General features: G+C 42.6%; 7 protein-coding genes across 11 annotated transcripts in view; 3 read left to right on the top strand and 4 right to left on the bottom strand.

The window, feature by feature from the left end:
• zswim8 (zinc finger, SWIM-type containing 8) overlaps positions 1 to 52,651 on the bottom strand; it is a 58,520-nt gene extending 5,869 nt beyond the window's left edge. Inside the window, exons 1-24 of one of the 2 annotated variants that reach the window (XM_089012358.1) lie at positions 52,425 to 52,651; positions 51,599 to 51,835; positions 49,395 to 49,548; positions 48,270 to 48,364; positions 42,145 to 42,317; positions 39,544 to 39,651; positions 37,225 to 37,306; positions 36,987 to 37,107; positions 35,346 to 35,547; positions 34,977 to 35,152; positions 32,559 to 33,756; positions 30,724 to 30,855; positions 23,608 to 23,787; positions 21,101 to 21,284; positions 18,513 to 18,611; positions 15,793 to 15,917; positions 13,282 to 13,522; positions 12,438 to 12,593; positions 9,394 to 9,613; positions 6,200 to 6,489; positions 4,688 to 4,911; positions 2,208 to 2,705; positions 873 to 1,047; positions 608 to 772 (exon numbers count right to left, since the gene is read on the bottom strand). In XM_089012358.1, coding sequence (XP_088868484.1) covers positions 608 to 772; positions 873 to 1,047; positions 2,208 to 2,705; positions 4,688 to 4,911; positions 6,200 to 6,489; positions 9,394 to 9,613; positions 12,438 to 12,593; positions 13,282 to 13,522; positions 15,793 to 15,917; positions 18,513 to 18,611; positions 21,101 to 21,284; positions 23,608 to 23,787; positions 30,724 to 30,855; positions 32,559 to 33,756; positions 34,977 to 35,152; positions 35,346 to 35,547; positions 36,987 to 37,107; positions 37,225 to 37,306; positions 39,544 to 39,651; positions 42,145 to 42,317; positions 48,270 to 48,364; positions 49,395 to 49,548; positions 51,599 to 51,776 — 5,176 coding nt within the window. In that variant the 5' untranslated portion in view covers positions 51,777 to 51,835; positions 52,425 to 52,651. The remainder of the gene's footprint in view (positions 1 to 607; positions 773 to 872; positions 1,048 to 2,207; positions 2,706 to 4,687; positions 4,912 to 6,199; positions 6,490 to 9,393; positions 9,614 to 12,437; positions 12,594 to 13,281; positions 13,523 to 15,792; positions 15,918 to 18,512; positions 18,612 to 21,100; positions 21,285 to 23,607; positions 23,788 to 30,723; positions 30,856 to 32,558; positions 33,757 to 34,976; positions 35,153 to 35,345; positions 35,548 to 36,986; positions 37,108 to 37,224; positions 37,307 to 39,543; positions 39,652 to 42,144; positions 42,318 to 48,269; positions 48,365 to 49,394; positions 49,549 to 51,598; positions 51,836 to 52,424) is intronic. The other variant, XM_089012359.1, reaches the window with a different exon arrangement.
• Positions 52,652 to 58,980: 6,329 nt separating this feature from the next.
• Positions 58,981 to 65,636, top strand: LOC148889069 (uncharacterized). The gene is made up of 2 exons (XM_089012365.1): positions 58,981 to 59,934; positions 64,551 to 65,636. The coding sequence occupies exons 1-2, from the start codon at positions 59,412 to 59,414 to the stop codon at positions 65,153 to 65,155; spliced, it is 1,128 nt and encodes a 375-aa protein (XP_088868491.1). The 5' UTR covers positions 58,981 to 59,411; the 3' UTR covers positions 65,156 to 65,636.
• A 4,437-nt stretch (positions 65,637 to 70,073) lies between these two features.
• On the top strand, positions 70,074 to 90,627 carry polr1c (RNA polymerase I and III subunit C). The gene is made up of 9 exons (XM_089012366.1): positions 70,074 to 70,201; positions 70,523 to 70,594; positions 76,266 to 76,373; positions 80,926 to 81,058; positions 82,785 to 82,916; positions 84,211 to 84,363; positions 85,193 to 85,342; positions 85,949 to 86,065; positions 87,940 to 90,627. The coding sequence occupies exons 1-9, from the start codon at positions 70,133 to 70,135 to the stop codon at positions 88,056 to 88,058; spliced, it is 1,053 nt and encodes a 350-aa protein (XP_088868492.1). The 5' UTR covers positions 70,074 to 70,132; the 3' UTR covers positions 88,059 to 90,627.
• A 1,045-nt stretch (positions 90,628 to 91,672) lies between these two features.
• Positions 91,673 to 98,226, bottom strand: degs1 (delta 4-desaturase, sphingolipid 1). The gene is made up of 3 exons (XM_089012367.1): positions 98,014 to 98,226; positions 94,538 to 95,280; positions 91,673 to 92,417 (listed from the first exon to the last, which is right to left on the bottom strand). Exons 1-3 carry the CDS (start codon positions 98,093 to 98,095, stop codon positions 92,271 to 92,273), a joined length of 972 nt encoding a protein of 323 aa, XP_088868493.1. The 5' UTR covers positions 98,096 to 98,226; the 3' UTR covers positions 91,673 to 92,270.
• A 2,273-nt stretch (positions 98,227 to 100,499) lies between these two features.
• On the bottom strand, positions 100,500 to 127,527 carry fbxo28 (F-box protein 28). The gene is made up of 5 exons (XM_089012624.1): positions 127,331 to 127,527; positions 121,867 to 121,976; positions 117,739 to 117,877; positions 108,468 to 108,663; positions 100,500 to 104,174 (listed from the first exon to the last, which is right to left on the bottom strand). The coding sequence occupies exons 1-5, from the start codon at positions 127,511 to 127,513 to the stop codon at positions 103,672 to 103,674; spliced, it is 1,131 nt and encodes a 376-aa protein (XP_088868750.1). The 5' UTR covers positions 127,514 to 127,527; the 3' UTR covers positions 100,500 to 103,671.
• An 8,852-nt stretch (positions 127,528 to 136,379) lies between these two features.
• LOC148889065 (uncharacterized) lies at positions 136,380 to 139,491 on the bottom strand. 3 transcript variants are annotated; one of them, XM_089011841.1, is made up of 3 exons: positions 139,360 to 139,491; positions 138,684 to 138,810; positions 136,380 to 138,162 (listed from the first exon to the last, which is right to left on the bottom strand). In XM_089011841.1, the coding sequence occupies exon 3, from the start codon at positions 138,127 to 138,129 to the stop codon at positions 136,978 to 136,980; it is 1,152 nt and encodes a 383-aa protein (XP_088867967.1). In that variant the 5' UTR covers positions 138,130 to 138,162; positions 138,684 to 138,810; positions 139,360 to 139,491; the 3' UTR covers positions 136,380 to 136,977. The 3 variants fall into 3 exon arrangements, with proteins under 3 accessions (XP_088867967.1, XP_088867966.1, XP_088867968.1); XM_089011840.1 differs by lacking the exon at positions 139,360 to 139,491 and adding an exon at positions 139,017 to 139,303; XM_089011842.1 differs by lacking the exon at positions 139,360 to 139,491 and adding an exon at positions 139,017 to 139,303 and having other exon boundaries at positions 138,684 to 138,805.
• A 107-nt stretch (positions 139,492 to 139,598) lies between these two features.
• Positions 139,599 to 144,179, top strand: part of nvl (nuclear VCP like) — a 31,654-nt gene continuing 27,073 nt past the window's right edge. Inside the window, exons 1-4 of one of the 2 annotated variants that reach the window (XM_089011838.1) lie at positions 139,599 to 139,679; positions 141,095 to 141,176; positions 142,339 to 142,406; positions 142,949 to 143,001. In XM_089011838.1, the coding sequence (XP_088867964.1) occupies positions 141,120 to 141,176; positions 142,339 to 142,406; positions 142,949 to 143,001 (178 nt within the window). In that variant the 5' untranslated portion in view covers positions 139,599 to 139,679; positions 141,095 to 141,119. Of the gene's footprint in view, positions 139,680 to 139,727; positions 139,748 to 141,094; positions 141,177 to 142,338; positions 142,407 to 142,948; positions 143,002 to 144,179 lie in introns of those variants that run through there. The other variant, XM_089011839.1, reaches the window with a different exon arrangement.

The raw sequence follows: 144,179 nt of genomic DNA, 5'->3' as shown, positions 1-144,179 counted from the left end.
GCCAATCAGAAGCCTGCTTCGGACTTTCCCGAGCGTTATAAGGTCATGCATTTGCGTATAATTTTCCAAAGTAGATGCACAGAACCTCAGCCTAAGAAAGATTCAAAAGAAGCTAAAAAAATGTATCACGATAAAAAACGTAAACGTACATTAAAAGCATCGTGGAAAAAAAGAGTTCACGTGGCTTGTAGCAGACGACGCAACGCAAACATTGCATTGTGCAACATGCCGAACAGTGTATGGACAAACGACAACTAGCAAAATCTTCAGCAAGGCATATTTACCATCAATTAAGCAAGGGAGCATTTGTGGTAGGTACATCCTTAATAAAAAAATCCTTAATACGTTGCAACAATGGGGTTTTTTTGCGATTAGTCGTCTTATTGTGTTTCAAGTTGTGAAAAAATGGGGCAGGCAACTTTATGGCCGGGCAGGCAACTTTTCAGAGTTGTCTTCCCTGGTGCCCGCTAACTTTTTGTCATGAGTTTCAGACACTGCTTTTTATTTTAGGACAAAATAAGTATTTGTTATTTCTTTACTTTTGTTTGATTATTATTTGTTTTTTACTTTTGCTCACAGTCTTTGAATAAGCAAAAACTTTCCTCACCAACTCTATAGGCAGAATGGAGATAGTGAATCCCCTGTTGGCTCAAGGGCTGGTGTTGTTGTTCTTCATCTACTGTGTAGGAGGTGCTAGTCAATGTACTTGGCTGGGAGGAAACAGAGGAACCCTGAATGGCCTGTAAGGTAGAGCCAGCATGGATACTTCCAACTACAAAATAGGATAGACGGACAATAGATGGGGTTAAACCGAGGAACTTTGGTTAGATGTGGAAACAACACACAAAAATACAAACTTTGGCTGCACTGACCTGCTACAGTGGTGTTGACTGGTAGATTAGTGTCAGAATGGTAGGGATAGGCAATCTGTGTCATGGATGGGACAGAGATTGCAGGGAAAGTTACAGCAGTTGCTGTTATGGAAGGGGAGGGAGCAGTAGCCACTGAAAAGGGGTAATGGGAACCAATAAAGGCTGGGTGCATTCCCTGAGGGTGAGACAGAGAAATTTCGGAGAAATGAAATATGCAAAGACATGAAATTTTACTTCCACTATCTTCAATATACTGTATGGACACTATACAGTGATACCTTGGCTTACAAACTTAATTGGTTCCCAGGAAGTGTGCGTAAGGCAAAAAGTGTGTATTCCAAACATTGATTTCCCTTGGGAAAACAGTAAAATGAGAATAATCCGTTCCCAGGTCCCATAAAACATAATTTTTAACTAAATATGCCTTAAAACTAGACAAAATATACCTTATTTTATGTATAATAAATGTGCTATGGTTTTGTAATGAAAGAAATAAACTGTTGTGTATAATAAAGTCATTTTATTTACCTTTGTGATGGTGGTTGATGGCTTGATGGAATGAATAGCTTTTTGCATGAAGTGTCTCAAGGAGTTCTGGGTTGTACATCTTAGAAGTTGTGGTATTGCAACAGCAACAGGCAGACACACTAGAAACTTCATTAATAGCTGGTTCCCTTGCTTGCCTTTTCTGTTCAAATTGTACAGATGGCTTGTGCGCGTTATTTGTGTAGCCTAATTGATGGGATATTTTAACCTTGCAGTCTACACTCTGCCTTTGAACAATAAATCAAGTTGAAACAAGCCCAAATTTCACTGTGTTTTCTATCCATGTTCTCACTCTTTCTCTGCTGTCTGCCTATCCTGTTAAATGTGCTGCTCTGTGTCCCCCACTCACTGCTGCGTGTCTCTCCTCCCTCCTCTACCACAGATCTTGACCAATCACGTGCGGCTTTAACCGAAGACGGGGTAGGGAATAGAGGGGAAAAAAAGCCGGCTGCCATTTCTATCTCCTTGTTAGAGAAGAACAGGCTCATTCGCGAACGACACATCACTCATTGTGGCGCTCCGTGTGTTTCCCGAAAAATAGTTCGGATGGCAAGACTATATTCTCGCGAATTTAACGTTCGTAAGGCGAAAAGTTCGTTAGCCAAAGCATTTGTAAGCCGAGGTATCACTGTATCTAAACAATAAAGTATCTGGTAAAATTAATGTTTTTTTGGAAGGGGCACTTTGTTTTAAAGGAACCAGAAAACTATTAAAGTGACTTTACATGATTTATCACCAACCAAAAATGAACACATAAATATGAAAATAAACAAAGATAGTATGTCTCACCTGTGGGTAAGTACCTGTGGAAACAGGAAAGACAGCAGGTCTTGGTGCGTGCTGCAGAGAATGACCCAAGTATTGAGGGGTACAAACTGTGGGCAGATGGGTCTGAATAGTGGCATATGGGTGAAGGCCATGGGCATGAGCATGTGCCATCACCTGCCCTGACATGCCGTGGGACTGATATATGTTAGATTCCACAGTGATAACAGGTACAATAGCTGCTGCTGCTTTGACTGGACCTGTGACTGCTACACCAGTGGACTCCACATTGGTTACACCATCGAAAACGCCACAGCTGTTCTCTTGGGTTCTTCTGGTTAAACACCCTTTGGCCCCATACCGTCCAGAAGTCTCTCTTTGCTGGCTTAAGTTTCCTCTGACTGAATGCTCATAAAGCCAGTACCACTGATGAGCAACCTCAAACAATACCTCAGGATAAACACCTCCACCTCGAGCCGCTTCTTCGACTGCCATACATGCTTTTTCTAGCATCATGTTGTCCTGAATTTCAAAAAAATGAATACATAAATTAATAAAACATAGAACAGAATCAAACATCAACTGCTTTGATTTGCTTTTAATGCATTTTTGTAAGGAATTCATCACAGATGGATGGACACAATAAGTTTGAGTATCTTTTTTAAATTGTGTGTGTCATTGGATATTCACATTTTGCATCTACGTACTAGATCCAATAAACAGGGATGAGAATGACAAATGAGAAAAAAATCTGACAAAAAAGGCAGGGAGGCATACACACACCCATATACCGTATACTGTTTTATATATATATATATATATATATATATATATATATATATATATATATATATATATATATATATATACAGTAAAGTCTCGTTATATCGATATTCAAGGGAGTCCGAAAAAATATCGATATAACCGGGACTATCGATATATCCGACCCTGTTTGCATGTAATTTTCTCCGCGCGTGCATAAAAATGGTATCGATATAACCGGGACTATCGATATATCCGATATCGATATAACGAGACTTTACTGTGTATATATATATATATATATATCTCAAAACCCACCTATTTAAAATTGCATTTTCTGTTTAGCTCTATATCTGGTTTCTATTTATTGTATTCTATTTATAATTGTGTTTTATTTATTATTGTATCTATGCTTGTCTGTGACTGTGCAGTGTCCTGGAGAGCTTTGAAATGCTCTTGAAGTAAAATGATTAAGCCTGATTGATGGGGTATTTTAACCTTGCAGTTTACACTCTGCCTTTGAACTATCAAAGTGGAAACAAGTCCAAATTTCACTGTTTTCTATCCATTTTGTCACTCTCTCTCTCTGTCGTCTGCCTATGTTTTTTAATTTGCAGCTCTGTGTTTCTGTAACTCCCGCCCTCACTGCTGCGTTCTTGACCAATCACGTGCGGCTTTAATCTATTTTATTTGCAGCTCTGTGTTTCTGTAACCCCCCCCCCCCCCCTCTCACTGCTGCGTTCTTGACCACATGCAGCTTTAACGAAAACTGGGGGCGGGGAATAGAGGACAGAAAAAAGCCGGCTGCCATTTCTATCTCCTTGTTAGAAGAACGGGCTCATTCGCGAACGACACATCACTCATTGTGGTGCTCTTTGTGTATCCCGAACAATAGTTTGTATTCCAAGATTAAATTCTCGTGAATTTAACGTTTGTAAGCCAAAACGTTTGCTAGCCAAGGCGTTCGTAAGCCGAGGTATCACTGTATATGGATAAAGTTTCAGAATACGCCATTCATTGGGGGTGGCCTTATACTCCGGTGCCCCTATAAACTGGAAAATATGGTTGTCATTGGCTTAAATATGTAAACTATGAATACCGTATACCTATTTTAGACATGCTGGTGGCTAGAAACCCTTCCACTAACATTCTTTAGTAGGTGGAGATGGATGGCAGAGAAGCGTACTTCACAGATTTTTGTCTTTCCCATTAAGCAAGACAAGTGTACTGTTCTTGTTACTACCTCACTTTATCCAAACCTTAAAAGCAGATTAAAAGTAATTGGACGTATGGTGAACATTTGTGAAATTAATACAAAATCCAAAGACCTGTCAAACCTTGGTCCATCAATTCTCTTCAACCAGATCAAAGAGCCTTGCTAAAATGAGAAGGGTTCACTGGCCTGTCAGTTCTTGCAATTTTTATATGACGATGAGAGCAAAGGTGCTTTGTGATAAGTCTATGTGGCACGATTATTATGCATGCTATCTCAATATTTCCACAAAAAAGGGGAAAAAATTCATTTGTGAAGTACTGCAGCTTCTCTTTTTATCAAATCGACTAAAATGTCCAAAGTGTACATAAATGACCAATCATTAAAAATTGCACTAAACTTCATACTGTATGTTTGCATGATTTAATTCCCTCGGTATAGGTTTGTTGAGTGTACAAATACATTTAAACTATTACAATCAGGATTCAATACAAGTTTACTGTAATGGGTAAAACAAATATTAGCGCACCTGTTCTTTGCATTGCACCAAGGCTCTCTGTATCTCATTTGGATTAAGAGCATGTGCATGAGGCAGGCAGCTCAGAGCCAGTTCAGCAGCTGCACGGACCATGTTGAGGTCCCTTGCCCGTGAAGCGCGGTCAGCCAATGATGCTACTTCTGGAGGGGTGAGATGACCATCCCAACACTCCATCAAAATATTGAGGGCAGCACTGCCAATCTCCATTGCCTGTCCTGAAAGGGTATGGAATGAACATGAAGAACAAAAAAAACATTATATACCTTGATAAAGAACAGGTAACATCCGACTTATGACTACGACTGCCAGACCCTATTTTTTTGTTTGAATTCTATGCCTGGCAGCACAATGTGCTAGCAACACGGCAAAGTGGGCGTTGGCGCGCGGGATTGATGTCTCAATGAGGTGGTGGCAGCGCCGGCCGTGGGCCCGACGCGGCGTACTTGTCACGCCGTTTTCAGGATAGCCAGTGAGGGTTGGGCTTCGCCATGGCTGCCCTTTGTCCCCAATTCTGTTCATACTCTTTTTGGACAGAATTTGCAGGCGTAGCCGAAGCATTGAGGGCGTCTGTTTTGGTAGCCTTAGTAAAGCATCTCGCCTTTTTACAGACGATGTGCTACTGTTTGTTTCTTCAAGCAGGGATCTCCAGCTCTCGCTCGAGCATTTCGCAGCCGAGTGTAAAGCAGTTGGGATGAGAATCAGCACCTTCAAATCTGAGACAATGGTTCTAAGTCGCAAAACAGTGGAGTGCCTTATCTAGGTCGGGGAGGAGATCTTGTCACAAGTGGAGGAGTTTAAGTATCTTGGAGCCTTTTTCATAAATAAGGTGAAAGAGCGAATGGCGGATTGGTGCCGCGTCTGCTGTGATGTGGACTTTGTATCAGTCTGTCGAGGTGAAAAAGTAGCCAAAAGGTCAAACTCAATTTACCAGTCGATCTACGTCCCAACCCTCATCTATGGTCACAAGCTGTGGGTCGTGACCGTAAGAACGAGATCCCTGATACAAGCACTTAAAATTTGTTTCTCCGTAGGGTGTCCTGGCTCTCCCTTAGAGATAAGACGAGAAGCTTAGTCATCTGGGAGGCTCTCAGAGTGTACCCGCTTCTCCTCCACATAGGGAGGAACCAGATGAGGTAGCTCGGGCATGCCTCCTGGTGAGGGGTTCCGGGCATGTCACACTGGCAGAAGACCCTGGGGGTGACCCAGGACACGCTGGAGAGATTATGCCACCCATCTAGACTGGAAACGCCTCTGGATACACCAGGAGGAGCTGGAAGAAGTGGCTAGGAGAGGGAAATCTGGGCTTCAATACCAAAGCTGCTGCCCCCCTTACCTTATCCCAGATAAGCGGCGGGGAATGGATGGATGGATACCGTGATATGAACTACAGTAGCAATTGAAAACCATTACCCAAAATCGTGTATTGGTACAGGGTACATGCAGTATAAACCACTAAAACTGTGCACAGGCATGCACAAATACACACAATGCACTGAAACATACCTGTAATCCAGGAAACATGTGATGAATAGGTTCTTGACAGCCAGTTGGGAGAGACAAAGTTGTGAAGCCCAAGAGCATACAGGCCAATCTCAAAGGCACACAAATGAAGGTTTCTGTGAGGTCCCTGGTGAGTTCCACTAACAGAAGGCTGGGTGAAAATGGAGGTAGATGAGTTTCCTCCAGCTTTGATGAGCACCGTCTTGGCTAACTCAAAGTAGAAGTGTGCTGCGGCCTCTGATGGCTGGTTGGGCACATGAGGAACATGACATTCTGGACGACGCCCTTTGTACCTAAACAAAGAAAACCAAATTAAATAAATTGGTTTATAATAATCTAGAAATCTATCTGATTAAGTAAAATGTATTGAAATTTATAGTAGAAAAAGTTTGATGTTGGCTAAACATTCTTAGTGTACAGACGCTCCCCAACTTATGGACATTTAAGTTACGAAAAACGGTGTATAGAAACCTTTTTATGGGTAAAGTATGTTGAAAACTGTTCGGACAGAGATGCTGTAAGTTCGCTTTTGTATTGGGCAACCTTTTCCAACCGAGCTCGCTTGCGATTGGCTGCATACTGTGCTTCACTCACATGCACACACACAGCCACATTAGAGCAGTGGTTCTTAACCTGGGTTCGATCGAACCCAAGGGTTCGAGTCGGTCTCAGGGTTTCGGTGGATCCTCGGCCACAGTGGTCCACCCCTCAGTCTAGTCTGCAGTTAGTAGGCACAGTCATTGGAAGAAGGGTTCGGTGAATGAGCATATGAAACTGGTGGGGTTTGGTGCCTCCAACAAGATGAAGAACCACTGCATTAGAGGTTTCAAGGGCTGACTGTTGATGACACGACGGACACCACGGCTGACCAATCATGCTATGCTAAAGTGTTTCCAACTAGTTCAGGCCCCGATCCGTCAAGCTCTCTTACGATTGGCTGCGTAGAGAATGTGAGCGGCGAGGAAATCCCTCTTCCCAGTTGACGCTGCAGGGTGACGCGATGCATAACACAAAGTAATGGCTGCTGACATGTAAGAAATTACGTGCCAGCAGCTTCAGTAATGGCTTACTGAAGACCCAAGGATATATGTCATTGTTCTGTAGCCACAAAGGGACATATGTCTTCTTGTGCCGGTCCCAAGCCCGGATAAATACAGAGGGTTGTGTCAGGAAGGGCATCCGACGTAAAAGCTTGGCCAAAACAAACATGTGGATCAAACCTCTAAAGATGGAGGACACTGATTTGCTGTGGCGACCCCTTGAAGGGAAAAGCCGAAAGGAAAAGAAGAAGTACTACAGTAGGTGTCAATTTATTTTATGACAGTAAAAGCACCTGTGTTTTATACTTTCCCGTACAGTGTTTGACTTAAACATACATTCCATACAAAATATAGCACCGAAGCACCTGACGAACGACAGCTCGGAACGTATATCGTTCGGAAGGTGAGGTGCATCCGTAATCATATGAATATACTAAAGACTAACCATATTTTGTTAAATCTGACCATGGCAATTTGGCTTTTTGAATGCATTTTTATGCCAAACTCTTTCACACATACAGACAACACATCATTGCCATATCTGCTCTCAAACTTTGACCGAGCTTGAATGGCAGCTTCAAAATATGGGGTTTGTGTCATACATTGGTTCCATTTGAACATGTTATCTATCATCCCCCAGGTATTTACTTGAATTAAGATTCTTGTTTTTTGGGAGGGAAATTGTTGCTGACCTGGTAATTCACATACGTATATGATCAGTAATTAATCTGAATCCAATATCCAAACCCCTGAGAATGGTGTTTCAAGCAATAATACATTCTGTTTCAAGCGACTAATACCTAAAGCACCCTATAGCAATTGTAATACTTTAAATTTGGTACTAACACAGTGTATTGCTACATCAAACCTCAAGTCATGTCACATTTATTTATATAGACTGGAACAAAAAAAGTCTCCAAAGGCTAATGACGCTCACTGATTAGTCACATTCACGGATCTTAAAGGACAACAGACGCCTGCGGATAAGTTGTAATTTCACTTCAAATGATTTCTACTGAGCATATTTTACAAAGATTCCACCGCATATAACTATATTTTACGTTTTAAGACCCGCGTTTGGAACGCCCCGAACTGAGAAAGCGACACACAATGCATTTTGGGTACTTTGTTTTGTCTGAAAACTTCGTGTTGATGGCAAAATTAGTAGGAAAACACATAAATAACGCGATGGTGAATTGTTGTGTGTTGCACCAAGACAACTATTTGATATTCGCTGGCACAAATTCCCAGCAGACAAAGCCCATTTCCAACAGAGCTTGGGCGCCATCTTGTGCATTTTCTGGGACGCTACATTGGAGTCCTGGCGGCTCGAATAGACACGGGAGGACTTTTTTAATCGATTGCAAACATTTATGCTTTCCTCTTCAGAATTATTTGAATCATGTTCATAACAGGATGAGTAACAAGAAAGCATCTTCTCCGAATCTGAAGCCATTGTTTTGATTCTCGAGAAAGGCAAGACGTCTTGGCGTGACGTCACGAACTGGGGGCGGGACTTTCTGAAACTGGCCATTTCCTGTTTCATTTTGAAGTCGTTTTTGGACACTTTAAGTCATTTTTATTGGTGTTTTTCATTTGACGAAAAATATCAGCGTGCGTGTTTTGGGTATTTTAAATGCTATAAAACGTTTTTCTGATGTCAGTTAGGAAACAAAAAAATGGTGTCGATTGTCTTTTAACTATATTGTTATTTTTTCATCTTGCTATTTTGTCTTCTAGCATGTTATCTCATGTGCAGTCATTTTTAAGATGATTGTCGGTGCCAATATGTGGCAGCACTATTGATTCCCACAGAACTCGTTTGTTTCTCTTAATTTACTTGTTTTGCTTTTGCACCAACCGAATATTGTGTGGTCTTATTTGTCAGAGGGCAACTTTAAAATGACATTCAAAGCGTAATAACTTATTTTATCCTAAGACCACAATGATATTGATGCATTCTAAGAGCATGTTTGTGATGATGGCAAACCCTACATAGCAAATTTGTATATGTAGTAGGTGCTCCTGGTCCTTATTTGCGGCGGAAAACGAGGAATTACTGTACTTACAACATTTTCAAGTAATTTCTTTCTGAACCAATTAATTTTATACGTAGAGGTACCACAGCATTTTATTTTTGAGGAAATGTGGGATTACCTGCTGGTGTCTGTGCTCTTAGCTCTGGCACCAATCCCTGCCCCATGAGATCCACTGGAGGAGGATCCCAACGAATCTGAAGATGAGCTACTGATGCTGTCACTATCTTGACCCCGACCCCATGATGTTGCTACCCATCCACCTCGTAACGGTCGCCGGCTAAGGGTGGGGGAACTGTCTGAGGTTGTCTCTGGAGCGCTGCTGTCAATGCTTGCCATACCTATTCAAAAATAGTTACGTATTTTGTGTATATATATATATATATATATATATATATATATATATATATATATATATATATATATATATATATATATATATATATATATACACACACGCAAACACACACACAGGTAACATCCTACTTACGACCGGCGCGACTTACAACGCGCGTACGACAATTACACACACACAGGTAACATCCTACTTACAACCGGCGCGACTTACAACGCGCGAACGACAATTTTGGCCAGCCAGCCAGCATCTCACTCTCGCACAGCAATTGACCACGTGATGGCACCAGGGGGGAGTGTCCACCGACGCCGGCAGCGGCGCGGCCAGGACTAGAGCCGAGGTGGGTGGCCGTCGGCCCTCTGGCGGGATCCCCGCAACGTTGCGTCGGGCCCACGACCGGCGCCGCCACCTCTTTGAAACAGTTTGTTCTGCTTCGAGGCGAGGTGGCGGGTCAGGCATGTCGGCGATGCAGACTGACGCAGGGTCGGACCGTGCATCAGCGCGGAGAGCGGGGTAAGGCTGGGGAGAGGTCAACCGGTAGAACACAACAATCTAGACCCCCGCCGGCCCGCCCCTGCGGCGTCCGAATCTGGTCGTTTACCATCAAGTCTCTATTCAACATTTTGAATTGATTTCGATTTACGACCATTTTGACTTACAACTGTTTGGTCGGAACACAACCCGGCCATAAGTAGGATGTTACCTGTATATATATATATTAATCCAATGAATGAGCATATCAGAGGGACAAATCAAATTAGAGGCTTTGGAGAGACAGTCAGAGAGACCAGACTGAGATGGTTTGGACATGTCCAGAGGAGAGAGAGTGAATATATCGGAATATCGAAGAAGATGCTGAGCCTTGTACTGCCATGCAGTAGATCAATAGGAAGATGTAAGAGGAGGTTTATGGATGTTGTCAAAGAGGACATGAAGGTAGCTGGTGTGAGAGAAGAGGATGCACAAAACCTGGGTTAGATGGAGGACATTGATTCGCTGTGCGACGCCTGGAGGGACAAGCAAAAAGGAAAAGAAGAATTCATTGCTACTTCACGGTTTGAATACCGTGTCCCTTGATGCATTGCGTTTATTTTTCAGCACCCATCCATCCATCCATCCATCAAATTTTCTGCTGCTTATCCGAGGTCGGGTCGCACAGGCAGCAGCTTCAGTAGAGAAGTCCCATCTTCTGCTTCCAGCTCTTCCTGGCAGATCACGAGGTATTCCCAGGCCAGCTGGGTGAGATAGTCTCCCTAGCATTTCCTGGGTCGTCCCCGGGGGTCTTCTGCCAGTGAGGCATTCCCAGAACACCTCAGCAGGAGGAATCTTAATCAGATGCCCGAGCCAGCTCATCTGGCTCCTCCCTATGTGGAGGATAAGCAGCTCCACTCTGAGCCTCTCCCGGATGACAAGCTTCTCACATTATCTCTAAGAGAGAGCCCGGATAGCCTACAGAGAAAGCTCATTTGGGCCGCTTGTATCCAGGATCTCATTCTTTCGGTCACGACCCATACCATGTCACCAAAGATGAGGGTTGGGACATAGACCGACCGGTAAATTAAGAGCTTCGCCTTTTGGCTCAGCTCCTTCTTCACCATGACATATCGAAAAGTCAAAGTCCGCAACACAGCGGATGCCGCACTGATCCATTTCTCAAGATCCGTTTGTCCTACCCTCATTCGTGAACAAGACTCCCAGCTACTTGAACTCCTCCACTTGGGGCAAGATCTCCTCCCCGACCCAGAGAGGGCACTCGACCATTTTGCGACTGAAAACCATTGACTCAGTTTTGGAGGTGCTGATTTCAGAGGCCCAATTGCAGGCTCCAACAGGACTACATAATCTGCAAATAGCAGAGATGCTATGGAGTCGTCCCCGGGGTCACCAAAAAAGGCACCAAAACGGAGCCCATCAACGGCACGGCTGTGCCTAGAAATTTTGTGCATGAAGGTTGTGAACAGAATCGATGACAAAGGGCAGCCTTGGCAGGGCCGAACCCCCATTGGGAACGATTCCGACTTACTGCCAGCAATGCAAATCAAACTCTGGCAGCAGTCGTATAGGGACCGGACAGCCCTTACCAGGGGCTTCTGTACCCCATACTCCCGAAACACCCTCCACAGAACTCCCGATGGACATGGTCAAATGCCCTTTCCAAGTTAACAAAGCACATGTACACTTGTTGGGCGAATTCCAATGCACCCTCGAGGACCCTGATAAGGGTGTAGAGCTGGTCCACTGTTGCACGGCCGGGACGAAGACCGCACTGCTCCTCCTCAATCCGAGGCTCAACTTCCTGATGGACCCTCCGCTCCAGATTTCCTGAATAGACCTTACCAGGGAGTCTGAGGAGTCTGATCCCTCTGTAGTTGGAACACACCCTCTTGTACCCCTTTTTAAAAAAGGGGACAACCACCCTGGTCTGCCAATACAGAGGCACTCTCCCCAATGACCATGCGATGTTGCAGAGGTGTGTCAACCAAGACAGCCCCACAACATCTAGAGCCTTGAGGGTATTCCGCTTGGCTGATCGACACTCGACAGCTGTTTCTGGGGTCCCACAAGCCATAAAGGCCTGAGCTGAGTGGAGCTGAGTGTTGGACTGACCATCTTATGGTCAGATGGATGGATGGGTGGATAGATAGAAAAAAAATTGGCACAATGCATCATATCAAACGTTTTATTTTGCATTTCTTTTTAGAAGCTTGAGTTTTAGTGAAAGAATTAGTGAAAGATTTAGATTAGTGAACAAATGAATGCAAGTATTCTGATACACATGTCAAGTGAATAAAAAATTGAAACATAATTGCCTGTTAGAGTATTACCAGTGTGTTTCTTCTTCTGTCGGACAGGAGATCCCCAGCAGCGTTGGCTATGTCCAGAGCGTGCCCCAAGTGCTAATCGGCTTGGCACAGTGTTGTCAAGCTTGAATGTGGTTGACTCGTTTTGAGTGTCACTTTGCTTGCCTCCAGAGACAACATAGAAGCAAAGAAACTTGGGATACATTATGAAGCAATTTACAGTGTCAATTTAATTACTCTAAATGATGTACAGTTCATAATATGTTTCGCTTTAGAAGAAGTTTGTGTTCAAGCTGAAGGGAAGAATACTAACGCACTAAAAGGGCTGTCATTAATTAATCAAAATTAGTGCAGTAGTTTAACACCTGTAAATTTAGACACAAAAATCCTCGTCTCATCCCTTGGGTGGTGTACTTCCTCCATTTTTTAGCACGGGTCCTTTACCAGAGGCCAGGAAGCTTGAGGGTTTTGGGCAGTATCCTTGCTGTTCCCAGCACTGCACTTTTCTGGACCAAGATATCCAATGTTGTTCTCTACCTTCAAAACTTGTTGGTATTAGTTTAGCCCTATGCTGGAGGGTTCTGATAACTCCTAGTTTGTAGTGTAGAGGGTGGTTAGATTCGAAAAGGGCTAAACTAATATCAACAGGTGTCGAAGGTAGTGAAAATGAGTCAAAACATGTCAGGAGAGCACTCACAAACTGTGGTTACCCTCAGTGGACTTTTAGCAAATGTCAAAAGGAAAGAATAGGGAATGAAACCATCATCGATGGAACACTCCTGTACGACTTACACAGACGTACTCGTAAGAATAACAACGATAGAAATAATGGTTGATATCACATGATGCTTACCACAATTATTTGAGCTCTGTCCTGCAACGCTATTCAGCACTGTTTTTGGTTCATCCAGCTCTTCAAAAGGCACAGCAGATGAGGAATTGGATGTAGAGGGTGCCAAAGTGGTCCCAGAAGAAGAGGTGGCATGTTTTGACGGGCTGCGTAGGTTAGCCCCTGCAGGCTTGCTCGAATAGAAGGAGCTCAGAGTCTGAGGTTTGTGGGTCTGACTCTCTCTGTCTAACAATTTATCAAGTATCTGAAGAGAAATGAGAGAAGAGAGGCCAATCATAAGAATCAACATTTTGATTTATACAATGGAAACAAGCAAGCATGTACAAACAAATAAAGTTTACATTTACATTGCCCTTCATTAATGAGCAATTTCTCCTCTGATGTCTTATTTGTTCAGTCAACAATATACAGTAAAGTCTCGTTATATCGATATTCAAGGGAGTCCGAAAAAATATCGATATAATCGGGACTATCGATATATCCGACCCTGTTTGCATGTAATTTTCTCCGTGCGTGCATAGAAATAGTATCGATATAACCGGGACTATCGATATATCAGATATCGATATAACGAGACTTTACTGTATTTGAAGCAGTGACGTGCGGTGAGGTTCATGGCTGGTGAGGCACTGACTTCATCATAGTCAGATTTACAAACATATGAACTCCACAGATATCTTATTCACCATTTGATTGGCAACAGTTAATGTGTTTTGTTTAAAATGTCATGTCAGCATTCTTTATATAGACAAACTGTAGCATCGAAAAAAATCATTTAAAAAAACGTTATTATCATGTTACCTTTACTTGTAAATGAAGTCCATGCGCCGCTCCTTCTGAAAAAAGGCATCGATAACATCTTTGTAGAAGCCTTCCTTATCTTTCTTCAGTTTTAAAAGTCTCTCTGTCTCAATGGAGATCACTGCCAGTGAAGAAAGTTGTCCTTGACCAGTCCCGTTGCGACTGTATGTTTCAGTCTTTTCAGTGCTGAAAATGACAATCTCATCTACTTCTACAGCAACAAATGGCGCTGCACCGATCTCCTTTTTAATGTCAATTCTAATGACATCACCAACTGCTTCAATTAAATCGTTCTGTATTCTGTTTGACAGGCCAGAAAATACAGTGGATGTCTCCAAATGTCTCGCTAGCCTGTCATCTTTCTCAGCGAACGCATGTAATAGTTCAACATAGTTGCCACGATTAGCAGAGCCTTTACTTTCATCATTGCCACAAAATGCCAGCTTTTGTTTGGCAAGGAAGCAGGTGGCATTGATGAGATCTTTTAAAATCTCCCGGTTCTCCTTTACCTTAGCATTGTGGATGCTGATGTTGAGTCTTCGCTGTTCATCCAAAGCCAACTCGATCGTGGACATATCGAATGTTTTTAGCGCGATTTGACTTTGAATGTGCGCGGTCGACCGCTCATGTTTGATGAGGCTCCGTTGTAAAAAATTTTAGGTCGCAATATCCCATTTGAGTCCAGACATTGTCATAAGTTGAGAACAGAAGGCAGGAAAAGCAGAAAAGGCGGTTTCTTGCTGGACATCCACACAGCCAGCCTTTTTGTCTGAAGCAAACCTTTTAGCTCCAGTGTTGGTCTTCCTTTAATTATTATCTCCTGCTTCGATTGAAAGTCCAGTTTAAAAAAATTCTTTCAATTTATATATGTAATCCTCCATTCTGAAAATGAGGCCAAGCAACACGAAAAAATGACTGGAGTGTTGCACTTTACTTGCTAACTGTTTACTGTAGCTTTCTGTCTGTAATTCTATTATTCTGCAGCCGTGGAGTCGCAAGTATCTCTGGAATCACATGCGCCCCCTGTCATGAGGCGGGAGAACTGTGTGCCTCATCTACGCACAGTTTTGACAAAGATAAAATAAAATAAACACTGTAGTACAGTGTTTATAATGTACAGTGACTGTACATTATATACACCAGCTAAACTGTAGAAATTTAGTTCATATAACGTGTTTGAACGCTTTAATAGCGATATGCAGAGGGACAGCAATGTGGTCTCACCGCAGAGCAAGCCAGCAGTTAGCATTGTGATTGCGTAATCCATGGTGAGGCTCAGCCTCTACTTAGTATTTGAACGGTAAATGTGAAAATTCAGCGATTTTGAAAAAAATTCAAAAACGGTGAAGTTAAATGGACAAGAACTTTAAATTACAAATCACTGAATACATATAACAGTTTAATTTATTTTTTCATTTGATATTTCCATGACAGGTTTCCATGATGACAGGTGAGGCACTGCCTCACCTGCCTACCCTGACTGCACGTCACTGATTTGAAGTAAGTATAAAGTTATACTGTGAAGAAAAACATCTTTTGGAATTAAAATCTGATCTCATCTTCATTTGAGGACAATATATGGTGGGTTGTAAGAATGAATTAAGTTTCAATTTTGAAACTCTGCATTCTAAGAATACTAATAAAGCATTTGCAGTCAAAATCCCGTTTAATAGAGATTATCGGGATTCTATCCATATTGCAGACAGTTCTTACCTTCTTCAGCTTGCTCTGGTCATCTTTATATGTGATCATGAGGGTCAGAGCAAGGTCTCCCTTAACTCTTCTTGTTCCTTCACAAAGCAAAGGATGCTCTGCCTCACTAACGGTTGTTTTCATCCCTGCATACAAAATAAAATAGAAAATAAAAAACCTCTACAAAAAGAGACACTTCAAACAAAAACGTCTCAAATCTGACAGCAGCATTGATTGCAAAAATGACTTGTATTCACTGAATATTCCAATTACTCATGCCGAGGGTTTCAGACCGTTTTTATTATTATAATAATAAGACAATAAAATGCATATTTGCAATTATTCTATGAAAAACCTTAACAATACATTCCTACTACGTATCTTTTCTCACGTTATGTTGAAATCTCAAACAGGTCATATACAATAATATTTCTTGTAGTGTTGCTATGTAATACCATGAAATACAAACAGCAAGAGATGAGTGAGCCAACATCTTTATGGACAAATTTAGATATGAATAAGAGGAATACCAATTATTAAAAAAGAAATTGATGAAATTAATAAAATGAAAAATAAAACCTACACCTTATGCTCTCACGACATGTGAGAGAGCTAGGCCACAGAGGCCGCCGAGTAAAATGTGAGCAGAAATCTGGTATCGCTCCTAGTCCTATCCCCAGCTACAGAAGTGGGAAATAAGCCTGGCGAATAAAAAAATGACTTTGAATGGAAGGAAGCATTCGACTTTGTGGAGAGAAAAAGTTCTGCCGTGATTCTAATTTGCAATGAAACATTACCATGAATGAAACAGTTGAATATTAGTGGCACTCTGTCCACCCCCATGCTAACCTCAGCATCAATAAGACAGCACAAAGCAAGTGTGCAGGCTAATGAGCAGTGTGCAGGCTAGCTAGCAGTAGCAGTGCAGCTAGCACTGTGCCGATCGCCTGTTCTCGTGTTTTTAATTAACGTTGAGTACTTACTATTTTGACGATTTTGGATTTCTTGATTTTACTGGAAACCGTAATTTTCATTATCAGCTCATCAACCGGAATGGGATAATGAACGTTTGATAAGAAAATAATGTTTACAATGTTTCGCGCACACACACACACACACACACACACACACACACACACACACACACACACACACACACACACACACACACACACACACACACACACACACACATGTTGCGGCACACGCGTGTATGATTTTGAAGTGCGCCTTTCAACACTTTCATGTCTTTCAATTCCTTGATCTCCTTGATGTGCGTATCACCCTGACGCATAGCACACGCTTGCAAATTGTATAAAAGGAGCTGTCGCGGGACAGAGAGATTGGGCGAACCACGGGGCAGAATCATCTCAGACTCACGCCGGGCGTCGGACGGACATCACGGCACGACTTGCTCAACTCCACGTCACGATCAAGCTCTGCGCGTCACCTGCCTGGGAGATCTGACAACGAACCTACTTACAAATAAAGAGAAACATCAAACTCTTTATTGGCGAGCTAGCCAGGAGGATTTTTTCCCTCCTCCTCAGCCCAATCAACTCTCCAAATGGAAAGAACCAGATTTCCCAGCCGCCTGTGAACCCGGCATCTTCACAGCAAGACCCCTCGAGCCGAGCTCCCGAAGGGCCGCCGCCACCCGTGGGCGCCCCGACCCCACCGTGAAACCTGCCGCACCCTGATGGCCAACATCGTCCAATTCGCCTGGCGACTCTGCAACTAGCTGCATCGTATATGTCCACGATCGCACATCGTCGGACATCGCTTATGTCCACGAACGGACATCGTATATGTCCACGATCGGACATCGTCGGACATCGCTTATGTCCACGATCGGACTTCGGGAAGACGCTTCATGGCCGACACGGCCGCCGACGTCAGCGTGCTTCCTCAGCGTCCTGCAGAGCGCCATGGCAGCGCGATCATCGCCACCGTCGCCGATGACCGGCCTGTCCGAGCCCGGCAGCATGGCCAACCCCACGCACCTTCGTCCTCACAATCCCTCATGGATTGTCCGACAACTCACGGTGAGAAGACCTTCCGGCATCGACTCGACGGTCGCGAGGAAAGTTTCCATCGATCGACTCAAACTGGCAGTCGTAGAGCACTCTTTGCCGTGCTCCCGTACAACGACTTCAGGCACCACGAAACCTCCTCGGCAACCTCCCAACAGACGCCTGCCACGCCCGGTGACCGTCATCTTGCCTGGCCTCACCATGTCGCAGAATGACTTTTGTTTTTATTTCTTTTTCCTTCATCGCTTTCACCGACTTCGGATCCAGGAGGGGAGCCCTGTTGCGGCACACGCGTGTATGATTTTGAAGTGCGCCTTTCAACACTTTCATGTCTTTCAATTCCTTGATCTCCTTGATGTGCGTATCACCCTGACGCATAGCACACGCTTGCAAATTGTATAAAAGGAGCTGTCGCGGGACAGAGAGATTGGGCGAACCACGGGGCAGAATCATCTCAGACTCACGCCCGGCTCACGCCGGGCGTCGGACGGACATCACGGCACGACTTGCTCAACTCCACGTCACGATCAAGCTCTGCGCGTCACCTGCCTGGGAGATCTGACAACGAACCTACTTACAAATAAAGAGAGACATCAAACTCTTTACACACACACACACACACACACACACACACACACACACACACACACACACACACACACACACACACACACACACACACACACAGAGACTTAAGTATTTCATTACCGAGTGCTGAAACAGCTGCACCAAAGCCAAGCTCTTCATCACCAAGCATCTCACTGCTGTGCTTCCGACTGGGTGGGCCAGAGCCTGTTGGAGACACAACTGCAAAGACAAAAGTGAAGTAGAAATGCTGCACATTACCTATTCAGAATATCATGAGTGAATGTAACGGAATAATAAAAGAAAAGGGACATGTTAAAAATATGCATAGTGCAATTGTTGAACAGTAACATGTCTCTTTCTTCAGGATTAAGTCACACGAACTCACTACGTGAACCGAGAACTTCATCATCCAACAATGTCTTCTCATCTTCTTTTCCTTTCGGCTTTTCCCTTCAGGGGTCGCCACAACGAATCAATGTCCTCCATCTAACCCGGTTTTGTGCATCCTCTTCTCTCACACCAGCTGCCTTCATGTCCTCTTTGACAACATCCAGAAACCTCCTCTTCGGTCTTCCTCTCGGTCTCCTGCCTGGCAGTTCAAGGCTCAGCATCCTTCTCCCGATATAGTCCCTCTCTCTCCTCTGGACATGTCCAAACCATCTCAGTCTGGCCTCTCTGACTTTCTCTCCAAAGACTGTAATATGAGTTGTCCCTCTAATGTACTCATTCCTGATCCTATCCAATCTGGTCACTCGCAAAGAAAACACATTTACGTTTTGGACTTCCTGATACGTCATATCCTGCCTTCCTTTACATGACGTCACCCGTCTTATAAATTCTCTTCGGTCTTTCGTCCCTCTTCCTCCTTCCTCTTTCTTCTTCTTCTTCCGACACCCTGCGATGCCCCTGCTGTCTACAAGATTAAACAATCTTATTCTGTCCAACACCTGGCTTCCTGCTGATTTAACCATCCTCTGCCATCAACACCCTGAAAAGCTATGAACCAGGGAAGAACGATCACTTCCATCCTAATAAAGAGGATCTGAGGGAACGAGAGGGAATAGAAATTTGAAGGTCAGATAGGTATGGGGGGCAAGGTTATGGATAGCTTTAAATGTATAAAGAAGATTTTTTAAGTTGATTCTATATTTGACTTTAGAAGTATGGTATCCGCCACCTTGATACCGTTTTATCTGCCGTACCCTCACCCGTGGTCTTAAATTGTGTTCATAAAAATAAGAATAGGAACACCTTTATTTGTCCAGGAGGCATCCTAAACAGATGGCCGAGCCACCTCATCTGGCTGTTGTCTATGTGGAGGAGAAGCTGCTCGACTTTGAGCCCCTCACGGATGACCAAGGTTCGGATCTTATCTCTCAGGGAGACAGAGAAAGCTCATTTGAGCCGCTTGTATCCAGGATCTCGTTCTTTTGGTCACGGCCCATAGCTCATGGTCATAGATGAGGGTTGGGATGTAAATCGACTGACAAATTGAGAGCTTCAATTTTTGGCTCAGCCTCTTCTTCACCACGACAGATCGGTACAAAGTCTGCATCATAGCAGAGGCTGCACCGATCCGTCTGCCGATCTCTCAGTCCGTTCGTGAACAAAACGAACAGACACTTAAACCCCTCCACTTAGTGCAAGATCTCCTCCCCTATGCGGAGAGGGAAGTCCACCCTTTTATGACTGAGGACGATTGTCACTGATTAGGAGGTGCTGATTCCCATCCCAACATTCGGATGTGAAACACTACAGTAAGAGTTGGAGAGCCCCGATTGAAGGCCTCAACAATACCACATCATCTGCAAAAAGTAGAGATGCTATACTGAGGCCACCAAAACAGAGCCCTTCAATGCTTCGGCTGCGCCTAGAAATTCTGCCCATAAATGTTATGAACAGAATCTGTGACAAAGGGCAGCCTTGGCGAAGCACAACCCTCACTGGAAACGATTCTGACTTACTGCCGGTAATGCGAACCAAACTCTGACATCGGTCGTATAGGGACCAAATAGCCCGTAACAAGGGTTACTCGCAAAGTTCCATCCACAGAACTCTTATCAAAGCCTTCTCCAAGTTGTGGTTGGGCAAATTCCCATGCACCCTTGAGGACCTTGCTAAGGGTGTCGAGCTGGTTCCTTGTTCCACAGCCGGGATAAAAACCGCACTGCTCCCCCTCTATCTGAGGCTTGACTTCCTGATGGACCCTCCCCTACAGAACCTCTGAATATACCTTAGAAGGAAGGCTGGGGAGTATTATTCCTTTATAGTTGGGACACACACTCTTCTTCCCCCATTAAAAAGGGGCACCACCACTCAGGCGTGCCAATGCTGAGGCACTCTCCCCTATTGCCATGCGATGTTACAGAGGCGTGTCCCAAGTACTAAATTATGTGCAAGGCCAGAACTCCTTGATGAAGCTGACAGTTTAACTTGCTGTGTTTGTTGACCTGATTGACCCCAGGTAGGCTGTGCTTCAATTGTGTAGTCAGTCTCACATGTTGGCTAAGCATATAACAGCATGAAATTTTTAAATATGATAACTGCTTATTCTGTCTAATCTCTATCAGCCCTACATTCAAAAGTAAGCCATAAATGCATTGCTATTTTTTGTAAAATAAAAATAAATCTATAAACAATGTAGTTTTGCTGTAGAACACCTGGAAACCCCATCAAATACATAAAACTGAGTTTATTTTTGTTCTTACCTGAGGCACAGAGGACATCAAAAATAAAGCTGGCCAACATGAGAGGAAGGACAGGTCTGTAATCACAGTAGTTTCCATCTCTGAGTTGCTCCGCCCTTTCTCTAATGACAGACATTTCCAGAAGACCCATTGGAAGTTTCTTCAACAGAGCCACAATATCGGACTCTTGGTAAGCCAGCTTCACCTGGTTAATTCACAGAGTTGGTCATGTTCTAAACATCACAATGCCTTATTTTATATTTTAATTCTTATTCTGATATTGTTGTGTGGCACCATGTGCTTGAGCGTGAACACTTTTAATGGGTATTTAACAATGTATCTTAGACCAAACTATACCCTTGCGAGTGCTGACTATGTTATGTCCAGATGGGAAAAGTTACTTGTTCATGTGCTAGACTTCTTTCTGCTAACTCTAAGTGGAGCTCACTAAAGTAGTGATTGTACTGAGTGGTCTGACTTTAAACCCTCCCAAGAAGAAAAAGTGCTATACAAGGGAAGCACCCCTAGGCTCGGGGGAGGTTCCATGACAGATTTGTCAACAGTGGTTCTTCATATTTTTGGTAGCTGAAAGAAATCACATTTTACCGACTTTCATTGTCTTGGTTTCCCTGGACAAGAAAATGTGGCACCCCATATGGGACCACAAGTAGGTTGCTTGAGGAAAATAGATGAGAGTTGGATGTCACAACCTTCTTCACAAAGATGAAGAATTCTGTCCAACTACCTGACACTACACTGTGATGTCTCAATGAAGTCAATGTTTCATTATGATTTCAAAAATACAGTAAAGTCTCGTTATATCGATATTCTCGGGAGTCGGAAAAAATATCGATATAACCGGACTATCGATATATCCGATCCTACGGCATGTAAATTTTCTCCTTGCGTTCATAGAAATAGTATCGTAATAAGCAGTACTATCGATATAACCGATATCAATATAACGAGACTTTATTGTAAATGAGATTTTGAATATTTTATGAGTTTGAAGATGGAATATATCCACCCATCCCCCTTCTGTTGGTTATCCAGGGTCGGGTCACGGGCGCAGCAGCTTGAATAAGGAAGCCCAGACTTCCCTCTCTCCAGCCACTCCTTCCAGCTCTTCCTGGCTGATCCCGAGGCATGCCTAGGCTGACTCGGTACATAGCCTCTCCAGTGCGTCCTGGGTCGCCCCCGGGGTCTTCTGCTAGTGGGCCATTCCCGGAAATCCTCACAAGGGAGGCGTCCAGGAGGCATCGTGATCAAATGCCCGAGCCACCTCATCTGGCTCATCTCAATAAGGAGGAGAAGCGGCTTAACTCTGAGCCCCTCTGGAATGACTGCGCTTCTTATCTTATCTCTAAAGGGAGAGCCTGGACACCCTACGGAGAAAGCTCATTTCGGCCGCTTATATCCGGGATCTCATTCTTTCAGTCACGACGTATAGCTAACGAACACAGATCAGGGTTGGGACGTAGATCGACTGGTTGAGGTTGAAATTGAGAGCTTCGACTTCTGGGTCAGCTCCTTTTTCACCACGACAGATCGGTACCAAGTCAGCATCACAGCAGACGCAGCACCGATCCGCCTGTTGATCTCTCGCTCCCTCTACCCTCATTCGTGAACAAGGACTCCCAGATACTTAAACTACTCCACTTGGGGCAAGATCTCCTCCCCGACCCGGAGAGGGCACTCCACCCTTTTCCAACTGAGAACCATTGTCTCGGATTTGGAGATGCTGAGTCCCAATCCGAACCCCTTCACATTTGGCTGTGAAACAATCCAGTGAGAGTTAGAAAGCCCCGCTTGAAGGGCCCAACAGTACCACATCATCTGCAAAAAGCAGAGAGGCTATACTGAGGCCACCAAAACAGAGCTCTTCAATGCTTTGGCTGCACCTAGAGATCCATAAAGGTTATGAACAGAATCGGTGACAAAGGGCAGCCTTTGTGGAGCCCAAGTGGAGCCCAACCCTCACTGGAAACGATTCCGATTTACTGCCGGCAATGTGAACCAAACTCTGACATATAGGAACCGAACAGCCTGTATCAGGGGTTCCTGTACTGCACAGGTGTCAAAGTCAATGCCCGCGGGCCAAATCCGCCCCGCCACATCATTCTTTTTCGGCCCACAAAAGCAAATCAAACTTGTGAAATTCCATGATGATTGCTAAAATCCTAACCAAAATTTCGCATTTTGGGATGTAAACCAATAACAGTCATTATTCTTGACTTCAGATTTGAAAACAAGTTATTCATTAATTTGTTGTAATATGTAATGTGGAGGGGATTAAATTCTAATGGCATCCACAAATTCAGAGCGGCTTTGTTAATCTTTAATCTTTTAGCCGTTTAGAATTGCATTCATTTTCACAACGCATGGGACCTTGTAGCAGACATAAAAACAGAATATCGTAATTTAATCTGCAGATCTCAGCCACATGTTCTTTAGACTGATATGTTGAAAACATTTAAATTATTACTATACATAAAAGTAAAAAGAGCTAACATGGCTGTGAGTCAAACCTCTAAAGCTTTAGTCGATGCTGGTGGTCTCTGAAGTTCCAAGGAAAACATGCCGATGTTGAAGGCCAGATTATGAAGCTCCATTCGATCACTGAGGACAGTAATGAGGAAGGCTGCTTTTGACAATGTGTTTGTAGCCACCTGTGTCTGACGGCCTGTTGACACTTTGTTTTTCTTAGCCTAAAAAAACGAAAAGGCAAATATGCCCAGGTTAAATGATACATGTAAGAGGACAGAGTACACACACTTATAATTTATAGGAGACATTATTCTATATGAATGAATGCATATATACAGAGCCTTGCAAAAGTATTCGGCCCCCTTGAATCTTGCAACCTTTCGCCACATTTCAGGCTTTAAACAAAGATATGAAATGTAATTTTTTGGTCAAGAATCAACAAGGGGGACACAATCGTGAAGTGGAACAAAATTTATTGGATTATTTAAACTTTTTAACAAATAAAAAACTGAAAAGTGGGGCGTGCAATATTATTCGGTCCCTTAACTTTCAACTTCAACTTTATGTTCTGTCGTTATTGTAGCATATTTGTGGATTCAAAATGAAATATGTATAATTTCTGCATTATTTTTGTATTCGACAAACTTTTGTCCAAGCAAAATCTGACCTTTCTGTCCTAATTAAATAATAAAACTCAATGAATGATACAAAACTTTATTTTGGTATAATAAGCATAATCTAGAGGGCTTTGCCCTTCATATAAGCCATTTCTGATTGCAAAAGATCAACTACAAGTCAAGTTATTATTTGTTGTTCCTATAACTTGGATAAGCCACAAGACTTGTCAGGTACTGTATATATATGGTGCTTTGTATTGTCTAGTCTTACATAAATCTCAATAAAATACCTTCAGGTGTGTGACTGCAAGATCACCAATTGTGAAATACTCATCCATCCATTTTACAAACCACTTACCTTCAAGAGGGTCGCAATCGTACGATAGCATATTGTACTGTATCTTCCGGCCGTAGGCGGGGGACACCATGAGCTTATTGCCAGCCGATCACAGGGCACACATGGACATACTGTATAATGATTGGCACTCACACTCATGCCAAGGGACAATTTAAAGTGTTCCATTACCTGCCACATGTGTTTTTGGAAGGTGGGAAGAAACCGGAGTAACACGAGAAAGCCCACACAGGCACATGGAAAACATGGAAACTCTACAAAAGCCATGGATAGATTGGATCCCATAACTACTGCTCAGTGAGGTAGATATGCTAACCAGTCAATCACTGTGCCGCTTGAACCTGAACCTCTGTTACTCATCCATCCATCACTCCATCCATCTTCTGCTGCTTCGGGTCGCGGGGGCAGCAGCTCCAGTAGAGAACTCAGGGGCCCTACACCGCTGTTGATATCTATCCACACTGATCTCATATTTCCTCAACACTGCTGCAGGCAATCGTAGTTTGTGGTGTCACCAAGCTCCATGGCAACAGAAGCGCTTGCAGGTCTGACCAGTTCACAGCGGGATGAGCTGCATTGCCCAAGTCTATTTCGGCCAGTTAAGACAGTGGCTCGGTTCCCCAAAGTGGTCAAGTGCTCGAGCTTGTCCATCTTTTTGGCGGCTGCCTCCAGTGGTCACTGCGGAAGGGTCAGGTGTCGAGTCCTCCCGGGTAGTTGGGTGTGCGTGGCTCAGCCTCACTCATTCAGCTGGTGTATCTGTCAGCTGCTCCTGGACTCCCACAGTTCAAAAACCCCAGGTAGGACTCTCTTCAACTTCAACTTACCTCCATTGTCCACTATTGGTTTCAGGGATAACTTCAAGACAAGCACCACTACCTTACAGCCACAGCTCTTACTGTCCACTTGTACTCAATCAATATCTTCTGCCGCTCCTTGGACGGCCACAGTTCTGAATGTCCACTTGGACTCAATATAGTCTGCCTCTTCCTGGATGTGGGCAAAGTTATGCGAGAAATTTGAGTGAAGCTCTTTCTCACAGGGGATTCTGACAGAGAATTCCAACAAATCCTCACAAAATCATTGTGCAGTCAGATTGGCAACTTGCCTAACGGTAGCAAAGGTGGTGTTCAGTTTACAGCTCCGCCCCTCTTTTCACCAGAGTGTCCAAAATAAAGTATACAGCTCCAAGCCTGATATGAAAACTACTATTCCATGATCAAAGTGTATGCCTATAGTGTCTTGGTGCAATATGAAAAGTTGGATTACCTTATGTTTGAACATTGTGTTTTTTGGACAGTCCATAAAGATTACATTTGTCAAGTAACAGAGCTTTTACTGTTGGGGCCTTCAAGCAGGGGTCTCCAACTCTTTCTGGAGCGTTTTGCAGCCGAATGTTTGAGATGAGAATCAGCACCTCCAAATCGGAGACAATGGTTCTGGTCGGAAAAGGGTGGAGTGCCCTCTTTGGGTCGGGGAGGAGATCTTGCCCCAAGTGGAGGAGTTTAAATATCTGGGAGTCTTATTCACAAATGAGGGTAGGGGGAGCGAAAGATCGACAGCTGGATCGGTGTGGCGTCTGCTGTGACTTTGTACCAATCTGTTGTGCTGAAGAAGAAGCTGAGTCAAAAGGCGAAGCTCTCAATTTACCGGTCGATCTACGTCCCAACCCTGACCGGTCACAAGCTATGTGTCGTGACCGAAAGAACACGATTCCAGATACATACGGCCAAAATGAGCTTTTTCCGTCGGGTGTCCTTACTCTCCCTTAGAGATAACGTGAGAAGCTCAGTCAAACAGAAGGGGATGAGAATCCAGTCGCTTTTCCTTCACATAGAGAGAAGCCAAGTGAGATGGCTCGGGCATCTGATCAGGATACCTCCTGGATGCTTCCCTCGTGAGGTGTTACGGGCATGCCCCACTTGCAGAAGACCCCGGAGACGACCCGGACACGCTGGTAAGACTATGTCACCCAGCTGGCTTGGGAACGCTTCGGGATCCGCCAGGAAAAGCTGGAAGATGTGGTTGGGGAGAGGTAAATCTGGGCTTCCCTACTGAAGCGACCCAACCCTGGATAACCGGCAGAAGATGGATGGTTGGATGGATAAATGGATAAATGGATAAATGGATGGATTGATGGTAATGAAATTTCTTTTAGAAACTGATCCGAGGGCATTGTCTCGGTGTGGGAAGATGAAAGACACTAACTCAGGAGTTCAAGGTGGTTCCGGGCAGTGCAACAATTCGAGACCGAGGTGCTGTGCAGGTCTGGGAAACCGAATACTATCATGATCTGGTTGGCGACCTATGGGTGGCGCTGTCTGCCCCGCCTGCACCTTCACAGGTGCTGGTCGTCCCGATCAGTGGCGAACTGCCACGTTCGGATTGGCGACCAACGGATAGGGACGTCAGCCCTGCCTGAAGCCTCGCAGGTGCTGGTCGTTTTAATCAGTGACACGTAAAAGGACTCCTGGCACGACCATCCGGTGTCGGTTCATTGTTTGTTGCATGCTTTGTCTGCAATCACGTGCATTGTATGCTGTGCATGTGTTTGTTTAACCTTGGCGGACTTTTACACTTGGTTTTCTTTTGATACTTTGTATTTTTTTCTGTTCAGATGATTTTGATATTTTACATTTTGTTCCTGCTGACCTTTATTTTAATACAATTTGTCAAACACAACCTCCTGCTCCCTCCTGCCTGCTTTTTGGGATCCACACCCGCCATCACCACCTTGCAAAACATGACAAATACAGCGATGACAAGGTTTCTTCAGCCGTCATCTGTACAAATTTGAAGGTTTCGGATGTTTCGGGGGAGCAGAGGACCACTCCCTGTCCCCTGAGAGTAGGGACCTATCATAGCTGTGACCGGCGCCGCCATGGCTGGACATTAGGGATATATAAATAGGGCCGATACGACCAGTCAGACTTTAGTTCGCTGACGAAGCCTCTTGGATAGGAGGCGAAATGTCCGAAACCTTCAAATTTGTACAGATGACGGCTGAAGAAACCTTCTCATCGATGGACCACTCCTGTACGACTGAGAGCTTACACAGACGTATGACAAATACAGGCGACTTTTTATTAAAGTAACAGTGTTCAGTGTTCAAGAGGAATGGATGAGATCTGTCCAAAATTCATAAAGGCTCTGGATGTCGTGGGCCTGTCATGGCCTAAATGGAGAGCTTGGCCTTTCAGCTGAGCTCCTTCATCAACACAACGGATGCAAGGTCAGCATCATTTCAGAAGTGGACACTATTGGCGTGTTGAAACACCCTTTCTATTCTTCCCTGAAGAGTGAGGAAGACCCAATATACTTGTGGTTCTCCACTTGGAGCAGGATCTTATCCCCAATCTGGATCGTGAACACCTCTCTATTCCAATTGAATTTCATCAAAAACATTTCACATTCAGCTGTGGAGTTCTCCACTAAGAGCTGGCTAATGTAGATTGATGAAGTCAACTGTGGCACATCATCTGAAATGAACGAGGTATAATACTGAGACCACCAAACCGGTCCCCCTCGACAACTTGACTATGCCTAGAAATTCTGTGTGAGACGTTTATGAACAGACAGCATTGTCGAAATCCATCCGCTGACAATGAGGACAAAGCCCTGAGACAATTAGTCAAAACATGGGGTTTGGGACCCAATGCTTGCCAACCCCTTGAGTAACACAGTTAAACACTTTGCCAAACAAACACCAATTTAGAGGAATCCATAATGAATCCATTGATCTATTTCAGTTCCAATTTAATCTGAACCAACCTTCTCATTCAAAATAAAAGTACAAAGTAGAATTCAACCAAATCACGTTTTTCCTGATCAAGTGCGGGGAAATTCCATGTACTAAGGAACAATGAGCAGCATAAAGGGCCTTCTCTCAGAGTACACATTGTATTTGACCAGACTATTGTCTACATGCTGGCACTTTTGTCCCACACTCAAGTCACTCTCTACGGCAAAACTGTAAAACTCCAATCCTTGAGGGCTGCCGTCCTGCATTTTATAAATCTCCTTGATGCAACACACTTGAATCAAATGAACAGGTTTAATGTCAGAGCTTTCTGACATTAAATCTTATCATTGGAATCAGGTGTGTTGCAACAGGGAGAAAGCATGCAGGGACTAGAGTCCAGACTTCAGTGTATGGGATGGACACTCAGCAGTCGCAAACTCAGGTCCCAGAGGGCCATGTCCGGGCAGGATGAACGATTCATATTCAAAACAGCATTTGCTACTAAATAAATACCGTATTTTCACGACCAAAGAGCGCACCGTGTGAAAAGGCGCAGTCTCATTTATGTGTGCCATTTCTGTATTTAACACACACATTGGGCGCACCGGATGAAAGGACGCAAGTTTTATATACCAGTACATATCCTCTACTGCCATACGGGCGTCCGCCTTACCACAACATACAAGCGTATTTAAAAAACAGATCAGTAGCAAAACTGAGTTTGGTAGTGCTTTATTTATTAATGACAAAGTAATAACATTTTGTAATCATCGCTCAATAGGCGTCGGCATGGTAAAAACAAGCACATTACCGGTAACAGAATCGAACAGTTGCGCTAAATCCAACATGGCAGGTTCGCTTTCCTCACTTTCAGTTACTTTCTGTGCCGTGCGGCTCCTCGGAAATAATGCCGGCTTTTCCGAAAGCTCGAACCACCGTGCCAGCAGACACGTTAGCCCAAGCGTCCACAATCCATTTGCAAACTGTGGCGTAACTCGGCCGGCGCTGCCTACAACTCTTCGTGAAGCTGTGGTCTCCTTCGGTCATCCATCTCTCCCACGCCGCTCGCAGCCTCACTTTGAACGGCCGGTTCACACCGATGTCCAGCGGTTGGAGTTCCTTGGTCAACCCACCCGGAATCACAGCAAGCGTAGCGTTCATACGCTTCACTTTCTGCTTCACATTGTCTGTGAGATGCGCTCGCATAGAGTCACAAATCAGAAGTGACGGTGATGTGTGGAAAAAACCTCCCGGTCTCCTTACATACACCTGCCTCAGCCACTCCATCATATACTCGTCCATCCAGCCCTTTTCGTTTGCCTTAATAATGACGCCTGCTGGAAATGTCGCTTTAGGCAAAGTCTTTATTTTAAAAATCACCATCGGCGGCAGTTTCTCTCCGTTCGCATGGCAGCCAAGCACGACAGTAAACGAAGCCTTTTTATACCCCGTTGTGCGTATGGCTACCGTGCTGGTTCACTTCTTCTCCACCGTGTGACTCACTGGGAGGTCGAAAGTTAGCGGTACCTCGTCCATGTTGGTGATGTGGCTCGGCTGGATGCGCTTGTCGGCGATGTGCTTCTCGCAGTAGGACCGGAAGTTCGCCAACTTTTCTGAATAATCCGCCGGCTGTTGCTGCGCAACCGTAGTTCTGGTCCGGATGGAAAAATGGCACCGTTTCCTAAAACGCCAGCACCAAGACGGACCTGCTCGGAAATGTTCAATTTTCATTTCCTCCGCTAGCGTTACTGCTCTGAGTCGGATGTAGACAGTCGAAACGCTCCTTCCGCTCGCTCTTTGCTCGACGATCCATTGCTCGAGTCTTTCCTCCAACTCCGGCCACCTTGCTTTATGTCTGCAAAAACTCAGCTGAGTCTTCTTCACCTGTGGGAGTTCGTTCTCCAGCTTCCTCCACTTGCGAACCATCGACTCGTTAACTTTATATTCTCTCGCGGCGGCTCGATTCCCATGCTCCTCGGCGTGGCTGATAGCCTTCAGTTTAAACTGAGCTTCATAACCATGTCTCTTTGCCATTTTCAGGGTTGTTCGAACAGCAATGTTCTGCATAAAGCACAATACGTACCTGTTCTTTTATACACAACCCACGCCCACGCACGCCCCTCATGTTCTCTACCACGTCCTCATGGTGGTCTCTACTACGTCCGCACATTCGGCGCACTGCACTACAGGGCGCACTGCACATTTTGGAAAAAATCTGAGACGTTTATATGCGCCTTATGGTCGTGAAAATACGGTAATAGAAAAGCAACTCTCACAATGATAAAAAAGAAACCATGGAATACATCTTATTAAAAATTATTAAATGTACAAAATTGTTAACAGACAGTAAAGGACACAAAAATGTACTAAGGCTTGCATAGCGGAGACTCACCAATGGACTGATAAAATGAAAAACTGAAGTTGATGTGAAATTTACTGAACTTACCTTTGTCTGTGGCTGTTCCACTTTAAGGTCAGGAGGGTTTGCCAGAAGCTCCTTTGCTAAATCCTTAGCCAGTTGACATGATTCATTGTTGTATCCATGAGCATGTAGAGCTTCAGCACATGCAAACAGCACCTATTCAAACAACAGCATTTGGGGTCATAGTATTGAAAGAATACCACGTCCTGTGTTACCATAAAATACACGTTTAATTTGTTCTGTGACCATGCTGCAATTCAAATCAATTATGTCTCAAACTAACGTTCACTATTGAAATTAATGGAAATACTGATATTATTATTCTCATCAAAGAAAAAAAATGTAAGGGCCCTCCCAGCTCCAGTCATATTGGAGAAAGGGTACATTCGGATACTGGGACGTTGGGGTATTAGCACATTGGAATCTGGCACAACGAACTTTCATGGATATGACATTTTCTTGCCAGGCCAGATAAGTGTCACGGGTGTAGTGAGTTTTCATAAATGTTAAACCCCTCATCTGTAATTTGTTAATTTATTTTTGGAGGGATGGAGGGGGGCAGGGTCAATGCAGGTTTTTTGGGGGGGCAGGCAGGGTCAATGGGGGTGGTGGATGTTAGGTCAGTTGGGGGCGATGGTAAAAGAAATGTCAACATCATCAGATTAATTTCATGATTGGTGATGGACATGTCTAACCAGTGGCATTTTTAATTTTACCATCATGACCCAACTTGGGGATCAACCATGTGTAATATGAGAATGTAAGCGATTGTATAATTCAAGCTGATATCTGATCACCCTAAATATGGTTACATTCAGGGCAGGGTGGATGGACTTTCCTCCAAGAATATTATAATGCCTCACTATACCATCATTGATTGGCCAAACAATCTGCACCCAATATGTTTACATCGATCCGTATGGCACTGCCCATTTGATGTTACTGCTTTTTGTTGGTAAAAGAAACAAACCCCATGAGAATTACTTGTTGTCGTTGGCTGGTAACTGAGACAAATACATGAGAATCAATCCCCCATCTGAGCATATCTGAGTACAGGCATAAGTATATTTGTTCTTGAGCACAGTGAAGCGAAGACTGAGAAGCCACACAACAACATATAACACATGCTGAAACGCAGAGCAATTTTTAAAAATGTTTATGTTGATTCGATCATTTTTCTCAGACACTGTGAACATCCAAAGACATTCTCAGAATCAGAATCAACTTTATTGGCCAAATTGGTACAAAACACAAGCAATTTGTCTATAGTAGAACACACTGCACTAGTATCATCATAAACAACAAAAGGACAAATATGAAAGGTCATCCGTAATGTACGTGAACTGTTGTAAGGTGGTACTTAGCAGCGACAACTGTGAGACAATGTGCAATGTATCAAGCAGAAAGAAAAAAACAAAAACCAAACAAACAAATCAGAATCAGGATATCCTTCCCTTCTTTGACATTGTTGGCACACACAGTCTGAGGTAAGTCTGCATCAGATCAACTCCATCCGACCCACTCCCACCCCATGTAGTCGGGCAAATAAAGGAGTTTAAAAAAATACAAACAATTTCGATTGGAGGTGACCTTCTCTGGCATTGGCAGAATAAGGAAAACGGATGTCTCTTGGGATACATCGCATTCATTAAATATTCCAACTAAGATATTCTGGTCAATGCTCTGAGTATAATACGGTGATCATAAAACATGGAACAGGTGAATAACTTTTGAGAACAAACGTGGGAATGTACTGTCTTGCATATTTCACGACACAATATCTCTTAAGTAAAATGTTCAGTTGTCAGAAAATTAAGATGAAGGAAACATTTTTTTGTAAATAAAACAGCTCAACTTACCTCCATGCGACCCTCTTGGTCTAATGGTTTGATCCCTGCAAAGATGTCTGGCTCATCTTGGTGGCTGTTAACCAGCTGTTGATCTCCTTCCTCTTCTGAAGGGGGGCTCAGGTAGTAAACCTGGTAGTCATCTTCACACACGAGCCCATCCGCCTCATGTTGAGCAATTCCAAACACTGCGGGTGCTCTATTATTTGTTTCTTTTCCATCATGTGTTTCCCCCACAAGACCTTGAGGAGGCTTGGTTGAAAATGAATTATTGCCTGAACTGTCTAACAGCACGTCACTGTTAACATATTTGTTTAGTTCCAAGTCCCGCTCTGGCTGATTCTCTATTGGACTAGAAACATCAAACACCATGTCAGTCTCTTTAAAAGGTACTGTGAGAGGTAAAGTCTTTGCCGCATGACAGCCACCTGAAGCTAGGTTAATGTTTCCACAATTTAATTGTCTGTCATTAATATTGCTGGCTGCTTTACTGGTCCACAGTGGACTGGGGGAAGGAAACACCGCTGGTGCTGCAAGATTAAATTCAAATGTGTTGCTTGCCTCAGCTCCCAAAGCCAAACAATGCCCATCGTCAAGGCTGAGCTCAGCAAGATCTGGCTCCAGAGAGCTATCTTCACTGCTGGTTCTCTGTTTAGCATTGATATTTTTACATCCTCCGAAAATTCCCCCCTTCCCAAAGCCCTTCATCAGTTTGAACTTACTCCCAGAGCCAGAATCTGATCCCTTGTAAAAGCATTTCCCTCCTCGATCTTCTAGAGACAGTGAGACCCCCCCACCCAGACGAACCATTGTGGTTGCCCCTCCATTCAGTGAATAAGGTCTCTTTTTGGTTAGTGATGTCTCTTTTGGCCTCACTACAACTTCTTCCTGACTGAAGTGACCACTTTCTCTAGCTTTACAACCCCCTCCTCCTGGTATAAGAGGTTCCTTGAAAGATCCTGCAGAGGCTCTTGGTGCTCTCTGTTGCTGATTTCGCGAAGGCCAGCAGAAGGGGGTTGTCTTCTTTTCAGCACTACAGTATGTAATACCTTCCAGAGGGTAGGCTATTTGCCAATTGAAATAACATGATTCCACAGCAGGTTTAAAACCGTGAAAAAGTTTGTCCAGGGACCTGCGATGCTGCCCGCGCTTCACGATCTCTATAACTTTAAGGTGCCAGTGCTTCAGGTGACTTGCCATTTCCAGGCGCCTAGGAGAGATGGTACAATATTTTATTGGATATTTCGTTAAACACAATTTTGGTTTTAACATTCACCTAAACAGAAAAACATTAGTCAATTGAATAATAATTACATTTTATGTGATCAACTGTCTTAGAATTTATGTTGACTAAAAATGATTTATACATTACAAGGTGAATATTAATATGTAGATTATTTGAGAATCAAATCAAATACTGCATATTTAATTTGAAATATGTTCTCAGGCGCACAGTGGTCCAAATTAAGAATTTTCTACAGTTAGAGAATAATTCAAATGTTTTTCCACAAACCGCAGAACCATAAAAGTGGTTTTCCAAATAGGACTAATTTCTCTTAAAATGCACCCTTTTGAAACTATTACTGGGAAGTGGGGATTCAATATATTTATGAGGTTGAATAACTTAAATAGAGTCATTTGAACATGCAAGAATCAGAAAGTGTCTACAGAACATCAAGTCCAAGATGGCGCCCGAGTAGGCAGACGAACCAATCAACTAATCGACTAATCTGCATACTGGCATCTGCTGTCTAGTACAGCGAACACAACCTGGAGCTGAACATGTTCAAGGATGATGCATACATTTGGCACTTTGAATATGATGTAAACTACAGTCAAGCTTTGTTATTAATTAAATCACAAAAGCATGGCTTTTGAAAAAGGGTCTGTAGACTGTTAATATAAATATTATAGATTGTGATTAAAATTATTTCTTGTCAGTTGTATTTGACATGTCAACAATGGTTTGTGGTCAGTACTCTATGACCAGTTAGTCATGCAAACACCCAACACCATAGCAAAATGTAATTATTCATCGCAATATCTGAGAAACTCAATGTTTTCAAAGAAAACACCATTGCAGTTTTTAATTCAGGCAAACCCCTGATTTAAAACCGATTGTCACACAAAACAAAAGCCTCATGCAAAGAAATTACCTTTTGACTTGGGCAAAAGTTTAACTCATTCACTGACATTGTAAGTTATGTAAGGTATGTTCAATATACATGCTAACTTGGAGGTTTAACAGTAAATGAGTTTGTAATCTTGATTCTGACACGATAGCAGTTTAGTTGGATTTGACAAAATAAACGATCCCTATGATTGAATTTAAACAGCTATCTAAAGCTCTGTATTTTTTTAGTTTATGTTTTTCTTTTAAATATATTTTGCATTCAACCGAAAAAATATATATATTGTCAATAATCTCACCTGCAGGGAGTCATAGTGGGGTCAAGCACTGCGAGCTTCCAAAGTATCACCATTTCATCACACATGCTGGCACAGGCATGAGCTGCTACCTCTGATTGACCATTGCTCCGTCCAGTGTGTCCACTGGCACTGCTGTGTGACGTAGATGTTCGAACACTATACCACCAGCTGATGATCTGAAAATAAAGAAACATCACATACAAGAGTGAGCGGTTAAACAAGAAGAGCAGCCGAGATAACATAGCAAAGCTTTTGTTACGTGGAGATGAAGCCTTTTGGTAAAAGAGGTGAAAAGTCTTTCAAAAGAAAGGCAACACTCCATTTGCCCGATCCTCATGGTCGGGCAAAAATAAGACTTGAAATGTATACCTGTTCATATGTAAGGCACTGCTCAGTGAGTATCTCAAGGAGCGGTGCGGCATTGCTGTCTCGTCTCTTTAACATCTCCCTTACAATCGATAGAAGGTTCCAAATGCCCTCCGGTTCTCTGCCTCTTAAAGGTCTTAGCAGACATGCCCATTCAGCAGCAGCTGGCGGCTCAGTGGACGACAGGTACATGGAATTCACATCACTGTGAACACAAACATACATACACAAATGAGCTATTAGCACTATAGTAAACATAGGACTACAATCAAAATTGTGGCTAGTTTAACTATTATGGCAATGACAATAAGACCAAGACTCTTCCAATTCCTACTGTCACATCACAGACTCTCAAGATCGCGATGCTCGATAGACTCTCTCAAACATCGGGGCTCTGTTGCTAAAACATGAGACTTCATCCTTCTTAAGACTGTTTGGCATTTTTACAATTTTTTTGGTGACATAGTCTCACCAGCATGTCCTGGGTCGTCTTAGGGTCTTGTGCCAGTAGGACATGCCCAGAACACCTCACCAGGGAAGCGTCCAGGAGGCATCCGAATCAGCTGCCCGAGCCACCTCATTCGGGGGCCTGGGGGGTGGTGAGCAATAACGGGTGGGGCGGCCGCCGCGAGGAGAACCCGCCGGGCGCCGGCGTGACCCGCTACCCTCGCTCGCCCGCCTTTGCGTGGGGCCGGCGCCGCCAATCCATAGGCACGTTCTCCGATGACCACACGATGTTGCAGCGGTGTGTCAACCAAGACAGCCCCACAACATCAAGATTCTTGTGGAACTCTGGGCGGATCTCAACCACCTCTGGGGCCCTCCTGCGCTGAGCTTTTTAATCACATCGGTGACTTCAACCACAGAGATCAGAAAGCCCATCCCAGAGTCCCCATACTTTGCTTCCTCCAAGGAAGGCATGTTGGTGGAGTTGAGAATGTCTTCGGAGTATTCTGCTCACCGGCTCACAACGTCCCGAGTCAAGGTCAGCAGCGCCCCATTCTCACTGTAAACAGTGCTCGTGGTGCACTGCTTTCCCCTCCAGAGACACAGGATGGTGAATCAGAATTTCCTCAAAGCCATCCGAAAGTCGGTTTCCATGGCATCTTCCCATGCCCGAGTTTTTGAACTCGGCGATAACCGAAGCCGCATTCCAAGTGACTAATCGATACCTGTCAGCTGTCTCTTGGATGCCACAGGACATAAAGACCTCAGAGGACTCCTTCTTCAGCTTGAAGGCAACACCTTGCTGTTGGTGTCCACCAACGAGTACGGAGCTTACCGCCACGACAGGCACCAACCACCTGACAGCCACAACTCCGATTGGCCGCCTCAACAAGAGAGGTACGTAACATGAACCATTCGGACTCAATGTCTCCACCTCACACAGGACATGTGAAAAGTTCTGCCGGAGGCATGAGTTGACACTCCTTCTGACAAGGGATTCCGCCAGATGCTCTCAAAAAACCCTCACAATATGTTTGGGTTTGCCAGGTCGAACCGTCATCTTCCCCGACCATTGGAGCCTACTCACCACCAGGTGGTGATCAATTGAAAGCTCCGCCCCTCTCTTCCCCCGAGTGTCCAAAACATGCGGCCGCAAATCCGATTACCCAAAAAGGAATTGTATGTCAATTAACCAACCTGAAGACAACAGGAGAAGGCCCACAAAATTTATGGAGTGTCTTTTTGATATTTTCACTCAGAGTTGACTCATCCAAATACCAGGTGCTCTGGTCAGATGCTGAAGGTCCAGCTGTGGGGTCTTTAACCACACACACGCACAGATACAATTTATTTAGTAATTCAAGCAATTCACTTCGTTAGTAATTCAAGATATGTTATTCCTATTTGGAATGCAAGATGTTGAAGGCTATTTTACCCGGAGCTCCACACAAAGTGTTGATTGCAGTAGACTGAGAGGATAAGAGCTCATCGAGTAGTCGTTGGGCTGTGGGTAAAATCTGAAAAACAAAGCCATGTGACATTATTTCAAATACACAGTACAATGAACCAGGAATACAAAGAGCAATGCACATGGCCTCGATTTACAGTGCATTGTGGAAATGACAAGCCAAATTTAAATGTTGTGTAACGTGAAGAGAGTAAAAGAACATTACATATACACAGATCTGGAATTCTGCATCCTGTTTGAAAGAGATGACCACTGAGTTGAGAGCTTTTAACAGAAGTTACAAATATTGCCCAAGTGTAAATTTTGATTATGATGATGATGATTAACGATATTATGGGATATCGCACGCGCATACACACGCACGCACACATGTCTACACAAATACACACAATCAATCCACTTGGCTGTAAATCATGGGATATCATGCTATCATTGGGTGACGTTAATGCTGGGAACCTATCAAGCTACAGCCATGTAATATACCACTGAGTGATTTGGCATTTTTTTTCTGAAGGTTTTTGTTACCTGAAAAAAAAACCACGACGCATCAGGAGATGCGATAATCAAATCAAACCGCAAAGCAGCAATATATATTCCAAGAATATCAAGACAAATATATACAGATGCCAATGGGAATGGTAGATATTTATGTTTTATCGGTAATGAGACCAGTGTTACTGTGTGAGATACATAAAGATAAAACCAATCAACAAACATTGGCCATTTGGACTATTTATTTGAAGCCATCAGTCGCAGATGTAATCGATTTTTACATTTTTGATATGAAATCCATCACATTTGGTCCATTCTGTTTTGATTAGCTCATTGCCGTCACTAGGTACTTGCCATGATCAGTGAAGTACTCAAATGGCGCTTTTCCTTTAGTCCTGCACATGAAGATGGGTTTGCTTGACCCCAAGTAGTCATTTTCCACCACAAACCTAATGTATTACACGGCATATTAACATGTGAGGCGCAGAAAGGCTGACAATGGCTTTTCGTTTTGTTTTTTAAATGCCTTTTGTTTTTGATACAAATTTCCTCATTGTGGGACTATTTTATATATATATATATATATCTCTCATCTCATTTTCCGTACCGCTTATTCCTCATTAGGGTTGCGGGGGTTGCTGGAGCCTATCTCAGCTGTCTTCGGGCACGAGGCGGGGGACACCCTGAATTGGTTGCCAGCCAATCGCAGGGCACACAAACCGGAGGACCCGGAGAAAACCCACGCGGGTCCGGGGAGAACATGCAAACTCCATTTCCTCCATATATATATATATATATATATATATATATATATATATATATATATATATATATATATATATATATATGTGTGTGTGTGTGTGGGACTATATAAGGCTTTATGATTTCTGAATATGTTTTAAGAAACATTGACTCGGTCAAAATGTTTCTTTACAATTGTTTCGTGACCAAAGACAGCTGTGATAGGCTCCACATTCCAGTGACCCAAGTGCAGAAAAGTATGTATAAATTAATTAATTAATTAATAAATGCAATTGCAAATCCAATTCACCGCTACGTAAAATGTGACCAATGATTCATTGGTTAAGGATATTGTCCAGTACAAAGAAATCCGATTTATTTCTTCTTTTCCTTTTGGATTTTCCCTTCAGGGGTCGCCACAGTGTCCTCCATTTTCAGAGGTTTGATTCACATGTTTGTTTTGGCCCTTCCTGACACAACCCTCTGTATTTATCCAGGCTTGGGCCCGGCACAATAAGACACTAGCTTGTGTCCCCTTGTGGCTACAGAACAAGCAACTCGATGAACTGAATAAAGACGAAGATGCTCAGTAAAAGGCTTCCAAACACAAAATGGTCATTGGCACAGAAGCATTCAAATGAAGTAAAGTGAAACTCAACATTTGCAGTACAATATTTTTTCGGGATGGAGAATCTTTCCAAATGAGTTTCAGTCAGATAGTTACATACAGAAATATTTAATATCTCTAACCTTATAGCCAGTACCTCAGCTAATAGGTTGTTTTTTTATTGTTTAATAAAACTTTTTTTTCAGGAACTCCTCAATTTAAAAATTTGCTCCATCAACAAAAGATCATTTGTGTTTATTAATTTAGTTGTGGCCCTTTGATAATAATCATTCATCTCAGAATAAAAAAAGGTTCCCCACCTCTGCCAGAAACCAAAAAGCTGTTGAAAGTAGTTTGCAACCCAGCAATTAAAGTTTTGTTTCATTTCAATTGAATTGTTTAGTTCAAGATTTTTCAAAAACATACATTTTAGGGGAAAAACATACCTGTTGAGGTAGTTCACTAATGAGATACTGGGCAAATTTCTGGAGCTGATCCCTCTGCAGCCTGGACAAAGACTCTGACACTGGAGCCCTCAGACAAACAGCTGAGGCCTGTACAGAAAGCAGAAATCGAGAACTGGAAACCATTACAATTAAAACAGAATCTAGAGAAATAACACTTAATAAAAACAACAGTAACCAAAAATTCTGAAGATACTAAAAGGAGAGGAGTAGCAGTACCTTACATTGCAGGGGTTTCTGAAAAACTACTAGTCCTTTGGCAACACAAAATTCCTACTTATTTCAAACCGATAAACACTTTTAAGGTAAATGTTTGTGCAACCCAAAAGATAGGCTGCCAATAGAAAAACAACATAATGCAGTTCATTCAATACATTCTAAAAATTAAAATGGTAAAGATTACATTGGGGAGACTAAACAAATTCTCAAAAAAAGACTATCAACATCGCAGGGATAATACAAGTGGGCCTCAATCTACAGTACATATGCAACTAAAAGCTAGCAACCACTCATTTGACAACAATGAGGTTAAAATCTTAGCAAAAGAAAATACAGTAAAGTCTCGTTATAGCGATATTCTCGGGAGTTAGAAAAATGTCGATATAACCGTACTGTCGATATATCCGTCCTGCGCCGAACTGCATTAACAAAAGCCGCCAAAAGAGGGCATCCAAGCGCCATATAAGAAACGGAGCTGGCCAGATGAGCTCGCCATTTTGTGCCTCTTTTTTTTTTTTTTTGGGGGGGGGGGGGGTGAGGGTAGTTCCCCCAATGTTGCCTCAAAATGGCACATATAATTCTTTAATCGATTGCAAACATGTATGCTTTCCTCTTCAAAACTACAGTGTAATTGAATCATATTCAAAACTGGATGTGTAACAAGAAAGCATATTATCCGAATCTGAAGCCATTGTTTGGATTCACAAACAATGCAAGACGTCTTGGCGTGAAGTCATTTTTACTGGTGTTTTGCATTTGAATAAAAAGTGACATCAGTTGTCCTTTAATACACAGTATGGAATGTACGGTAATTTTCAAAATCGTCACGCTTCAGCAGACAAAACAAGAAACATTGTTGCAAAAAACGATTGCATTCATATACAGCAGGGGTCTTTTGATGACTGCATATGGCTCGCCGATAAAACTAAATACATATTTTCGTTTTTTCGCCGTTCATTTCCCGTTGGGGCTGCAGTTGGCGGAAAGCGCAATTTTGATTGGATGTCACTGAGCTAGGTTGGCCGAAAGCGCCATTTTGATTGGATGATAGTGGCCGTCATGTTGAAACAGGTAAACGCCGCTTGAAATGAGCCCAAATAGTGCACTTCAGCGTTAATGCACCGGAGCATGAGAGGAGAGAAAATGTTCTGATTCTAATTTGCAATGAAACAACACCTTCGATGAAACAGTCGAAAGTCCGTGACATTTTAACAAGCCCCATGTTTACGTTAGCATCAACATACTTCTGCGAGAAGTCGATTGCAGATAGCAAGTGTGGAAGCTTATGAGCCGTGTGACCTCTGCACTGTGAAGCCGCTGTGCTAACCACTCGACTACCGGGCCGCCATATATATATATATATATATAGGGCCAAAACTACCAGCAAAAAAGTTTAGTTCGCTGACGAAGCTTCTTTGATAAGAAGCGAAACGTCTGACACTTTCAAAGAAGTACAGAGGAAGAAACCTTCTCACCGATCACATTTTTTACATAAACAAGCATTGCAATCATGCCTCTGTGGGGGAAAACCATTTGCTTTGGAAAATAAAAGTACTGCATGTCAGCTCGGGAACTTTTGAACGAACTTTTGAACAAACACTATATCGAGGAAGACATTCTCATTAATTTTTTTATGATAAAGTCGGAATTCTGACTTCAAAGTCAGAATTTTTAGATAAAAGTGAGAATTATGAGAATAAAGTCAGAATTCTGAGATAAGTGACAATCTTGTCAACCTGTTTTTATTTCTTTATTGGCCCTAATCTTTTTCCATACGTTTTACTCCTACCTAAGAAAATGAAATGTTGCCATTTCTACATGACAGGTTGATTTATTTTGGTATAAAAATAGTTGCAGCCATTATCAACAAATGGATACAACTGAAAAGTGTTTTCGAATGAAACAATAGCAGTTGAAAGATGATTCCCGCTCACAGATCATTTCATAAATTGTTAGGGTGTCATGAAGTTTTGTCCAGATTGTAATCATGTGAAAGTGACAAAAGTTAACTGAAAATAAACAAAAGGAAAAAAAGGTCAAATAAATTAACATGTAATTCAAGCTGTACCAATGAGACTGCTGGTGCCCTGAACGTAATGTTTTGTTTGCTGCAATCAACATTTTGCATTGAATGTGAAAATTTCAACTTTCGCAGATACTGTGAAATGAATTATAAATTGCATAATCATAAGCACAGACAAGGTTATCAGTTATTATCATTGTTAACATACTTCCTTTTTGGATTGGATTTGCCTTCATTAGTCTCGCAGTGGAGAAATTTAAATTTGACAGCAGCAAAGTATTTGTTTGTATTGTGATACTTAACTTGTTATATTTCATGTTAGTTGTAGTTTTATTACTTACATTGTGAATTCTGAAGAGACAGAGTGCCACCACATGGGCACACCATTTTGCCCCAGCACCACATGTACAACTGCAGGAGGTGATGCGACAGCGATCAAACATTGCAGCCACGTTATAGGTGCCTTTTGATTGCCCAGCCTGACTGGGCACGACAGTTGCACTGAGATGGAATCCTGACAGAAAAGACAAACAAGACACACTGTGCACTTAAAACTTTGTGTTTTCAAAAACCTAATATACATGAAACGGACACACTAAAGTTACATCAACAAAGAGGAACACACCGTGGAATTATATGTTTCTATTAAAACAAAAGATGCACAGCAATATGCATTATTTAACGTGCCCACGTGCGCTTGCACTGAGTCAAGACCTCAATGTGTGTTGGTCTCATAAAGTGGGATTTTAAAATCACACCCATGACAAAAATAGTACTGAATCCTTCTTAAAAACTGAAGCTGATTTTTATTTTAATACATTTCATTTATAAGCGCGTTTCAAAACTCTTAAGGACGCTTTACAGTCACAGGATATTTTTTCTGCGGGTGAGCAGCGGCAGCCACACGCGCCAGCGTTATTGTATGTTAATTATGATGCATGAACCCCCTCACACATGAAGAGCAAATTACATTCCATCATTACTTCAGTGTCTGAAATAAAGTCTGCCCGGACGCCCGGGGCGTGCAACTTTCACGTCAGGCGTACAACTTACAGAACGTCTCCGCTGACAACTTTTTCAAGAAAAACAAAGAAATATTAATTTCTCAAATCACACGTTTGCTTTATTCCGATTTTGAAATCTTCGTTCGGTTTGGAAATTTCGGTTCGTTTGGGAATTTGCATATTCGGCAGCCAATCAGAAGCCTGCATCGAATAACTTCGTGCTTCCGGGAGCATTTGCTTATCATTTTCCAAAGTAGACGCACATGGAACACAAAAAAATGGATAAGTGGTTAGAAATCAAGCCAAAACCTCTGCCCCAGAAGAAAGATTCTTCAAAAGTAGCTAACAAAATTTAGGACGCTACAAAACGTAAATGTACATTAAAGGACAACCGACGTCACTTTTTTGTTTCCTAACAGACATCAGAAAAACATTTTATAGCATCTAAAATACTCAAAACACGCAGTATGATATTTTTAGTCAAATACAAAACACCAATTAAAATGACTTCAAGTGTCTAAAAAGTACTTCAATTTGAAACCGGAAGTGGCCAGTTTCATAAGGTCCCGCCCCCATGTTCGTGGTGTCACGGCAAGATGTCTTGCCTTACTCGAGAATCAAAACAATGGCTTCAGATTCGGAGAATATGCTTTCTTGTTAGTCATCCAGTTATGAATATGATGCAAATAGTTCTGAAGAGGAAAGCATACATCTTTGCAATCGATTAAAGAATTTATTCCGTGTCATTTTGATGGGGGAAATGTAGCACCGATTAATTCCTTACAATTTTTGTCAGTGAATATCAAATAGATGCTCGGTGCCACACACAAGGATTCACCATCGCGTTATTTATGTGTTTTCCTTCTAATTTCACCATCAACACAGATCAACACGAAGTTTTCAGACCAAACAAAGTGTTGCAAAATGCATTGAGGTGATTCAAGGTATCTCCTTTCCCGCTGAGGGGCGTTCCTTCAGCGACGTAGGGTGAGGACTCGTCACCAACTCAAAAACAAGACTTCTGGAATATTCAGTGCGAGTCTTAAAATGTAAAATATAGCTATATGCGGTGGAATTCCTTGGAAAATACGGCCAGTAGAAGTCATTTGAAGCCATTTTACAAATTATGGACACAACTTGTCCGGAGACGTCGGTTGCCCTTTAAAAGCATCGTGGAAAGAGGAGTTCACGTGGCTTGTAGAATTGTGCAACATGTCGAACAGTGTATGGACAAACAACAGCTGAAGCAAAATCATCAGCAATGGATATTTACGATAAATTAAGCAAGGGAGCGTTTGTGGTAGGTACATTTTAAAGTGTTGGTCTGTTATATATTCTGATTATCAATCATTTTGCAACAATGTTGTTTTTTTTCACTTAGTCGTCTTACTGTGTTTCAAGTTGTGAAAAATGGGGAAGGCAACTTTATGGCTGGGCAGGCAACTTTTTAGAGTTGTCTGCCCTGGTGTCCGGTAACTTTTTGTCATGAGTTTCAGACACTGATTATAAGTATCATTCCATCCCTTCGTTGAAAATGACATTCAGATATTGTGTCCACTGATTTGCTTCGCCTGAAGGGGAAAGTCGAAAGGAAAAGTAGAAGATAATGTGTCCATTTTAAAATGGCTTTTTTGGGGGGTCCATGCAAATTGGTGCCCCCTATCTTCTCCCTACTCTACACTGATTTTCAAACCTGATGAAACCCGCACGGACGACTTAACCAGCGCCTCACGATGTTGTGCATCACATCGAGACGACCGGTGCAGTCAAGTTCCAGCATAATCGGTGACTGGCCCCTGCAAAGCAACGGATCGCTGATGCAGAATTTGATCACATTCTTCTGCTCAGTTTAATCCATCCTCCACGTCCTTCGAGCAGCAAATGGGGCTCCCCGCTTACTTATGGTCCCCAAAGCAAATGCAGGTGATTTGTGTCCATGCGGAGACTACCATGCCGTCAACTCCGTCACCATCCTCAACCGATATCCCATCACAAACATCCAGGAATGCGTGTCCTTCCTTCATGAGAAGTCGACCTTGCCAGCCATCAATCTGGTGAGGGCCTATCACCAAATACCGGTCGCTCCAAAAGACATTCTCAAGACGGCCATCACCACCCCCACTTTGGCTCATTTGAGTTTCTCCAAATGCCCATCGGCCTCCGCAACGCATTACAAACTTTCCAGCATTTCATCAACTGTGTCTCCCTCACCCCCCTTCAGGACATTTCCAACACCCGCCTCACCCGCAGAGCCATCAGGATTGCTGGCAATCCCACCCACAGCCTCTTCAGCCTGCTGCCATCGTGTAGGAGACTGCGGAGTCTCCAAGCTAAGACCAGCAGGCTGAAGGACAGTTTCTGCCACCAGGCAGTCAGGACTCAACTCCCTCCCAGCCCTGCCCCCCCTGACCTTTCCCACTGTCACACTCACCGAACTCTGAGTACACGCTACACGCTGTAGTATTTTTTATTTAGTTTGTTTTTTTTTTTGTTCTTTTGACTTCAAGACGGCGCCGCGAGAGTGGCTGCCTTTCCAGCAGCTCCTGTGTTTTGCTTTTCTACTTTCATTTCTTTCATAACTTTGCTGCTGTGAAATGTAAATTTCTCCACTGCGAGACTAATAAAGGCAAATCCAATCCAATCCAATCACCCTGAACTCTATTTTTTCCTTTTTTCTGCACGCCCTCACTTCAAGGTGTGACAGAAGGGTTTCAGCGAGGATGAAAGGAAAAGTGTATAAAACAGTGGTGAGACCAGCCATGATGTTTGGACTGGAGACAGTGCCACTGAAGAAAAGACAGGAAGCAGAGCTGGAGGTAGCAGAGCAGAGAAAGTCTGAGACGGTTTGGACATGTCCAGAGGAGAGAGAGTGACTATATCGGCAGAAGGATGCTGAGCCTTGTACTGCCAGGCAGGAGACTGAGAGGAAGACCGAAGAGGAGGTTTATGGATGTGGTCAAAGAGGACATGAAGGTAGCTGGTGTGAGAGAAGAGGATGCACAAAACCGGGAGAGATGGAGAACATTGATTCGCTGTGGCGACCCCTGAGGGGAAAAGCCGAAAGGAAAAGAAGAAGAAGAAGATAAGTGCCTTACATGCTGGGTCCAAGGGGACAGTAATTTCATCTGTGCTGTATGTCATGCATACTCGCATATTTGACAATAAAGCTGACTTTGACTTGAACTCTGTCTTGGAAAGTCTTGACTTCTGCAGTGCCTATATCGACATTCTCATCACCAGCAGCAACGAAGAGCACCTGCATCACCTGGTGTTAAATATTACCACCAACACCGGCGAAGAACAGAACCAGGAGAAGAACAACAATTGATCCAATACCTGGAAACTGTTTCGTCGCCTGGACGGGCACAGGCTCATCGTCAACGCAGAACAATGCGTCTTTTGCCAACCTGAGGCGAAGTTCCACTGTCACTTTGTTGATGGTGTTGGTGTTCCGCAGCTTCATGACCAGGTGCAAGCAATATGCGAAAAAAAAAAACGGATGATCGCAAGAAACTCCAATGATTCTTGGGCATCGTCAATATTTAATGGTGCTTGCTTCCTGGATGTGCTAATATGGCTTTTTCACTGGTTCCGCTTACTGGAAAGAAAAACGGCCAGATAGATCTCTCCCCTTAGCGACTGGCGGGGTTCCAACGCCTGAAGGACCTTTTCCCAAACCAAAGAAAAATATATTGCAATATATATCATACAATACATGAAGTACTAGAGATGTATTTTCATATACAGTAAAGTCTCATTATATCGGTTATATTGATAGTACTGCTTATTACGATACTATTTTCATTTCCGGGCAAATTTCTAGTCTTTTATGTATAATTAGTTCCGGTTAGTACGATACCTGGTTATTACGATAATCCGGTTACTACGGTGCCCTTTTCATCTCCCGCCAGCCATTTTGCTCTGCTTATATCGATACAAAAGCAGCTTCAAGCTGAATCAATAATAGTTTAAAGATTTCAATACAGTACCACCATTAGCGAAATATGTATCGGTAACACCGTTGGTCACGTGACCAGCTTTCATGTCTTGCACTGTGTAGCAGAGCTGCAATAGCATCTGAAACATACTGTAGTCTCCTTATACAGGATACAGTTGTTCAACAACAATTTCAGTGGCTGTGGAGGAGAATCCTACAAGAAGCAAATCCTCCATTCCGAAAGAGTTAGACGTGCCGCAGAATACTTTATCAACATATGTAATGTAAACGTTGCAGTTTTTGTTTTCCATACATGTATTTAATTGTGTTGTATTCAGATATCTATCGCTTGCAATAATCACTGTTTTTCATAAACTATGTACATGCTGCCGTTCGCAATTTCTCTCGTGTGTATAGAACAATGTCGAGTGCTACTCAGTCACTATTGCAAGAGTGCATTATGAAAATAATAAATGACGTTTTTATTTAATGCATAAGTTTATTTTACACTTCACTACAGTACAAAAGCATGCTAGATACGCAATCCATGAACTCAAGGAGAAAATTACATGCCATATCAAAGATCCCCCATTTAATGCAGTTCGGTGCAGGATCGGATATATATATTTTTTCCGACTCCCGGGAATATCGATATAACGAGACCTTCCTGTGTGGTATTTATGTATGTCTGTGTAAGCTCTCAGTCGTACAGGAGCGGTCCATCAATGAAAAGGTTTCTTCAACCGTCATCTGTACTTCTTTGAGAGTGTTGGACATTTCGCTTCCCATCCAAGAGGTTTCGTCAGCTAACTAAAATTTTTGCTGGTAGCTCTGCCCATTTGGGTGGAAAAGCCTCATTGCTTCATGATGTTTCATTTTCCCACCACTAGTATTAAGATTACGAATTGTGTTGCACTGAAAATATTTACCCCTCTACCAATTAGTTTCTGTTTCATGTTTAATATTAAAAAAAATCATATAGTAACTAAATGACTGCAATTCAGGTATTTAGGTTTTGTTTTTCTTGCGGAGTGCCAATATAGCGCTGCTCATACCGCTGGTGATGTTTTTTCCCTTCCACAAGGTGGCAGTATTCCCTTTTTTCCAAGTTAGCATTGTTACAGCTTCAATTGTTGTTAAAGCGCTATATAAACCAATATGTATGTGTTGCATTGTATTTTGGACAGCCGCCGACATTTCAAGTTCAAATAACTTTTTTGTTATCTTCTTCTTCTCCTCACCCCCCGGGTGGCATCTGTCCCCTATTCAGCTTGGGTCCTGTATCAAAGGCCAGGCCAGGACGTTTGAGGATTCTCCACAGTATATTTGCTATTCCTAGCACTACACTTTTCTGGCCTGGCCTGTTGTTCCCGGGATTTGTTGGAACACTAATTTGCCCGAGTACTGCGACCACCAAAGGTACGACTATTATCTTTACCTTCCTGGCTGTTTCCACCTCCTTTCTGAGCCTGAACCATAGAAATGCACATTTGACATAACTGTGAAAACTGGGGTTGAAACACACCAATTTGCAGAGGGTCTTTCACAGCTCTGATTCGGTGCAGCTGCTCTCCACGTTGAAACTCATCTGGACTTCCATTTGCCAGGCATGAATACAACCTGAAATTAGAAGAAGATAGATGGGGAAAAGTATGTAAAACAGCATGAGGTAGATCATTAGATGTCTTGAAATGTTTGAGCGCCATCATGTAAAAATGCATAGGCTTTGTAGGATGAGGGGGCAAGGATGAAGCATCAGTCTAAAGGACGTTAGAAATTCATGAAGGGAGGGAAGGAATGTGGGTGACTGTTACATAGCAACTGCACAGCAAGTCCCTTGCCCCATGTTAAGAAACAGTTATTTTGGATCCTCATTTTGTGCAATGCTGTAATATTGAGCGGATCTGGCAATCCACCCACAGCGCCACATCCGGTCCTTTGACAGCGATCAAAGCCAGGGTCTGTGACTTCTTGTACAATGCGGAGAGAAGCGGTTGCTTTCTGTGCAAAAGACTGACAAAGGAAATTAACTGGAAATTAACATCGCAAAGAAATGTTATGCGGAGAGGCTTAACAAACAGTTATCTGCTAACGACTCTGCATCAGTGTGGAATGGCCTGAAAGCAATAACAAATTATCGTTTACCATCAACATTTCCAACACCCGCCTCACCCGCAGAGCCATCAGGATTGCTGGCAATCCCACCAACCCGATGCCTGCCTTTCCAGCAGCTCGTGTATTTTTTTTCTACTTCTTTAATTCCTTTCATTACTTTGCTGCAGTGAAATGTAAATTTCTCCATTGCGAGACTAATAAGGGTAAATCCAATCCATATAACTATGATTACAGTGAAAATTTAGTCAGTTATATAGTCTGGATTTTTTTTTTGGGGGGGGGGCATGTAACGTCACGTGATGCGTGATGTTATTATGAGGTGGATTAGTTCACGAAATACACAAAAGATGAACAGAAAATAAGAATAAGAAGAGGTGCAAGTGTTGTAAAATAAATAAATAATAAATCAGAACCTCAAAGTTATCATTATAACCACCAATTTACAATACAGATCCTGGAATTGTTGCACTCAAGCCCTAATTATATTACCATCAAGCATTGCATTCTTCTATTTTACTGTACCACATTGACTCACCTGATATCTTCCTCATTTTCAGGGAAGCTCCAATATGCTATTCGAAGCTGCAGTTGTTCTGGCACAGGAGGGTAAACCTTCTCCACTACCTCAAAAGGGATATGAAAAGCAACTTGTTTGGCTGACAACTCCACCAATGGAATGACCTGACCATCTAAAAAAGATGAAACATGAGAAAATCAATCTTTTTCATTACTTGCAATAACCCACTCAACAGGTCAACGGCCTAAACATAATTCAACCAGAATTTTGCACAAAACGTCTAAAAGAGTTAATCTGCCGTGTATGTTCATGGTATATGATATGATAAATGTTATGAATATTTAATAATAAATGTCTTAATACTGTCTTAGATAAACAGGGATTAAAAGATATCTTGACATAATGTTGACATTTTATGTTAATAAAGAGCATGCGAGAGGAATTGCAGGTCGCTTCATTTCTTTTATCAGCAAAAAAAATCTCACTTCATGGTTTAATAAGAAAATGTGTCTTATTTCTGACAGCTTGTTTTAAGTACTAATCTACCATTTTTTTTCCTCAAAATATCTTTCTATATTTTCTTGTTTAAAGATATTTTCAACTTTGTTTCCCTGGACTAGGCACAAGAGGCATGGTCATGAGCCAGGAAAAACCATGTTGGAGATTTTAATTCTTTATTGTACCGCTCTGCCGTCCTCACTTGATTTACTTTACCGACTGTTCTCTCAACCAATTCCCATATTCCAGCATACAAGTTTGAGCTATGGCAAGTGATTAGAGACCAGCATACTTTGCATTTTGAAATATAGTGATACCTCGGTACAAACTTTTCGTTTTACGAACATTAAATTTATGATAATTTTACCTTGGCATACAAACTTTTTCACGATACACACGGAGCGCCACAATGAGTGATGTGTCGTTCGCGAACAAGCCCGTTCTCTTAACAACAAAATGGCAGCCGACTGTTTTTGTCCTCTATTCCCCGCCCCCAGTCTACGGTTAAAGCCAGGTGATTGTTCAAGAACGCAGCAGTGGGGGGGGGGGGTGTTACAGACAGAGAGAGACTGAGGCTGTTCTCCAAAAAATAATATGGCAGCTCACTTTTTTTTCCACTCTTGATAAATAAGGGCCCTGAATTTAGCCAAATTCATTTTTATGCCGAACCCAAATGAATCCTCAATACAGAATGTCTTCAGGATGCCGTTCTAACCTTTAAAGGATAACCGACACCTCCGGACAAGTTGTGTCCATAATTTGTAAAATCACTTCAAATGACTTCTACTGAGCGTATTTTACAAAGATTCCACTGCATATAGCTATATTTCACGTTATATTTTACAAATAAAAGACTCACGCTGAATATTCAGGAAGTCTTGTTTTCGAGTTGATGACGATCCCCACGTGACGTCATGTTTGGAACGCCCCTGACCGAGAAAGCGACACACAATGCATTTTGCGGTACTTTGTTTGGTCTGAAAACTTCGTGTTGATCCGTGTTGATGGCGAAATTAGAAGCAAAACACATATATAATGTGATGGTGAATCGTTGTGTGTTGCACCAAGACTATGATTTGATATTGTCTGACACAAATTCCCAGCAGACAAATCAGCCCATTTCCAATGGAGATTGGGCGCCATCGTTTGCATTTTCTGGGACACCACATTTCAGTCCAAATGCCATTGACGGCTTGAATTGATATGGGAGGACTCCTTTAATCGATTTCAAACATGTATGCTTTCCTCTTCAGAACTACTTGAATCATATTCATAACTGGATGAGTAACAAGAAAGCATATTCGCCGAATCTGAAGCCATTGTTTTAATTCTCGAGCAAGGCAAGACGTCTTGGTGTGATGTCAGGATCAAGGGGGCGGGACCTTCTGAAACTGGCCACTTCTGATTTCATTTTGAAGTCATTTTTGGTCATTTTATTTGGTGTTTTTCATTTGACTAAAAATATCAGCCTGCATGTTTTGGGTGTTTTAGATGCTATAAAACGTTTTTTTCTGATGTCAGTTAGGAAACAAAAAAAAAATGGTGTTGTATGTCCTTTAAAACTTTTTTTTCGGGGACTATACAGTATACACATATCGGTCTCACTAAAGTCTAACATTCATAGCAGTCAGGCTTACATGATGCTAATTTAATACAGCTGCAAGAAAGACACTGACATAAGTTTCATTTGTGTTTATGTTAAAACGAAATTCATTTTCCCCAACCTTTTGTCTTCACAGTTGGAGATGTGGGTCCAGCAGATTGCTTCCTCCATCCCCTCCAGTTCTGACATAGGCTCTCTGCCTCTGATATGAATGAGCACAGCGAGTCCTCCTCAAACCGGTCAGAGTCTTCAAATGAGAACCTCTCGCCATCTTCCCATTCAGCAAACATCAGTTCCATTCCGTCGATTTTTAACTTTCCTCCGCAAATGGGTCCGTGACTTCGCTTTACTTCTTGTCCTTAGAGGAAAAATGCCAAAGGTTCAGCAGTTAGTTTTTTTGGTAGGTATGTGTAGAGGTGACGCTTGTGTTCAGTGTTTTTCGTAACACAAACACGCATCTTGGTGAGGTCAATCTTTTGGCCGAACTATTTGTATTTACAGCAATCCAGTAACAATGTTAATACGACAGATTACATTTGCGCTATTAGATAAGTGTGTATCTATCCACCAATCCACATATTACTAATTATTGGTTGGAGAAATTCGACGGGGTTTGTCTCTTTCGGGGTTGACGATATCTTGGACGATTTAAATCTCATACAAACAGACCATCACATTACTGTACATTTAAACCACTGGTTTGGCTTTAGACATCCCATTTGTTTACGTTGTTTCGTTCTCACTCAGAAGTGATGTCTTCGTTTCCATTTATCGTTCTGGGTTTGAAACTTTATGATGAATTTATTCCAATGTTGTTGATTCAGAATAGAGCCAAAAAAAGAGGGTGTCTAGCTTTACTTACAGTGATGTATAATTATGGGGGTTAGCGAATTCTCAAACCCCCGCCCCGCTCCCCGTACCACACGCGCACACACACACACACACACCTTTTTCTTCTTCCTCCACCACCTCCTCTTCTTCTTCTTCTCCCCCTTCTTCTTCGTTTTCTTCTTTTTTCTTCTCGGCGTTTGGCAAAAACTTGAACAAAATCTTAACAGCGATTTATAATGGGGGTTACCGAATCCCCCCCACAACACATAAACACCTTCTTCTTCTTCTTCTTCTTGTTCCTCTTCTTCCTCTTCTTCTTCCTCTTCCTCCTCCTCACCCTCCTGTTCTTCTTCTCTTGCTGCTTCTTCTTCTACTTCTTTCTTCTTTTCTTCTTCTTCGTCGTTTTCTTATTATTATTTTTCTTCTTCTATAGCGGTTGTCAAAAACACTGGCAAAATATTGCCACTTATGAAACGTACTGTAATGCCCCTCAGCGTGACAAATGATGCACACAGTCGCTGGTACAGCGGGTCGGTCTTTTAATGAACAAAAACGTAGTAGTTAGCACATTCATACAGGAGTTGTTGTCAGCGACAACTCACGCTCATGCTCATTCCACTGAGACTCCTAGCGGACTCGCTAGTTGTCGGGTCCTCCCTTCTCTCAGAGACTTCACGCTTCCCCGATTAGCCCAGCCCTCAAACACGCGAATCACAAGCACATGACGTTACACCACCCTCCCCTTTCTGAAACCATCGCCCCGGGTCAACAAAAGAAGTCCTCCCGTCATTGTGGTCTTCACCTCTGTCTATGTGGTCCACCTCGCTCTCACTTGATTCCCCCCTGCGCTGGCTGACTGGGTGAAAAAACTGGTGGAGGACGGGGAACCTGCACCCACCACATCTTCTGACCCCGCCTCAAATAAGGGAATACTGCTGCCCCGGTAGGGGGTCAACCTGTCCCGATGTAGGACAACCTTGGTGTGTGTAGGTGAGGATGGCGAGCTGCTGTTGCATGGTGCGGTTGAATCATTCCACAAGTCCATCACTCTGCGGAGGCAAAGGAGTAGTGCGCGTCTTCTGCATGTCAAGGCCTTCACAGAGAGAAGCATACACCTTGGACTCAAAATTTCCGCCTTGGTCACTGTGGATGATATCTGCAGTTCCAAACAGACAGAACATGACCTTCAGTAGCACATCAGCCACTGTTTCTGCCCCTTGGTCTCGCAGTGTATATGCCTCAGGCCACTTCGTGAAATAATACATTGCACACAGCACATAGCGATTCCCTCTGTCCGTCACAGGGGAAAGGGCCCATTATGTCCACAGCAACTCTCTCCTAGGGTGCACCAATCCTTTGTTGCTGAAGTGGTGCGCGTGATTGGGCTTGAGGTCCTTTGTAGGCCACGCACTCGTCACAGCACCGACAGAAGTCCTCTACGTCCCGTGGGTGCTGCCCCCAATAGAACCCTTGGCGTAGCCGTCGGAGGGTCTTTGCGCTGCCAAAATGTCCCGAGCCCGTGCCCCCATGATATACTCTCAGCACCATCTCTCTAAGAGCTCTTGACACGACCACTTGCCAGCTCTCTTCCCCGGTGGTTGGTTCTTTCCAGGCTTGCAGCACACCATCCTTGATGCGTAACACATCAAACTTGCTCCAAAGATCTTTGGAAGCAACGGAGAGTCCCATCACGCCTTCTCAGGGCGGCCTCCTGCCACTCTGGGCCCACTGCCACACGGAGTTGAGATCGTGGTCCTCTTCTTGCTTTGAAGCCCACTCTGCAGTGTCCACAGCCTCTAAGGTGCAACATCAAGCAGCAGCACAGCAGCAGCCGCTTCCCCGCAAAGCTCCCACTCCCTGGCATCTCGCCGGTAGCAATAGCTGCAACCACTAACGGAACATGGCCACCGGGAAAAGGCATCCGCATTAGTGTGCTGAGCCCCAGCCCAAGGTACCACAGTGAAGTGGAATGCTTGCAGCTCCTTGAGCCCCCGTGCTACTTGGCCTTATGGTTCCCTGAACAACATCAATCACTGCAGTGCGGCGTGATCTGGCCAGACAGTTAGTACTTAAAGTGGTGTGTCACGTCTTGTAACGCAGTAGCGTCGTTCACTTTTATTGAAAGTGTGGCTGAAATACTCGAACTACCGTCGAGTGCTGAGGAGTCAGCACAGCTGCTGTCTCGGTCAGGCTGATTTGGGTCATCCGTACATCTGTGCTCTCTGCTGACGATTATAAGGTGTTGATGGCCACCTCTGGTGCACCCTGTGAAGACGCTGTGATCAGCTCTACATGCTGACCGCTCGGCAGGGTGAGCTCCCTAGCCCCCAAGTCCACCACGCATTTTGGAGTTTTTAAAAAGTCCCCTCCCAGGATACAGGGGTCACTCATGTTAGCCACCCAAGATGAGTGGGTTGTCGACAAACCCCCCCAGAGCAAATACAAATGTCCCTTCGCCGGTCACTGTCCTCAGTTTTGTAAGTGTCAATTTTAAGACGGTTCCCGGTGGAACAACATCAGGCCTCACAATTGTGGCTGTGGCAAGGCTGTACAGTAATGTCCCCAATTTGCACATGGACATAACTGGGGTGCCCCATGTCTGTCCACCCCACCATTATCACTTTCTCACCACATGCAGATTTCAATTTCCGGCAAATCACTGGAAGGGTCTGCGTTGACCGGGCTACGCAGCCCCTTTTCCATTTCTCTGATGGTTCAACATCGTTGGGCATCGTCGCAGCAGATGACCTGGCTATCCACACCACCAGCAGACAGTAGGGCGTTCACGTTGATCACTTCCTTCCTCCTGTTGAGCTGGACAGGTATTTATTGGACGGCACTCCTCACCTCTCGACAATTATGTCGCCGAAACGGGGCAAGCTGCCGTCGGTAGTACTCCTCTGGCTGCAATCTCCCTCTCTGGCACAAGAGCAAGTGCTTCTCCCAGTGCCGCCGGGTGGGCAAGCAGGACGTGCAAGCGCAGTTTATTCGGTCTGAGTGCTTGGATGAACAGGTCACAAATCAGTTCATCTTGGATTTCCTTTGGCATCCCAGCATATGCCCGTCGGCCCAGGCTCTCGATCTCATGACTGAGACAACGTGGCGGCTCGTCGGAATGTCAATCACGCTGCTTGAACTTGCAGCGCAAGGAGTCTCTTAAATTGAACTCCCCAAAGCGCCTCTGTAGAGCACACACCAGTGTGCTGTAATCGAGTCTCTCTCCAAGGCTCAGCAGCAGCAGACAGGATGTAGCCTCCTCAGTCAGTGAAAGCGCTAACTGTGCTGCTGTTACCTTGCCCGGCCAGTTCGCTGCGACGCCCACCAACTTGAACTGATCCCTACAAGCCTCCCAACTTCCTTTCCTGGAGAACTTGGGTGCTTTCATGGCGGGCCAAACAACCTCCAGGGCGCCGCCATTAATGTTCACGTCACTCCTCGTGGCGTCAGCTGCACTCGCCACCACATGTGCCGTAACGGCGGGCTCGCGCTCATTTCGGTGCGAACTGCCAGCATAACCAGCATAAAGAAAACCACACTCTGTGCCACTTGAGACAGGCATATCACTCACACATGGCATGGCTTCTTCCTTTACCTTCAAAGCAGCCGAGTCGGGGGCTCAACGGCTTCCTCCTTTACCACCCGAGTATCAAACCTGATGAACATTTTTTTAACAGTTGGACGTGCGATGCGAAAATCCAGGCCTTCCAGCACCGTGAGACTGTACACAAGCCGTAAGGAAGGAGGCCGGGGACTAGTGAATATGAGACCCACTGTCCAGGATGAAACATCCAAGCTCCATGAATACATCAAAGAGAAAGCTCCAACGGATTATGTACACAGAGAATGCTTCAGACAATGGGGAACCGAGGATAAGGTGCTGGAAGAGGGACCATCATGGGAGGAAAAGCCCCTACCCGGGCTGTACCACCGAACCATAACTGAAGTGACTCATCTCAAGAGTCCTATCAGTGGCTAGAGAGGGCTGGCCTGAAGGAGAGCAATCGAGGCAGTCACCCTGGCTGCTCAAAAGCAGGCCCTGAGCATCAGAGCCATAGAGGCACGGCTATACGGATATACTACACCAGGCAAGACCCAAGTTGTAGGTTGTGCGAAGAGGCAACTGAGACAACCCAGTGAAAGCCTACATGGAGCGCCATAACCAGGTGGCTGGCATTGTCTACCGAAACATCTGTGTGGAGCATGGACTGGAAACCCCAGTCAAAATGGGAAACACCTCCCAAGGTGGTAGAGAATGACAGAGCAAAGATCCTGTGGAACTTCCAGATACAGACTCACAAGATGGTAATGACCAACCAACCAGATATCGTGGTCATACATAAATGGCAAAGGAAAGACGTTGTCATGGATGTAGCGGTCCCGAGTGATGAAAACATCAGAAAGAGGAACATGAAACTCAAGAAATATCAAGGGCTCAGGGAAGAGCTGGAGAGAGCCTGGAAGGTAGAGGTGAGAGTCGTGCATGTGGCGGTCAGAGCACTCGGGGCAGTGACCCTCAAACTAGATGAGTGGCTGCAACAGATCCCGGGAACAACATCAAATATCTCGGTCCAGAAAAACGCAGTTCTGGGAACAGCACGGATACTGCGCAGAACCCTCAATCTTTCTCTGGTGAGGACCCAAGCCCCCCAAAAAAATGGGGGACGGACACCACCCAAGGGGGGTGAGACGAGGATTTTATATGAAAAATAAATTCCTCGTCTCACCCCCCACGGGTGGTGTCTGTCCCCCATTTTAGCTCGGGTACTCTACCAGAGGCCAGGAAGCTTGGGGTTTTATTTATATATATATATATATATATATATATATATATATATATATATATATATATATATATATATATATATATATATATATATATCCCTAATTTCCAGAGGTGGGGGTGCTAGACCTCTGGTTTGATAGGCCCCTACACTGATTACCTCTTTTACCCCAACTGATTATGATCTATGACTGGCCCTGATTTCCCCATTCGCCCTGGTATCACCTCATCAGCATGACTAAGCCTATTAATTCTGCTGTAAGCACAATCCAAATTGTACCTCACACCGCCATGGCGATTTTGTAAAGGGTTTTTGCTGTTTTATAAAAATAGCTTCTTTTACTCACCTTTCAAACAATCTATTTCATTTCACTAAGATTTTAACGTCACTGTCGTTCGCTTTTAGTTCGCTGACGAAGCTTCTCGGATGAGAAGTCAAACGTCCGACACCTTCAAAGAAGTACAGATGACGGCTGAAGAAACCGGCTGACTACTCCTGTACGACTGAGACCTTACACAGATGTATTTTTATACTTCACTCATGATAACGACCAACAGGTATGCAGTTGCAGGCGGAGCCCTACAGTGCCACCCATTGGTCACGAACCGAAACGTGCTCAATGCAAATGAAACTATTACATCTAACAGGGCACGTTTCGCCACGTGTCACCCCTTAAAGGACAACCGACGCAATCGGACAAGTTGTGTCCATAATTTGTAAAATCACTTCAAATGACTTCTACTGAGCGTATTTTACAAAGATTCCACAGCATATAGCTATATTTTACGTTTTAAGACTCACGCTGAATATTCAGGAAGTCTTCTGTTTGTTTGAGTTGATGATGATGCCTGACGTGACGTCACATCTGGAACTCCCCTGACCGAGAAAGCGACACACAATGCATTTTGGGTACTTTGTTTGGTCTGAAAACTTCGTGTTGATCCGTGTTGATGGCAAAATTAGAAGGAAAACACATAAATAACGCGATGGTGAATCGTTGTGTGTTGCACCAAGACTACAATTTGATACTAGTTGACACAAATTCCCAGCAGACAAATCAGCCCATTTCCAACGGAGCTTGGGCGCCATCTTGTGCATTTTCTGGGACGCTACATTGGAGTCCTGGTGGCTCGAATTGACATGGGAGGACTTATTTAATCGGATGCAAACATTTATGCTTTCCTCTTCAGAACTATTTGAATCATATTCATAACTGGATGAGTAACAAGAAAGCATCTTCTCCGAATCTGAAGCCATTGTTTTGATTCTCGAGCAAGGCGAGACGTCCCGACGTGACGTCACAAATAAGGGGCCAGGACCTTCTGAAACTTTGCATCTCTGAGGTCATTTTGAAGTAGTTTTGGGACACATTTGACTAAAATATCAGCATGCGTGTTTTGGGTGTTTTAGATGCTGTAAAACGTTTTTCTGATGTCACTTAGGAAACAAAAAAATGGTGTCGGTTGCCCTTTAATGCACTTTATTCTCAGACAATAACAAATATAACATAATAAATCAAATTACAAACAAAAAGGCGGGGCTTCTGCCTTATTGATGGAATTAGGGGAACTATTTGAGAAACACTACTTGAAATTTTTGTGAGAACTAATGGTTGTTTGTCTATGTGTGTCCTGTCGTTGGTTTGTAAGAGGGACAGGGTGTACACTCTTCCCAAGACTGCTGGGAGAGGCTCAATTTAACTCAATTTTTAATTTCAATATTACTGTCATTGTAGGTTATGGAGGACTAATTTGTCCGAAGATGTAAAGGGGAGTATATATGTTTGTTCGTCTATTTGTGCCATGCAATTGGCTGGCCAGCCGTTCAGGGTGTATGCTGCCTCTTGCCTCAAATCAGCTCGGATAGGCTCCTGCAATTCCGCGACGGACAGTTAGGAGAAACATACAGAGAATTGAATGGACAGAATGGTACCTCAACCAATGTATCATTATTTTTATTTACAATATTATATCTCATAGAGCCTATAGTGAACATATTTTGAAATGATTATATGCTGTGTCTGTTTTTCTTCGATAGCTGGAATACATTGTACAGTATATATTTCCGAGCAGGGAAAGCGACGACAAGGACACCGAACAATAATGTTGGATCGCGGCCTCTCGACGGCTATTCCTTCCCTTTTCATTCAGCTTCATTTGCACAGTAAATAAAACTATGGAGGATTGAGCTGCCGGGGACAGGTTAATTTGGATTTCCTCGTCGCTCTGCTTTCAACACGGACACGGACTTTGGAGCAACGGACGCCTTTCGGTGGGATTTATCAATTTGGGAGATTTGGCTGAACAGTCTCACGACAGTAAAATGAGGCGGCTAGCTGTGGTTACCAGGCACAATGGCCCCGTAGCTCCGCTGGGTAACAACAACTCTGGAGCTTCAAGCATCATCTCGCTACCCCAAAGGAGAACTGTTAATATTTCCACTTCTACAGACAGATGTACCACTGAAGGAAAGGAGTGTTTATTGAAAACTAACAGGAGCCCCACCGTCAAATCTGAGCTGGTTTGCAAGTGGACAGGCCGAATTTCCCCAAGACAGAGGTTTGAGCGGATGGCTTCGTTTGTCTGCAACCAAAGTTTTAGCTCCATGCACGACCTAGTAGACCACGTCACCGCCGAGCACGTAGCAGCTGGGCTCGACACCCTCAGTCATGTCTGCTGGTGGAACGAATGTGTACGTGAAGGGAAGGCTTTTAAAGCCAAATATAAACTTATCAACCATATCCGTGTGCACACCGGGGAGAAGCCCTTTTTGTGTACATTTCCCAACTGCGGCAAGATGTTTGCACGATCCGAGAACCTCAAGATCCACACTCGCACGCACACTGGTAGGATGGACGATTCTGTATTGATAGCGTTGTAACAATGCAATCACTGTTCTGCTGGTAGCCCGTGACTGTAAATAAGTAATCATCAACATCCCCAATGTGTAAGATCTCCCCCATGTATAAAATGGCACATTGCACACATTTTTCACATATACACTTTGCACTTGGTGTATGTTTCTCGAAAGAAGGCTTTTATTGGGCCGTATTCATAGTGTCTGTTTTTTAATGAGGTGGATCTGTGTGTTTCATGGCAAGAAAACAATATTTAAAATTGTGATGAGTGGACTTAAGTTAGGATTGCTGTGAAATGAATTAATACAATAGTAAATACCCTCCCCCAAACTGTCATTTTCAATCTTGAAACAACAGTGTCATTTAAAGCTACAGGCTGCAACTTGACTCTGAGCTGCACCAAACTCTAAATTCCAGTATTCAATTAGTGATTTAAAATATTTCAAAGCTCATTGTACATGGGCCCTGTCATTAAATGACCCAGCAAAAGGGTGGGAGTCAAACGTCGATAAAACAAAATATGTAACTTTACTCCTGTGGCTTTTCACAGACCGGGAATGCGCAAATGATTTTAGGACATTTCGTTTGAGGCCTGGAGGGTTTCTGGTTAAAAGTTCCGCCTCACAGTGCAGAGATACAGGGTTAGATTGGCCTGCCTTAGATCTGGCCTTCCTTAGTTTGCATGTTCTTCCCTTGCCTGTGTGAGTTTTATTTTTGGTACCCAAGTTTCCTCCCACATTACAAATTTTGGAGGTATTGGAGCTCCAACTTGTCCATAGATCCGATTGTGATACGTATATTTGTTGATTTATGACCTGCGATTGGCTCGCAAAGAGGGTCTGGTTGTTTCCGGCCACCTAGTGATCCAATCTTCCACAGAAAGTAAATGTGTGAAATCCTGCGATGGAGGCAGGGAGCCGACCAGGTGCTGGTCAAATTGGCTGGCTGAGTAATGATGAGAATGATCAACTCAACTCAGCTGTATTTATAGAGCACTTTCAAACATACAAGCTGCATACAAAATGCTGTACATGGACAACTATCATCTGCAGCCAATAAAGCAGTCACAATGATAGAACCAGGGAGTAAAACTAAGATCAAGTCTGAATCATGCTAAGTGAAATACCAAAGAGTACAGGTAAGTTTTTAGGCAGGTTGTAAAAGATGGGCAGCAAGGGGGCTTGGCGAATGTTCAGTGACAGACAGAGACAAACAACCAGTCACTCTCACACTCACACCTAGGGACAATTTGGAGTGTTCAATCAGCCTGCTATGCATAATTTTGAAATGTGGGAGGAAACCGCAGGACCCAGAGAAAACCCACGCGTGCCGATGGAGAACATGCAACCTCCACACAGGGAGGCCGGAACTCACTACCGTGCTGCCTTTCCAATGATGAATAGAGTGGAATTTAAAAAGAACATCCAAGTGTGTTTCCAGAATGTTTTTATTGACTTCATTAGTTTTTATTAACTTCATTTTGATGCTGGGGCAAATCTAATCTAGCGTGTTGTGCCTTTCTGGGCATCAGGGTGGCCACATGATCACACACATAATAGAGTAGTAACAAAGCTAAGTAAAAAGCTAAGCTTAATTTACCAAACATTTTACTCTAATGTACTATTGCAAACCCTGCATTGGTTTGCTCGCGAAGACCCAATCGGGGGTGATTAGTTGCCACAGTTACAAACATTTACAAACACTGATCAACAGTCCATTTTTGTGGCGGCTCCGAACTAAACGGTGATGGAAGAACACAGGATGGATTCGATGACAGCAGTGTAGAAATGTTGTAGCACCTCCTGTGGCAGGCCATGCTTCTTTAGCAGCCTCAGGAAGTTCATCCTCTGTTGGGCCTTTCTCAGGATGGAGTTGGTGTTGACCTCCCACTTCATGTCCTGGGAGACTGTGATTCTCAGGAACTTGAAGGTCTCAACGGTTGACACGAGGCAGTTGGATAGTGTGACGGGCACCTGTGGTTATGGATGTTTCCTGAAGTCCATGATCATCTCTACAGTCTTGAGCGTGTTCAGCTCAAGGCTGTGATGGCAGCACCAGAGCTCCAGTTGTTCCACTTGTTGTTGGTACGCAGACTCGTCGCCGGCTTTGATGAGACTGATGACCGTGGTGTCATCTGCAAACTTTATGAATTTGACAGCTGGGTGCGTTGCGGTGCAGTCGTTCGTGTAGAGAGAGAAGAGCAATGGAGAGAAGACGCATCGCTATGGGGCTCCAGTGCTCATGGTGCGCGTTGCGATTGATATTTTTCCCAGTCTGACCTGTTCTGTCCGTCCTGTCAGGAAGCTGAGGATCCACTGGCAGATAGTAGAGGACACACCAAGCTGTAGAAGTTTGGGGATGAGGAGTTACGAGATGATGGTGTTGAACGCAGAGCTGAAGTCCACAACCAGGATCCTTGCATAGGTTCCTGTGTTGTCGAGGTGCTCGAGGACGTGGTGGAGCCCGATGTTGACTGCATCCTCCACAGACCTGTTTGCCCGGTAGGCAAACCTAAGAAGGTCCAGGAGAGGTCCGGTGATGTTCTTTAAGTGGTTCAGCACGAGGTGTTCAAAGGACTTCATGGCCACAGACGTCAGAGCAACAGGTCTATAGTCGTTCATTCCTGATGGTGCTGGTTTCTTTGGAACTGGGATGATGTGAGACTGTTTGAAGCAGGATAGAACTTCACACTGCTCCAGGGATCTGTTGAAGATTCTTGTGAAGACCGGAGCTAGCTGGTCAGCGCAGACTTTCAGGCAGGAGGGGGACACTCTGTCCAGTCCCGCAGCTTTCTTGATCTTCTGCTGCTTGAAGAGCCGTCTCACGTCCAATTCGTGGATCTGTTGGGCAGAGGGCGGATATACGGTAGTTTCTGGTAATGGTGGAAGGACGTGGGAAATGGGGGTGTCTTTTTCAAAACGGCAAAAGAATGTGTTTAGCTCATCAGCCAGACCCTTGTTGTTGTAGGATGGTAAACGATAATTTTTTATTGCTTTCAGTGCTCGATCTCCGATTCTAAATTAGGTCTCTTTCTCTTTCCTAAACTGCCTGAGTTTGGGAGTGAACCATGGCTTGTTGTTGTTGAAGGAGCGGCAGGACTTCGTTGGTACACAAATGTCCCCACAGAAACTAATGTATGATGTTACAGTGTCTGTGTATTCATCCAATGTGCCCGTTGAAGTTTCAAAGATGCTCCAATCAGTGCAGTCTAAGCATTCTTGTAGAGCTAACTTTGCTTCATCTATCCATTTCTTCACATTCTTGACTACCGGTTTTACACATTTGAGTTTCTGTCAGTATGTGGGAATTAAGTGTATTAAATAGTGGTCAGAAAGAGCCAATGCTGCATGCACACCCGATCGGTATGCTCCTTTGAGTGCTGTGTAACAGTGATCAAGAATGTTTTGTTCTCTGGTGTAACAGTCAATATGCTGCTTATATTTGGGAAGTTCGCGGTTTAGATGTGTACGATTAAAATCACACAAAATAATAAGGGGCGATTCTGGATATTTTAGTTTGAGTTTGTTTACATGGTCCGCTAGCGGTTGTATACACGTGTTAGCATCAGCTTGTGGCGCAATGTACACGGCAACAAGAATAAAGGAGGTGAACTCACGTGGCGAGTAATAATAATAATTAATAATAATACATTTCATTTATAAGTGCCTTTCAAAACTCTCAAGGACACTTTACAGTCACAGGATTTCTTTTCTGCGGATGAGCAGCGGCAGCCACAAGCGCCAGCGTTGAGTAGAATGGCTTGCAGTTGAGAGATAGCGATTCCAAGCCACGGCTGCAGTGTGCGTCGAGCATCGTGACATCAGTGCACCATTCTTCGTTGATGTAGAAGCAAATACCACCACCTGTGGATTTCCCCGATTGCTCCGTGTCCGTATCCACACTGCCGTAACTTGTCGGGCACACCGGCTCGTTTTCCCCTCCTCCGCTGGTGTCTCAAAGCTCCGTACAGAGCTGCTCGCAATCAGCCCCGAAAAACCTTGTGGATTTTGATGTGTTGGTGAAAATCGTCCAAGAGTGGATTCCCCAATGATCAGTAACTCTTCCCTCGTCTAACGAAGCCACGTAGGGTCGCAAAAAACAAATGAAGTGCTCCCAAGAGCAACGCACCTGATTCAAATCATCAGGACCATTTTGATGCTGCTTCAGAGCTGCGTTGTTGAGCTGATCACTTGAATCAGGTGTGTTGCTCCTCGGAGAGCTGGAAAACAGGCAGGACAGGAGATCTGGCCTTGGACAAAATTTATGACTTTCCTTCACAGGAAAAGGTCATTAGTCAGGTTACAAATGTATCAGTTCATGGAAAAGGCAATGTTTTATTGCTTAGAACTGTTCGTGCTTAGAACTCAAGAGGTGTGGTATTCTAATCAAGAAAACTATGTTTTACTAATGTATCACTTAAATTTGCATGTACTCTCAATGAATAGCTTGGCAGAGCACTGCAGAATTTAGGCGTTTGTCATGAATGGCTGCGTCTCCTGCCGGCAGTAAAAGACAATATTTCTGTGTTCGAGCCTTGATCCACAGTGTCCGATCGAACATCTCTGACAATTGTTTATTTATTTTATTTAATTTTTGTGTTGCAGGTGAGAAACCTTTCCAATGTGAGTTTTGTGAGCGACGATTTGCCAACAGCAGTGACCGTAAGAAGCATTCACAAGTCCACAGTTCTTCAAAACCCTATGACTGTAAGGCCCTGGGCTGCACCAAGTCCTATACACATCCAAGCTCTTTACGCAAGCACATGAAAGTCCACATCAAATCATCACCTACCTCTGAGCCCTTTGATCTCTATGATTCCATCCAAAAACACCAACGACCTCAGCCTCTTCTTGAACCACTTGACCTTAAAATTAACCACTTGTCACAGTCATTCAGCAATAATAACAAATTTGACTTTGATAACGCTACATCTAACAAATTAAACCACAAGCTGCAGGGAAGTTCATCTCCATCGGCAATGCCTTTGGACCTATCTCTTTCGGGACTAAAGAGTGATCTTGCCCTGCAACAGCAGCAGACTCACTGGACCCCTGGAAAGAGCCAGCTGTCACTCAACCCAGCCATACCTCAGTTGCCTAACATTAAGGAGTGGTATGTCTGTACCAGAACTACAATACCCAACTTTCCTCTTCCTCATCCAGATGACATCAAATTGGAACCAAGTGACGATGAGGATTATGTCACGTAACATGGTGGAACCTAGGGTTTAATGTATTGTAAAACCCGAAACAAAAGATTTTGGGGGAATTGTACCGTTTTATGGAAGCTGTGGAACCTGATTTTCCCTTAAAACTGTCACTGTTAATTCCTCAAAACATGACATACTAGCCCCCCCACCCAAAAATACATAAAATAATAAATAAAACAAGTTTAACTACATTCCTATGCACATACACATTGTATGATATAAATGCTTTCAGTTGCCCGGAGTTTATGTTTTGTATAATTGTTTGGGTTTAATGATTTCACTGCATTTTTTTCTGCATTACTGTCACTATTTTCATGAATCATTGTGTCTCAGAATGTGCTCTGAATGATTACAAATGCCAGGACTGTGCAGTTTAGTCCAAAACTGTTTGGAGCGTGGCTTTTTATTTTATTTTTTTGCATTTTTATTCTTTATACAAAACCACAACTGACTTGAGTGAAACAATACAACAATAAAAATGTAGTTGAAGTGAATATTTTCAGATTCAAGATGTTCAACACAAAAAATAAGGAATATAAAATATTTTCATTATCATATACATTTTGTCATTTGGAAAATGTATATAATTGTGAAATTTAACTCCTTAATCACTGGTCTTCCTTTACCAACCGACACAAATCACAAATGAAGTGATCCCGTCACGGTTTGCAAGGTGGTGATGGTGGTGGCTCCCAAAAAAAGCAGGCAGGATATAGCAGCAGGGCGTAATTGACAAATTGTATGAAATAAAGTCAGCAGGAACAAAATCTGACAAGGTGAAGCAAACGCATACAATGACCTGACCATGAATGGTCGTGCCGGGAGTCCTTTTAACTGCCACTGATTGTCTGAACGACCAACACCTGTGCAGGGGCTGACAGCACCACCCGTTGGTCACCAACCAAATCGTGACACACAAAAACAAACACATTGTCTACCAAAGATGAACACGACAATGCTCCTCATCGACATTTGTATCAACACTAACAATTTTTACAATGCTCCTTAAATACATTTCCATCAACACTCTTAATAATTTTAACAAAAATATAAATCGAGGATTTGCTAATGAGTTAAAGGCCAACCGATAGCTCCCGACAAGTTACCTCCATAATTTGTAAAATCACTTCAGATGACTTCGACTGACCGCATTTTACAAAGATTCCATCACATATAGCTATATTTTACTTTTCAAAAGTCACGCTGAATATTCATGAAGTCATGTTTTCGAGTTGATGTCGATGCCGGAAGTGACATCACATTTGGTACTCCCCTGACCGAGAAAACAATACACAGTGTATTTTGGGTCCTTTTTTGTCTGAAAACACTGTGTTGATCGTCAAATTAGAAGGAAAACTACATGAATAACGTGGTGGTGAATCGTGTGGCAGCCAATTGCGGTAACATGCATAAAGAAGATATAAGTTCACACAAATTCCCAGCGGACAAAGCAGCCATTTCCAACGGAGCAGAGCAGTCGAGCACCAGCGATTCGGCGCTTGGATAGCGGAAGTTTGATGCATGTTTACACATTTAGTGACACTGCATGCTAACTGAGCTCACCTGGTGAAAGAGAGCAATCACCATATTAGTGGACGAAAAGCCGCTTGTGCGCCATATTGTGCATTTTCTGGGCTGCTACATCAGAGTGCAGATCTCCTTCAATGGTTTCATCGCTTGCAGACGGCTCGAATTGATACGGAAGGACTTCTTTAATCGATTGCAAACATTTATGCTTTCCTTTTCAGAACTATTTGAATCGTATTCATAACTGGATGAGTTACAAGAAAGCATCTTCTCCAAATCTGAACACTCTCAAGCCATTGTTTTGATTCTGGAGCAAGCCAGTTTGTGGGTGGGCCAATCCTGACGTGACGTCACGAACAAGTGGGCGGGTCTTTCTGAATCTCCTCAGTTTCAAGCTCATTAGTGGCAGTTTCGGGACACTTTAAGTCATTTCTATTGGTGTTTTGCATTTGACTAAAAATATCACCCTGCGTGTTTTTGGTATGTTAGATGCTCGAAAACGTTTTTCTGAACGTTCTCACTCAACAAGCAGTGTATTCTGACACCATTTGTAGAAAACAGCCAGCCATTTGCACTTCCTGGTTCATCCAAGTCCTGAATGTTTTGGTATTGACCAAATAGAATACTTGAATGTTACAAAACATTTCCTGACATTTACTGTGGTTAAACAATGGTTCAAAAGATCCTACATTAGTCAGTGCTGGGTTGTTGGTGACGTAACTCGGACCCCCATAAATATCATCAAATACAAATGCCTCCTTCCCAATTTCAACATGTGTTAAGTGATTTTTCTCACATGGATGTTTTGTGTAAAGCATTTGCCAATTTAAATTAATAATTATCATTGACTTGGTATCTAGTTCTGTATTTCAATCCATAAATATGTCTGTGTAAGCTCTCAGTCGTACAGGAGTAGTCCATCGATGAAAAGGTTCTGCAGCCAATCAAGGCACTGACAGGATTTTCACATGTTCTCTCCTCCATAACAAAAAGAGTGCGGCGGCGATAATAATCATAATAATACATTTCATTTGTAAGCGCCTTTCAAAACTCTCAAGGTCACTTTACAGTCACAGGATGGTTTTTTTCTGTGGGTGAGCAGCGGCAGCCACATGCGCCAGCGTTCACTCAACCCGGAAGTAACTCAAATAGAGAGAAAACTAGCTAGCTAGATAGCCAGCTACCAGATAGCTAATAGATAGTTAGCCAGTCAATAGATAATAATAATAATAATACATGTAATTTCTAAGTGCCTTTCAAAACTCTCAAAGACACTTTACAGTCACTGGATTTTTTGTGTGCGTGTGAGCAGCGGCAGCCATTCTCGCCAGCTTTCAATAGATTGCTAAGAGATAGCCAGCCAACTAGCTAGCAAGCCTATATATAGCTAGCCAGTCACCCAGCCAACAGATAGCCAGCGTGAATCCCTTATTATCGGGAAATGACCGGGCCATGAATGTGATCTATTCCATTGTGTCCATTGTGGGACGATTAAAGGTTTTCTGGTTCTGGTTCTGGTATCAACTCCCCAAACCAAAATAAGGATGAAGTCTGGTTATTTTAAGTGGTAACGGTTACCAGAGTATGTGTAAATAGAAGAACAAGTTGTAAAAACAGGTGCAATATTTTATTTATCGAGTGAGACATGTCTGCACTGCAAAACATGTAAAGTTAAAGTTGTTGTTGATCTGGCTAACATGTCTGAACGTTTCCACCGGTCACTTAAAGCCGCGCTACGGGCCGCGCTATCGGACGGTAACTGGGTCGCACGTCTTCTGCGGGTCCTGCTTGGGTTACGTTCGGGCCCTTAAGAAGACCTTAACGCCGCTCCGGCAGAGTTAGTGCTCGGTCAGCCACTCCGCGTTCCTGGTGAATTCCTGCTGGAAGCTTCGGGTGCACCTTATTTCTTCTTTTTGGCAGGGGAGCCCCTGATTCAAGCACCAGTTCACCATTGTGTGCCTAAAGTGTTTAGCTCAGCCCGGTTTGTCTTTGTGCGTCACGATGCCCACCGCTTTCCCCTACAGCCACTGTATGATGGCCCATTTAGAGTACTCGAACACGGTGAAAAGAGTTTTGTGCTCGATATGGGTGGTCGAAGTAGTGTGTTTCAGTAGACAGGCTCACACCAGCTCATTTGGTTGCAGGTGAGGACATTTCGCCAACCCAGGTCCCACACCGCGGACGCCCTCCGAAACCTCCAGCCTCACTTCAGCATGCAAGGGTTGAGTGTCGTCCCCCCACTCGGGTCTCACCTAGGTCGCCTGCCCGACTACGTTCACCTGTGCCACCGAAAGAAGGACTGCACAGTTGTTGTGGCAGGCGGGTGAAGCCCCCTGCAAAGTTTTCACCTTGACATTCCTCCTGGGTGTCCTGGGGGGGTTGAGTGGCGGGCACGAGGACCAGGCATCTCACCCAGCAGGTGTACAGCAGGGGGCGTGTTTATGATAAGAATTTTTTACTGCATTTTCCCATGTTTTAGTTAAATCCACTTGTTAGCAGTTGGAATAAACACATGTTTAAAATCAGTCGTGTGTGGGCTCTTTCCTCAACTGCTACAATGGTGTTTATTTTACTTTTAATTATGTGTTAATCAAGTGTCCTTGGGTGCTTTGAAATGTCCTTGAGATTTTTGAAAGGCGCTTATAAATGAAATGTATTATTATTATTATTACAACTACTTTTTGAATGTTGCTGTGCCGATGACTATTTTCTGTTTGGGAGCGAGAGCAGAGCGAGTTGCTTGTTCTGCAGCCACAAAGGGACATAAGTCTTCTCGTGCCGGTCCCAAGCCCGGATAAATATAGAGGGCTGTGTTAGGAAGGGCATCCGACGTAAAAGCCTGGCCAAAACAAACATGCGGCTCAAACTTCTAAAGATGGAGGACATTGATTATCTCTGGCAACCCCTTGCAGGGAAAAGCCGAAAGGAAAAGAAGATTACAACTACTTTTTCTATCTCCACGTGAGAACGCGTCTTGGCACTATTCTGACAGTCCTAGGTGAACGTGATCCTTACCCTACAGCCAAGAAACAGCTATTTTTACATATTTTTTGTGTATTCACATCCAAACCACTACCGGGCATCACTCGTTGTGACACTTTTATTTTGATGGTGGCCCACGCCACTCGCTCGCCGCTTGCTTGCCGCAGACTACCTTAATGCACAGTGTTGTCAATCGAAGTGGCGGCTCACTTGACTTCGATTTTTCGAGTGGAGGCTGGCTTGACCGCGGTAGGTGGAGGAAAAGAAGAAGAAGAAGAAGAAGAAGAAGAAGAAGAAGAAGAAGAAGAAGAAGAAGAAGAAGAAGAAGAAGAAGAAGAAGAAGAAGAAGAAGAAGAAGAAGAAGAAGAAGAAGAAGAAGAAGAAGAAGAAGAAGAAGAAGAAGAAGAAGAAGAAGAAGAAGAAGAAGAAGAAGAAGAAGAAGAAGAAAAAAATACAAAAAGAAGAAGAATGGCAAATCGAGGAAACGTGGAGGACGTCCGTAATCGCGTTATTTTAGGAGAATTTTGCGTGAGAAATGTAAGTTATATTTTTGTATTGGCATAACAAGTTCCCGTTTTCGATGTTGATAAAAACAAATTAATTTTATATTCGTTCTGCAAGTACAGTATTAAAAAAACCGTGGTGCTAGAAGACAGATACCTCGTTGTAATTCGTCATTCGTCACTCAAACCATTGTTTCCTGTGCTCTTGTAAAGCGAAATGCCTAAACAAACGTTCCTGGTGCTTCCAGCTTGGCAGCAAACATTTTGACCAATGTTCGACTTTTTTTCCTAGTTTCCCAGTGCTAGCTTGCTAACTCACTCTCTCTCCCTCCCCACCCCTTCCCTCCATCCCAAGGTTCACACAACTGATTTCCCTGGAAACTACCCCGGCTATAATGACGCTTGGGATATGCAGAAATTCCAAAAGGTACATTCATAGGCAATGCTTTCTGATTGCTCAATGGCTCTAGTGTGTTGAGATTTTAATTATCTATCCCACTTCTTATATTAACAGAATTATTTTTTTATCGGCATCGACTACTATATTCTGAGAAAGTCAAGGTAGCATTTTAAAATTATTATTTTATTGAACGTTGGTGTAGAATGTAAGCCTGACATGTATACATGTAGCCAAGTATGTGTCATCTCACCAAGGTGTTTGTGTATGGGTGGTTTTCTTGTAAGTATGGTCCAAGAGTGTGACATGAGAGCCCAAGAATAAACTCATTCAAGACCAGGTCGAAATGATTTACTTGCATACATACTTTAAAGCAGGGGTGTCATATACAGTGAGACCTCAACTTACGAACTTAATTGGTTCCCAGACAGAGTGTGTAAGGCGAAAAGTGTGTATCTCAAAAAAAAAATTCCCATAGGAAACCATTAAAATGGGAATAATCCTTTCCCGGGTTTCCATAAAATATACTTTTCAACTAAATAAGCCTTAAAACTACACACAACCTACCTTATCCTATGTATAATAAATGTGCTATTGTATTGTAATGAAAGAAATACACCACTGTATTATAAAGTCACTTTATTTACATTTGTGATGGTCATTGATGGTTCTTAATTGACACCTGTTGCTTTCTGACTTGTAAGGTCTTACGAAACTGAGGCATCACATTATCATTCATCATGTTGATGATTCTTATAGCCTTTTCTGAATGGAACTGTTCAATAAAAGCCTGCACATCAACTGTTGAATGGCCTGCTTCTGCTTGTCCTCTTGAAGGCAAATCAAATTCTCTGTGTTGATGACCTCATTATGGTCAGCAACAAGCTCCTCGATGTCATCTGCATTCACTTCGAGTCCCGTAGGTGCTGGCAGAGATTTTATGACAACAAAAGGCGCGAGTCCGATGATTCCACGGACGCGGAATGAAACGCGACAAAAGAAGGCGGGCGCGGCGAATAAAATGGCACACTCTCGTCTAACAATCACCTCGTGCAAAGCAAACTGTTGGATTTGCCAGCACAAGACAGCGATGCACTTTCGTCGTAATCATGTCACTGGTGAGGTGACAGTGACTCGTTGAAATGAAATGAAATTGAAGTGTCGCGAGCGGCGCCACGCCCGAGCTGTCAACTCGCACGTGACAATTTAGCGTGACTATTGACACGCTGTTCCGGTGTGTGTGAAAACACAATCTCTGATTGGCTTACCATGACACATGACTCTACCCTTTAGCCAATCACAATCACTTCTCTTGACAGGGGGGTGCGTTCAAGTGTAGTAACACAAAAACGTTGGCAAGTGTTTGTCACCGCTCATTCAGTTAGACAATGCTTTCCAAACAGCCTAGAGTCATAAGAAGAAGTCTTGGATGACAAACAAACAGAGCAGAGTAGACGTGTACGGCTGGTAGTTTCTTCAATTTATTCATCGTAACGCACCACATTTGAACTGAGGCTGAACACGAGCCTGTGGTGTTTATTTTCCGGTCCCATAATAGTAAAATTATCAGCAAAAAGCTCCAAGTAGGCGATCGACGTGTGCATTCAATGAGAAGGGGTATGGAAAGTAGCGCCAGCTGGAGCGCCGTTCGGTCGTGTGCTACAGCCGAAGATCACTTTCGCCAGATCCGAAGGTCGTGTGCTTGATGGACTGGCCGTGGTGGGTGTGTATTATGAAAATAGTGCTTATTATGAGGCTTAATTTTCATAAATTTGACGTTCGTACGATGAAAAGTTCGTATTATAAGGCGTTCGTAAGTTGAGGTCTCACTATACGGTCATATACGGTCGTTACTGTTTCCCCGTTATGACTGAAACCAAATAAACAAAGTGAATTAAAATGATTTATTCAACTATTGTTAGGTTTGTTGACAAGAAAAAAAGCTTCCAATAAATACAGTAAAGTCTCGTTATATCGGTATCGGATATATCGATAGTCCCGGTTATATCGATACTATTTCTATGCACGCACGGAGAAAATTACGTGCAAACAGTGTCGGATATATCGATAGTCCCGGTTATATCGATATTTTTTCGGACTCCGTTGAATATCGATATAACGAGACTTTACTGTATCTTATTTATTACAAATGAGAATTTATAATTTTGATAGAGATTTTAGCAGGCATCATGTAAGTTGATATGTTTGATTTGCTTTCGTGGGTCCTACTAAATAATGAGGCCAGGGATATCGAATATTTTCCAACATATAAATCCATAAATAAAATTAAAAATAATTTGAGGAGATGATTAAACTAAACAGAATCTGATTTTAAACAGATGGGGTTTGAGTTGGGATTTGAAGGTGGGAAGAGAGTCAATATTTTGGATGTTGGGTAGAAGTGAATTCCAGAGCACCCCATCATGTTGAGAAAGGCCGAGGGTACACAGAGCTGGAGGGAGGATGAGGATCTCAGGCACAGAGGGGGAACGGAAGTTTGAAGAAGGTCAGACAAATGGGGTGTGGGGGGGTAAGGTCATGGATGGCTTTAGATCAGTGGTGTCCAAACTACGGCCCGCGGGCCAACTGCGGCCCGCAGTCCATTTTTAATTGGCCCGCAAGAAATTTTATAAACAGAATGGAATATGGCCCGCACTTCAAAAGGCCAATCCCAGAAGAAATTTACCCGTTACTAAACATGGCAGAACCAAAGAAGCGAAAGGTAGAAAGTGAGTGCAGAAAATTGCAGACACGGTGGGAGAGTGAATATTTCTTCAAAGAATTCAAGGGGAAGCGTGTCTGTTTGATCTGGACTGAAACTGGCAGTTATGAAAGAGTATAATGTACGACAAACCTACAGTGTAGATTTTGCTGCAGTAGTCATTTGTCATCATGGTGCACAATGCAACGTTTGCATTGCTTGCTACAAGCCACTAAGCCCCTTTCATCAGTCTGTCGTACAGTTTACAGTCACGGTTTAATGTAAATTTACGTTTTGTAGCGTCACATATGTTGTTAGCTTCTTTTGAATCTTTCTTCTGGGCTGAGGTTTCTGTGCATCTATTTTGGAAAATGATATGCAACGACCTTAGAACACTTGCGAAAGTCCGGAAGAAAGAAGCAGGCTTCTGATTGGCTGCTGTGCCGAGTATGCAAATTTCAACTGCAGGTAGCCTATGTCTGTGTGCTCGGCGACGGTACACGTGTATTGTTTGCGCGTGAAGGCGAGGGCGTCAGTGGAGAATTTGTAGAGCGCGCGGTCAGGACAAACCATGCGGAATTTAACATAAGTAGGTATTATTGAGCTTGAATATTTCGTTGTGTTTTGTATGTTTTGAATGTTGAAAGTGATTCCATTTTTCAATAAATGTTGATTTCTTTAACTTTGCCCCTTCGATGGAAACTTATTAAAAACAGACGCAATCTTGATAAATCACAGTGCATATGTTATTTTAATCTATTTCCATTTCCTCCTCCAAGTATCTGCGAAATAGTATGTAAACGCCATATTCCTTGAGACAAATTTATTAACTGATCAGGGATATTTTTCACATTTGAAAGACAGTTAATAAATTGGGTTGTAGTGTTCTTACTGTGCTATGAGGTTTGTACATACTACATTTAAAGGACAACCGGCACCATTTTTTGTTTTTGTTTCCCACTGACATCAGAAAAACGTTTTATAGCATCTAAGATACCCAAATACGGCAGGCTGATATTTTTACTTAAATGAAAAACACCAATAAAAATGACTTCAAAATGAATCCGGAAATAGTCAGTTTCAGAAGGTCCGACCCCCTTGTTCGTGATGTCACGCCAAGACGTCTTGCCTTGCTCGAGAATTAAAACAATGGCTTCAGATTCAGAGAATATGCTTAAGTTAAGTTTTCAGACTAAACAAAGTACCGCAAAATGCATTTTGTGTCGCTTTCTCGGTCAGGGGCGGTCCAAACGTGACGTCACATGGGGATCGTCATCAACTCGAAAACAAGACTTCATGAATATTCAGCGCAAGTCTTAAAACGTAAACTCTAGCTATATGCTGTGGAATCTTTGTAAAATACGCTCAGTCGAAGTCATTTGAAGTGATTTTACAAATTATGGACATAACTTGTCCGGAGGCGTCGGTTGTCCTTTAATGCTTTAGGTTTAGTATTTCTGCCATTCTGGTATCACCTCATCAGCATAACTAAGCCTATGTTGCCGAAGATGTCAGTTGGAGGAACGATCCAAATTGAACCTCACCCCACCATGGCGATTTAGTCACGGGTTTTGCTGTTTTTTTTTGTGTTGTGGAAAAGAAAAAAAACATTGCCAGAGGCCATGGCCAGCACTTTATCAGCACCCAAACAAGAAAAAAACAAAACTAAATTCGAGGATGGCCCCCTATGTCATATTTTGAATTCTCGAATAAATTTGGAAATGGCAGTTAATGAGTAGATGGCAGAATGTCCTCTTCATTGCATGGCCGTGTAGTCATACAGTATGTGTTTCCGCGATGGCTATTTATCACCACCCTACATAAATTGAAATGAAAACAACAGCCCATCTCAAGTTATTTATTTTATGCCTTCAGAATACATTGAGTTTCGTGAGCAGCCAAATCTGGTGATAAAAGAAAATAATGACTTGAGATGGGTCAGCATTTTACTACTCTGTTGAACCACACTTACAGAAACTCACAGAAAATAAGTGTATGTATGTATGATTTAATCTACATTTTAATAATGGCATAACACACATATGTACACCTCACCACAAAAAAACAATGTATAACTGATTTGTACCTTCCCGCTCATGGGCAAGAATGCATCTTGCAGCATTTGCTTTCGGAAATATGATCTTTAATAATCTGAAAATGTATTTGATGCATTTCTAGACCCTGGACACTCATTTAGGGAACTATTTCTAAAAAGTAAATTTCCCCATTGCGGGACAAATAAAGGTATTCTGATTCTGATTCTGAAAGTAAGAAAAAAAATCAGTCATAGTTGTGTTTAAAGGGCAACTTTCAGCATATATGATTTTTATGTTCATTGAAGCAAATTAAAATTGGAAATGATTTTTTTATTATTTTTTTGAGTGGGATTTGATCTTAAGGTAATATTTTAATTACTGGATGTGTATTGCAATATTTACCATCATTTTGATCCGTCGCAAATTAATACACCCTGCCCTCAAAGGTCCCAATTCAAGATAAACGTCAACATATTTCCTAGGTATTAGCTGTTTGTGTTTAGGATCACATGAAATTGGATTTTATGTTTTATGTCAGGGCTGTCAAAGTCATTTTTTGCCGCGGGCCACATTGTAGTTATGGTTTCCTCTCGAGGGCCGTTATGAATTTGGGGAACTCATTAGAACGTTTAAAACCCTTCAAATATTGCATATAGAGCACACAGCAAATTAATGAATAACTCGTTTTCAAATCTGAAGTCAAGAATAATGACTTTTATTGTGGTTGACATCCAAAAATATGAAATTTTGGCTCAGATTTTAGCAATCATCATGGAATTTAACAAGTTTGATTTGCTTTCGCGGGCCGAAAAAAATGATGTGGCGGGCCGGATTTGGCCCGCGGGCCTTGATTTTGACACCTGTGTTTTATGTGAAATGACCTTTTTTACCCCTGTTGCTTTTGGTATGCAGAGGAGACGGGCTGTATTGTTTTATAGTAAATACATACTAACATGTTTTGCAGCACTTCAGAATTGATGTGGGATTGCTCACAGAAAACTTGATGGAGTTTGACATGGTGGGGATTGATGCAGCAATCGCCAATGCTTTCAGAAGGATCTTACTGGCAGAGGTTGGTTTTCTATATACGGTTTGATGATGCTATATGAAGTCTTTCTTTGCTTTACAGTTAATAACTACAAATTTTCAATTGATTGATTTTTCTCTTGGTGATTAAAATGACCAGCTTACAATATTGTCATAAAGTTTGACTATAAACAAATATAAAGAAAGGAGAGATAAATAGTACCAAATATATCCCTTTTAGCTTGGGACACTGCAGAAGCGAAACCACAATATACCTCTTCGGTTATATATTTTTGACGCAATCACCACTCATTTCACATGACAGTCATCCATTGGCTCCACAATTAGAGGTTCAAGCTCTCTCCATCATGTCATTTTATCTTGTTCAAAACTGTTCTTTCAAAGTTTAGTTTTTTTGTTAATTGAAATATGCGGGCAAATTATGATAGTTGGGTATTGGCTGACATTGGATTCTGAAGATTTAATAACAATGAGCAAATTTTACTTAAAACAGTTTCATGCCATTGCAGTTCCGAATTTTTTTGAGAGTGAATAATGGTTTCCATTGAGGCTAAACTATTTCATGTTTAAACTACTGATTGAATATTTTCTGCATCAGTTATTTGAATAATAAACTACAATCATCTTGGAGTCCAAGATGGCGCCTGAGTAGGCAGCCGTCAGCAAGTGCTCTCATGAGCCTTGCTTTTTTTGTTGTTTTTGTCTTGTTTTTGTGTTTTCTTTTGTCACTTTGTGTTGTTGTGCGTCGTGTGGAATCGGATACGGATTGTTTTTCAGCATTTTTGGCCAAGACAATCATCAAGGAGGAGACTGTGCTGAGCGGTTGCACCTTTTCGGCAGCATGAATATGCCAGTACTGTTTTTGAATGGGAGGAATGTCGGTGCCATTCGACTGTCATCGCTGGACACCACTGGGGCCATTGTGGGTTTTTTTATGCCCCTGTAATGGGCAGCATCTTCACAGCCCTGCTTTGTTCAGTGGAACGGTCGGTGCGGTTGGACAGTCTGCGGCTGGATGGATACATGGCTTGAGGAGCCCGCGATAAGAAGGAAGGAGCGTTAGTCAGCGCAGAGCGCCGATGCTTATATGGAACTGTCACGGGTTGGAATTGAAGCACATTTATGAGGGACAGGAGATGTGAGGTAATCTCTTTTCGTCAATAGATGCTACAGCTGCGTGTTTGCTTTCAACATTTTGCTTGTAGTCGACGTGCACATTCCACCATGATGTCCCTGATCCACTGGTGAAGAGACGCTTTGATCCTCTCTTCTTTCATCTGGAACTGGAACAAAGAGGGTACAGAAAGTGCTTAAGAATGAATATCTCTCTGTGTCTTTGTTTTGTTATTTAGTTTTTTTTGTTCTTTTGACTTCAAGACGGCGCCGCGAGAGTGGCTGCCTTTCCAGCAGCTCCTGTGTTTTGCTTTTCTACTTTAATTTCTTTCATAACTTTGCTGCTGTGAAATGTAAATTTCTCCACTGCGAGACTAATATAGGCAAATCCAATCCAATCAAATTGTACTTCAGGGGTCAGCTCTGAGCCCCTTCTTATTTGCTATGGTGATGGACAGGCTGACAGACGATGTTAGACAAGAATCTTTGGACCATGATGTTTGCAGATGACATTGTGATCTGTAGCGAGAACAGGGAACAGGTGGCGGAGAAACTAGAGATGTGGAGATATGCCCTGGAAAGGAGAGGAATGAAGATCAGTCGCAGCAAGACGGAATACATGTATGTGAATGAGAGGGATCCAAGTGCAAGAGTGATGCTACAGGGAAGAGATAAAGAAGGTGGATGATTTTAAGTACTTGGGTTTAACTGTCCAGAGCAATGGAGAGTGTGGAAAAGAGGTGAAGAAGTGTGTCCAGGCAGGCTGGAGCGGCTGGAGAAAAATGTCAGGTGTGATGTGTGATAGAAGGGTTTCAGCTAGGATGAAAGGAAACGTGTATAAAACAATGGTGAGACCAGCCATGATGTTTGGACTGGAGACAGTGCCACTGAAGAAAAGACGAGGTTTTCTTTGGGAGTGACCACGTTTGATAGGATCAGGAATGAGTACATTAGAGGGACAACTCATATTAGAGGCTTTGGAGAGAAAGTCAGAGAGGCCAGACTGAGATGGTTTGGACATGTCCAGAGGAGAGACAGTGACTATATCGGGAGAAGGATGCTGAGCCTTGAACTGCCAGGCAGGAGACCGAGAGGAAGACCGAAGAGGAGGTTTATGGATGTGGTCAAAGAGGACATGAAGGTCGCTGGTGTGAGAAGAGGATACACAAAACCGGGATAGATCGAGGACTTTTATTCGCTGTGGTGACCCCTGAAGGGAAAAGCCGAAAGGAAAAGAAAGAAGAAGAATCAAATTGTAGTTCTTGAGTTGAGCAAAAACCGACAGTTCAACAATAGTAGATGCTAAATACTTTAATTCACTGCGACATTGAACAAAAGACAGCAAGCAGAGTTGGAGATAGCAGAGATGAAGATGGTGAGGTTTTCTTTGGGAGTGACAGGTTGATAGTATCCGGAATTAGTATATCAGAGTGACAACTCATATTAGAGGTTTTTGAGAGAAAGTCAGAGAGGCCAGACTGAGATGGTTTGGAAATGTCCAGAGGAGAGAGAGTGACTGACTATATTGGGAGAAGGATGCTTAGCCTTGAACTGCCAGGCAGGAGATCAAAAGGCAGGCCGAACAGGAGGTTTATGGATGTTGTCAAAGAGGACATGAAGGTAGCTGGTTTTAGAGAAGAGGATGCACAAAACAGGGTTAGATGGAGGACACTGTTTCGCTGTGGCGAGCCCTGAAGGAAAAAGCCGAAAGGAAAGACGAAGGAGAAATACAGTAAAGTCTCGTTATATCGATATCGGATATATCGATAGTCCCGGTTATATCGATACTATTTCTATGCACGCACGGAGAAAATTACATGCAAACAGGGTCGGATATATCGATAGTCCCGGTTATATCGATATTTTTTCGGACTCCCTTGAATATCGATATAACGAGACTTTACTGTACTTTAATTCATTGACAGGTGGAGTAGGTGTCATTGGCATGGATGAAGAGGCTCTGCGGGACTGCTTTGAGTCGACCAGGTGGGAGCTCTTCACTGAGGTTCTTGGGGAGGACATTGATTCACTCACCAACACCATTACGGATTGCATAAACCTTTGTGAAAGAAACAGCGTATCCACCAAGACTGTGCGGTGTTCGCCAACGACAAACCGTGGATTACTCCCGACATAAAGTCCCTCCTGAAGGAGAAGAAAATGGCTTTTGTGTCGGCGAACAAAGAGTAAGGATGAAAATGGAGGAGCAGGTGCAGGCCAGCAATGTCTCCTGGTGTCTGGATGGGCCTGAAAAACATCTCAGGCCAAAAAAACCCCAGTGACATTGAATGAGAAAGACAAGGACTGGGCAGATGAACAGAAACGCTTTTTCAACCGGTTTGACCAGACGTCTATCGCCCCAGCCCCACCGTCAACAGCACTTGCACTCACTCTCACTGTGGACTTCCCCTACACGCCACCTCTCATAACCTGTTACCAGCAACAAACCACTGCCCTCTCAACCGACGCCACACCCCCATCCGCCACTCTGCCTCCTGGTACCTGCCTGTCTGTAAAAACTGCACAGGTGAGGAACCAACTGAGGAAGATGAAAATTAAGAAGGCAGTAGGTCCGGACAACATGATTTCCCGACAGGATATGCTCCGACCAACTGTGTCGTTGTCCATCATGTTCAACCTGAGCCTGAAGTTGGGCAGAGTTCCACAGCTGTGGAAAACATCATGCTTGGTCCCCGTACCCAAGATCGCCCACCCGAAGGAACTCAACAACTACAGACCGATGCCGCTGACGCCTCACCTGATGAATACTCTGGAGAGACTCATCATCACCCACTTGCGACCGCTAGCGAGCTCATCAAGAAGTCCAAGAAGGCGCCCGAATAGGCAGCCGTAAGCAAGTGCTCTCATGAGCCTTGCTTTTTGTTGTTGTTTTTGTCTTGTTTCTTGTCTTGTTTTTGTGTTTTCTTTTGTCACTTTGTGTTGTGACAACTCTGCGGCCATTGTGCTTTTTTGCGCCTATCATGGGCAGCAAAAGAAAGTATTTTGTGGTTCCTTGTTGAAAGCATTAAAATGAGAATAATAGGACAAAAAGAAATACAACGAAATGTGGACAGATAAACATATGTGATTAAATGCAATTAATTTAGGGTTGACTGTGACTATGAATTTGATCGTGATTAAATAATTATCTATCTAGCTATCTCTCTGCAGTGATAATGATTTAGTTTAGTTTTTGTTTTTAAGAAATGTTTTCATTGAATGAAGGGCTTGGTGAATGTTCATATGAACTGAATGGATTTGGTGTATCTATAACAAGGTTAAGAACCACTGACCTAAGAGAAGGAGTACGGATGTCGTGAGCGAAGACGGAAGGGCAGCTTGTGTTATCGGTTCAACTTCAATGGGAATGTAGGACACACCGTGGCGACTCCTAGTGGGACAAACAATAGAAGTTTAAATTGTCAAGTATTGCTTTGCATGACAAAATGTTATTGTGCTTCCAGGTGCCCACCATGGCCATTGAAAAGGTTTTTATTTATAACAACACATCTATTGTCCAAGATGAAGTGCTGGCACAGAGATTAGGCCTCATTCCCATCAAAGCTGACCCCTCTCTGTTCGAGTATAGAAGTATTGGTAAGCCCTCATACATATGTTGTTGTTGTTTTTTTTTTTTTTTTTTTAATAGAGACTTAAGGAAGCAATGCGTCATGTACTTAGGGCATGCCTTTCAAATGTACACGTCTACCCCATGATTAATAACAAATGTATCAGAGATTGTAAGTGAAGATTTTTGTCCTCAAATTCATGAACTGACTAAATGAACCGAATTAATTGAATAACTTTGGGCTGTCACAATTACTCACTGTGACATTGATGATCAAAATTGACACAACCTTTTTGTGCACCAATAATAACTTGTAACCTGATAACGTGATAAAGTGTCCACTGTTTAACCACTGACCCTGAAACGGTGAAATAGTTTACGAGTTGTTTATTTATTATTACATTTACTCATTCCTACACCCATGGGGACCGGCCGCGCTCAGCCTGAAAAGCCAACGTGGGTCCCCCTTCTCAAGGGCTCACCACCAATGGGAGGGGCAAAAGGGGTCGGGTGCATTGTGAGCTGGGCGGCGGCCAAAGGCAGGGACCCTGGTGGTCCGATCCTCAGCTGCAGAAGCGAGCTCTTGGGACGCGGAATGTCACCTCTCTCGCAGGGAAGGAGCCCGAGCTGATGTCCAAGGTAGAAAAGTTCAGACTAGATATAGTTGGACTCTCCTCCACGCAGCCTAGGTCTGGTACGAGGCCTCAAGAAGGGTTGGAATCTCTTCCACTGTGGAGTTGCCCACGGTGAGAGGCGTGGAGTAGGTGTGGGCATACTCATTGGCCCCCGGCTCACCGCCTGTACGTTGGGATTCACTCCGGTAGACGAGAGGGTTGCTTCCCTCCACGTTTGGGGGAGGGGGGTCTTGACTGTTGTTTGTGCATATGCACCAAACAGCAGTTCAGTATACATATCATTTTTTGGAGCCCTGAGAGAGTGTGCTGGAGAGCACTCCTGCCGGGCACTCCCTTGTTCTGCCGGGTGATTCAATGCTCATGTGGGCAATGACAGTGACACCTGGAGGGGCGTGATTGGGCGGAAGGCGCCCCCCCCCCTCCCCCCGATCAGAACCCGAGTGGTGTTTTGCTATTGGTGGACACCAGCAGTAAGGAATGCTGCCAAGCTGAAGGCGTCCCATCGGGCCTATATGTCCTGTAGCACCTCAGAGACAGCTGACAGGCATCGATTAGCCAAGCGGAATGCGGCTTCGGTGGTCGCCGAGGCAAAAACCCGGGCATGGGAAGAGTTCGGTGGCGCCATGGATGCCGACTTTCGGACGGCTCAGAGGAAATTCTCGTCCACCATCCGGCGTTTCAGGAGGTGAAAGCAGTGCATCACTAACACTGTGTACAGTGAGGATGGGGTGTTGCTGACCTCAACTCGGGACGTTGTGAGCCGGTGGGCAGAGTACTTCGAACACCAATATGCCTTTTTTGGAGGAAGCAGTCTGGGGACTCTGATGGGCTCTCCAAGCTCTGTGGTTGAAGTCACCGATGTGGTTAAAAAGATCCTCGTGGCAAGGCCCCAGGGGTGGATGAGATCCGCCCAGAGTTCCTCGAGGCTCTGGTTGTTGTTGGGCTGTCTTGGTTGGCACGCCTCTGCAACATCTCAAGGTCATCGGGTAGAGTGCCCCCTGGATTGGCAAGCTGTGGTAGTGGTCCCCCTTTTTAAAAAAGGGGATCACCATGGAACGTATCTCGTTCGTATGGTGGGGAGCATCTGTATAAGACATCTGATGTTGTGGTTTTATTTTAGATAAGGAGTCTGCAGAGGACGATGTTTCGGAAATAGACACAATTCAACTACGCTTGAAGATTAAATGCAACAAGGATGCTCACACAAGCAAAGATTCTTCTAATCCACTGGAACTTTATTTAAACAGCAAAGGTAAGGTTAACTACAATGCCATAATGGTTTGGGCATTTCATGATTGATTTCACCATCCGGCTGATGTTTAAGTATTTTATTGAATTCAATAAGAAATTTCTAAATTAAGTGAGATTTTTATATCCATTTTTTAACCAAGTTACTGGGCTTTCTGGGAAGTCATAAGTCAAATCAAGCATGTATCTTCAAGCACGGCATGCACAATGTGCCCCTGTACCTTGATGGAAGAGACTGCCACGAAGGAACTTTTTAACCATCTGTGCAACTGTTAGGGTCATTATTAATGAAGCAGGAATCAAAAGTAAAACCAAAAAGATTCTTCAATCTTTGGGACAGCACAAACAAAATGTGCGAGATGGTTGAGGCGCGAGGGGAGGAGAGAGAAAGACCTGCTTGGGAGAGCTTTTATAAAGTCAGACAGGATGTGACATGACAGGAAGTCCAAGAAAAACTTTGTAAAGACAGACAGAATGTGACATCATGACAGGAAGTCAGAAAATAAAACGATGTGTAAAGTCAAAGTCAGCTTTATTGTCAAATATGCTCATATGCATGACATACAGCACAGATGAAATTAATGTCCTCTCGGATCCAGCGTGCAAGGCACTTAAAATGTGGCTAAAAAAGACAGACAATACATGTAATTTCTGAATGTAAAGTGAGGTAGTGACTTATGTAAAGTGAGGTAGTGTCGTATGTAAAGTGACATAGTGTAGTAATGCAAAAACAAACAAAAAACAGGTTGGAGTGAGGTCTTGCAGAAAAAAAACCAAAAAGAGTTCAGGATGATAGTACAGTGTGTAGCGTGTACTCGGTGAGTGTGGCTGTGGGAAGAGGCAGGGGGGCAGGGCTGGGAGGGAGTTAAGTCTCCTGACTGCCTGTTGGCAGAAACTGTAAGGAAATGAAAAGATGTTTAAAATATATTCGATAGCGAATTGCCCTAACAGTACTCTGAACTGCAGATAGGAAAGCCTATTTCAAAGACCCCAGACTCTGCTTCCTGATAGCAAGACAGGGAAGTGGAATTAAGGAGGTTTTCAAAGTATGCTCTTCACCGATTGACAACATCCCGTCTTGAGGTCTGCAGCACCCAACCACAGTATATGCCGTGTTGAATTGGAAAGTACAATAATCACTGATATAAAGTACAATATTGTATTTTAAAAATGTTGGATAGTTGCAGCCTGATCGTTCAGTGTCATGGAATAAAAACCGTTGAAGTTTAATGCAGAAGTTCACCAAGCCTTTTTCCCATCTTGCCTCCATTCTTAATTGTCACATCATTATTTTGTAGTCTATTCCAGAGATATAAAATGGGTCCCAATTGGTAACCAGGCAGATGTGTTTGCTGACGCCAGTATTGAACCTGTACATGACGACATCCTTATAGCGCTGCTCCGTCCTGGACAGGAACTCGACGTTGTCATGCATTGTGTCAAAGGAATTGGTAAGAACTCTGAACTTGATTGCCTTCTACTTGAATGACTTCTACTGAGCGTATTTTACAAAGATTCCACAGCATATAGCTATATTTTACCTTTTAAGACTCGCGCTGAATATTCAGGAAGTCTTGTTTTTGAGTTGATGACGATGCCTGACGTGACGTCACGTCTGAAACGCCCCTGCCCGAGAAAGCGGGACGTAATGCATTTTGGGTATTTTGTTTGGTCTGAAAACTTCGTGTTGATCCGTGTTGATGGCGAAATTAGAAGGAAAACACATAAATAATGCTATGGTGAATCGTTGTGTGTTGCACCAAGACTACTATTTGATACTAGATGACATAAATTCCCAGCAGACAAATCAGCCCATTTCCAACGGAGCTTGGGCGCCGTCTTCTGCATTTTCTGGGACGCTACATTGGAGTCCTGACCGCTCGAATTGAGACGCAAGTACTTCTTTAATCGATTGCAAACATTTATGCTTTCCTATTCAGAACTATTTGAATCATATTCATAACTGGATGAGTAACAAGAAAGCATCTTCTCCGAATCTGAAGCCATTGTTTTGATTCTAGAGCAAGGCAAGACGTCCTGGCGTGACGTCACGAACAAGGGGGCGGGACCTTCCGAAACTCGCAATTTCCGGGGTCATTTTGAAGTAGTTTTGGGACACTTTAACTCATTTTTATTAGTGTTTTGCATTTGACTAGGAATATCAGCCTGCACGTTTTGGGTATTTTAGATGCTATAAAACGTTTTTCTGATGTCAGTTCGGAAACAAAAAAGGGTGTCGCCTGTCCTTTAAATACTGAAGTGGTTCTGTTTTCCAACCAGGGAAGGATCACGCCAAGTTCTCTCCTGTGGCCACAGCAAGTTACCGCCTCCTGCCAGAGATCACCCTCCTTGAGACAGTGCGTGGAGAAAAGGCAGAATGCCTGAAACGTTGCTTTTCACAAGGAGTTATCGAACTGGAAGATGATAACGGTAAGATTGCCTCGACGTGAAAGTCAGGAAATGATTGACTAGTAGAATAAATACTCATTAATTTCCTGCCCATGGGCAGATTTCCAACTTTTTTTTACATAATCCATCCCTCCCTTACCTGCCTGAATCCCTCCTTCCCTATCTCTCTCTCTCTTGGAAATGGGGATTTTCTCAGCAATGTTTACATTCCAATAACAATTAATTAGCTCAATTAATTACATATTATAATTAATTAATCTTTTTCATACACACATGCACTCGCTTTTGTTATTCTAATCTATTAGTAAATGTGTCTGTGTGACGTCAATGTAATTTTGGTTGGTGATCGATGAAAAGGTTTCTTCAGCCGTCATCTGCAATTCTTTGAAGGTGTCGGATGTTTCAGATTAGCTTCAGGGAGTAGTCTACTGCTCCCTCAACGTTAGATGCAGGGACCAGGGACGAAATGTCCGACACCTTCAAAGAAGTACAGATGACGGCTGCAGAAACCTTTTCATTGGTGGACCATCCCTGTACGATTGTTAGCAGCAAAAAATGGCTGAGGCCAAACTTCATTGCCAATCCCTGCTATGATTAATGAAGTTTCAAATGTAACTTTTTTTTCAGGGAGCAAGGTTGCTAAAGTTGTCAACAGTCGCTTGGATACATGCAGCAGAGAAGTTCTCCGTCATGATGACTTAAAAAATTTGGTGAAACTCGGACGAGTGCGAGACCACTTTATCTGTAAGTTCATTTATTTCTGCAATTTCATGTGCACACTATTGTACCAATGAGTACCGGTGATGCGATTTCTCAGTAGCAATGGGGAAAAGTAATTTTGAAGTTGTAACTTCAGTGCTCCCTAAAAACATACATTTATGACTTGAATATTCATGATAAGAAAACATAATGGATGGTATTTGTTTCTGATGGCCCGTGTAAATCATACTCAGTTGACCCGACTTCACAAACAAATACAATAAGTATTCCCACCTACGGACTTCTGTCAAGATACTTGATAAATTCCGTGGCCAAAAATGCTGAAAAACAATCTGTATCCGTTCCACACGACGTACAACAACACAGTGACAAAAGAAAACACAAAAACAACCACAAAAAAAAGCAAGGCTCATGAAAGCACTTCCTCATGAGAGCACCTGCTTGAGAGGCTGCCTTCTCGGGTGCCATCTTAGATTTTTGACTTCAATTTTGAAAACGAGTTATTCATTAATTTGTTGTGCGCTCTATATGTGGATGGGATAAAATATTCTAATGGGTTCCCCAAATTCATAACGGCCCCCCGAGAAGAAACAGTTACTATAATGTGGCTGGCGGCAAAAAAATGACACTCTTGACAGACAACGTAGAACATGAAGTGTCTTATGCAACAACATCCGGTGTGCCTTTCACAATAACAAATTGAGTACAAAAGAAACTATGTCAAGATTGAAACAGAAACGAATGTTACATGATTTAAGGAGCGAGAAGATGCAGACAGACAGACACACACACACACACACATCCTTGTTTCAATGCTTTTGTGAGGTCCGGATAACTCCAGATAAGGAGTGAGGACCACCGTTGCTGAGAAGTTTAGAAAAGAACTAGTGTTACATTTGAAGACTAAATGTCACCCAATTTCCCATTTCAACTTCTTTAAAAACAAAGAAATAAAAAGACCTGAAACTGAAATAACAGCAGGAGTGAGGTTTCTGAATGGGTACATTCAAAGTCCTCACCCCTGTGGTAAATTTGGTTAAAATATCGTTTGACTTTTTGTGGTATGAACTTTTTCCTCTCATTAACCACGCACACACACATAAACACACACAGTGAGTAAAAAGTGTGTGTATTCAAGTGAAATAAAAATACACACCAAAAAAATCACTTTGGGTGAATTTGTGAGGACCTCACTGAAACTTTAACAGATGCATATATACACCCTCTAGAAGCCTTCAGAATGAAACATTTGTGAGGACCGGCCAAAAGATCCTCACTCGTCAAAAAATGTCCTCAATACGTATGGTATAAAACAGACATGGGCAAACTACGGCCCGCGAGCCACATAGGCTCTTTAATCCGGCCCGCCGAACTTGTCCAAATTATAATAAAAACAGTGTCTAAAACTCATGACAAAAAGTTAGCGGACACCGGGGCAGACAACTCTGAAAAGTTGCCTGACCGGAAATAAGGTTGCCTGCCCCAAATTCCAGGTATGTACGAAATAGTATGTAAATGCCATATCTTTCATATTCCTTGAGACAAATTTATTAACTGATAAGGGCTACTTTTCATGTTTGAAAGACAGTTAATAAATTGGGCTTTAGTGTTCTTACTGTGCTATGAGGTTTGCACACACTACATTTAATTCTTTGGGTTTAGTATATCCAGCCGAAACACTCCCTCCAAATGCTCCTGCCCCAGCCCCTCTGTCAAATTTTAGAACCCATTGTGGCCCGCGAGTCAAAAAGTTTGCCCACCCCTGGTATAAAATGTTAGTGGTCCTGACAAGACTAGTAATACAAACACACACAGTTCTGTGATAAATTTGTTCTGCAAAGTCATTGAAATTCATCATTATAATTACTTTTTTTGTTCTGTATATTTAATATTTTCAGTTTCTGTGGAGTCTACAGGAATTCTGCCCCCAAATGTGCTCTTCACAGAAGCGATCAAAGTGCTCATGGCGAAGTGTCAGAGATTCCTAAATGTACTAGACTCTGCTGACACAGAGTGAAATAACTTGAATGAAATGTTTTACAGTGATGCAGGGGTCTAATGGGTATTACTTTATACCTTGTTTTTTCATTAAAACTTTTTTGTGGGAAAACATTTTACGATGGTTTTCATTTATTTTCAATGCAATTTGTTTTCCAGAGTACATTGATACCTTGGTTTATGAACCCCTTGGCTTACGAACTTTTTGTTTTACGAACGTTAAATTTATGAAAATTTTACCCTGGCATACAAACTATTTTTCGGGATACACACGAAGCTGTCATAATGAGTGATGTGTCGTTCGTGAATGAGCCTGCTCTCCTAACAAGAAAATGGCAGCCGGCTTGTTTTGGTCCTCTATTCCCCGCTCCCAGTCGTCAGTTAAAGCCACGTGATTGGTCAAGAACGCAGCAGTGAGGGGAGGTGGTTTAAACATTACAGAGACAGGCAGACGACAGTGACAGAGTGACAAAATGGATAGAAAACAGGACTCGTTTCAACTTTGATAGGTCAAAGGCAGAGCGTAGACCGCAAGGTTAAAATTCACATCAATCAGGCTCCACAACAAAAAGCTATCAACCCAGCTAAACAGAACAAAATTGATGAGGAACAATGTAAAATTATCGCAGAGAAAGCATCTACAAGGGATCATTACTCAAGATGGTGAAAGAAGAAGGCTACGTTCCTGAAGTGTTAATGCTGATGAAACCACTCCATTCCATCAAGCCATCGACCATCACAAAGGTAAATAAAATGACTTTATTATACAGTACAGTTTATTTATTTAATTATAATACCATAGCACATTTATTATCCATAAAATAAGGTATATTTTGTGTAGTTTTAAGGCTTAGAAAATTAGAACGTAGAAAATTGTTTTATGGGGACCTGGAAACGGATTATTCTCATTTTTTTCCTATGAGAAATTATTTTTTGGGACACACACTTTTCGCCATACACACTCTGTCTGGGAACCAATTAAGTTTGTAAGCCAAGGTATCACCTTACAACCCTTTTTATGAGAGCTATATGTAATATGATCAAATGTACTTACTGAAATAGCCAGAGGTGGGATAACCGCTCCTCCGTGAGCTGTCATTTTAACATGGTGGTGGGGTTTGTGTGTCCCAATGATCCGAGGAGCTAAGTTGTCTTGGGGGGTTCACCCAGAGACTGTTACACTCGCGCAGCAAGAAGGAGAGATACCGGCACTCGTTCCGACCGACTGCTGTCAGGCGGCTTAATAAACACATGAAGAAAAAAAAAATACAATAAAACTGGGTCATGCATTGTAAATAGCACAGCCACCTTATGTAGAGTCATTACAGTTGCGTATATCGTATGTGCTTTTAGTCTGTATTTTTATACTTCGCGCTATGTACAATTCTATATGAAACATTTTGGTGCAGTTGTGCACTACATTTCAGTCTTCTGACATTTTCTTTTGTACATATGTAATGAAGTTGTGCACTAAGATTATTAAATAATGACGGAAGTGACGCAACGGCGCACAGTGTCACACTAAGTCCCGCCCAAAGTCGTCAGAACTACTTGGACAAGTCTTATGATGAGTCGCACTTCTCACATGGTCTGGATTAACTCGCATTTTCATGACAATATCTTATTTTGTTTCACCTTTTGTACTGTCTAGTGTTATCTAATTAGTGCCCTGATTCCTTTCGAGTCCAGATTACTTTTTGTGTCATTATTTAATTCAGGTTTTGTCGAGTGGAACTTTGAAGCACATGTGCTTCATAGTGCTTTTCTGTTGCGCAGTTAATCACAAGACGAAACCCATCCCTTCTGCCATACTGTGTTGTAGGTAATGATTGTTTCAGTTTGTTTTTATTGTACAATATTTCGTTTCTTGTGTCGTGTTTCATTTGGCCGTGAGTGTTCCTAGCGTGTTGAACTGTGCCGCCATTATCCAGCGGACCGCATGTTCGCGCCGACCGTCTCGAATGTGATGCGTTCAGTGACATCATGTGAATAACAATGACTTTGTGTTGTATTCTATTTTTCTGTAAATAGCCACTATATGATCACACGTTCATTGTTTTGTTATCTACAATATTTTGCATATTGAGAACTACTTGGACGAGACTTTTGTTAATCACAAGATGAAACCCATGCGACTTCACCCATCCCTTCTGCCATACTGTGTTGCAGCAATAAAAAATAAAAAGACATCCACGCGTCTGGTATTAATTAGACGGCAGCAACGTGGAGCTCAAGACAGTCACTATTGTGACACCTGTCACACATACAATACTTGTTTTATTTTTTTGAACCCCCCCGTCCCACCTTTCAATTTTGCTGCTGTAGATGGCAAATTTTCCCATTGTGGGACTAATAAAGGCTTTTTGATCACCGCCCATGGGAGGGGCCAATGGGTTGTGTGCTACAGTATGTGCGTTGGGTGGCAATCAAATGCAGGGAACGGTCCGTGCGTTTGTACCCTCGGCTACAGAAACTAACTATTGGGACATGGATGTCGTCATCTAAAATGTTTATTTAAACAAGGAAATCCTGCTTCGTTTAGTATTTCGTGTCGGACCGATTTACATTGTTGGACAGGAAGTTGTGTGTATACGTTTGTATTACCTCTGGGCATTCGAAGTAAACCACGGTTGAGTCAAGACGTACACCGCTTGTCTTGTTTTATTCTAAATCCCACTACACCGTATCTCTCCCGGTTACGAGTGGAGAGCGCAACACATGCACACGCACACAAACAGACACGTTGGAGGTTAACGCGACGGACAGCACGACTGACCAATCAGCACACGGCGATGCTGAAGTGTTGTCACGAGTTGAGGCCCCGATCCGCCGAGCTTGCTTACGATTGACTGCTTAGGGTACGTGGTAGTGATGGGAATTGCGGCTCTTTTCAGAGAGCCGGTTCTTTTTGGCTCGGCTCACTAAAAAGATGCGGGTCTTTTGGCTCCCAAATGGCTTTTTTGTTGCTTAAATTAATTAGCTACCAAAATCATGTAAAATTATGTGAAAAACAAATTACTTATGTAAAAAATACACTATATAAAATATTTTTTATTTATATGGCTTGATTTATATGTGCACAGTGAGCATCCACAAACTTTCCCTGTGGTGACTCTGGTCTGATGATCAGCTGTCATTAATTTGCTTTTCATATTAATAATGCTGTCATACCAACGAGTAAAAAATATAATAGAATAATAATCGTGATATAACATTTGTCCACCTGTCGACCCTACGTACGGCTTTGACCGAAGACTGGGGGCGAGGAATAGAGGACAAAACCAATTAAGTTCGTAAGCCAAGGTATCACTGTATTTGCCCAATTGCACAGCCTTGGAGCAAGCCTATGAATGCTCGGTCTTGTTTGTTTTCTGAGAATCTACTGCATCTACAGGTAACTTGTATGGCACGTTAACACTAAGAAATATACTATATAAATAAACTAAAAACCAGGGATATTCTGGTTATTGACATTGTACTGCTATTATTTTGAACTGCAGTGTATGTATCTATTGTGTTTGTAGTGTATTTCATTCGATAAAGGTTAAGCATAATTTGCATACTTAACTGGAATTGTGTTTTAGTATCTGTCAACATACACCATATCCATCTGTATATAAAACATGAGCAATGCAAATTTTTAAATTAAGTTTTAATGAAAACATGAATGAAGCAGACAATTATCAGTAATCAAAGACTAATTTAAATTATTTTTTTTAATGTGTTAAATTACTTTCATGAGTACATTTGATGAAAGAAAAGATGTTAAAATGCTGCGGCACATGAAAGAATGAAAGTCAAGACGTAAAGGAAACACTGTTCAAAACTCTTTGCAGAACACATTTAAAATATTGAAAACACACACTGACATTGGCTTAAGTTTTTCTTCCCTTAAAATGTCAAAAAAGGGTTTACTTGCAACTAAATCTTTGTTATGTGTCTTAATTTCAGTAAAATATTTGACCTACACATCAGGCATAAACAACAATGTCCTTCAACAGTTGCAAATATCTCATCAGTTTCTTCGATTTACATCCTAAACACTGTGCATGAATTATAGCATATAAATTGGCTTTCAGACCTTGATCATTAAATATTTTCTTGTGTGTTGAAAAAGGGGGAGTGGGGAGAAATGAACATTTTGAATGTTAATACCTTTATATTAAAAAGTGAACAAAACGCCTCTTTTGTTTGTTTGTTTTTTGTTCCAAAGAAGCTCTCGTTGTTGAAATTACTCCAGTTTGACATCTCCTTTCAGCCTCCTCTTGACACGAGAGTACGGACTTAATGTATCATCCATGATAAAGTCATATAGCACTTTCACCCATGATGTGTATTGAGGAAGGTCATCATAATACTCTGGAGCTATTTTCTTGACCTGAAAAATTGGAATAGAATAAAATGAGAATTAGGAGAGCAAGCCCAAAACTGACCATTGTATACGAGTAAAGAAAACTAACATGTGATTAACTAGCCATACAAATCATATTCAAACATTCCTTGGTAAGAAATCATATTTTTGTAACGCTTGGCTAATCATATTGAACCATGGCAAATCATTTTTGATGACTCCTTTTCATGTTTTTTGTACATGGAGTTAATTTTCTAACTGAGGTGATAATAATAATATTACATTTTATTTCAAGCGCCTTTCAAAGCTCTCAAGGACACTTTACAGTCACAGACAAGCATAAATACAACAATAAATAAAATACAATTATAAATAGAAACAAGAGATACAACTACACAGAAAATGCAATTATAAATAGGTTTGTTTTGAGATGGGATTTGAAGGTAGGAAGAGAATCGATGTTACGAATGTTGGGAGGAAGTGAGTTCCAGAGTTTGGGGGCATAGCAGCTGAAAGCTCTGTCCCCCATCGTGCTGAGACGGGTAGGGGGGGGCACAGAGGTGGAGGGAGGAAGAGGATCTGAGAGAACGAGAGGGAATAGAAATTTGAAGAAGGTCAGATAGGTATGGGGGGCAAGGTTATGGATAGCTTTAAATGTATAAAGAAGAATTTTTAAGTTGATTCTATATTTGACCGGGAGCCAGTGGAGCTCCTGGAGGATGGGGGTAATGTGGTGAAAGGATGAGGTTCCGCTGATGATCTGGGCTGAAGAATTCTGGACGAGTTGAAGTTTGTGGAGAAGTTTCTGAGGGACACCAAGGAGAAGTGAATTGCAATAGTCAATCCAAGACTATGAACAAGGATAGCAGTGGTGTGAGGGGTGAGAGACGAGCAAAGACGATTGATGTTGCGTAGATGGAAGTACGCAGATCGGGCTAAGTTATTTATATGGGAGTGGAAAGATTGTGTGCTGTCAAGGATGAGATCGAGGCTTTTGACCTGATGGGAGGGAGAAACGGTGGAATTGTCAATAGTGAGTGAATAACTTAGCTTTGATGAGGAGAGGCAACCTTACTATGTGAATACACTGGTGCCTCTGCTTACAAAAGTCTCTTAACTTATTCACTGCCATTCCCAAATGTATTTGGGAATCGAAAAGCATGAATTTCTCCACTGCGAGACTATTAAAGGCTAATCCAATTGTAATATGTATTTGTTAGATACTTTGATTAATCTTTCTGCTTTAACTTTTATGTTGAAATCAGAGGTGTGGGAGGTGGAGGGCGGTTTGGAACAGATGCATTTATACATTGAAAATGCATCTATACATCTTTTTTAGTCATTTCCAGAACATAATATCATATGTAGAGGTACTACTGTAGAACAAATAGATTGTATTATTCTAATTTCACACATTGACACCTCCATATGTTCATGTTGTCTTAGATCAGGGGTGTCAAAGTCATTTTTGGCCGCGGGCCACATTGTAGTTATGGTTTCCTCTCGAGGGCCGTTATGAATTTGGGGGATGTTTAAATCCCTTCAAATATTACATATAGAGCACACAGCAAATTAATGAATAACTCGTTTTCAAATCTGAAGTCAAGAATAATGACTTTTATTGTGGTTGACATCCAAAAATATGAATTTTTGTCTCAGATTTTAGCAATCATCATGGAATTTAACAAGTTTGATTTGCTTTCGCGGGCCGAAAAAAATGATGTGGCAGGCCGGATTTGGCCCACGGGCCTTGACTTTGACACCTGTGTCTTAGATAATGCCAGCATCATGATGACAATACTCAACAATGCCATTGGACACTTTTATAGCATGAGAGCAGGCTCAAGGACAGTTTCTTAAAGTGTTTATCGGTTTCAAATAAGTAGGAATTTTGTGATGTCAAAGGACTCTGTAGTTTTTCACAAACCCCTGCAATGTAAGGTACTGCTACCCCTCCCCCTTTTAGTATCTTTAGAATTTTGGGTTTCGTTCCCTATTCTTTTCTTTTGATATTTGTGAAATGACCACCGAGGGTACAGAAAGAAGTACAGATGACGGCTGAAGAAACCTTTTCATCGATGGACCACTCCTGTACGACTGAGAGCTTACACAGACGTCTTACTAGTGACATGTTCAAGTATACGTACCAGAGGGAGCCTTCTTCCCGGGATGCTGGGGAAGTCATGGTGTTCATTATGATAGCCAACATTGAAGGTGAGCAGATTGAGGCAGCCATAGTAGGAGTAGGTTTCATGGCCCTTAAGGAACATGTAGTGTTCGGCGATAAAGTGACCAGAGATTGGATGTATACCCATACCTAGCAAGGAGCCAGCCAACATGTACACCACAGACTTGACCCCGCACACCCAGAAGAGCAAAATATCAAAGATGAGTTGAACAAAAACATTGGTCAGTTCCAACTGTGTTATAGGTTTCGGGTTGATACAAAGAGGTCGAATGGCATAGAAAAGAGGCTGAAGAATAATCCAGATGAATTTGCGGAAACGTGTACAAAAAAACCAGCCTTCAAAATCAGTCGGGATGTCTACATCAACACCATCTCCTCCAAGGTAGCGGTGATGGTCTAAGTGATACCGTTTGAACGAGGCAGAATAGGGCAAGCCAATTGGGAGGTTGGCGAACATGGCAAAGTATCGGTTCCACATGGCTTTGTTGTTTCCAAAAGCAGTATTGTGGGAGATTTCGTGGATAGCAAGAGTCATTGAATGGTTGATACAGCTCCCAAAAGCGTAAGTCCAAAACAAAACCCATTTCCAGTCCATATCTTTGATGAAATAAAAAGCTAAAAATTGGACAGCCACCATCAAGCATACAATCCATTTCAGGTTGAGGTCAGGACCCATTAGGGACTTGATTTGTGGATATTTCGCTGTGGGACAGAAAAGAAAAAATTGAATGAAAACATATGCAGTTGTGTACACAAACACACACACACTTTTTTCCTAGTGTAATCTTTACGACTTAAAAAAAAATCCTACTTATTTCTATCCGATGAACACTTTAAGGCAAAAAAATAGTGCATCCAAAAGATAGGCTGCCAAATGAAAAACAAAGTAATGTAGTTTATTCAATACATTGTAGAATGAAAATTGCAAAGTGCAATACATTGGGGAGACTAAACAAATTCTCAAAAAAAGACTTTATCAACATCGCAGGGATAATACTAGTGGGCCTCGATTGGCAGTACATATGCACCAAAAAGCTAGCAACCACTCATTTGACGACAATGAGGTTAAAATCTTAGCGAAAGAACATAAATGGTTTTGAAAGAGGAATGAAAGAAGCGATTTTCATAACACAGCAAAACCCTTCACTAAATCGCCATGGTGGGGTGAGGTTTAATGTGGATCGTTCTTACAACGGACTTCTTAGGCCACATAGGCTTAGGTATTCTGATGAGGTGATAATAATAATACATTTAATTTACATACCAGAGCAAGTGGGGCAATCAGGCCAGTCGTAGACCCCATAATCAGGCAATATGCTCTTGTCTAAACATGCCACTCTGATCAAAGCATTTGTGTAATAATAATAATAATAATAATAATAATAATAATAATAAGAAGAAGAAGAAGAAGAAGAAGAAGAAGAATACATTTAATTTACAAGCGCCTTTCTGAACACCCAAGGACACTTTACAATAAAAACAATACATAAAACAATAAAACAATAAATAATAAAACATCAGATTAGACTAGACCGTGAAAGCAAGTTTAAACAGGTGGGTTTTGAGGTGAGATTTGAAAGTAGGAAGGGAGTCAATACTACGGATGTTGGGTGGAAGTGAGTTCCAGAGTTTGGGAGCGGAGCGGTTGAAAGCTCTGCACGCCATCGTGGTGAGACGGGCAGAGGGCATACAGAGGTGGAGGGAGGATGAGGATCTGATGAGGAGTTAAGCAGCAAAATCCCTCCATTATGATTCAACTCAGGGTGTGATCTTTTTTGCCCCATCATGAACAATCACTGCTTGCCTGTTTTCTGAAGCTAGGCTATATTCATTCATTGCAAAATGATTTTTCAATTTAACAAATCTTCCACAATTTGATCAGAATGCCTCATTGAGACTCGTGGAGTGGCATAAACATTATTGTCAAGAACATTTGTGCGTTGGCTTCCATTTTCACATCTGTGTAAGCTCTCAGTCGTACAGGAGTGTTCCATCGATGAGAAGGTTTCTTTAGCCGTCATCTGTACTTCTTTGAAGGTGTCGGACGTTTCGCCTCTCCTCCAAGAGGCTTCGTCAGCGAACTAAAATCTTTTGCTGATAGTTTTGGCCCTATATATAGATATATATATATATACAGTAAAGTCTCGTTATATCGATATCGGATATATCGATAGTCCCGGTTATATCGATACTATTTCTATGCACGCACGGAGAAAATTACATGCAAACAGGGTCGGATATATCGATAGTCCCGGTTATATCGATATTTTTTCGGACTCCCTTGAATATCGATATAACGAGACTTTACTGTGTGTATATATATATATATATATATATATATATATATATATATATATATATATATATATATATATATATATATCCCTACTGAGCATGTGGATCAAACCTCTAAAGATGGAGGACATTGATTCACTGTGGCGACCACTGGAAGGGAAAAGCCGAAAGGAAAAGAAGAAGATATATATTCCTACTGTCCAGACGTGGCGGTGCCAGACTCTGCTATAATTGGTCCCTGATCTCAGGTTGGGGGCAGCAGAGGACTGCGGCTACACTGATTACTTCTATTGTCCTTACTGATTACTTCTATTGTCCTGCCTGAGTATGGGGTCTACGACTGGCCTGATTGCCCCATTTGATTCGGTATCACCTCATCAGCATAACTAAGCCAATGTTGCACAAGAAGTCGGTTGTACGAACGGTCCAAATTGAACCTCACCCCACCATGGCGATTTAGTGAAGGGTTTTGCTGTTTTATGAAAATAGCTTATTTTACTCCCCTTTCAAACCGTCTATTTTCTTTCCCTAAGATTTTAACCACATTGTCGTCAAATGAGTGGTTGCTAGCTTTTTCCACTTTCACAATTAACCTCTCGGCAGTAACAACACCATAACATTTATCAGTGAAATCCCGAGACAGTTTACATTCAATCGCGGAGATCTGGTTTACCTTACTGCAAAGAAGTATTTGATAACACGACATTAAATCCAAAGCACTGTCATGCATTGGTTATTCAACTTTAGAAGGAGGGTGGCTGATTACCGTAATGCACAATATTAACAATCGCTGTGGCGGTTGGCATGACTTCTTCGTTGCTCGACTGCACTATTCCACAATAAGACTCGGAGATCTTGTCAGACCGATATCGCGTACATTTAGTACATCACTTCACATGACATCTCATCACATCCACTCGCACAGAGGTAGAAATCGCATGGACGTTATCACGTTTGCGTCCACTGATCCAGATGCGTTCGCTAACATTTTATACTAAATATGCTTCTATGGGGGTAAATTGGTTTAAATGGCGCTACTTGATGGAATCGGGGGACGATCTTTATTTAACTCCAGTGACACGGCAACGACTACGCTCAAACGACATGAATTATCTAACTTGCAAAGAAAAGCTAACTCACCAAGGATTTCTTTTCTCCTGTCCGCGTGTGGCTGGTCTGTATAGACCCATTCGTAGTCTTCACGGGTTACCCGATTACCCATGTCAGAAAAATAGCTTCCAAGTATTCCCCGAGACGCAAAAGTTAAAAGTCTACGGCGTTATAAAATGGTGGTCGGTCTGGTTTCCACCTTGCCACCCCGCCCAAATGACGTCTCGAAGTAGCGTTCCTTGTAAATCGGAAGTTATAATACGGAAACAAGGGGACACTTTTTTACCTCTTTTTTTATCAAACTGAATTTACTGTAGATAGCGTATAACAAGATCGTTGTTTACAATATAAGATGTAACTCTCAGAATCCAAACGTTTCTGACAGCCGACTAATTTTTTTGTTGTTGTTTGTCTTGAGAGACAAGGAAATGCTAGTGTGTCGTCATTTGTTATGATCACGTGATCGGCCGCTAACTTCCGGTAGGCAGAAAGCCTACCAACACAACAGTTGTTAGCAAGTGCTATCATTGTTTTGTAACCTTATGCGTTTCATTTTCGATTTAGATTAATGAAAGTCTACGCATTTTAGTACAATTGTGATATTGTGTGTGGTTGTATAAAACTTCAGCCATCTTAACTCCTGATAATTCAAAGAAAATGTATCGCCGAACACAGCGTCGGGAAGATGACAGGCAGACGACAGCAAGTATCCAGCAAGAAATGAACAACGGCTGCCTCAATTCCCCAGGGACTAACTGTACATGTAACATTGATCAAGAAGAAGTGTGTTAAGATTCTAAGTACAACTACAGTATGAGAATTAATCTTGTGCCTCAGTTTGACAATATGCTGTGCTCTTTCAAATTTGTATCCCAAATTGGTTTAATGACTGACCACAACTGACATAGTATGTTCCCTTTCAAATGTTCTAATGATTAAATATGATTCAAAATGTACAACAGACACTACAACTTTGTCTTCAAAAAACAATACGGCAACTGTTCAATGTTGTAATAAAACATTGGATACACGTGTCCACTTTCTACATATTCATAAGCTTTGTGGGACTCATAAACTCACTATCGTGAGTGAACTGTCCGGGAGTATCGACGAGGTAAATTAAATATCGGTAAAAGTAATGTCCGGCCACAATCAATGTTCCCTCTAATTTTTCATGTGTCTCAGCAGACACACAAGCTCCCTAAGCACACTGAGGGCCACAATGAGCAACATCAGACGTGTATTAGTGATGTGTCGTTCGCGAACGAGCCGGTTCTTAGAGCCGGAATTCTGAAGTTAACCAAGAGAGTCGGTTCCGAACAATATACATATATACACACACACACACACACATATATATATCGATGAGAAGGTTTCTTCAGCCGTCATCTGTACTTTTTGAAGGTGTCGGACGTTTCGCCTCCTATCCAAGAGACTTGACTTTACTTTAATCTGAGACCAACACCTTCAATAAGTACAGATGACGGCTGAAGAAATCTTCTCATATATATATATATATATATATATATATATATATATATATATATCGATATATCGCTTGTAGTCGACGTGCACATTCCACCATGATGTCCCTGATCCGCTGGTGGAAAGACGCTTTGATCCTCTCCTCTTTCATCTAGAACTGCTTCATGTCATCACAAAGAGGGCATCACAAAGTCCTGAAGAATGAATGTCTCTCTGTGTCTTTGTTTTGTCATATTATTTGTTATTTAGTTTTTTTTTGTTCTTTTGACTTCAAGACGGCGCCGCGAGAGTGGCTGGCTTTCCAGCAGCTCATGTATTTCGTTTTTCTACTTTCATTCCTTTTATCACTTTGCTGCTGTGAAATGTAAATTTCTCCACTGTGAGACTAATAAAGGCATATCCAATCCAATATATATATATATATATATATATATATATCAAGCCGGCTGAAGAAACGGCTTGAAGCTGTGTTTCTTTCATCTTAACCCATTTATGCAGAGCGTGTTCATATGAACATATTCTTTTTCAAATGCATTACAGTTGTTTCTTGCCAAATTCATTATTGTTAATTATATATAATTATATTCTTGTTAATTATATTACATTTGAATCTATTTGATACTCTGTTTTGATTTTTCAATGAACTGTTAATTATATATATTCTTGTTAATTATATATATTACATTTGAATCTATTTGATACTGTTTTTTTCATGACTTTATTTGTGTTCATATTAACATATTCAGCGTAAATGGGTTAAACTGTCAAACATGAAGAATAAACAGCGTAGGTATTTCCCTCTCCCCCAGCAAATTGGCGTTTTCATGTTTGTTTGTTACAGTAATTATAAGTGCCTTGCATGCTGGGTCCGAGAGGACAGTAATTTCATCTGTGCTGTATGTCATGCATATTAGCATATTTGACAATAAAGCTGACTTTGACTTTTTTGTTGAATGCTATTGCATTGGTGACATGCTATTAACCATTGAAAATATATGCTGATTTTGTGTTATTGTGAATTGGTTCAAAAAAATGCTTGAATATTCATTTCATTTTGCACATACATCAGGTCAAAAAAAGAAGATATTTGCGGTTCATTATGTCGTGAACAATAAATATATATTCCCATGTGCCAGTATTACTCCAATGTTGCAGTACCCGAAACAGGCCTGGACGTTCATGTTTTTTTCATATATCAACTCAACTGTATTAATTGAGCAATTTAAAAGAACCACCCACTGTACATAGATTAAAAATAAGTGGTACAACATCAAACGACAAAACAATAAAGGGCAGAGACAATAAAAACCACAAGGTCATTTCAAAGACAGCGGGCTATAACGGAAAAGGTTGGACACGCTCCGAGCCTTTACTTAGTTATCACTCCATTTAATAGTGTCTGGTCTGCAGATCTGAGGTACTGGGCAGGTGCATAGGGGTTGCGTTAATACAGTCCCTGACAAAAGTCTTGTTGCTTATCCAAGTTGTAGGAACAACAAATAATAACTTGGACTTGGAGTTGATCTATTGGAATCAGTAATGGTTTATATGTGAAAGGCAAAGCCCTCAAGATTATGCTTTTTATACCAAAATAAAGTTTTGTATCATTCATTGAGTTTTATTATTTAATTAGGACAGCTTTTATATTCTTAGTCAACGTGTGACTCGAATACACAATTGAAGCACAGACAACCTGGGGTCAATCAGGTCAACAGACACAGCAAGTTAAACTGTCATCTTCATCTAGGAGATCTGGCCTTGGACAGGATTTAGGACTTGGGATACTCCATCACCAAAGTTATTTACGACTTGAACATCCTTCACGGGAAGAGCACATTAGCCAGGTTACAAATTTATCAGCTCATGGAACAGGACAAAATACCTATGTTTTATTGCTTACAGCTGTTGGGGCTCAGAACGTTCCAGGGGTGTTGTATTCTAATCAAGAAAACTATGTTTTACTAATGTATCACTTACATTTGCATACACTCTCAATAAGTTTGGCAGAGGGCTGCAGAATTCAGGCGTCTGTCATGAATGGCTGCGTCTTCTGCCGCCAGTAAAGACAATCATTCTGGTTCCGAGCCTTCGTCCACAGTGTCCGATCGAACATCTCTGACAAGTATCAAGAAATTCTTGTTGCCCATTAGATCCCAAATAGCAAGAGAGGGCACATTCTGCAGCAGGATGGTGCTCCTTCTCATACTTCAGCCTCCACATCAAAGTTCCTGAAAGCAAAGAAGGTCAAGGTACTCTAAGATTGGCCAGCCCAGTCACCAGACATGAACGTTATTGAACATGTCTGGGAAGAAGGAGGCTTGGAAGATGAAACCTTGATGAACTTTGCGAGTCCTGCAAGTCAGCTTTCTTTGCCATTCCAGATGATTTCATCAATAAGTTAATTGAGTCATTGCCGAGGCGTATGGATGCAGTCCTCCAAGCTCACGGGAGCCATACACGATATTAATTCTTTTTCTAAGGCATCATGACTTTATGTTCTGACGTTGTCGCATATTTGTGTATTCAAAATGAAATATATGTATAATTTCTCTATTATTTTTGTATGTGACAAGACTTGTCCAAGCAAAATCTGACCTTTCTCTCCTAATTAAAGAATAAAACTCAATGAATGATAAAAAAAAAACTATTTTGGTATAATAAGCATAATCTAGAGGGCTTTGCCTTTCATATAAGTCATTTCTGATTCCAATAGATCAACTACAAGACAAGTTATTTGTTGTTCTTACAACTTAATAATAATAAGCGACAAGACTTGTTAGGGACTGTAGATATGACAATGGCATGAAGAGCTGTTTTAATGTTCTGAAGAGAAAGGACGGGCTTTAGTTTAGCCAGCTGCCCAAGATGAAAGAAACTGGATTTAGCAACACCACCAATTTGGTGGTCCAATTTAAAATCTATGTAACCAACTGTTTGAGACTGTTAGCCTTAGAAAAGCGCAAGTCAGATGTAAAAAAAAAGCCACTGGGGCCAAACATAATAAATTTTGAAGAGAAGTCTTAATTTCCTCCAGACATAATAAAAGTATACCCCATGGAAACATTTTTTGGGATCAACGGGAGATAGATCTCACAGTCATCTGCATCGCAACAGAAAGAAAATCTTGGCTCCTTAAGATGGAACCCGAAGAGAGCAGATACAAAGATAAAGAGTTGAGGCCCCGGAACATGAATTATTGTTAGCCAAATCATACTTTAACTGAAGGGCATGACCACTAATGCTCATTTGATGCTGCAAATGAGCCAACAGAATACTGTGAACCACAACCTCAAAGGCTGCACGCAGATTTAAGTTATTGATGTGACTACTGTGGGTTTTTTCTTTGAATAATAATAAATAAAAAATAACAATAATATAATAATCCATTTCATTTCTAAGCGCCTTTCAAAACTCTCAAGGCCACTTTAGTCACAAAATCTGTATTTCTGCGGGTGAGCAGCGGCAGCCACATACACCAGCGTTCACTCAACGCCGAAGTAACTCAAACAGATAGAATGCTAGCTAGCTAACAGATCGCTAATAGATAGCCAGATAGACATTTAGCTAACCAGCTAGATAGCCATATAGCTAATAAATAGCCAGTTACATAGCTAGCTAGACAGATAGAAAATAGATAGGAAATGGATAAATAGCCAGCTACATAGGTAGCTAGCTAGACAGATAGCAAATAGATAGCAAATGGATAAATAGCCAGCTACATAGCTAGCAAGCTAGACATATAGCAAATAGATAAATAGCCAGCTAAATAGCTAGCTAGCTAGACAGATAGCAAATAGATAGCAAATGGGTAAATAGGCAGCTACATAGCTAGCTAGCTAGACAGATAGCAAATGGATAAATAGCCAGCTCCATAGCTAGCTAGCTGCGGGGACGTTCTTTCCGGCCTTCTTCTTTAGGGGATTACCAAGAATTTCTGCGAAAACGATCTTTTCTTGACTAGAATGTGTTTTCCCAATATTTAGCAATTTATGAATGCAGTTTAATTTAAATATATATATTTTCAATTTGAAACATATTTGAGACAGATTATTTCTTTAGCTTTTCCATGAAGCTGTGATGAGTCATGAATTACGGAACCTGAGGAATTAAAAACAGTTTTCTAGCTACCATAAAAACACATAGGAAGAAAATCTAACAGAGATAAAGAAGTCTGAATTTAGACCAGAATAGTTAAACACCACTTCATTTCTTGCTACACAAACGTTTTGACTTTCGTAAAAGGTCTGAGCTTTTTCTGTTGCGTTTCAGTGATGGCTCGCCCTCACAAGCCAGTTCTCTAGCTCTGGAGGAGGCTTCTGCCCTGCTATTTTCCAACCCCATGGCAGGAAGACTGGAAGCAGTGGAGAGCACAGCAGCATTGGATGTAGAGGAGACAGATGTTCTGGCCGTGGATCCTCCCATAGCACTACTGTCCATTAGTTCTCTGAGTTTGTGTTCCAGTTCGGCAAGGCGGGCATTCTGTTCACCAATGACCTGTGTCTGCTCAAGCAACTTCTGCTCTTGGTCTTGCAGCTGTTTCTGTTGTTCTAACTGCTTAACACGAATTTCTTGCATCTCCCGCCGTAAAACTGTCACAGATGCTCCATTGACCTTCACTTGCTGCTGCACTTTGGTCATATCGGAGCGTGATGGTGCATTCTTGGCCAGCAAGGACATGGTGGTTAGAGAACTTGATGGGCCAGCCACTGAAAGAAACAAAATTCATTATGACCGTGTTCTTCACTGTCGTTCATACGGATTGTAGCATTCACTCACGAAAAGAAGCTAAATCAGATATTTTCTATGCAATAATATATTACACAAGGTCAGGGAAAATGATCTCAAACATTTAAACATAAAATACAGTGATACCTTGGCTTACGACCTTAATTGGTTCCCAGACAGAGTGTGTAAGGCGAAGTGCGTATCCCAAAATAAATTTCCCATAGGAAACCATTAAAATGAAAATAATCCGTTCTCAGGTCCCCATAAAACATAATTTTCAACTAAATAAGCCTTAAAACTACACATAATATACCTCACTCTCTCTCTGTCTGTCCCCCCTCCCACACTGCTGCGTTCTTGACCAATCACGTGGCTTTAACCGAAGACTGGGGACAGGGAATAGAGGACAAAGACAAGTGGGCTGCCATTTTCTTGTTAGGAGATCGGGCTTGTTCGCGAACGACACATCTCTCATTGTGGCGCTCCGTGTGTATCCCGAAAAATAGTTCGTAAGCAAAGGGGTTTGTAAATCGAGGTATCACTGTATAAATAAATTAAATGGAAAAAATAACATTTTATTTTTGAATACTACATATAATGCCATTGTTTAAAAAAAATGAAATCAGTCACCTGGAACATTTGCTATATTTTCTGGAGTTCTGGTGATGTGAGGTTGGATGGTTGATTTTCGTTTAATAATAATAATAAATAATACATTTAATTAATAAGCCCCTTTCAAAACTCTCAAGGACACTTTACAATCACGGGATATTTAAGTGCAGATCCCATAGCTCTGAAGTTAGTAACCCATAACAAGGTCGTGTTTCGAGCTGGTACGGTATCATGTCTACCAAGACTACAGTGAAAATGGAACGCTTGTTGTGTTGCAGTTACAGATTCCTTTTTGATAACATTTTCCACAATGTAAGCACAATTTTCCCTTCATCAGAGCTATCAATGACGTGCTCCCATCTCCAAAAAGCCTCCACCAGAATCAGAATCATCTTTATTGCTAAGTATGTAGAACACACAAGGAATTTGTTTCCGGTAGAACACGCTGCACTAGTATCTTCGTCAAAAAATTGCAAAGAGGCACGATACAGTTCCATTTGGGCTACTGTTAATGGTAAGAGTTAATGGTAATGTGAAGATCCAACCTGTGACCTTTGTTCAACTCCAGGAACTCTCAAACATACCCTGACCGGTTGTAAGACCAGCCTCACACAAGGCCGCTACACCTGGAGGCACAACCAGGTCCTGAAGAGTGTGGCAGTCGTCCTTGAGAGCAAGTGGAATACCATCAACTCCTTGCCCATGAGAGCCACCACTTCCAACACAGCACCATCGACATTGATCCGAGAGGGACAGAAAAAGCCCAACCACCCCCCTGCCAAACTAGAGGTTGGACAGCTATCCGGAGCCCGGGATTGGAAGATGCGGGTTGACATTGGCCAGCAATTGATTTTCCCAGCGGAGATTGCAGCCACCACCCTAAGGCCAGACTTGGTGCTCTGGGCCCCTTCACTCAAGGCTGTCTATATAACAGAGCTCACAGTCCCGTGGGAAAACTCAGTTGAAGAGGCCTATGAGAGCAAGAAGCTGCGCTACACAGAACTCGCAGTGGATGTGCAACAGTGAGGATGGAAAGCCAAGGTCTATCCCATTGAAGTTGGATGCAGAGGGTTTGTGGCTTCCTCCACCATCAGACTACTAAAAGACCTGGGTATCCATGAACAGGCTCTGCGGCACACAGTTAGATCACTCTCCGAAGCGGCAGGAAGAAGCAGCCAGTGGATCTGGATGTAGAGGAAGGACCCTTGTTGGGCTCATACATCAGCAACCCACGACTCCCCCCCCCATCAGCTTCTCAACATCTGATTGGGCATGGGACACAAGCGCGGGCGTGATCAACCTGTCGCTGGCCACCATTGATGAGGGTGTCTAGTGATGAAAGGCCACACAATGATTCTTTGGAGCACTGATGACGATGTGTCCCAAATTTACATCATTCCCTTTCCTGAGGCACAGCTCCCAGACTACTCCAAACATCTAAAGGCTAATCTCATGTGAGGATCATCTATTAGCAAAAACGGACAGAACAACATCACGTCCAGTGCTTCATGATTCTGATTCTCTTCATTAAAGACTCAGTCTCAGAATCATCTTTATTGGCCAAGTGTGTTGAACACACAAGGAATTTCTCTCCGGTTGAACATGCTACACTAGTATCATCCTAAACAAGGACATGACAATCATTTGACACTGTAAAAGCAGTGTTTAACCCTTGTACATTATTTGATAATTTTTGGAACTTGGGACAGTTTGACATCACAGTCCAAACAGCGAAAATAACCCGACATAGCTGAAATGATTGAAACTCATGGGGGGTCATAGTTCAAAATGCCACCTTGCTGGACATTTTTTAATATTAGTTGGTATGTATGTCTTGGATCGTGTTTCATTTTAGCTACCAATGTACTATAAAGCTAAAATTTGTCAGACTGGCATCCATTATTAATGCCAATTGACTATATTATAAATTATTATAAATTTCAATTGACTGTAAACCTGGTGTTTTATCATGCATTTGTTGTAATTTTCGCAAAAATCCCTTCTGAGGCGATTCAGTACCACTTTCAAATTTAAAATTGTGAATTGAGAGTTTTTAACGCTTTTGTCAACCACATGGCGATCTGACCAAAGTCCGAAGGATAACATCACAGAGAAAACGCACACCCCATCGATTTTGAATAATATAATATAAACCAGAGGTCCCCAACCCACGGGACGCGGACCGGTACCGGTCCGTGGGTCATTTGGTGCTGGGCCGCACAGAAAGAATAATTTCCATAAAATGAAAAATGAAAAATTACCAGATTACTACATCCGTGACATCTGTGACTTACTTTTGACGCATGTCAAAACGCTTGTCGAGGTCACGTGATACATACAGCTAAAATTAGCCCACCGTAAGCCAGCAAAATGAGTAAAAATCAAACGTCTTATTTTGTTGTATTTATCCGCCGGTCCGTGAAAATATTGTCTGACATTAAACCGGTCCGTGGCGCAAAAAAGGATGGGGACCACTGATATAAATGGTCTAGTTTGTTGAGAGATGTCTATGTGCAACTGTCTGTATGGATATGATCGTATGTGCGCATCACTTGGAACAGTACTGATCAAACACATCAAAGCTCTACTTTTCCACCATTTTTTGTACGGTAGAATGGATGGTTTGAACGTTTCTACACGGAAACGCAAGTCAGATGGACATTGCTAATTGCTGCCACCACATTAGATGTCCGCCCCGCGTATATTGTACAGAAAGACGCAAGTGTGGCACATGCACGCGTGCGTGCACGTGCTACCCAATCTATCAAGCATTCCAAGCTGGGCGTTTTTTTTAAGTTGGGTGTAATTTTTTGAAAATCGAGTTTTGAATTGGTCAAGCAGTTTTGCAACGGAAAGTCAAGGAGCGTGGTCATGTGACCGCGCTGCACACAGGAAAAACAGGCAAGTCTTACGAGTGTCAATACGTCCATTTGAATTGATGCCTGACGAAAACGCTGCGACGAGAACGCCGCGTCAGGCCCACGGCCGGCGCAGCCGCCGACGCCTCTTTGAGACAGTTCGTTCTGCTTTCGAGCCGCGCGTTGGCGTAGAGCCCGTTCTCTACGCCAACGCGCGGCTCGACTTTCCCCGTTGAAAGGCCGCGGAGAGGGCAACCGGTAGAACACCGGCGACCCAGACCCACGGCCGCCCGCTTCTGTGGCGTCCGAATCAGTTCGTTTGCAAGTCATTTAGCACAGAGTGTCTATTCAACATTTTGAAAGGATTTTGACTTATGGCCATTTTGACTTATTACCGTTTGGTCGGAACGGAACTCGGTCGTCAGTCAGATGTTACCTGTATTGTGTCAATTGTTGCCCAATCTGGCATCCATTGCAGCCGAGTTATCATGGAAGGGGGATTTCCCCATCTGTGCTGTTTTCAAGGAACTCAACAGAAGAAACAACCAGAAGCACTACCAGGATAAAAACCATCCAAACTATGACAAGGTGACAGGGAAGTAGGATTGTACGCCATGGAAAATAAAAAGCTAATGACAGCTGAATGCTGACCTCCTCTCATCAAATCCTCTTTGGAAAGAGTTTGGACACCCTTGGTGTGCAGTATGTCAACCCTCCCTCTCCACGCTCTCAATCTCAACCACGTTTATTTTTATTTGGCATCTGAAATGAAGACAGAAGTAAATAAAGAAAAAGGGAGACTACCAGGAGCAGAACCCATGAGGCGGCCAGACAAGTCGGACCCAGGCAGCTTCTTCTTCAGAATGGGAACAATCTTCTCATCAAAATACTCCATTGCCATTGAGGAGATGTCCCTCAATTCTTGCAAAACCTCATGAGCTCGCTGTGGAGCTCGAGTCGAGTTCACGTATCGGAGGACACGGTAGATCTCATCGATGACCTAAGAAAAGGAAAAAACATAACATCCAATGATAAGTGAAAAACACAGAATCTATCAATAAAAATGTTAAAGGACAACCGACGTCACTTTTTTGTTTCTCAACTGATCAGAAAAACGTTTTATAGCATCTAAAATACCAGTAGTATGATATGATGCAGTATGATATTTTTACTCAAATTCAAAACACCAATAAAAATGACTTAAAGTGTCCAAAATCTGCAAAAAATTAGGCTGCGAATTGGGCATTTTCAGAAAGTCCCGCCCCCAGTTTGTGACGTCACGCCAAGACGTCTTGCATTGCTGGAGAATCAAAACAATGGCTGCAGATTCGGAGAATATGCTTTCTTGTTACACATCCAGTTATGAATATGATTCAAATAGTTCTGAAGAGGAAAGCATGCATGTTTGCAATTGATTAAAGTCATTCCGTGTCTGCAATGTAGCGTCCCAGAAAAGAAGCAGAAACTGGCGACCAAGCTCCTTGTGAGGAATTAATCAGCCCGTTTCCACAGGCTGATAAGTTCCTTATATGGAGCTTGGTCGCCCTCTTCTGGCTCTTTTTGGTGCAACATGACGTTTTCAGACCAAACAAGCACAGCAAAATGCAATGACGTAATGGAAGGACTGCTACAATGTGTCCTTTTTTTTCGGTCAGGGGCGTTCCTTCAGTGACGTCACGTACGGACTTGTCACCAACTCAAAAACAAGACTTCCGGAATATTCAGCGCGAGTCTTAAAACGTAAAAAATAGCTATATGCGGTGGAATCTTTGTCAAATACGCTCAGTAGAAGTCATTTGAAGCCATTTTACAAATTATGGAGACAACTTGTCCGGAGACGTCGGTTGTCCTTTAAATATTAGGCTTCAACAAACCAGTTACAGATCCATTCACAAGATATGCATACAATATGGTGATTGTTAAATTATTTGTTTTCTGTGGATATGGCACTGTAGAGCGAGAACTCACAGTGCCCTGGGAAGGGCGGATTGAGGAAGCCAATGAAATCAAAAAGGGCCATGTATCAGGAGCTAGTGGAGGAGTGCATAGGAAGGGGCTGGAGGACTTTCTCTGAGCCCATAGAAGTCAGCTGTCATGGCTTCGCAGGACGCTCCCTTTTTAAAGTCTTTGGCCGGCTGGGAATCACAGGCCAAGAAGAGGGCCAGTCAGGCTGCTAGTGAAGAAGCAGAAAAAGCCTCAAGGTGGATCTGGCTGTAGAGGGCAGATCCATGGGTTGTTACTGGGACACAAGCCGGGACTTGATCCACCTGGGTCGCCTGGATGAGGGTGTCTGATGTTGCGAGACCCAAAACACCCAATGAATCCAGGATACATCATTGATGATGTTTCCCAGTGCACCCAGGAGATGTATCCTTTAAAGGACAACCGACGTCACTTTTTTGTTTCTAACTGACATCAGAAAAACGTTTTATAGCATCTAAAATACCCAAAACACGCAGTATGATATTTTTATTCAAATGAAAAACACCAATAAAAATGACTTAAAGCGTCCAAAATCAGCAAAAAATGGAGCTGCGAATTGGGCATTTTCAGAAAGTCCCGCTCCCAGTTCGTGACGTCACGCCAAGACGTCTTGCATTGCTCGAGAATCAAAACAATGGCTTCAGATTCGGAGAATATCCTTTCTTGTTACACATCCAGTTATGAGTATGATTCAAATAGTTCTGAAGAGGAAAGCATACATGTTTGCAATCGATTAAAGAATTTATTCCATGTCATTCTTGAGGCAAACGGGCGGAGGGGGGGGTGGGTCGTACCCGAAAATGGCCACCGAGCTGTTGTGAGGAATGAATCAGCCCGTTTCCACAGGCTGATAAATTCCTTCCATGGAGCTTGGACGCCCTCTTCTGGCGGCTTTTGGGTGCAACACAAGGTTTTCAGACCAAACAGTACAGCAAAATACATTGACGTGATGGAAGGACTGCTACAATGTGTCTTTTTTTTCGGTAAAGGGCGTTCCTTTAGTGACGTCACGTACGGACTCGTCACCAACTCAAAAACACACTTCCTGAATATTCAGCGCGAGTAAAATATAGCGATATGCGGTGTAATCCTATTAAAATACGCTCAGTAGAAGTCATTTGAAGCCATTTTACAAATTATGGACACAACTTGTCCGCAGACGTCGGTTGTCCTTTAAGTAAGCTCTGGCAAAGCCAGTGACTTCTAGGAAAGACTAGGTGGCAACCAACAACAGTTTGGTTGACTACCGGAAAGACAGTTGGCAAGTCGGAAAGACGGCGTCGGGACAGTATGGGTTAGCACCCCAGCCTGTATCTTTCGAAAAGCCCTACGGAGAGATCCCGGAAGGGGGGGAGGATGAGACGTCCAATCAGACGGACCTAAGGTTAATGACCAACGCAAACGAACTGACAATGAGTATGGCATGCATCTGCGGCTAGCCATGTAAAAACCAACGACGCCTGAAGATCCATCAGGCCAGAATGAAATGCTTGGAGAAGGAAAGAGGTGCAACACACAGGTCTTCGACCTGGTGAGACGCAGGAGGAGCCTGGACAGGAGACAAGTCACATATCCCAGTCCCTCCACGCACCAGACTGCCAACCCCAGCAGAGTAGTTCTACAGCAGCAGCTTAAGTGGCCCCCAGCAAGCAGACAGCGCGAGTGGCTACAGTTTGATGAGGATGTATCCACCATCATCCAAGCCACGACCAAAGGAGGCGTCCACAGCAGATTCCGAGCAATGAGCACCATCATTGTCAGCTATGGCTCCGAAAGATTTGGACGTGTGGTGTAGGGCACGACTGAGGCCACCCGCACACCAGGGGTGTCAAACATACGGCCCACGGGTCGGAACTGGCCCCCAAGGAGGTTTGATCAGGCCCGCAGGATAATTTAAAAGTGGAAAAAATGCACAAACGACTCATATTTCATAATTCATATTTCTAATGAGGTGCAATTGGATTGGATTGGATATGCCTTTATTAGTCTCACAGTGGAGAAATTTACATTTCACAGCAGCAAAGTGATGAAAGGAATGAAAGTAGAAAAACGAAAGGATTAAAAAATTAAAGGATTGTCCACTAGGGGGCAGAGTGGTTTCAACACCCCCATACAAAAAGATTTTCCAAGCTTTAAACATCTCAAGGAGCACTGTGCAAGCCATCATACTGAACTGAAAGGAGCATCAGACCACAGCAAATCTACCAAGACCCGGTCGTCACTCCAAACTTTCTTCTCAAACAAGGAGAAAACTGATCAGAGATGCAGCCAAGAGGCCCATGATCACTCTGGATTAACTGCAAAGATCTACAGCTGAGGTGGGAGAGTCCGTCCATTGGACAACAATCAGTCATGCACTGCACAGATCTGGCCTTTATAGAAGAGTGGCAAGATGAAAGCCATTTCTCAAAGATATCCCAAGCAAAATTGAACTTTTTGGCCACAATGCAAAACGATATGTTTGGCGTAAAAGCAACACAGCTCATCACCCTGAACACACCATCCCCACTGTCAAACATGGTGGGGGCAGCATCATGGTTTGGGCCTGCTTTTCGTCAGCAGGGACAGGGAAGATGGTTAAAATTAACGGGAAGATGGGCAGAGCCAAATACAGGAACATTCTGGAAGAAAACCTGGTGGTATCTGCACGAGACCTGAGACTGGGACGGAGATTTATCTTCCAACAGGACAATGACCCAAAACATAAAGCCAAGTCTACAATGGAATGGTTCAAAAATAAATGTATCCATGTGTTAGAATGTAGAATGGCCAAGTCAAAGTCCAGACCTGAATCCAATTGAGAATCTGTGGAAAGAGCTGAAGACTACTGTTCACAAACACTCTCCATCCAACCATCAAGCTCAAGCTGTTTTGCAAGGAAGAATGGGCAAGAATGTCAGTCTCTTGATGTGCAAAACTGATAGAAACATACCCCAAGCGACTTGCAGCTGTAATTGGAGCAAAAGGTGGCGCTACAAAGTATTTACGCAAGGGGGCCGAATAATATTGCACTGGGGCCACCTTTCAGTTTTTTATTTGTTAAAAAGTTTCAATTAACTAATAAATGTTGTTCCACTTCACGATTGTGTCGCACTTGTTGATTCTTGACAAATATATATATATATATATATATATATATATATATATATATATATATATATATATATATATATATATATATATATATATATACAGTAAAGTCTCGTTATATCGATATCGGATATATCGATAGTCTCGGTTATATCGATACTATTTCTATGCACGCACGGAGAAAATTACATGCAAACAGGGTCGGATATATCGATAGTCCCGGTTATATCGATATTTTTGGGGACTCCTTGAATATCGATATAACGAGACTTTACTGTATATACAGTAAAGCAGGGCTCGCGAGCCATATATGGCTCTTTTGAAGATTGCATATGGCTCGCCGATAAAACTAAATACATATTGTGGTTTTTTTCGCCGTTCATTTCCCGTTGGGGCTGCAGTTGGCGGAAAGCGCAATTTTGATTGGATGACACTGACCTAGAATGGCCGAAAGCGCCATTTTGATTGGATGATAGAGGCCGTCATGTTGAAGGTAAACGCCCCTTTAAATGAGCCCAACTAGTGCACTTCAGCGTGAATGCACCGAGTTTAGAGGAGAGAAAATTTTCTGATTCTAATTAGCAATGAAACAATACAATCGATGAAACAGTCGAATGTCAGTGACATTTTAACAAGCCCCTTGTTAACGTTAGCGTCAACATACTTCTGCGAGAAGTATATTGCAGATAGCAAGTGTGGAAGCTTATGAGCCGTGTGCAGGCTAGCTAGCAGTAACTTCGCCTCTGGACGGGCAAATAGAATTTCATTCCGATCATTTGCCTGGATTTTTACCAATCACGGGGAACGGAAACCCCTCCATGTTAACAGTGAGTACTATCACAAAGTTATTTTAAATAATACATTCTGATATTTTGTTGAAAAGTGGCCGCGCGTGCGTGTGTGTGCACGCGAGCGTTTGTATGTGCGCGCGCGCGTGGCTCTCACTGAAAAACATTTCTAAATATTTTACTTTTATGGCTCTCTTAGTCAAAAAGGTTCCCGACCCCTGCAGTAAAGTCTCGTTATATCGATATTCTCGGGAGTCCGAAAAATATTGATATAACCGGGACTATCGATATATCCGACCCTGCGCGCATGTAATTCTCTCCTTGCGTGCATAGAAATAGTATCGTAATAAGCGGGACTATCGATATAACCGATATCGATATAACGAGACTTTACTGTGTGTGTATTATATATATATATATATATATATATATATATATATATATATATATATATATATATATATATATATATATATATATATATATATATATTAAAAAAAAAATCCTCGTCTCACCCACCATGGGTGGTGTCTGTCCCCATTTCAGCTCGGGTCCTCTACCAGAGGCCAGGAAGCTTGAGGGTTCTGCGCAGTATCCGTGCTGTTACCAGCACTGCGCTTTTCTGGACCGAGATATCCGATGTTGTTCCCGGGATCTGTTGCAACCACTCGTCGAGTTTGGGGGTCACTGCCCCAAGTGCTCCGACCACCACAGGCACGACTGTCACCTTTACCTTCCAGGCTCTCTCCAGCTCCTCTCTGAGCCCTTGGTATTTCTCGATTTTCTCATGTTCCTTCTTTCTGATGTTCCCATCACTCGGGACCGCTACATCCACGACAACGGCTTTCCTTTCCCCTTTATCTATGACCATATCAGGTTGGTTGGCCATTACCATCTTGTCAGTCTGTATCTGGAAGTCCCACAGGATTTTTGCTCGGTCATTCTCCACCACCTTGGGAGGTGTTTCCCATTTTGACGTTGGGGTTTCCAGTCCATACTCCGCACAGATGTTTCGGTAGACTATGCCAGCCACCTGGTTATGGCGCTCCATGTAGGCTTTCCCTGCCAGCATCTTACACCCTGCAGTTACGTGTTGGATTGTCTCAGGTGCCTCTTTGCACAACCTACACCTTGGGTCTTGTCTGGTGTGGTATATCCCTGCCTCTATGGCTCTGGTGTTCAGGGCCTGCTCTTGGGCAGCCAGGATGAGTGCCTCTGTGCTGTCCTTTAGGCCAGCCCTCTCTAGCCACTGATAGGACTTCTTGAGATCAGCCACTTCTGCTATGGTTCGGTGGTACATCCCGTGTAGGGGCTTTTCCTCCCATGATTGTCCCTCTTCCAGCACCTCATCCTCTGTTCCCCATTGACTGAGACATTCTCTGAGTACATCATCCGTTGGAGCCTTCTCTTTGATGTATTCATGGAGCTTGGATGTTTCATCCTGGACAGTGGCTCTCACACTCACTAGTCCCCGGCCTCCTTCCTTACGACTTGTGTACAGTCTCAGGGTGCTGGACTTGGGATGGAACCCTCCGTGCATGGTGAGGAGTTTTCGGGTCTTAACATCCGTGGTCTGAATCTCTTCCTTTGGCCACCTTATTATTCCTGCAGGGTATCTGATCACTGGCAGGGCATAGCTGTTTATTGCCCGGGTCTTGTTCTTGCCATTGAGCTGGCTTCTGAGGACTTGCCTCACCCGCTGGAGGTATTTGGTCGTAGCCGCTTTCCTTGTTGCTAATTCGAGGTTGCCATTGGCCTGTGGTATACCGAGGTACTTGTAGCTGTTTTCAATGTCTGCTATTGTTCCTTCAGTGAGTGAGACCCCTTCAGTGTGGACTACCTTGCCCCTCTTAGTCACCATCCGACTACATTTCTCCAGCCCGAATGACATTCCGATATCACTGCTGTAGATCCTGGTTGTGTGGATCAGGGAGTCTATGTCCCTTTCGCTCTTAGCATACAGCTTGATGTCATCCATGTAGAGGAGGCGACTGATCGTAGCTCCATTTCTGAGGCGGTATCCATAGCCTGTCTTGGCGATTATCTGGCTGAGGGGGTTCAGTCATATGCAGAACAGCAGTGGGGAGAGTGCATCACCTTGGTATATGCCACATTTGATGGACACTTGCGTTAGTGGCTTGCCATTGGCTTCAAGTGTGGTTTTCCACATCCTCATCGAGTTTGCAACGAAGGCTCTCAGGGTCCTGTTGACCTTATACAACTCCAAGCATTCATTGATCCATGTGTGTGGCATCGAGTCATATGCTTTCTTGTAATCAATCCAGGCTGTGCACAGGTTGGTATGTCGGGACCTGCAGTCTTGAGCGACTGTTCTGTCAACCAGCAGCTGATGTTTGGCACCTCTAGTATCTCTACTAATGCCTTTCTGTGCTTTGCTCATGTATTGATCCATGTGTCCACTTATCTTAGCCGCAATGATGCCTGACATGAGCTTCCATGTTGTGGAGAGACAGGTTATTGGCCGATAGTTGGAAACTGCACCCTTTGAGGAATCCTTCATGATCAGGATTGTTCGCCCTTCGGTTAGCCATCCTGGGTGAGTCCCATCCATCAGCAGCTGGTTCATTTGTGCTGCTAGGCGCTCGTGGAGAGCTGTGAGTTTCTTTAGCCAGTAGGTGTGGACCATATCCGGGCCTGGTGCCGTCCAGTTTTTCATACCTGAGACTCTTCCTTGTATATCTGCCGCTGTGATGGTAACTGGGTTCTGTTCAGGGAGGTTGCTGTGCTCCTCTTTCAGAGTCACCAGCCATTGTGCCCTGCTGTTATGTGCGACCTCCTTCTCCCATATGCCTTTCCAGTATCTTTCAGTTTCCAGCCTTGGAGGGTCTGCTCTGCTGTTAGAACCCTGCCACTGAGCGTACACTTTCGCAGGTTGTGTTGCGAACAGCCTGTTTATTCTTCTGGCCTCATTCTCTTTCGTGTACCTCTTTAGGCGACTGGCCAAGGCCTGGAGCCTTTGTTTGGCAGTTTCGAGTGCTTCAGGTATGGTTATCTGCATGTACCTCTTGGGTATTGGCCTTTTATTCACACCTCTCTGGGTCTCCGTCAATTGACTCACATCTTTCCGAGCCGCCTTGATCTTGGCCTCCAACCGTCTTTTCCATGGTGGGTAATGAATCTCGTGGTTGCTCTTGAAGCCAAGCATGTCTAGGATCACTGATGCTGAGGTGTATATCAGCTCATTGGTTTCCGTGATCGTTCCGGTCGGGATCGTTCTCAGTGCTGCATTCACAGTTTCCATGAGACTTTCAGGTGGTACTTCACATAGCCGTTGTAATCGGTGCCTTCGTTGCCCAGTTTTCATTCTTGCCATGATCTTATCTCTCAGGTCATTTGCTGCCTCGCTCAGCATTTCATTTATTGGGGCTGGCTTCCCAATCTCATTATTCATTGGGGCTTGCCTCCCAATCTCTGGTTGAACCTCTTCCTGTGATGTGGCAGCCTGGGGCCCTTCACCTCGGAATTTGTGTTGTACCTCATCAATCTCAAGTTGTGATAGCAATTGCCGTTTGTGGATATTGGAACACTGAGCTACTAGTTGTTTCGTGGTCAACCGTGACTGTGGGTTTCGAAGTAACCATTCAGCCCCCATTCTCCGCATGTAACCCCTCTGACTAGGGTTGCTTGAGTAGTAGCATTCCAACAGAGCCATGTTATCGCATCTCGTCCATCTCCGCTTTGTTCCAGTAGCCCATTTTTTATCAGGGTGCTCTGGTTCCCCAGCACCTGACGCAGACCTTGTTTGGCCGGGCGACGTCTGAGCCGGCATGTCATTCCATTTATTGTCTCTCATCATTGTATGAGGTAGGCATTAGCGTGAAGGGTCTTGCCCAAGGACCCACACTGGTTGATGTCATTGTGCTCATTTGTGCTCATTTTCTCTGCCACAAGTGGGATTCGAACCCTCGTCTCCCATATGCCAAACCGATGCCTTATCAACTGAGCTATCCAGCCGCCTATATATATATATATATATATATATATATATATATATATATATATATATATATATATATATATATATATATACACACACACACACACACACACACACACACACACACACACACACACACACGTGTATATTTTATATTCTGGTTTCATTTGAGTTGAAGAATAATCCTTCTTTAAACATTTCACACTTCCCCGTTAATTCAAAACATTTGTATTTATAAAAGTTCAATATAGCCTACCTTTCCAGGGATGAAGCAGCACAGGTTGGAATCGACATATTTGATGAACGTCATGTTAAGTAGAGAAAGACGTGTTTCCACAGCAGCGAGGATGTCAGCATGACGAGCCAGAGAGTGGTTTCTCCTTTCAGACTCTCGTCTGGGCATGAAAAGAAAAGGTAGTCAAAAATTGTGTGAAAGCCTGCAAAAAATAGCACCAGATATATGAAGTTGAATTACTCAAATGAATGAGCTTTTGCACAATTATTACCTGTATTAGAAGAATTGGAGAAACTTTTGCTAATAAATATATCAAAAATATATAATAAATCAATGGTGACTCACCACCTCTATTCATACAAGCACATGCAATTGGAATTGAATAATTGAAATCATGTGATGAATCTTTTAAAAATTTACGTTATTAGTATAGACAGGTAAGATCCTACATACGACCGGGTTCCGTTCTGACCAAACGGTCCTAAGTCAAAATGGTCTTAAGTCGAAATACATTGAAAATGTTGAATAAAGACCCGGTGCTAAATGACTTGCAAACGACCTGATTCGAATGCCACGGGGGCGAGCGTCTGGATCGCCGGTGTTCTACCGGTTGCCCTCTCCCCGGCCTTAGCCTGCTCTCCGCACTTACGCGTGGCCCGGCCCGACCCAACCCCGCAGTCCTCCGCGGCGCTGACGCGCTCGAGCCGCCACCTCGCCACGAAGCAGAACGAACTGTTTCAGAGAAGCAGAGGCGGCAGAGGAGCCGCCGGCCATTGGCCTGACGCAGCGTTCTCGTCGCGGCTGTCCCGCGCCCCCGAGCGCCGACCCGCCTCAGCCCTAGTCATGGCCGCGCCCGGTGTCGATGGACACTCCCACCCCTCCGGTGCCATCAAACGGTCGATTGCTGTGCAAGAGTGAGATGCTGGCTGGCTGGCCAAAATTGTCGTGCGTGTCGTACGTGCTTCTCATTACGGTGCCAGGCATTGAATTAAAAATAAATAAATCAAAAAATAGGGTCTGGCAGTCGGAAGTACGGTTGGTCATAAGTCGCGCCGGTCGTCAGTCGGATGTTTCCTGTATAGACTTATCATATTAATGTGGCTTGACGTCCTCCTCCAAGACGAGGCATACGTAATCTACTATCAATTTGATCTAGAATCTACGGTGAAATCCTTAGGTCTGGCCAGGTAAATTATATTTGCTCGTGCTTGTCAAAGCTTTTGTGTTTTTCAGACGATAAGCAATGAGAAATGTTAAGAATGTTTCAATTAACCGGGTACTCAGATTTCCACCCATCTTCCCCAAAAAGAAAGCCAAAAACATGCACGGTAGGTTAATGATCACTGAATTGTTTGGAGGTGTGACTGTGAGCATGAATGATTTGTTTGTCAATGTGACCCCTGTAATTGACTGGCAAACAGTTCAGTGCACCCGGCTTATTGCCAGAAGGTGGCTTGTATAGGCTGTAGCAAGTCTGCAACCCTGGGGTACATGGATCAGTTAATGAGATGGATGGATGGATCAATTGGGATTTTCCCAAGTTTTAGTTGCTTGGATGTGGAAGAAGGAGCTCAATTGATGAACCCGAAGAAGGAGTCCTTTCGAGTCTTTATGGAATCCCTGAGGTAGCTAACAGGTAACAACTGGTGACGCGGAAAGAAGCTTCAGTGGTCACTGAGGCAAACACTAAGGTGTGGGAATAGTTTGTTGAGGCCATAGAAGCTGATTTCTGGACAGGAAATTCTGGTCAACTATCTGACATCTCAGGAAGGAAAAGCAGTGCACCATGAACACTGTACAGTAGAGATGGTGCACTGCTGACTTCGACTCTGGACGTTGTGAGGCCGGTGGGTGAAGTACTTCGAAGACCTCCTCAATCCACCAGCACGCCTTCTTTAGAGGAAGCAGAGTCGAGGGAGTCTGAAATGGGTTCTCCTATCTCTGTGGTTTGAGTCACCAAATGGTCATTTGGGAGGGGCTCAAAGTAGAGCCTCTTCTCCTCCACATTGGATTAGACTTTATTCGACTTTCAGTGGAGAAATGTAAAAAATTTGAGAGTTGCCAGATGAAGTAGCTAAGGCATTTGATTACAATGCCCCCTGGACACTTCCCCGTTGAGGTTATCCGGCATGTCTCACAGGCAGAGACCCAGGGGACGACCCAGGACATCCTGGAGAAACAATGCCACCTCGCCGGCCGGGAACAAGCATTGTCTCCAGTCAGCCGCAGGAGTGCGCAGTCTTCCTTGTAACGAGCCATCAGAATCAATTTGTTTAGACAGGGTACCTCACTGCTATCACAGTATACGACTGTTTTTAGTAAGGACAGAGCCCAATCTTTGCCACCACATCGCCCATACGACTGTGCCATCGATATCCACCTCCCCTGATAGATTCAGCTTTCACCCCTTTCAATCAGCTACCATCTTTTCTAAATTAGACCTCCATAGTGCTTATCATTTAGTCCACATTATAGAGGGTGGTGAATGGAAAACCACTTTTCAAACCCCCTTAGGACATTTTGAATATCTAGTTATGCCCCTGCCCCTGCGGTTTCCCAAAACCTAATCAAGGGACTTCCTGAAAGTATTTAGTTCTGTGTATCTTGATGACATCTTAATTTTCTCACAGAATCTGGAGGAACATAAACAACACCTTAGGTTGATTTTGCAATGGCTTCTACAGAACAGACTCTTCGTCAAGGCTGAAAAATGTGAATTCCAGGTTCAGTCACCATCCTTGGGTTTTATCGTGGAGACATGGCCAAACAAGGTTGTGGCTTGAATAAATGACACTCCTCCCATCAGTTTAACATAATTGTTCTGCAATAAGATGCCAAAGGATGCCAAAGCAACATGTCCAAGTACAGTGAGACCTCAACTTACAAACGCCTTATAATACGAACTTTTCATCATACGAACGTCAAATTTATGAAAATTAAGCCTTATAATAAGCACTATTTTCATAATACACACCCACCACGGCCGGTCCATCAAGCACACGACCTTCGGATCTGGCGGAGTGATCTTCGGCAGAAGCCGGCGCTCCTTTCCACACCCCCTCTCTCTGAATTCACACGTCCCATCGCCTCCGAGGAGCTTTTTGCAGATAATTTTACTATTATAAACACCACAGGCTCGTGTTCAGCCTCAGTTCAAATGTGGTGCGTTCCTATGAATAAATTGAAGAAACTATCAGCCGTAGACGTCTACTCTGTTCTGTTTAGTTGTCATCCAAGACTTGGGGTGCATTCACGTTCGAGAATAGCGATTGAGTAGAGTCATGTGTCATGGTAAGCCAATCAGAGCTAGTGTTTTCACACACACCAGAACAGTATGTCAATAGTCACGCTAAATTGTCACGTGCGAGTTGACAGCTCGGGCGTGGCGCCGCTCGCGACACTTCAATTTCATTTCAACGAGTCACTGTCACCTCACCAGTGACATGATTACGACGAAAGTGCATCGCTATGTCTTGTGCTGGCAACTCCAACAGTTTGCTTTGCACGAGGTGATTGTTAGACGCAAGTGTGCCATTTTATCCGCCCCGCCCGCCTTCTTTTGTCACGTTTTATTCCGCGTCCGTGGAATCATCGGACTCGCGCCTTTTGTTGTCATAAAATCTCTGCCAGCACCTACGGGACTCGAAGTGAATGCAGATGACATCGTGGAGCTTGTTGCTGACCATAATGAGGTCATCAACACATAGAATTTGATTTGCCTTCAAGAGGACAAGCAGAAGCAGGCCATTCAACAGTTGATGTGCAGGCTTTTATTGAACAGTTCCATCCAGAAAAGGCTATGATAATCATCAACATAATGAATGATAATGTGATGCCTCAGTTTCGTAAGACCTTACAAGTCAGAAAGCAACAGGTGTCAATTAAGAGCCATCAATGGCCATCACAAACCAATTAAGTTCGTAAGTTGAGGTCTCACTGTAATACATGATAAACACTAACTACACCAACCGCTGTCAAAAATCACTGAATAAGCAAAATGTATACTGCCAAAACACAAATATACTTGTACAAGGTTGTACGCCGTACAGTGTACGGTATATTTTAGTCATGGGGTTGGCATAAAATAAAGACTTGGCACCATGCATTAATGTGCGTCGATGCAAGCACTCCTTCTGACATGACACTTACCGGGGAAGTTGAGCTTTGACTTGCCTCTGACACATGCTGTGATAACGCTCCACCTTGAGAAAGCCCTGATTAAGAACACGCTGGCAGATCATATCCATCCGCTTACAAACCTGGGGGTATAAACAACAAAAGTCAATATGATTGGAACAAGGGGATATTCACTGGTGTGCTCAAATCAGAAAACACACTGTTGCACGTTTTTCAGACTGTGCAGATTAATCCATCAACTGACAAATAATAATAATAATAATAATAATAATAATAATAATAATAATAAATTTCATTTTAAGCGCCTTTCAAAGCTCTCAAGGACACTTTACAGTCACAGACTGTGTAGGTACAGGACTGTATAGGTACTATAATAAATAAAATACAATCACAAATAGAATTCAATAAATAAAATACAGTTATACATAGAAACAAGAGAAAGAGCTACACAGAAAATGCGATTTTAAATAGATGGGTTTTGAGATGGGATTTGAAGGTGGGAAGAGAATCGATGTTACGAAAGTTGGGAGGAAGTGAGTTCCAGAGTTTGGGGGTAGAGCAGTTGAAAGCTCCGTCCCCCATCGCAAGTGCAGCCACAGCTAATATGAGCAACAAAAGCTAGCCATAACAAAGCTTGTTAGCAAACTCGAGGAGAACAATTTTATGCCATGGCCGGAGTGTGGTCACTCCCCCTAGGGGGGAGGGCCGAGGAGGAATTTTGCCTATCAGAGGTTTTTGCCTCCTCCATGGGAAAGAAAGTCTCCCTGTGCCGTTGGTTATGACGTTCATACTGAAAACCGTTTGAGATGTATGTACTGATGTTTTGAATGTGCAACAGGGGGAGATGATGTAACAATTTTATCCTTAAACATCCGATATTACTTTCTTAATTTCTACTCTTTTGTATTTCATTAGTTTAGTCTAAGTTGTTACTTTACGTATATGTAGTATAGTGTGAACTTGCTCCAACACTTTGGTCTGCATTTTTGGGATCCCTCCGATTCTGCATTGGTCTGGAACATTTGCCCTCAATATTCTCCCAGGATTGTTAAAAAGTGGCATACTGTACATCATGTGCGTGGCTTGTGAGCAAAGTGTGCAGAACAATGAAATTCCCATAACACATGATGCAGTTACTGTATTTTCCGCACTATAAGGCACACCAAAAAGACTGGTTGTCTTAAAATCACACCTTAAAACAGACATGGGCAAACTACGGCCCGCGGGCCACATACGGCCCGTTAGGCTTTTTAATCTGGCCCGCCGAACTTGCCCAAATTATAGTACAAAGAGTGTCTAAAACTCATGACAAAAAGTGAGCGAACAACAGGGCAGATAACTGAAAAGTTGCCTGGCCCATTTTTCACAACTTGAAGCACAATGAGACAAGAAATCACATTAAAAAACATTGTCCCAAAGTATAAAGTTTTTTTTAAATCAAGAATGTACCTACTACAAATGCTACCTTGCTTAATTTACGGGAAATGTGCATGACTGTAGATTTTGCTGCAGTAGTCGACTGTCATTGTGGTGCACAATGCAACATTTGCATTGCTTCCTACGAGCCACTAAGCCCCTTTCATAAGTCTCACGTACACTTTACAGTCACGGTTTAATGTAAATTTACGTTTTGTAGCGTCACATATGTTGTTAGCTTCTTTTGAATCTTTCTTCTGGGCTGAGGTTCTGTGCATCTATTTTGGAAAACGACATGCAATTGCACGACTTTATAACGCTTGCGAAAGTCCGGAAGAAAGAAGCAGGCTTCTGATTGGCTGCCGTGCAGAGTATGCAAATTTCAACTGCAGGTAGCGTATGTCTGTGTGCTCGGCGACGGTACACGTGTATTGTTTGTGCGTGAGGGCGTCAGTGGAGAGTTTGTTGAGCGCGCCGTCAGGACAAACCATCTATGATTTGGCGGAATTTAACACAAGTAGGTATTATTGAGCCTGAATATTTCGTTGTGTAATACTATGTTTTGAATGTTGAAAGTGATTCCATTTTTCAATAAATGTTGATTTCTTTAACTTTGCCCCTTCGATGGAAAGTTATTAAAAACAGACGCAATATTGATAAATCACATTGCATATGTTATTTTAATCTATTTCCCTTTCCTCCTCCAAGTATCTGCGAAATAGTATGTAAACGCCATATTCCTTGGGACAAATTTATTAACTGATCAGGGATATTTTTCACATTTGAAAGACAGTTAATAAATTGGGTTGTAGTGTTCTTACTGTGCTATGAGGTTTGTACAGACTGCATTTAAAGGACAACCGGCACCTTTTTTTTTGTTTCCCACTGAAAAACGTTTTATAGCATCGAAAATACCCAAATCAGGCAGGCTGATATTTTTAGTTCAATGAAAAACACCAATAAAGATGACTTCAAAATGAATCCGGAAATGGCCAGTTTCAGAAGGTCCCACCCCCTTGTTCGTGACGTCACGCCAAGACGTCTTGCCTTGTTCGAGAATCAAAACAATGGCTTCAGATTCGGAGAAGATGTTTTCTTGTTACTCATCCAGTTATGAATATGATTCAAATAGTTCTGAAGAGGAAAGCATAAATGTTTGCAATTGATTCAAGGAGTCCTCCCATATCAATTCGAGCCGCCAATGACAGCAATGTAGCACCCAGAAAATGCAGAAGATTGCGCCCAAGCTCCGTTGGAAATGGGCTGATTTGTCAGCTGGGAATTTGTGTCAGCGAATATCAAATAGTTGTCTTGGTGCAACACACAACGATTCACCATCGCGTTATTTATGTTTTTTCCTTCTAATTTTGCCATCAACACGAAGTTTTCAGACCAAACAAAGTACCCAAAATGCATTGTATGTCGCTTTCTCAGTCAGGGGCGGAGCAAACGTGACGTCACATGGAGATCATCATCAACTCGAAAACAAGACTTCATGAATATTCAGCGCAAGTCTTAAAACGTAAACTATAGCTATATGCTGTGGATTTATCAGCCTGTGGAAACGGGCTGATTCATTCCTCACAACAGTGGTGGCCATTTTTGGGTGCGACATTCACCCCCGCCCGTTTGCCTCAAAAACACGGAATCTTTGTAAAATACGCTCAGTCGAAGTCATTTGAAGTGATTTTATAAATTATGGACATAACTTGCTCCTGGCCCGGCCCCTCTGTCAAATTTTAGAACCCAATGCGGCCCGCGAGTCAAAAAGTTTGCCCACCCCTGCCTTAAAATCTGGTGCAACTCGTGTATGGTTATTACGGTAATGTTGACTCCTAAGGGGCTCCAAGTTGGAGATGCTTACATTATAATAATAATACATTTCATTTCTAAGCGCCTTTCAAAACGCTCAAGGTCACAGGATAAGTTTTTTTATGGGTGAGCAGCGGCAGCCACATGCACAACTTGCTGTTGGTTCAGTGAACTGTGTTGCTGCTTCATTAAATACGTTTTTGTTGCAGCTCTGAAAAAAAGGAGAGCAGTCGTGTTGTTCATTAAACACACAATTAACTGTTTTCAGTCTACACAAATACAGGTACGTCTTTGACTTTCTCCATGCCATTTAGCTTGTAGTCGACGTGCACATTCCACCATGATGTCCCTGATCCACTGGTGGAAAGATGCTTTGATCCTCTCCTCTTTCATCTAGAACTGCTTCATGACATCACAAAGAGGGTACAGCAAGTCCTGAAGAATGAATGTCTCTCTGTGTCTTTGTTTTGTCATATTGTCTCTATGCTGTCATATTATTTGTTACAGGAAAGTCTCGTTATATCGATATCGGATATATCGATAGTCCCGGTTATATCGATACTATTTCTATGCACGCGCGGAGAAAATTACATGCAAACAGGGTCGGATATATCGATAGTCCCGGTTATATCGATATTTTTTCGGACTCCCTTGAATATCGATATAATGAGACTTTACTGTATTTAGTTTTTTGTTTTGTTCTTTTGACTTCAAGACGGCACCCCGAGAGTGGCTGCCTTTCCAGCAGCTCATGTATTTTGTTTTTCGACTTTCATTCCTTTCATCACTTTGCTGCTGTGAAATGTAAATTTCTCCACTGTGAGACTAATAAAGGCAAATCCAATCCAATCCAATCCCTTCTCTTATTCTGTTCAACTGGAGAGGAGTTCATGACCACCTCCAAAAATTGGATTTTAACCATAACTTCAATGAAGTTATCCATAGGTCTCATTCTGTTCTAGTCTCATGTATCCAACAGAACGATCAGATGTCAGTAAAATGTAGAATGATTTGCTGTGGCGACCCCTTGAAGGAAAAGAAAGATTTATTCATTTGCACAAACGAGGAAATCACTAAAAACATTTTCTAGGTGGCTATTCAATTTAATTTGTCATTTATTCTATTGCCTTTCTGTTTTGATGCGTTATATTCGTAGTTTCAATAAAGTAACCGTTAATTCTCATTTTTTTGAGAGGGCCATGACTCTCTCAAATCGCTCTCAAATCGAACTGAAGGAGCATAGCATTGTAGATTGTGTTTTATAATCTCGTCCATCCAATGGATGAAAAAAAATACCAAAATAGGCCATTCATTGAAGGTGTGCTTTATAATCCAGTGCGATTTTTCTGTGTGGAAAATATGGTAATCCAAAAGGGTCATATCTGTGAAAAAGTGAGGAGTCGTCCCTCTCAATCTCTCATCCACAAGGGTGAACCCTACTGTGCAGGTGCCAAACCCAGGTGCAAGAAGTATAACCACACATGCTCTGCGCCTCTCACCATGCACAACTCCAGAGTGGAAGAGTGCCCAATCCTCTCGAGAGGATTGGTTCCAGAGCCCAAATTGTGTATCGATCTGAGCCCGACTATGTCTTATTGGCGCTTCTGCACGGTGCATATCAGTTTGGTCTCCTTCCCTGCTACAAAGGTGACATTCCATGTTCCAAGTGCTAATTTTTATCGCCAGATAGGACCGCAACGGTCTCTGCCTTCTGCCAGCTCTCAGGACACCCGACCCGTTTTGAGTTGAGCAGACGTAAAGTGCATCATCGACAAAGCAAGTAAATGTTTGCCGAACACCCCATTCACCTATGTTATTTGATACAAAATGTTAAATGTTTGCGGGATGTTCAATATTCGCTAAGGATTAAATGTGTAGCATATGCAAAAAAAACCTTGTGCAAATTGTCAGTCAAAACGTCACGGATGAGATTGTTGACACTTCAAATGTATGTGCAATAATGGCACTAATAGCTGTGTTAACGATTGTGTCACATATTCCAGAATGACACATGTATAACAAATCACATTATATATGACACAATTTGTTTTAAGTTAGTCGTCATGTTATTTGTCACTCGTGTAACGCTGCTCGTTGTTGCTGTCTGAGCTCTGTCTGAATTGCAATAGTAGGAGGACAGCCGCAAGTGACAAGGCATCAGACAGCAAATAGTTACTGATATTTAAAGAACAATAATACTACTTATAATACATTTATAATATTAGTTTTCGGGTCACGTTGTTCTTACCGAGCGCAGCAAACTGATTTCATCGTAAGACAAAAAATTGAGGATTGCTTCGATGGCCACAATAGGTAGCACTAAAAGTGGGTTGTTCTGATGAGTCTGGTCCACTGATGGTTGTTTGAGTTCCACAACATCAGAAGGTAAAGAACCAACACGAACATCAAATTGATCCACGTTGGTAGCCATTTTTGTCTTAGCTTGAGTGGGCGGAAATGACGTATCTTCTTCGTTGTCCTCACCTCTTTCTTCTTCTCCTTCTTATAATAATTATAATTCCTATTTTTATCCTTAATAATAATAATAATAATAATAATAATAATAATAATAACAATAATAATAATAATAATAATAATAATAATAATAATAATATAATTACAACAATAATAATAATAATAATAATTACAACAACAACAACAACAATAATAATAATAATAATAATAATAATAATAATAATAATAATAATAATAATAATAATAATAATAAGAATAATAATAAGAAGAATAAGAAGAAGAAGAAGAAGAAGAAGAAGAAGAAGAATCTCATTCACACTCATGTATTCTGTCTTTCTGCGACTGACCTTCATTCCTCTCCTTTGCAGGGAAAACCTCCACCTGTCTAGTTTCTTCTCCACATGTTCCCTGCTTGCGCTACAGATCAAAATGTCATCTGCAATCATCATCGTCCATGGAAATTTCTGTCTAACTTTGACTGTGTCACGTTCCGAACGAGGCAGAAGGTAACTGACTCGTCAGAACGAAAATGTCCGGATCCCCAAGCAGGCGACAGAGACGGAAGGTCCTTTAAGATAACAAAGGGTACTGGTCCGACCCGCCTACGACGCCAAAAGCAAGTCGCACACGGTGGTGCAGAAATAGGCACAATCCCGAAAGGAAACAACACTTACGGGATGTGGGAGGGAACAAACCTCGAACCGGGTCAACTCGAGCACCGAAGATGAGAAAGGGATACGAGGCGATAATCAATAATCCGGCACTAGGGAGGTGACCGCGACCCGTATAAATACACAGCGTCCTCAATGAAGGAATTTACAGCAGGTGGTGGAAGTGGGGAGGCGCGACCCCGCCCCCAACTGTCAATCCGCACATGACAGTAACCCCCCCTCAACGGACGCCTCCTGGTGGCCCACCTGGCTTTGACAGGTACGCTGAGTGGAACGCCTGCAGAAGCATCGTCCAGGATCCAGGAGCGGGGGACCCACTGACGAGCCTCCGGTCCGTAAACCTCCCAGTCACCAGGTACTGGAGGCACCTACCCATGCGCTGTGAGTCCAGGATCTCCCGTACAGTGTACACCGGCCCGCTGTCGACGATCCATGGAAGGGCAGGCTGGGCAGAGGGTAGGACCAAGGGGCTGGTCTCCACTGGTTTGATCAGGGAGACGTGGACCACCGGATGGACCTTCATAGAGGCGGGCAGACGGAGCCAGAACGCGACCGGGCCGCAACGGTGGAGGGGCCCACAAACCGGGAACCCTACTTGGGTGAAGTCCCGGCCAGGCGCAGGTCCCTCGTGGACAGCCACACCTTCTGCCCCACCTGGTAGGCCAGCGCAGGGCGACGACGGCGATCCGCTATGCTCAGGCTCCGGGCCGCCGTGCGCGACAGGGCTGCCCTGGTCTCCTTCCAGACATGATGGGACCTCCACATGGCCTTCTTGCATGGGGAACAGCGGTGGCTGGTAGCCGTAGGCCGACATAAAGGGGGCTGAGGAGACGAGGGTGTTGTGGGTGTATTCAACCCATGGCAGATAGACAGCCACTGGCGAGGGACGGTGGAGGCAGATGCAGCGCAAAGCCGCCTCCAGGTTCTAATTCTTTCGCTCCGTCTGGCTATTGGACTGAGGATGGCACCCCGACGACAGGCTGGTCGACGCCCCCATGGCCCTGCAGAAACGCTTCCACAACGAATTAGGGCCCCTGGTCAGACACAATGGCTGTAGGGATCCCGTGGAGACGGACGACGTGGTTGATCAGTAGAGTTGCCGTCTCAAAGGCGGACGGCAACTTGGCCAACGGCATGAAGTGGGACGATTTGGAAAAACGGTCCACTACCGTGAGAATCACCATCTTACCACGGGAAGGGGGGAGGCCAGTGACGGAGTCCATAGAAATGTGGGGACCACGGGTTTTTGAGAATTTGTTGAGTCTCCCCAATGTACTGCTCTTTACAATTTTCATTCTTACAATGTATGGAATAAACTACATTACTTTGTTTTTCATTTGGTAGCCTATCTTTTGGATGGAGAGTCAAAAAGTAAGTATTGGTCAGTGTACTTACTTTTTGACTCTAACCACCCGTTACAACACAAACTAGGAGTTATCAGAACCCTCCAGCATAGGGCTAAACTAATACCAACTAGCATTGAAGGTAGAGAAAAGGAGTCAAAACATATCAGGAGAGCACTCACTAACTGTGGGTACCCTCAGTGGTCATTTAATAAATGTCAGAAAGAAAGAATAGGGAATGAAACCAATAATTCTCAAGATACAAAAAGGAGAGGAGTAGCAGTACCTTACATTGCAGGAGTTTCTGAAAAATTACAAAGAGTCCTTTGGCAACATAAAATTCCAACTTATTTCAAACCGATAAACACATTAAGGCAAAAATTAGTGCATCCAAAAGATAGGCTACCAAATGAAAAACAAAGTAATGTAATTTATTCCATACATTGTAAGAATGAAAATTGTAAAGAGCAGTACATTGAGACTCAACAAATTCTCAAAAAAAGACTTTATCAACATCGCAGGGATAATACAAGTGGGCCTCAATCGGCAGTACATTTGCACCTAAAAGCTAGCAACCACTCATTTGACGACAATGAGGTTAAAATCTTAGCGATAGAACATAGATGGTTTGAAAGGGGGGTAAAAGAAGCGATTCTTATAAAACAACAAAATCCTTCTTTAAACCGGTCTGGTGGGGTGAGGTTCAATTTGGATCGTTCATACAATAGCCTGCTTAGGCAAAACAGGTTAGGCAACATTCGTAATGCTGATGAGGTGATACCAGTGGGAGTGGGGGAAATAGGCCAGTTGTTAGTCAGGAATGTAGGAACAATCAGTGGGGCCACAGGGAGGGGTCCTCTGCTCCCCCCAACCTGAGAGTAGGGACCTATCATAGCTGTGTCCGGCGCCGCCATGCCTGGACATTAGGGATATATAAATAGGGCCGATACGACCAGTCAGACTTTAGTTCGCTGATGAAGCCTCTTGGATAGGAGGCGAAACGTCCGAAACCTTCAAAATTGTACAGATGATGGCTGAAGAAACCTTCTCATCGATGGACCACTCCTGTACGACTGAGAGCTTACACAGACATATGGGCATATATGCAACTGAAAATATATGCTGCATAAGGTGGATGTGCTATTTAAAATGTTTTGATGGAATGAGTCCAGGGTTTCACATGTGTTATTCAGAAGCCTGACCACAGTCAGTAGGAACGAGCAACGGTATCTCCTTCTTGCAGCGCAGGTGTAACAGACTGCGGCTGAGGAGCTACCTGGTGCTGTCAGGGTGAGCTGGAGGGTGTGGGAGGGCCTCTCCATCATAGCTTTTAGCTTAGCTAGCATCTTCCTGTTGCCCACCTCCTCCAGAGGGTGCAGGGAGCAGCACAGGACAGAACTGGCCTTGTCAGCGAGTGCGATCATTGTTTTGTAAGCTTATGCGTTTCATTTTTGGTTTCGATGAATGAAAGACTTCGCATTTTAGTACGATGGTGATGTGTGTGGTTGTTGGCTGTACGAACAGTTTTGTGAAGGGATCTGGGTTAAAATTTCACCGTATACTGATCACTGAAGGAGGAAAACAGCTATGGCTTTAGGCCATCAATCGAAAGAATTTGGCACCAGAACATAGTGGAGATCGAGTTTGTGGAGATCATTTTTCTTCAGGTTTGTTTCCTTAGATATATATTTATGCATAGAGGAATAGTGAATGTTTTTTTAAAAAGCAACTTGAAATCCAACTTGATGCATTGCATGCATATTCAACTATACCTTTTCATTGTTCATTGTTCAGATTGATACTACAGATACCCCAGATTGATACTACAGATACTGCAGATTGACACTACAGATACCGCAGATTGACCCTACAGATACCAAGTGAAAATATGGTAGTCGTGAGCGTTTATATATTTTTATTATGTTCATAATAAAACAATAATTTTCCATATGAAATGACAATTCTGACTCAAACAAGTTAACAGCACTGCGTCTGTGTAAGCTCTGTCGTACAGGAGTGGTCCATCGATGAAAAGGTTTCTTCAGCCGTCATCTGTACTTTAAAGGACAACCGACATCACTTTTTTGTTTCCTAACTGACATCAGAAAAACGTTTTATAGCATCTCCAATACCCGAAACACGCAGTATAATATTTTTATTCAAATGCAAAACACCAATAAAAATGACTTTAAGTGTCCTAAATCTGCAAAAAAAATTGAGCTGCGATTTGGGCATTTTCGGAAAGTCCCGTCCCCAGTTCGTGATGTCACGCCAAGACGTCTTGGATTGCTGGAGAATCAAAACAATGGCTTCAGGTTCAGAGAATATGCTTTCTTGTTACACATCTAGTTATGAATATGATTCAAATAGTTCTGAAGAGGATAGCATACATGTTTGCAATCGATTAGTTATCCCGTGCCATTTTGAGGCAACATTGGGGGGAAACGTATCACCAAAAAAGAGGCAGAAAATGGCATTTTCCACTAATAACCTCATAGCTTTGCATTCTCAATATCATTATTGAAACGGAGGTCCATCTGTTTTTTTTCTAAAATACCCATGTACAGTGAGACCTCAGTTTACGAACACCTTCGCTTACGAAATTTTCGGTTTACGAACATCAAATTTATGAAAATTGAACCTTGATATACGCACTACTTTTCGCGATACACACCCACCATGGCTGGCGCAGTGATCTTCGGATCTGGCGGAGTGATCTTCGGCGGAAGCACACGACCGAACAGCGCTCCAGCCGGCGGACCTTTCCACACCCCCTCTCTTTGAATGCACACGTCGATCGCCTCCGAGGAGCTTTTTGCAGATAATTTTACTATTATGGGACCGAAAAAACCCCACCACAGGCTCATGTTCAGCCGAAGAAAACACAAAACAAAATCACCGTCGAGGAGAAGGAGATATTTGAAAAACACGAACGAGGTGTGCGTTTGTGTGATTTAGTGGCCCAGTACGGCTATGCTAAGTCAACCATTGCTACCATTCTCCGCAACAGAAAAACTTCTGTTAATTTGGATTAACGAAAAGCAGCTATCCGGCGACAGTGTGAGTACAGCAATTCTATGCGACAAAGCGCGGCTAATTCATGCCGATATCACCATGCGGCAACCTGGAAGTTCAGCGCTTATTGAGGCTTTTAAAGCCAGCAACGGATGGTTCGAGAACATCTGAGGGCAAGGAGGAGGAGATGGCTGCAGCATAGAGTGAGCTCATCAAGGCGATGTTGGCAAAGTGGAATGATGTGCAGGCTTTTATCGAACAGTTCCATCCAGAAAAGACTGTGGCTATGACAATCATCAACATGATGAACGATGTGATCAGAATCAGAATCAGAATCATCTTTATTGCCAAGTATGTAGAACACACAAGGAATTTGTTTCCGGTAGATGCCTCCGCTTCGTAAGACCTTACAAGTCAGAAAGCAACAGGTGTCAATTCAGAGGTTTTTAATCAGCAAAAATGATGAGTCCTCAAGGAAGCAAAGAAGAGAAGCCACACCAGAGGTTGAGTTACCAACAGTACTTATGGAAGGTGACTCTCCTTCCATTAGACATCAATGACCATCACAAAGGTAAATAAAACTTTATTTTACACTAGTTTATTTCTTTAATTACAGTCCTCATGTAATGTGCCTCTCTTTCCAAACAGCAATTCCCTCTGACCTCCGACCTCCAACGCCATTCCATCAAGCCATCAATGACCATCACAAAGGTAAATAAAACGACTTAATTATACAGTAGTTTATTTCTTTAATTACAGTCCTTATGGAATGTGACTCTCTTTCCAAACAGCAATTCTCTCTGACCTCCAACACCATTCCATCAAGCTATCAATGACCACCACAAATGTAAATAAAGTGACTTTATTATACAGTGCAGTGTATTTCTTTCACAATACGATTGCACATTTATTATACATAGAATAAAGTAAGTTGTGTGTAGTTTTAAGGCTTATTTAGTTGAAAATTATATTACAGTAAAGTCTCGTTATATCGATATTCAAGGGAGTCCGAAAAAATATCGATATAACCGGGACTATCGATATATCCGACCATGTTTGCATGTAATTTTCTCCGTGCGTGCATAGAAATAGTATCGATATAACCGGGACTATCGATATATCCGATATCGATATAACGAGACTTTACTGTATATGGAAACCTGGGAACATATTATTCTCATTTCAATGGTTTCCTATGGGATTTTTTTGGGGATACACACTTCGCCTTACACGCTCTGTCAAAAAAGTCAAGTCAAAGTCAGCTTTATTGTCAAATATGGTAATATGCATGACATACAGCACAGATGAAATTACTGTCCTCTCAGACCCAGCATGCAAGGCACTTATAATGACTTTAACAAACATAATAAACATGAAAACGCCAATTTGCCGGGAGAGGGGAGCCGCTGCGTGTTCACGCGCCGCCATCTCGGGAAAAAACAACAACAACAACAAAAAATAATAATTCATCAATCATTCTTCAGGACTTGCTGTACCCTCTTTGTGATGACATGAAGCAGTTCAAGATGAAAGAGGAGAGGATCAAAGTATCAATTTCAGCAGTGGATCAGGGACGTCATGGTGGAATTTGCACGTCTACTACAAGCTAAATGTTGAAAGCAAACACGAAGCTGTGGCATCCATTGACGAAAAGACATTGTCTCACATCTCCTATCCCTCATAAATCCGCTTCAATTCCAAGCCGCGACAGTTCCACATACGCATCGGCGCTCTGCGCTGACGCTCCGTTTTTCTTATCGCGGGCTCCTCAAGCCATGCATCCATCCAACCGCAGACTGACCAACAGCACCGAACATTCCGCTGAACAAAGCGGGGCTGTGAAGATGCTGCCCATTACAGGCGCAAAATTGGCACAATGGCCCCTTTGGTGTCCAGCGATGACAGTCGAATGGCACCGGACATTCCTCCATTCGAAAGGAGTACTGGCATATTCATGCTGCTGAAAAGGCGCAACTATGCGTTTGATGTATCTCTTTATTTTGTAAGTAGGTTCGTTGTCAGATCTCCCAGGCAGGTGACGCGCAGAGCTTGATCGTGGCGTGGAGTCGAGCAAGTCGTGCTGCGATGTCCGTCCGACGCCCGGCGGGAACCAATTAAGTTTGTAAGCCAAGGTCTCACTGTACTATATATCTTTCCAGATCCTGATGAGAATGAAATAGATGACCATATTGATGAAGACATTTTGGCATCTGACACAGTCGTGACTGTTGCATTGATGAACTTCTATCACCATTCAAATACTTTCAACTGATTTTCAATGAAAAAATGATGGATTTTATTGTTGAACAGTGGAACCTCTCTGCAATGCAAAATGACATCAATAATCCCCTGTGTCTCGCCAAAGAAGAGCTTGAGAAGTGGCTGGGATTGATATTTTATTTGTCAATCTCAAAATGACCAAACACTCGGATGCATTGGGCTTGAAAGCTATCGCCACTAACTGATTATGCTGCTGAATGTATGTCAAGGGATCGCTACGAAATTATAAAAAGGAACTTGGATATAGCAGACAACACAAAACAAGGAACTCGAGGAACACCAAATTATGATCCCTTGCACAAAGTAAAGCCAATGATAAATCAACGGAGACGGAAGTTTTAAGAATTACCCAAATCACAGTGTTTGTCAATTGACGAACAAATTGTACTCTACAAAAGTAGATTTACACTCAAGCAGTGTCTACCAAATAAACCAAGGAAATAGGGGTTCAAGTTGTTTGTGCTGGCAGGTTATGTATGATGGCTACATGTATGACTGCATTCCATATACAGGAAAGACAGATCCAGTCAGTGACTCCAAGGTTCCCGATCTGAAAGGAAACTAAATGTTGAGCTCCATTTGGCTCAAAACATGCAACCAGGTAAGAATCATCAATTGTATTTTGATAATTGGTTTACATCTATTCCCTTACTCCAACATTTGGCAACAAGAAAAATCTGGTGTTGTGGCACAGTGAGGCTCAATCGATTGGTCAGCTGAACCGCAGCAAAAAGACGTTGAGGTTCTTTTCCCTTCAATGATACAGTATTCGGTTTGACAACATAGCTCATGTTCCATATGTTGCAAAGAACTGCAACAGGTGCAAGTATGGCACATGCTTGGTGAAAACTAATATTTACTGCAAAAAAAATGCAATGTAAATCTTTGTTTGAATCATCACAAGAACTGCTTTGCATTATTCCATGGTTAATAGCTAGTTTTCTGTATCTGTAAAGGAACTATATATTTTTATGTAAATATTTTATGTAAATTATGCATGTATTTTATGTATTTTTTTTATTATTAAAAAGCTGTCATATGGATAAGTCTAGTCTTTGAAGTTGCATTTGACATATGTTCCAAAATAGGCACCCACTCAATTGAGGTCTTTCATGACGATTATACCAAATAAGGCACATTATCAAATTTTCTATATGATTGGAAAATAATAAAAAAAAATGAAGCTACTAGTATGTTACTCTATCCATCAGTGACCATAAAAACTGAATAGATTTTTTTTTCTAAGTAGAACATAATTCAGGCAGTAAAGGGTGAAGTCAGCTAATTTAAAAGTGGCCTTTTCTAACTTTTCTAAGTTACGTACCAGCAGAAGGATGTCTCTCCCAAAGTTGGCAGCAATACGTCTGAGTAAGCTCTCAGTCGTACAGGAGTGGTCCATCGATGAAAAGGTTTCTTCAGCCGTCATCTGTACTTCTTTAAAGGTGTCGGACGTTTCGCGTCTTATCCAAGATGCTTCTTCAGCGAACTGAAGTCTTACTGGTAGTTTCGGCCCTATATATATATATATCCCTACTGTCCAGACATGGCGGTGCGGGACTCTGCTATGATAGGTCCCTGCTCTCAGGTTGGGGTGAGCAACAGGCAGTACATATGCACCTAAAAGCTAGCAACCACTCATTTGACAACAAAATCTTCTAAAATCTTCCCGAAAGAACATAGATGGTTTGAAAGGGGAGTAAAAGAAGCTATTTTCATAAAACAGCTAAATCCTTCACGAAACCGATATGGTGGTGTGAGGTTCAATTTGGATCGTTCGTACAACAGAGTGCTTAGGCAACATAGGATTAGTTATGCTGATGAGGTGATACCAGGGCAAATAGGGCAATAAGGCCAGTCGTCAGTCAGGACAATAGAAGCAATAAGTGGAGCCGCAGGGAGTAGTCCTCTGCTCCCCCCAACCTGAGAGCAGGGACTTATTATAGCAGAGTCCGGCACCGCCACGTCTGGACAGTAGGGATATATATGGCCGAAACTACCAGTAAGACTTCAGTTCGCTGAAGAAGCATCTTGGATAAGAAGAGAAACGTCCGACACCTTTAAAGAAGTACAGCTGACAGCTGAAGAAACCTCTCATCGATTAACAGCACTGGTTATCCCATCACACAGCTTGGACAAAACCAAGACCCTTTTGGCTTCCTTCGTATGTCTACACACTCATAGTGAAACCATGTGTATGGACAGTCAACACCATCACACATGATCATACGTCCATGCCCCTCCTCCTGACAGATGCACCACACATTATCCACTGACTCCTTATCAGGAATTTTGTCACTATGATTTGGTCTGCTGTTCTCAAGTTTTCTTGATACAACTTCAGGAAGGACATGGTCAAAGAAAAATGTGTCACATTTTGACAAAAGAGTTGATATGAATGCATCATCCCGTGGAATCCTTATGATTGCCAGGTCTACGTTTGTGTAAACCACAAGATCACAGTAAAGTATTTTGTGTACATACATTTGAAGCTGCACTTGTGTGTAGTATCTGTGTCCTTTTTTCAAATGCAAGTTCTTGTCCAGACAAAATGACTCGTCATTGACAGCAGTAGCTATATCACTATCGATGTGTTTGAAGGGACATTTCACCTCCACACATCCTTTCCCACAACATGTACATGATACAATTCCATCACATGAAACTGCTATGTATGGTCTGGTTTCACAAACTAACAAACCAATTGTTGTACAGTGAAAGTTGGAATGACTCTTTGCCTCTTGCTTTGAATATAGATTTCTGGCATGTAACTCATTATCAATGCCCCATGCCACTGCAGCTTTCTTTGATAAATCAAAACTGTTGTATCCCATTACCTTCATGATGGTATTCTTTGGGTCAGTTGTTGCCTTCATGACTAAAATGTCATGAGCCTTAGTCTCTGTTATTCGGCCTTTTCTGTGTTCATACCAAATGGGGCTGACAGCTTGATGTTTTGTGACATTTTCAAGATTGATTATTTGTTCCTCATTACATTGGTAAGAGTTCCATTGTTCCTCACAAACAGATGTGATGTTGTCCTCTGTGATGTCATCCTCATACATTAGACTTGTGATGGTTGGTGGGAAGGACCTTGGCTCTTCTTCTTCCGCTGTATCAGTTTCTTCCTCATCCAGCGAAGGAATGGTTTTGAAGAAGACTGCATCGGGGCAAACATCTCTTAGTGACTGGAGGGTAGTTCTGTCTGGGAGCGTAGCTTTTCCTGTTGCTGATGTTGTAGAAATAGTAGTCTTTTGACTCCCCATGATGTTAACATCACTGATGGGTATTGGATTGAGCTGAAATAAAAGCAAATCATGATAAAACACATTCAGACAACACATCACTCTTACAACATCATTGTTCATCATCACTGGAGTCTCCGAGCCAAGACCAGCAGACTCAAGGACAGTTTCTGCCACCAGGCAGTCAGAAGACTCAACTCCCTCCCAGCCCTGCTCCCCCTGCCCCTTCCCACTGCCACACTCACCGAAGTCTGAGTACACGCTGTACTACCATCCTGAACTCGTTTGTTTTTGCATTACTACACTACGTCACTTTACATACGACATTACCTCCTTACTTTACATACGACACTACCTCACTTTACATTCAGGAGTTACATGTATTGTCTGTCGTCATTTGTCTGTCTTTTTTAGCCACATTGTAAATGCCTTGCACGCTGGGTCCGACAAGACATTAATTTCATCTGTGCTGTATGTCATGCATATTAGCATATTTGACAATAAAGCTGACTTTGACTTTTGACTTTGAAAAACATTTCCTATTATACTCAAATAAATTCAGTTTAAATTGATACCTCTTTTCTGGATGATGCATTCCACTTGCAAGCTTCACTTGTGCATGATGTGGATGTTAGACCAGCACGGACAGCTGCATCAACCTTGAACAAGAGGGCTGCAACATGACTGCATACTTCACCTACACTGGAATAAGAAGCATTGCAGATGAATTCCAAAACAACAATATAATCAATCCACTTTTTTTTCTAATAAATGCATGTACATTAGTTATGTGTCTTTCGTGAACGAGACGAACAAGATTCTTAGAGACGGATCTCTGAAGTGAACGGAGAGAGCTGGAATTCCCATCACTAATGTACAGTCAACAATAAATTTAAAAAACGTCCTACCCTGCCATACATGTGCAGTGTGCACAGTATACAGTCCCCTCAGATTTGTTTACACACGTCCATGGTTGATGAGGTTTATCACGAAGTTGCTGAGAGGGGATGACCTTTGTCTTCAAAAAACAATATGGCGACTGTTCAACGTTGTAATAAAACACTGGATACACATGTCCACTTTCTACGTATTCGTAAGCTTTGAGGGACTTGTATGCCTTCAAACTATCGTGAGTGAACTCTCCGGGAGTATCGACGAGGTAAAAATAAATATCAGTGAAAGTAATGTCTGGCCACAATGAAGGATCGTCAACCCATCCATTCTTCAAATTGTAAGGATCCGGCAACTTACAAGTACCGTCACGATATCTCAGTTTCTCAAAGTACCGCTCTCGGACTTCTAACGGTAGCTTTCGCACATAATCGGAGCATTGTTCAGATTTCATGCTACAGTAATTCGTTTTGTCCATACTCGCCATTGTGCTTTTGCCTACCAGCGAGAAAAAAAAATCACGTGATTCGTGACGTCACCTCCGTAAACGACAATAGGAAGGGCCAGTTGTTTACGGTAAAAGAAGAAGAAGAAGAAGAAGAAGAAGAAGAAGAAGAAGAAGAAGAAGAAGAAGAAGAAGAAGAAGAAGAAGAAGAAGAAGAAGAAGAAGCAATAGTAAAGTAAGTCAAGTTTTCATCACATTTTTATTTAGTTTTAATTAGAGCTTAATTTGAGCTGAATTGAAAAGGTAACAACTTGTATTAATAAAAGTCACGTTTTACCTTGTAACCTACAACTATTATGGCTTTCGATGTGGGTCTTTTTGTTTTGATTCCTAGCGGTTATTGTTATATTCTTAACTATAGATTCTCCTCAAAAGAGCACGTTTTTTTAAATAAATCTTCATCTAATGTCCGGAAAAATTAATATTTACTCCTAATAGGAAGCAAAAACACGACGTTGACATAATTTTGAATCCATTCCGCATGCTGCGTACAAAATGTACAAATTTCAGAAAAATAAAAGCACTTCCGCTCCTGTTATTATGAACGTAATGTGCGATGCTCATATATAACCTTATCGATCTAACCAACCGTCATCCAAAATGACAACTCTCCTTTTGAGAAACGCATTTGTGGTGTTTTATGAAACGTGTGTCAGGAAAATTAAGTTTAGCTCGTAAAAGGAAGCAAACTCATTACGTAGTCTGCGTACAAAATGTACACATTACTGTAGGGATGTGAACAATTTTCAATAATAATTCATCACACATTTTCTAATATCATATTAAAATGCATTTAAATAGCTTTCAAATGCTGTATAGTTTATTGTTCTGTGACAAATAATGAAAAAAAAACGATTTTTTAATTTTAGAAATATGAAAAGGGTCCTGATGATTTGAATCAGGTGCGTTGCTCCTGGGAGAGCTGGAAAACAGGCAGTACAGTGGGCCTTGAAGACCGACTTTGGACACCCCTGCAATACATATTGATTTATATAGCGCTTTAACAACAGCTGAAGCTCTAACAAAGCGCTTAACATTGACAGCTATCATATACAGTAAATAAAGCAGTCACAACGTTAGCAGAAAGCACCAGTGAATCCAAGATCAATTCAGAATCATGCTGAGTCGAATGCCGAAGAGTACATGTGAGTTTTGAGACGGCTTTTAAAGATGGGCAGCGAGGTGGCTTGCCGAATGTTCAGTGGCAGGCCATTCCAGAGAGTGGAACCAGAATCAGAAAAAGTTTGATCCCCTCTGAGCCTCCGTTTAGTTTTTGGCATATGTAATAATGTCTGGTCAGCTGACCTGAGGTGTCAAGAAGGTGTAGGGGTGGATGAGCTCAGAGAGGTAAGCAGGAGCGAGGCCATTTAAAGATTTGAAGACAAATAATAAGATCTTGAAAATAGTAACTAAAATGTGTAGGGAGCCAATGAAGGGATGCCAGAGTAGTGTGCTCCCTACGTATGAGTACTCCGTGCCGATTTGCCTTTCTTCTCATTGTCAGATCCTCAAGCCATGGATCCATCCTGCCACATACTGTCCAACAGAATTGATCCCTCTGCTGAACAAAGCTTTTTTTCCTCATTTCAGTGTCCAGAAAAAAACCCTTCCAAACATGAGGAACCGAGGTAACGGCTGCCTGGATGTTCGACTCAAACAGAGATTGGAACAAGTATGTCTTTTATTCCCATTGTCTTTTGCACTAGATTTATTGAAGTATGAAATTAGAGCCATGTGTTGGTGCCCCTGCCATGTACTTTATTTACCTGTATATTCATTATATAAAGCACTGTATTTCGCTGAACATTTCATACCCCCATGATGTTATAATATTGCTCATGATGCATCACCATGGTCCACTGTCAAGGCCCTGCCCGTAGTTCTCACTGTGGTGGACACACTTCTACACTTGCCTGGAATTGGCTCCCTAAATGCTGGAATTGGCCCCTTAAATGCTTTAATTCTCTGGCAGCGCTCTGTAGCGTCTCATCACCAGACCTGAAGGTGGTATTCATTACCCGGAGCAGGTTCAACGACTATTTAATCCAGAATATTAAGCATTCAGGAAAACCCAAATTTGCTTGTCCATGGTGATGAGGTCTTTGCTGAATTTGATATTACTCGGTACAGATGTTGTGTCCTGCTCCGTTTCATGGTATCTAGTAACTCTTTAGTTTGTTAACTCAAAAGCGAACTATAATTTGAGTGAGTATGTTTACACTTATTTTAAAAATTAAGCTTATAATAAATAAAAAGCTTATTTTAAAAATTAAGTGTCATATTCTTACTATAACAAATTTTAACGTAGAAAATTTGTAATCGGGAATACTATGGCACAATGGTAATATTACAATACAGAAAGTCTTTTGAAACATGTCACGTCTTCGTTTCTCGTTATTGCAATACTATTGGGGACAAATTCCATGTGTGGTCTGGTGTGCTGCGGCACAGGATTTGATAAACATGGTTTTAGGGATGAAAAGGTTTCTTCAGCCGTCATCTGTATGTACTTCTTTGACGGTGGCGCATGCACTGTTTGCGACACATTCAAAGAAGTACAGATGACGGCTGAAGAAACCTTTTCATCGATGGACCACTCCTGTACGACAGAGAGCTTACACAGACGTATTGTTTTAGAGAATTTTCAAAAATTGGTCTACTCAAGTGTTTGTCTATGTTTATTTTTAGATATGCACATGTAGATACACAAACACACGTGAATACTGGGTGGCACCAATGTTTTGTTTTGATATCATAAAATGGTTGAAATAATTGTTGCAAAAGATTCCTGTTGCGCTATTCTTATCTGTATTAATTTTTACTTTGTTTTTCAGTATTTGGCTTCCAGCAGTAATTATGTGGATCTGTGCTCTATTGCATTAGACCTTCAAAAACAGTACAGGTAAGATTAGATTGGTTTACAATGCATTTGAATGGGGATGAGTTAAATTGAAGAATGCTGTGGCTCGATTGGAGGATCAATCTCAATGTGGGCAGCAAATTTCAAATTCAGTCATAAGTAGAGCTGAAAAATTATGGAAATCTTTCCAGTTTTGAGCTCATTAGTGGCAGTGGCTTCTCAGAATCTGAAGCCATTGTTTTGATTCTTGAGCAAGGCGGATGGTTGGATGGATATTTTCTGGAATCTTCAGCAGTCCACTTTCATCTCTGAAAAGTAAAAGAATTGCCTTGCCCTTTGCATTTTCTTTGGTGTAGGGTGCTTTTCATGTTACTTACATTGAATGTGGGCAATGTTCGAAACAGTGTAAAATTTTAAATGTGCACTTTATAAAAACCTTAAATTCTGTGGTGATATTTTGACAATACATTTTGCATTAGATTTGAATTATCATCAATCAAAATGCTTGAAATACATCTGAGTCTGGCATTTTGTTCTTTTATGATGCTCATTTTGAAGATCTTGTTTGTTGATTATGTCTGCAGAATAGACTATGGTAGAAGAAACAAGACTGCATTCAGAATTCAAGTTGACAAAGGTAAGTAGGATAAGGATAGACCCAACATTATTTGAATTTGCTTGGTTGTAATAATGTATATAAATAATTTCTCATATAAATAAAAAAAAAAAGTTCATTTTAAATATGTGGTTGACAAAGTGGGAAATAAAAATAGGGCAAAAAAACTGAAATGGAAAGCGAGCATACGAGCATTGCGGAAGCCACCCGTGCAAGCAGATACTTGGGCTTTCCAGCATTTACGCCATCTACTCGTGACTGAAGCAGTATGCTCATGACTGACCTGGGGAGGGAACCTCGATGCTAACTTACTCTATTTTCATGACCATAAAAGTCTGGAATGGAGGTGATGCCTAATAATGCACATCACCATGTATATTATTATTATTATTATTATTATTATTATTATTATTATTATTATTATTATTATTATTATTATTATTATTATTATTATTATTATTAAATGGCGAGTTTAGTTTTGTACCAGTGAGTACCATTTTGTGTTTGGGAGCCTTTTACTGAGCGAGTTGCTTGTTCTGTAGCCACAAAGGGACATATGTCCCAAGCCCAGATAAATAGCGGGTTGTGTCAGGTAGGGCCTCTGACGTAAAAGCTTGGCCAAAACAAACATGCGGATCAAACCTCTAAAGATGGAGGACACTGATTTGCTGTGGCGACCCCTTGAAGGAAAAGCCGAAAGGAAAAGAAGAAGAAGAAGAAGGCAAGAAAGAGGACTCGAAAGGCAGAGCCCCCGTAGGTGTAAGCAGTGGCAATAGGAGCATTATGCAAAAGTGAAGTCCACGATGACGCTGCGAGAGTGTCTGCCTTTTCAGCAGCTCCCATATTTTGTTTTTCTACTTGTTCTTCTTTCCTTTTCACTTTCTTTCTTAACTTTGCTGCTGTGAATTAGGAATTCCTCCAATGTTTTCTCTCTCTCTCTCTCTCCATTTTATTGCTGCTTTTGTTTTAATAAATGGTGCCACCCCCCTGGAAAAGGATGACAGTGGCGCCGTAACACCCGTATTTCAAGGAAAATCTGGCCAATTCCACTCCTACTGCAGTAAAAAGTGTAATTTTCTACCTTATATTAAATAAAGACGCTTTCTTGGATGGCTGGATAAAATCCTTTATTCTGCCACTGTGCCTGCCTGACTAGGCTTTCTTTCCGGAGAGTTCTCTCGGGCAATAGCAACGTTCTT

The sequence above is a fragment of the Hippocampus bargibanti genome, linkage group LG13 (genome assembly GCF_051943395.1).
Source record: "Hippocampus bargibanti isolate YZ-2025 linkage group LG13, ASM5194339v1, whole genome shotgun sequence".
NCBI classification, from domain to species: Eukaryota; Metazoa; Chordata; class Actinopteri; order Syngnathiformes; family Syngnathidae; genus Hippocampus; species Hippocampus bargibanti.
Note: the sequence above shows the minus strand (reverse complement) of the source record. Positions and strands in the feature narration are given on the sequence as shown.

Bases quoted from the DNA above. Each gene is read 5' to 3' on its own strand.
- LOC148889069 (XM_089012365.1), top strand. From the start codon at position 59,412: ATGAGGCGGCTAGCTGTGGTTACCAGGCACAATGGCCCCGTAGCTCCG. The intron at 59,935-64,550 runs GTAGGATGGACG...TTTGTGTTGCAG, and splicing joins CCACACTCGCACGCACACTG to GTGAGAAACCTTTCCAATGT.
- polr1c (XM_089012366.1), top strand. From the start codon at position 70,133: ATGGCAAATCGAGGAAACGTGGAGGACGTCCGTAATCGCGTTATTTTA. The intron at 84,364-85,192 runs GTAAGAACTCTG...TTTTCCAACCAG, and splicing joins GCATTGTGTCAAAGGAATTG to GGAAGGATCACGCCAAGTTC. The intron at 86,066-87,939 runs GTAAGTTCATTT...TAATATTTTCAG, and splicing joins AGTGCGAGACCACTTTATCT to TTTCTGTGGAGTCTACAGGA.
- degs1 (XM_089012367.1), bottom strand. From the start codon at position 98,095: ATGGGTAATCGGGTAACCCGTGAAGACTACGAATGGGTCTATACAGAC. The intron at 95,281-98,013 runs GTGAGTTAGCTT...TCTGTCCCACAG, and splicing joins CAGGAGAAAAGAAATCCTTG to CGAAATATCCACAAATCAAG. The intron at 92,418-94,537 runs GTACGTATACTT...CCAATTTTTCAG, and splicing joins CGGGAAGAAGGCTCCCTCTG to GTCAAGAAAATAGCTCCAGA.
- fbxo28 (XM_089012624.1), bottom strand. From the start codon at position 127,513: ATGGCTACCAACGTGGATCAATTTGATGTTCGTGTTGGTTCTTTACCT. The intron at 121,977-127,330 runs GTAAGAACAACG...TTATACCCCCAG, and splicing joins AAATCAGTTTGCTGCGCTCG to GTTTGTAAGCGGATGGATAT. The intron at 117,878-121,866 runs GTAAGTGTCATG...TTTCATGCCCAG, and splicing joins GTCAAAGCTCAACTTCCCCG to ACGAGAGTCTGAAAGGAGAA.
- LOC148889065 (XM_089011840.1), bottom strand. The intron at 138,163-138,683 runs GTATCAATTTAA...CTTTTATTTCAG, and splicing joins ATGCATCATCCAGAAAAGAG to CTCAATCCAATACCCATCAG.